We start from the raw sequence: 138,001 nt of genomic DNA on the forward strand, positions 1-138,001 counted from the left end.
ACGACTGAGCCACCCAGGCACCCCTCCTTGCACATTTTAGATACCAACCTCGGGTCAGTATTACACTTTGTCAGTATCTCCATGCATTGATTAATTTTGTTCTTGTCTTTTGTTGAACAGACAATCTTTACTCAAATTAACCAGTTTTTGCCTTATGGTAGTCCATCTGAAGTTTTAAAGTCTTTCCTCACCCCTGAGTCACAAAAATTTTCTCTGCCATTATCTCCCATTAGCTTTATGGTTTGACCCTTAGCTTTTAGGTCTTTATGCAATTTGGCGTTAAGTACCAGGGTTATACCCATTTGAGTGATAGGAAAACTGAGGCATAAAGAAGGTTAAGTCATGGGGTTAAATAAGTGGCAGAGCTGGAATTCATACCCAGGCAGCCTGGCCTCAGAAACTCCACACCAACCTCTTCACCATCTTCCCAATCTTCAGATGCACCCTGCTGGCTCCTGCCTCAGGGCCTTTGCACTTGTATTCTCTGCATCGGGTGCTGCTTCCCAGATGTGCACTTGGTTCTCTCCCTCCATCCTTTCAGTGTTTATTTGTTTTAAAGATTTTTATTTATTTGAGAGAGCACAAGCAGGGGGAGCGCCAGGCAGAGGGAGAGGGAGAAGCAGACTCCCCTGCAGAGCAGGGAGCCCACATGGGATTCCATCCCAGGACCCTGGGATTATGACCTGAGCCGAAGGCAGATGCTTAACCACCTGAGTCACCCAGGCACCCTGTTTGTTTGTTTTTAATGTCACCACCTCAGGTCTCTTCCCCAGACCGTCCTAATTAAAATAGCAGCACTGGGCCACCTGGCTGATTCAGTCGGGAGAGCATGGACTTGATCTCAGGGTCATGAGTGCAAGCATCACGATGGGCATAGAACTTACATAAAAAATAAAATACAATAGAAACTCCACTCACTCCCCCAACCCAACATTCCTTATCCTTTATCTCTGCTTTTTTTTTTGCCATGGTTCACATTGCCACTTCAGCCCATCTCCTTATTTTAATTGTGTCTCTCTTCAAAGAACGCAAGCTCTCCCAGGGCAAAGTTGTATCTAATTCACTGTTTATCAGCTGTGCCTGCAACAGTGCCTGGCTTGTGATGAGTGCCAGTATTTGCTAAATAAAATTGTATTTACCAACACCCAGGAGGGTGCAGGCAGGTGGCCAGCATTGAATAAATGCTGAAAAAAGGAACTTCTTTTTTTGTTTGGTTTGGTTTGGTTTGGTTTGAAGTCAGCTCTACACCCAGCGTGAAGTGTGAACTCAGCACCCTGAGATCAAGAGTCGCATGCTCTACCGACTGAGCCAGCCAGGCGCCCCAAATGCAACACTTTTTGGACACTGCAAATTTGAGAGGTTGTTAACACCCTAAGGTGACAGTCTATAGAGACCTGTGCAAATAATACCACTCGTGGAAGTGCTTGACATTAATCATAACGGTGCTATGAGGAGACATGATAAGCCCCATTTACAGATGAAAACAGAGGGGCAGTGAGTTGTATGTTTTGTTCAAAGCAGGGACTCAGTGGCTTGAGCATTTAACCACCGCATGTGGGGTCACTGAACAAAGATGCTTGTGGGGGAGTTAAAAGGACAGAATACTTGGCCGATAACAGGGTCTAGGCATGGAGACCCCTCCGGGTACTGAACCCCAAAATGCTAATCTTGTGTGCTCTTGACCTTTAGTGGGCATGGGGATTCAGAGACAGGGAATACTGGCAAAATGTGGGATGTAGGTAGAGATGGGACCCTTGGGGGACCCCAGACTATGTGAGAATGAACTCTTATGAGGATTCAGTATTAGCTGTGATGTGATTAATCATTCAGATGTGCCTAGAATATTGTGGGGGCCGATTCCGGGTACAAGAGAATATTTTCAGGGTGAAATATCACAGAAGTCTAGAACCTTCTTGAGCACCAAACACAGAAGTGTCGAGAATGTTGGCAATAAATAAGTATTTGAAGGGGTAGAGGAAGTTGCATTCACGGGACCTAGAATATTGTTGATGTATTAAGGGTGTCCCACAGAACATTCAGATGGCTATCTGGGATTATGTTGCAACAGTGGGAGTCCTGGAACGTCGTCCGGGTTGGATTGTTGAGGCTACCGAGGTGTTTCAGGACGCAGTACCTGGGAGACCATGATGTTCGAAGTGACTGAATGCTTTTGAAACACAAAATGTCAGCTGGGATCAGACATACTGAGAACATGGATCACTGGTTGAGGGGAGCTTTGGGAGGGCCCGAGAAGGGCTGGGCTGACCAGGCAAACGGACTGAGGAGGGCGTGGAGGGAGGAAGGAGGCACGTGAGCCAACCCGGCTTTTATTGTGGGCCCTTTGTCCATTTCTGCTCCTGGGTTTTGTGTTTTCGAATTGTGTCTCGGATCCATAGAACATATCGAGAGACTCGAGTGTAGACGCCAGGCCGGTTGGGCTGCCCGCATGGGAAGTCTCCCCAGGAGATGATGCCATGGAGTGTTCCGTTACAGATCAGGGGGCCCCCGGAGTCGCCCTGAGTGGGGGAAGAGACAGAGGTGGGGTCCTTGGTGAAGCCAAAAAGGCACAGGCGGGGGACATGGTGGAGAGAGTGAAAGACGGAGAGAGACACACTCAGAGGCAGAGAAAAGAAAGACAGGTGCACAGAGAGCATGAGAGAGGAACAGACGAAGACAAAAGAGACACAGAAAGATGGGAGCTGGACGCACACAGAGACCGAGCGTAAGAGACATCTCCATGGGATTCTCGGCTCCTCGGTCGCCTTAGAGTGGTGACATCTTACCTCAACACCCACTCCTGGTTCTCTGGCACCCCTCCCCCCCTGCTGTGGCTTTAGGGTCCCCTGGGGCCACCTCGCTACTGAGTAAACTCATCCACATCTGGTGGGGAACACGTGTGCTTCCACGTCTCCCCTGGGACCCAAGACAGACGTCACTGGCTAGTCCAGGCACACATCCCGAATTCATTCCTCGCTCTTTCCCACTGAATTTCCCATTCCCGCTCATTCCCTTCTGAAATCTCAGAAGCCTTTTTTTGGACATAGGTTTTGTTTCTTTTTTGGGGGAGTGTTTTGCCCGTGTAGGATCATTTCTCCTTCTTCTGGGAACTGCCCTCCTCATTTGCTGTTTTGGGGAAAGGCCCCTCCCTCTCCCTCAATCCTTGCTTGTTCCTGCCCCTTCCTGGGCCACAGAGTCCTTGCCGTGTCAGACTTGGTCCCTCAGAGGAGCCCACAGCTCGGGCCAGAGTGACGGTTCAGGACACATGACCGAAGTCAGCCCAGTGAGACGCACACTCAGGATGTTCATGTAAACAACTGGAAAATTCTTTCTAGTCGAGTTGCTTAGGAGGGTGAGATGTAAGCCCAAGGCTGCTGGGGCCATCTTGCTGTTGAATGGGAAAAGCTTCACTGAGAATGAAGACAAAAACAGAAGAGGGAAGAACAGAGTTGAAAGGAGACAGAGTCCTAACCACATTACGTGTGCACCCGGATCCAACCGTGCCTGAAGCAAGACACCCCCGGACTTTTCAGTTACAGAAGCCAGTGTGTCTTGCTTAAGCTGGCTGGAGTTGGGATTCTGTCACTTGTAACTGAAAGAACGCCAACCTTTATGAATCTCAACTCGGAGATCTGCAGCCACTGTCCGTCAATGCTGAATTATATTCTCCGTCCACGGGTGCTCTCTTTTGGTCTTGACCCTCTATGCTAGGGGACAGGTCATTTTAAAGGATTGCTTCCCCCAAGGCTAGAAGCAAGTCCTTTCCCCACAGCATTTGGCCCCACCTCCATCCTGGCTTCCCATCCTGACCCATGACAACCCATCACCCCCTTGTTCTCACCTCGCAGGAGTCCTTGCCGCCCTCCTTTGTGCCGGCGCAAAGCATGTTGGGTGTGATCTTCCCCGGGTAGACTTGACGACACTCCTCGTCTGAGCGTAGCTGGATGTTGGCACATTGTAAGGTTTGGGGGTAACTCACTGGGGAGGAGAGAGAGGAGGGTCTAAGGACGTCTGTCTAGGACAGGCTATGGGGTGGGAGTGAAACGGGACATTCGGTAGGAAATGGATGGAAAGGGGAAGATGGGGAAGAGATGGGACATGTATCTGGGGAAAGTGATGGAGGAGGCAGGTGTGGAGAGAGACAGGAGGAGGGGAGTGGGGGGGAAGAAGAAAAGAATGCAGGAGATTGGGAAGGAAGAGCCGTAAAAGGGAGGGAGCCCAGGGGAGGGATGGTGGGAGATTGTGAGAGACAGAGGACTGGGCGTGGGGAAAACAAGGGAGAGAGACGGCAAGTCAGGGAGGAAGCGGGAATGAGATGGGAGGAAGCCCGGGCACCAGTAAGGAGATCCAAAGGACCCTCGAGGATCAACTTTCTATTCTTGTATGTGTAATTTATACACGAAGGATACACCTACATTTTCGATGTGTTTAACAAACACATACCTGCCAATATATCACATTTATAAGTTACATATTTATTTAAATATATTTATGTATAATTTATATAATACATAATTTATATACAAACATATTTAAATAAATACATAAACATAAAACTTAGGATTTCAAAAAATCAATCTATATAATCTGCATATACAAATTATAGTGATGTATATTTATATAAATATACATGTGATATATAGCATATATTATAATATTTGTTTTTTTATATATTTATATAAAGGATATATAAGTTTCTATGATATTTGGCCTATAACATTATATATAATATATAAATTTACAACTCTATGTACATTTATATAAGGGATAGATAACAACTTTACATATTTAAAAATTCATATATATTTATAAAGGTTATATAACTACATAATCTATGACATATAACTTTATACTTATAAATAAACATTTGTATAAAGGACCTATGTAACATATAATTTTATATATTTATAAATTTATATATATATATATATATGAAGGATATAACACATTTATGCGATATATAATATATAACTATACATATGTTATTTATATATATAAAGGAATCCTCCTCCCACCTTCCCTCCCGTTTCTGCCCCAGTTTTCCCAGTCACAGACATCAGGCCACCTGTGAGGGTGCCTACCCTGGGGGCTGGTGGTGGTGCCCCAGCCAGACACCCGACAGCAGGTGCCAGCAGGGAGACCGTCGTTGTGGGAGAGAGGCAGGACACGGATGTGGTTCGTGGGCTGGACGGGGGACTGCAGCTCCAGAAGCATGATGTCGTGGTCATGGTTCAGGTGGGTGGGGCTGATCTGGTATTGAGGGTGGGGGACAGAGCGCACTACCTCCCTCACCTGCTCTCCGGCCTCCGCGCGCCCCAGGGCATGCTTGCCCAGGTAAACTCTGTACTCGCTGTGGGTGCAGGAAGGGGATGATTAGAGAGCATAAGCCCGTCTCCACCACCTTCCTCCTCTCCAAACATCTTCCACACCTCGACTCCGGTCCCATTCCCAACCCCAACCCTAACTCTGACCTCATCCCCAATCCCGCTCCACTCCCCCACCACCCCAATCCTGTTCTTGTCCCTACCCTCATGCTGCCCTGACCCCCACATACTCCTTCAGACAGTGTGCTGCAGTGAGGACCCATTTGGGGTGGACCAGGACTCCCCCACAGAGTAGCCGCCCTTGCACTAGCAGGGCTGCCTGCCAGGGCTGAGAGTGGGGGCGGCAGGTGTAGCCACCCGGGAGAAACCCGCTGGTCCCATTGGTGCCGTTGAGAATCTTGGGATATTCCTGAGAGATGCCTGGTGAAGAAGAGAAAATGTTAGGGAATTGGGGCCCAGCGGGGGAAGGGGGTGCTGGGCTTGGGAAGAGGGTCAGAATTTTGCTCTGGAAGACCAGGAACTGGTGATTCATTTGTGGGCCTCTGGGAGTTGCCATCTTCCATATAGTAGAGATGAGTCAGGGCAAAGAGGTGATGATGTCCTTTACTCCATTGGGGGTTCAGAGTTCATGGAACAAGGAAGCTTCTGATGGGTAAGCAGAAGCCTGACTTTCTCCCCACCTGCATTTCCTTATCCCACCATGGGGACGGATTTCAGGAGATAGGAATGAGACTGACCTACACATCGACCTAGGCAGTGTGTATCCATCCATCCATCCATCCACCCATCCATCCATCCATCCATCCACCCATCCATCCATCCATCTACCCATCCATCCACCCATCCACCCATCTACCCATCCATCCACCCATCCATCCATCTATCCATCTATCCATCCATCTATCCATCCATCCACCCATCCATCCACCCATCCATCCATCCATCTACCCATCCACCCACCTATCCATCCATCTACCCATCCATCCACCCATCCATCTATCCATCCATCCATCCATCCATCCATCCATCCATCCATCCATCCATCCACCCACCCATCTATCCATCCATCTATCCATCCATCTATCCATCCATCCACCCATCCATCCACCCATCCATCCATCTATCCATCCATCTACCCATCCATCCACCCATCCATCCATCCATCTACCCATCCACCCACCTATCCATCCATCTACCCATCCATCCACCCATCCATCCTTTCAACACAAGTTTACTGGGTGCCTCTAGAGCTTTAAATACAACCCATAACCTAACCACTCTCAAGTTCAAAGTTTGTAGCACTCTGTATCATCTGACTCTTGCAAGCCCCTTTGGCCCCATCTCCCACCTTTCTTCTCACACACTCTGTTCCAGACTCATGGACCCATTCTCCAGACACACCAGACCCTTCGTACTTGCTGCACCTCTTTCTGGACAGTTCTTTCTCTAGTTCTGTGTTGTTCAATATGGTAGCCACTAGCTACATGTGGATACTTAAATTTAAATTAAAATGAAATAAATTCAGTTCTTCAACCACACCAGTTACGTCTGACATGCTCAAGAGTCCCACTTGGCCAGCAGCTACCATATTGGACAGGGCAGACATAGGACATCATATACAGGAAATACTCCCCTTGAGGGCACTCAGAATCTACAGATAGGTTACGTGTCTGTGTCCTTCTTGACTCTGAGAGCTCAGTTCAGCTCAAATATCACCTCCTCAGAAGCCATCCCAGATTCCTTGCCACTTGGTCTAACATTGCCCCTCCCAGCCCCCTAGTAACGTCCTATTACATACCCCCAGTTGATTTGCATCAGAGCCAGGATCACTATTCATTTACATTTGTGTGGCTATTTTTTTTTTAAATCTCCCCAACTTGACTGTGGGCTCCATCAACAACAGGTGCCTTCACTGCTTTACTCAGAGCTATATCCCCAGGACCAAGCACAGCATCTGGCACACAGTAGGTGTTCAGTCAGTAAGTGCTGTGTGTGCCAGGCACTGTGGCTGGCACTGGAGACGCAGCCGTCGACAACCAGAGAGAAAGTCCAATCGTAAAGGTACCATTTTCTGTCTGGGTGATCCTGTACCAATTGCCAGCTTTAGCTTCCTCAGCTGTAAAGTAGGACAACGTCTCTCGGGGCGCCTAGGTGGCTCCGTCAGTTAAGCGTCAGCCTTCGTCTCAGGTCAAGATCCCAGGGTCCTGGGATTGAGTCCCACATCAGGCTTTCTGCTCAGCAGGGAGTCTGCTTCTCTCTCTCTCCCTCTGCCCCTCCCCACTGCTCGTTCTCGCTCTCTCAAATAAATAAAATCTTTAATATACTATAAGTTAAAAAAATATAAAGAGTTGATTCTAAGCAGACCATTAGATCTAAAATAATGAAGACGGTTGCCAGGATGTAAAGTCTAGGATGCTGGAGACGGGGTGGGCAACATGGATCAGCATCCTGACTCAAGTGCCACCAGTGTCTTTGGGGCCGAACCTGCTGTCTCCGAGTCCCAGGTTTCTAGCTGTGAAACTGGAGTCATTACAGTACTCCTACCTCCTAAGGCTGTTGAGGGCTCCACAAGACGCATGCGAAGCTCCTAGCCCAGGGCGTGGTACCCAGGAGGGGCTTGGGACACGGCACGAGTCCTGGGAGTGGTGCCAAAGGAGAGAAACCACCCCACCTTCGGGCCAAGGGTGGTGCCCGTGTCCCGTACCAGATGCCTGAGGACTCCTCCCTCCTTCAGGTCTCAGCTCAGGGGTCTAGTCCTTTGGGGTGGGGTGTGGGGGGCTTCCAAACCAGGAGCTTCCATTACATCTCTAGGCTGCTGGCTTGGCTCCTTGAAGCCATCACCTCCTGTCACAGTTGTAACTAATTATTAACTAATTATTTGGGTAATTGTTTGAATCATGTGTGTCCTTCCCCGCTAGGCTCTGGGTGTCAAAAGCAGGAACTGTCTACGCTTGTACAGCACCCAGCACAGTGCCTGGTGCTCAACAGCTGTTGGTGAAATGGCTGGTCGGTTGGATGGACAGACGGATGGATGGACGGATGGACGGATGGATGGATGGATGGATGGATGGATGGATGGATGGATGGTTGGATGATGATGCCTGAATGGGGTTTCCAGAGAATTTGCCTGTGAAAAGGCACTTAAACGTGAGGAGAAATCTTTGGGACTGACTCAGGGTGGAATCAGGTGTGGGGTCACCCCCCGGATTAAAGGAAGAACAAACTAGAAGTTTCTGGAAGGGGCTGAGAATGAAGAGCAAATACTTCTAATAAAGTAGTAACGACGAACTTGCCAGCCCCTTCTATCTGCTGTGCACTAGCTTATTTTCATATTCACAACAACCTTTTGTAGTAGGGACTTCTATGTTCTCATTTCACAGATGCAAAAAACTCAAGAGAAGCTAAGTTACTTGCTCAAAGTGGCGGCATCAAGATTTGAACCCGGGTCTCACTCTCTCTCTCTCTCTCTCTCTCTCTCTCTCTCTCTCTCTCTCTCTCTCTCTCTCAGGAGGCCTTGAATGTGAGAGGGGCTGCTGCGGGGGCAGGGGATGCGGGTGGGAGTGGGCTTCCCAGTGCGAAAAGCAGGCAATCAGGGAAGGGGCTGGCGCGGAAGATCCAGAAGCCTTAAAAATAGAGCGGGCCTCCGCAGAACTGGGACGCCCCAGGGAGGAGCCTGGGGTCGGCGGGGAGAGTGGGCTCACCCCATCGGAGAAACCAGGTCATGCAGGGACAAGCAGGAAGCTCAGGGCTGTCCCCGCGGGAGCCGGTCCCGAGTGGGCGGTGGGCGGAGCTCCGGGCTCCCACGCCCCCTCCTCCTGGCCTGACCCCTCCTACCATTGTTCCGGTGGCCACTCCGCCCCCACCCCCGCGCATTCTTACCGCCTGACAAGGCCACCGTCAGGAAGGCGATCACAGCGGCCAGGGGCCACATGGCGGCTCCGGGGTGGGGAGCAAGGCGGGCGGGGCCTGAGAAGTTGGGGGGGGTTGTTAAGGGCTGGCTGAATCCCCATCTCTGGCCGCCCCTCCTCCCCATCTCTGCACTTCCCAATCTTGAATGTCCTCTCCTTCACTAAGAACCTTGACCCTGGAATCTGCACCCCCTCCCTAATTTCCATCCTCAGTGGGGAGCCCAAGTAAGGAGGTAGGAGGGGCTGGGGCAGCGTGCACCTGCGTCCACCCGTGCCCTCCAGCGAGCGGGCGCCTCAGTACCCTCTCCCGCGCGCTCCGCCCCCTCCTACCCTCTCAGGGTCGTTCCGCGCACCTGGCCTCAAGCAGCTCATCTCTTAGCGCGCTTGACCCCTCTCCAGCTCTGCAGATTTCTCTCTCTATAACTGAACCTCTGGCTTCCCTCTCCATCTCCCTGACTCAGCTCTTCTCCCTCTTTTCCTTTCCTTCCTCACCTCTCCTTCCTCTCCCCACTCCTCCCCTCTGACGCTCCCGCCCCTGCGCCAGGCGGACCCTACCTTGGTGAGAGGCCCGGGTGCAGAGCTTCGCAGCCGGCTGCCTCCAACTTCAGCCCGGACCCATGGCTTTTAACCCCTGAATTCCCTCCCCCAGCGCCCTCAGCATTTCCCTGTTGCTGGCCTCCCCCTCTCCACCCCCAATAGCTCAGCAGGCTGCTGCCAGGCACCCCCCAAGCCTGGGCTTGGCCCTTCCGCTTGGGGCGGAGCTTCCAGGACAAGCTGGGACCCAGATCTGGCCCCGCCCAGGCCCCAGTTGAACCCACTGCAAGCTTTGGGGCAGCAGAACCCACCTAGAGGAAAGGGGAAAGCTGTTTCCTTACGCAAACCCACCCGAAATTCCCATGACTCTCCCTAACGTCAGCCCATTTTTCATCCCACTTTGTAATCTCTCCAGCCCTGTGCGCGTCCTTATATCCATCAGCCCCCAGATGGCCATTTTCTACCTTCTTCCTTCTCTCCTTACGGTCGGTTTATTCCGCAAACCCAATCCCATCAACAGCCTTATCTCAAATTTATCCAAACATCAAACCCAACACATTCAAATTCCAGTTCCCAGCTTCATCTCCAGCACCAACCCCATCTCCAGCCCTTCTGAAAAACACAGGCATGCCTAAATTCACTCCCACCATTCCCCTTCCCCTACCCCACCGCCACAGCCCTCAGGTGCGAGAAGGGAATCTTCAGATAGGCGGATAGAAAGTCAACTGGACTTGGACTTGGACGTGGCCCGCGGAAAGCAATATTTTGGATAAATGGTCTTTTAGGAACAGGGCCAAGCTGGGGTGAGGGAGTCCATGCGGATGTAGGTGGCTAGGGAGAAGCAGGACTCGGAAAGCTCTGGGGGGCCAGGACGATGGGGGAAGAGGAAGGAGGAAGAGGTGGTGTTTGGGAATGGGTAGGTGCCTCCTGGAACTGTGACTGGGTGGGGCCGTGAATTAATCCTAGGGGGTGGAGGGGGTAGGATTAAGGATTAAGGAGGACAGAGGTGGGGTCAGAATTTGGAAGAAAGCCAGGGATGGAGATCAGATGAAGTTTGGAGAGAGAGAAATGGTATCATAATAAGGATGGGGCTTAAGATGGGCAGAGTGAGGGTTCACATCAAAATTGGCGTAGTCCATATTGGAGGAGTTTAAGTTTGGATACAGGGATCAAATCTAGTGTCAAAAGGTTGTTTTTTTTTTTTAAGGTAAGTTTTTAAAAAGGATCTAACCATGACTTTCATATATATATATATATATATATATATATATATATATATATATGGTAAATATATGTCAAAGATTTTATTTTGATTTATTAATAAATGGTGGAGCTAGTAAGACATTACAAAGAACCACACAGGTAGAGGCAATAAGGAATGCTGAAATGAATTTATAAATAGATACAAAACGGGTTTATTCTACATGGGGGGGGAGGGAACTTGATTGTACTTCCACCTGCCAAAACTCATTTGCACAGTTATGGGCAAGACTGATTTGCATTGCTATCAGCTGTCTATGATTTACAGAGTTGTAAAGTAGCTCAAAGACAATACTAGAAGCAGAGACCCCATAAAATCAGATAGCCTGTTTAATTTTCCATCAGAGACATCTGTTGGGTCCATCTGAAAGTCTTTCACATCTTTTCCCTACATTAGAAACAAAAGTTTGTGGAGAGGTTTAGGATGGGTCTGATGATAGCATTTGGAATGCAAGTGAGCTCGGGGAGGAGAAGAGACACGGGTGAGGATGGGGTGAGGAGTTGGTTTTGAGGATAGGATTGCGTTCCGGATGGGAAGGATCTGAGGATAAGAATGTTGATGGAGTCCTATTGGATTGGGGTTGGAGAGGGAGCCAAGAATGAGGATTTGGATGGGAAGGAATGAAATATAGCTGAGCTGGTGTTGGGGGTTGATGGTAATAACGAGGACGAGATGTGAGGTTGAGTGTCTGTGTTGGGGTAGGGTTTTGGTGGAAGTGGGCTGGTTCATAGCTGTGGGCTCCTCTCAAGGTGACAGAGCATTGTCTTTCCCCACCTTGAAATTCCCCCCACCCCACAAGGCTGGTGGCCCCAGGGTGGGCACTGAATTCGCTCTTTTTGAGAAGTGTTGGGTTCAGGTTGGGTGGAGGGAAGATGCAGGAGGAGGGAGGATGCAGGTTAAGTGAGGTGACTGACAAGCTTGTGTGGGAAGTCAGGGTACCTGTGCCCTCTTGTGGCCCGGGTCCACACTTCCGGAAAAACCTTTCTTGCTTGGGAAGGGCTGGAACCTGGAGTGGGGGTGGCTGGCTTTGGTGTTTGCTTCCAGAGGAGTACCAGGTCAGTGCTGATATTAGGGTTTATGACTGGCCTGGACTTAGGTTGGCTGACTCACGTTGAAGTGAGGTCATGGGCCCACCGAGAGCTGGGTGCATTCCAACCCCTCACCTGATCAGTAAGGCAACTGGAGCTCAGGAAGGGCGGTGAGCTGCCAAAATCACGCAGCTAGACCAAATCCAGGTGTACTGTCTCATAGATCGGGGTCTTTCCCCCCACGGAGGGCAGAGCTGGAGAAAGGACTAGAAAAAGAGGCAGTGCCCCTAGTGGTTCAGAGCTGAGACTGTGGAGCTAGACTATTCAAGTGACATGGCCACTCTGTGCCTCAGTGTCCCCATTTGCAAAATGGTGCTATCAATAGCATAGGATCTCTCTGTCTGATCCAGGATGGTTAAATGAGTTAATTTTCAAGGTGCTTGGATGACAGCCTGACACACACCAAGGGCCACAAATGTGCTTGTTAAGTAAAGCAGGAGATGGAGGTAGCCTGAGGTTTCCGGAGGCCCCACCCTAGCTTGGCTTCAAAATGGGGTTCTTTGTCAAGCAAGGACTGGAAGTTCTGGTTGGAAGTGCTGGCTGGGATGAGAAAGTTGGCCCCACACCCAGGCTCAGAGGAGAGGCCCCGATGCAAACGTGAAGGGAGGGGGAGACAGAAAGATACGAAGGGATAAATACACAGAGATAGAAAGACAGGGTGGGTGGGAGAGGGCAGAGGGAAGGCAGAGGGAGAGCGAGGCACGAAGACATAGAGATGGAGAGATGGAGAAGCCTGGGGAGAAACCGGCTTGTGCTCTTGGAGAGAAAGAGGCACACGGAGTGGAGACCCATGAATTCTTCTCTAGAGCTGGGTCCATGTTGGGAAGGATGTCACCCCAGTCACCATCTTTCCCGTGCAGCAACAGCAAACCACATTTCACCCATCAGAATAGCAAGGACTAGAAAGGTCAGTCTTGCCACCTACCTGCGTCTATGCCCACATCCTTTGCCTCCTCTCCTATTTCTATAGATGAACAGTCTGTGCCTCTGTCTAAGACAGACCCCTCCACTTGTGCCTGCTCTCCCGTCCCCTGTCACCTCCTTGGGGACACTGTTCCAGCCAGCACTCTGCGCTCGCTTGTCTGCATCCATTTTTGTTCTTCCCCAGTGAACAGTCCCATTACAATACGAATGTGCTGCAACGACTCCCATGTTCCATTAAAGGAATTAAAACAAAAACAAGGAGCACCTGGGGGGCTCAGTCGGTTAGGCGTCTGTCTGCCTTTGGCTCAGGTCATGATCCCAAGGTCCTGGGATCGAGTCCCGCATCGGGCTTCCTGCTCAGCGGGGCGTCTGCTTCTCCCTCTTCCTCTGCTCCCAACTCATGCTTAGTCTCTCTCTCTGTCAAATAAAATCTTAAAAAAAAGCAAAAACAAAAAACGAAACCTCTCAACCTTCAGGCTCTCCTTCAGCCTTTTTTTTTTTTTTTTGGCTCCATTCTTTTTCCCCATGACTACAATTCTTCTCTAAAAAGTTGGCAACACTCACTGTCTGCAGCTCCTGTCCTGTTCTCTCTTGAGCCCTCTCCATGCTTTCTCCCCCACTACCGGCCGGACCCCTGTCGAGGGGACCAGTAACATCCGTGTTGCTGAATCCATCTTACTTGAGTTATCAGGAGCGTTTAACAAGTGGATCACTCCCTGTTCCTTCAGAGAGGTTTTTCCTCGGCTTCTGGGACTCTTCACCCTCCTGGTCTTCCTCATAGCTCAGTGGCTGTTCCTCACCCACGTCGGGTGCTGCTTTCTCCTGTCCTGTCTCTACATGGCGGAGCACCACAGGGCTCGACACTTGGTCCTCTCCTCCGTCTACACTCACTCCCTCGGTGATCTCATGGTTTTAAATACCATCTACATTCCGATGACTCCCAAATTTAAGTCTCCAGCCAGACCTTGCTCCGGAACTCTCAGCCTGACGTACAACTGCTTGCTTCCCATCTGCACGTCCAAAGCCAAGCGGGCTCCTCTTGCAATCTTGACCTTCTCCATGGGCGGTCTCTCCATCCTTGCAGTCCTCAGAAGTGAAAACCTTCGTCTCTCCTTTGGATTCCTTCTCTCACATCACTCCTCCGTCTTATTACCAAACCCTATCAGCTCTGCCTGCAAAATAGATCCCAAATCTGACCATTTCTCAACACCCTCCATCTTTGCCACCTGGCCCCTCCCAGCCACCGTCATCTCCCACCTGGATTCTTGCAAATTTCCTATCTGGCCTTCCCGTTTCTGGCCTGTCCACCTACACCCTACTTTTGACACAGCAGTCAGAGTGACCTTTTAAGAGAATGTGAGTCAGGGCAGGTCAGTCCTCCTTTCAAAACCCCACAGTGCCTCCCATATCACTCGGAATGAATGTCCCATTTCCCGATGGTGGCCTACAAGGCTCTGGACATCATCGACCGTGTCCTCTTGCCCCCCTTCTCATGCCAGGCTCACTCTCAGAGCCTCGTCCAAGCCAGATGTCTGTGTCGTTTCTTCTCTACTTGTCCTCCTCTCTCTGGAGATTTCCTTGACCACTAGAGTTGGGAATTCCCAGGACAGGTTCAGCGGATCGCTAGAAGGACTCACAGAACCCAGAGAAGCTTCTATGCTTGTCTGCCTCTCGTTTCACAGTGAGTTCCCTGGCGGCAGAGATGCTCGTCTGTTTTGTTCTAGAACAGTACTCAGTGTACAATAAAATCCAGTGACTATTTGCTGGATGAATATTCAAAAAATATTGAATAAAGATGAATAGTCAATAAAATTCAGTGAATATTCACATTTGTCACATGCAGATCTGACTTACATTTCCAGAATGAACGGTAAGCATTGCTGAGGGTGTGGGAAGATAGGAATCCTTATCTAGACAAAAACCTGCCAGTTCTTGGTGCAATTGATTAAGAGTAGGCCTTTTGGTCCAATGGTCCCACTTCTGTGAATATTCCAGAGAAGTCTCCTATAGGCACGTAAGGGGCATGCCACCAAATAATCATTACACTATGGCTTGGGTAGCGGAGGGAACCTAGTTGTCCATCATTAAAGAACTGGGTCGTTAGGGGCACCTGGGTGGCTCAATCAGTTAAGCGTCTGCCTTCAGCTCAGGTCATGATCCCAGGGTCCTGGGATCGAGCCCCGCGTCCTGGGATCGAGCCCCGCGTCCTGGGATCGAGCCCCGCGTCCGGCTTCCTGCTCAGCGGGGAGCCTGTTTCTCCCTCTCCCTCTGCCTGCTGCTCCCCCTGCTTGTGCTTTCTCTCTGTCAACTAAATTAAAAAAAAAAAGTCTTTAAAAAAAAAAAGAACTGGTTCGTTAAATGTGGTGGATGTGAGGTGAGGTGGTGCTTCTCAAACTTTGATATGCATTGTGTCCCTGAGGATCCTATTAAAATGCAGATTCTGGTTGGTTTGGCCTGGGGGGGTGGGGCCCAAGACTCTGACATCTACTAAGTTCCAGGTACTTCCAATGCCGCTGTTCCCTAGACCACACTTTGAGAACCAAGGGTGTAGACCAGAGTAGTGCTTGCCATTTGAACTTTGGACGATGGTGGAAATATTCCATTCATCTACACTGTCCAAAATGGCAGCCACTAGCCACATACAGTTATTGAGCTCTGGGAATGTGGCGAGAGCAGCTAAGGAATGGAATCTCAACATGTATTTAATTATCTAATTTTAATTTAAAAATTAAAGGACCACGTGTGGCTAGTGGCTACCATATTGGACAGCACAGATGGACAACACTCTGTAGCAGGGAGAAGCAATAAACTAAATGAGCAAACAGCAACATGGAGAGATTGCTAACACAGTGTTTGGTGGAATAAGATCATGTATTTTATACCACGACCTTGGGGCTCCTGGGTGACTCAGTTGGTCGAGCATGTGACTCTTTTTTTTAAGATTTTATTTATTTATTTGACAGAGAGCACAAGTAGGCAGAGTGGCAGACAGAGAGAGAGGGAGAAGTAGGCTCCCTGCAGAGCAGGGAGCCCGATGTGGGGCTCGATCCCAGGACCCTGGGATCATGACCTGAGCCGAAGGTAGACGCTTAACCGACTGAGCCCCCCAGGCGCCCCAAGCATGTGACTCTTGATCTTGGGGTTGTGAGTTCAAGCCCCATGGTGGGTGTTGAGCCAACTTAAAAAAAATACCTCAACCTGACTGCTCACCGACACCCACCTTCTACGTACCTTGTGTCATCACACTTAAGATGCTGGTGATTGTATTTGCACTATTAAGTTGCATATCTCAGAGACAGAGAAAGAAGCTGTCCATTAAATGATGATATAATGCTAAGACACCGTTGGTTGTAAGATGTGTCCTGATTTCAGAATTGTGAAAAGTGCGAAGGAATGTGCATCTGAGAAGCAATAAAAGGGGTGCTCAACCATCACAGTGGGGAGTATAGTTGGGAAATCAGGTTAAAGTAATCTTTGATCGAAACGGCTTTTATTTTGCTTTATATTTATTTCGCTTTATAGGACACAGGCTAAGAATCACAGCATGGGCTGTATCTCCATCTCACTGGGGGCCCGAATCTACCCCAGGACATAGCTACTCTTGTCCCCTTTCCTCCACAGAGCTTGTATGGCTGCTACGTGGGAGAGCCAAGGTGTGTCTGCATCACCTGGACGGAAGGGGCAGACTCCATGTCTCAACAGCTTTTTGGAACTGCCGTAACCACGAGGATCCCAGACCCACCATCTGAGAACTCTCGGGTCCCGTGCTGTCCCCCGCAAGAGAGCAAGTGAACCCTGGTGAGACCACACTGCCTTCTCCTCCAGCTGAGCTCTGCAGGATCGCAGCACAGAACCACGGGGAGACAGATGCTAGGATCATCGGGTCATTCCTAGGCAGGCCAGTCCTGTGCCGTGCTGGTAAGGATTTAACGAAAAAAACTTTTGCCAATTTCTGTGTGGAAATACTCCTGCTTGGGCTGATATCAACCTCCCAGTGCGATGTCAGTGGGCACAGGGTTGGAAGAGCTCACAGTTATAGGGGCGCCTGGGTGGCTCAGTCATTAAGCATCTGCCTTAGGCTCAGGTCATGATCTCAGGGTCTTGGGATCGAGCCCCGCATTGAGCCATGCATCGGGCTCCCTGCTCAGCAGGAAGCCTGCTTCTCCCTCTCCCACTCCCCCTGCTTGTGTTCCCTTTCACTGTGTCTCTCTCTGCCAAATAAATAAAAATCTTAAAAAAAAAAATCTCACAGTTATAGACATAATGCAACAGACAAACATAACTTCGAAGCATAACTATTAGTGAAAATAATTAGGAATTAAGGAATGTCGAGTATATATTGACCTTCTTTTTAATATTCATTATTTAATTATAAGTTTATGTAATTTAATTTTTAATAATGGTTGTGTCTACCACCTGGCTTTCCAAATTCCTAAAAATTGGCCAGCTGGCTCTTACGGGCTGGTACGAGCTGGTTCTAACACACACTGGTCTTGTGACCTGACTCAAGTTTATTGACCTTTTACTCTTAGGGGGTCTCTACTTTACTTTTTATTTTTTTTAAAGTTTTATTTTTATTTTTATTTATTTATTTTTTAAAGATTTTATTTATTTATTTGACAGAGAGAGAGACAGCCAGCGAGAGACGGAACACAAGTAGGGGGAGTGGGAGAGGAAAAAGCAGGCTCCCAGCGGAGCAGGGAGCCCGATGCAGGGCTCGATCCCAGGACGCTGGGATCACACCCTGAGCCGAAGGCAGACCCTTAACGACTGAGCCACCCGGGCGCCCCCATAAAGTTTTATTTTTAAGTAGTCTCTACACCCAGTATGGGACTTGAACCTACACCCCCAGATCAAGAGTTGCACGCTCCACCCACCGAGCCAGCCAGGCGCCCCTCTACTTTACTCTTAAATTATGTTTGTAGTTTCTTGTCTGTCACCTCTTGCTGGAGTCTAAGCTCTGTGAGGGGAAGCATTTAGATTTATCTGGCTTGTTCACAGCTCAACTTGCATCACCTAGAACAGTGCCCACTGCATTCTAAGTGCCCAGTAAACAGTCTTTGAGGAATGAAAGTAAGAAAGAGAACGAGATTCGAGATTCGAGATTCGAGATTCGGAACACAATGGCTTCATGTAAATGAGAAGCAACAGCTTATGACGAGGCATGTTTTGCAAGGATGCACCGTATTCAAGGCCTCTTGGGTTGGTGCCTGTGGGGAGGGAGGGGACTGGAGCCAGGGATGACAGATGGAATAAAGAAATAAAATGAGAGCAGGTCTCTGCCAGGACTTGAACGCCAGAGGGTGATTAACTCAACTCTCCTCACCTGAGATCAGATTAGGAAAAAGAGGACCTTTTCATTTGCATAGAGTTTTCCAGGAAACAAAGGGAGTCTTTGCCCTTCCTGCCTGGACCTCGGCAGTCCCTGCTCACAGGACCAGAGCCGGAGCCGAGGCTCAGGGAGGGCAGTCTTGCTCGGGGTCAGGCTCCAAGGCTGGGTGTTTCCTTCCACCACACCGCACGCCCGTGGCTGGGGAGTGCCCCCGGGGAGCAACAGGCACCCCGTTCTGCCACTTGTCAAGAGTGCGGTTCCTGAACGGGCACGATGAAGCTGCTCTTAGCATATCCCTGCGATGAATTCAATGACAGACGAATGAAATTTAGGATTCTTCGATTTTTATTACTATTTATCTGGTTTTTATTTTTATTTGATTTATTTATTTTTAAAGATTTTAGTTCTTTGACAGGGAGAGAGAGCACAAGCAGGGGGAGCGGCAGAGGGAGGGAGAAGCAGACTCCCTGCTGAGCAGGGAGCCCCATGTGGGGCTCCAACCCAGGAACCTGGGATCATGACCTGAGCCAAAGGCAGACGCTTAACTGACTGAGCCACCCAGGCCCCCCCATTTATCTGGTTTTTAGAGACACTAAGAGTTTCGAAAAATGTCTTCTTTGGGGTTTGGTGCCAGTTTTGTGCTTTCTTGCTCCTGTTCCTGTACCTAAGGGGCCCTGAATAATGATGTTGTGGGGTTGTGGAGAGAAATCCTGAAAGAACGTCTCTGGGAAAGGAAGAGTCCTGGGCCAGGGGTCTGGATCAAGAGGCTGGGGCCCAGGACTCCTGGGTCTGAGGGAGGAGGGGGCTGGGGCCGGGACTCCTGGGTCTTGAGCGCAGAGAGCAAGGTCTGGGCAAGCAAGGGGGCAGCTGGTGTTCAGTTAAACCAGCAATCACTTGCTCTGTATGGTTTTCTGGATCCAGGTTTGGTACTTGCACAGGTTGGTGTAGACTCCGGGATAGCCGGGCAGGGCACAGCGCTCCATTCCCCAGGACACAAGTCCCTGGAGCTGTCCTTTGCACACCAAGGGTCCCCCGGAGTCACCCTGAAGGGGAGAGGCCGAGATAGAGATACCCATGAACAGATGGTCAGAGTCATGGGTGTGGAAAACCCAAGAGGCAGAAATGGGGAAGGAGGTGGGCTGAGACCCCCAGCAGGGCTCCGAAGATATCAGCCCGAGGAGTTGGGGTCAGTGACTTCCCTCTTCCCTGGTTCCTGCTGTCTCTGCCTCTTGCGGCTCACTGCACCCCCCCTGCATATGCCTCTTTATCTCCCTGTCTCTGGAGTCACCTCTCAGGGATGGAGTGAGGTCTCTGGAGCCCCTGAGCACAGATTTCCCAGCGCCCATATGTGGTAACAGCAGCTAGAGCAGTGATGAGAGCTAAGTGCAGGCACCGCTCTGCACTCTTTCCGTGGACTACCGTCTCGTTCCACCACCTGCCCTAAGAGGGGCTGCCCCATCTGACACGTGAGTCCACTTAGCCACAGGGATTAGGTCCGTTATCCGAGGGTGGACAGCTAGAAGGCAGCCCCGCTGTTACAATCTCTCTCAGTCTCTGTGGAGGCCTCTGCAGATTTTCCTGCTCCTGAGATTCTTTGATACCCCAATCCCAGCCGCAAACAGCCCCCCTCCTCTGGCTGTCCCTGGGCCTCACCTGACAGGAGTCCTTCCCACCTTGGGGGACACCTGCACAGACCATGCCAGCGGTGATGGCTTGGGAATAAGCCTGCCGACACTCCTGATCCGAGGAGATGTTGATGTTCACACATTGCAGGGAGTTGGGGTACCTGACTGGGGGGCACGGAAGGGGTACAAGCGGGGTCTACCTTCCAGCAGGATCAGGAGTCTGGGGACCCACCTCCTCCTCCCTTAGACCCAGGAGTCCAGGCCCCCAGCCCCCTCCTCCCTCAGACCCAGGAGTCTAGACCTTCAGCCCCTCCTCCCTCAGACCCAGGAGTCCCAGCCCCCAGCCCCCTCCTCCCTCAGACCCAGGAGTCCAGGCCCCCAGCCCCCTCCTCCCTCAGACCCAGGAGTCCCAGCCCCCAGCCCCATCCTCCCTCAGACCCAGGAGTCCCAGCCCCCAGCCCCCTCCTCCCTCAGACCCAGGAGTCCCAGCCCCCAGCCCCCTCCTCCCTCAGACCCAGGAGTCCAGGCCCCCAGCCCCTCCTCCCTCAGACCCAGGAGTCCCAGCCCCCAGCCCCCTCCTCCCTCAGACCCAGGAGTCCCGGCCCCCAGCCCCCTCCTCCCTCAGACCCAGGAGTCCCAGCCCCCAGCCCCCTCCTCCCTCAGACCCAGGAGTCCCGGCCCCCAGCCCCCTCCTCCCTCAGACCCAGGAGTCTAGGCCCCCAGTCTCTCCTCCCTCACACCCAGGAGTCCAGGCCCCCAGCCCCTCCTCCCTCAGACCCAGGAGTCTAGACCCTCAGCCCTTCCTTCCCAGTACTCACCAATGGGGCTCGATGTGGTGCCCCAGCCCGACACGCGGCAGGGAGTCCCTGGGCTGGCACAGGAACTGGCTATGGCGATGGGCCTCACTGCCCCCCCCAGGCGAGCGGGCCGCTCCAGCTGCAGCAGCATCAGGTCATTATCGTGGGTCCGGGGGCTGTACTGGGGGTGTGGCACCTGGCGAACCACGCGCAGCACCTGCTGGGTGGCCTCCCAGTTCCTCAGGTTGTGCTTGCCCAGGGCTACGTGAAGGACCCTGGCCCATGACCCCCAAAAGTAGCACTGCTCAGGGTCTGCCCTGGAGACCCCTCCGCACCCTCTGGCCCTGTTGCCTTCCCTGGTGCTGAATTGTCCACAAGCCCGAACTGCTTATGGAGTATTCGATGGACCCCTGCGCTCCTTCCCACGGCCTGGGCATTCTCTCTTAGGCCAATCCCACCATCCACCCTTCCTCTCTTGAGCTGTGCTCTGGTCTCTGGCTTGGGTGTAAGATGATAGTTGGGAGCTCTTGGCTCAGTGCTGGGTTCTAGGCTCTGCATTCCAAGCGGGAATTTGGGCTATGGTTCTAGGCTCTAAATAAGAATTGATATCCCAGAGTAGGCTCCAGGGAGGCTCCATTCTGGTTCCAGCCTGGCCCCTGGGTTCTAGATATTTTGAACTTTTGAGTCTAAGCTAGGATCCGGGCTCTCTAGATGAGTCTGGATCGTGGCATACTTTCTAGATATGGGTGCGAGCTTCTGTGTTAGGATAGGCTGGGGGTTCTAGGCTCTGTATTAGGGTTTGAGTCTGGGCTCTAGATGTTGATTTGAGCTTTTAGTCTTCGGGTAGTCGCAATTCTATGCGGCGCAATGGATTCTGGACATGGATACGAGCTTCAGTTTCTACACTGAGTTCTGGGTTCTTGCTTAAGTTCTGGTTTATGACCCGGGTTTTAGACAATGGTTTGAGCTCTGTGTTTGAGCTTAGGGTCCTAAATGTCGGTCTGAGTTCTTGATTCTTGGCTAGGCTCTGTTTCAAATTGAATTGCAGTTATGGTCTGGGCTCTTGTTGCTGGACTCTGGTCCAAGCCCTTGACCTTAGGTTGAGCTCTGAGTTCTAGATGGAGCTTCAGGTTCTGGCTTGGATCCAAGTTTCTAGATGTTTTGCATTCTGAGCTTTGCATTCTAGACCCTGGGCTGAGTTTTGGGCTCTCGGTTCTATATCGAACTTTAGTTTATGAGATTAGATCTGGTTTATAAGCACTGGGTGGGCTCTGGTCTTGGATCTGGGTTCTAGGTTGAGGTCTAGACTCTTGGAGGGGCTCTGAGTTCTGTATGGGGTTTCAGATTATGGTCTGCATTCTGGGATTTAGACACTGGGTTCCAGGCTGCTAAAAAAGGAGCTATAGACTAGACTCTGAATTAAACATTGCATCGAGAATAGGTTCTGGTTCTGTCTATCCTATGCTCTGAGCTATACGTTCTGGCTGTAAGTAGGGTTCTGGATTTATGGCTGGACTGCAGGTCTGAACTAGACTTTGAATTTAAGTTCTGAAAGGAGTCCTGAATTTCTGAATGTAGACTATGGCCTAAACTGAATCACCAATCTGGAATGGGCTCCTAATCTTAGTCTCTTTGTAGAGCTTGGCCTCTAGATAGATCTCCAGATTGTGTTAGGTTCTAGGTTTTGTGTGGGACTCTAAGCTGGCATATGGGTTCTAAGCTGTCAATCTGCTTGCAGAATCTAAACTGAGGGGCGCCTGGGTGGCTCTTTTGGTTGCGCGTCAGACTCTTGATTTTGCCTGGGGTTGTGATCTCAGGGTCGTGGGATCGAGCCCCGCTTTGGGCTCTGCTCTCAGCTCGGAGTCTGCTGTAGATGGTCTCTCCCTTGGCCCCTCCCCCTGCTCAAGCTTGCTCTCTAAATAAATAAATAAAATCTTAAAAAAAAAAAAAAGAATCTAAACTGAGTTCAAGGTTTATGGCTGGATTCCATATTCCAAGCTGCGTCGGTGATTCTAGGCTCTTATCTAGACCCCAAACCAGGACCAGCTACCACATTAGGTTCAACACAAGGCTTCAGGTTCTTAGCTGAGCTCTGGAGCTCTAGACTCTGGAATTCGCTTGGCGCAAGAGTCGGGGAAGAGGTTACTCACGGGCGTGCGCAGTGAGCGGCAGTGATGGCCCACCGGCCTGACAGCAGGGCCCCTCCGCAGAGGAAACGACGAAAGGGACCTGCCAGTAGGGCCGCCTGCCATGGCTGGGAGTTCTGGATGCATGTGTAACCACCAATTATCTTGTTCTCATCCCCTTGGCTCTGTGCCATGGCTAGGAACAGGCAGAGGTGGGGTGGGGAAAGCAGATGAACAAATGCCCTCCACCCCTCAACTCTCTAGGACGTCTGGGACCCACAAATCCCCTTTCTTTACCTAACCCCTAAACCACCCACCTCTATCTGCCCCACATAGTATGAGACATGCCCAGTGTTGCCCCTATTATTGCCCCAACACAACAGGGAGTTTTCTGACAAGCTCTCCATCACCTCCATAGTGTATCACTTGATCCCACGGCCACTTCATCCGGGGCTCTGACATAGCTACTACCCTGGACTTTACTCTCCCACGAATAGTTTCTATCATCACTTCTCACAACACACCACAGTTCCCCCCATTAATCCTTCTCCAACACATTCAAGGAGCTCCCTGTCCTTTTCCCAACCTTCCCACTCATACAGCCCCCCAGGACCCACCATCTCGCCCCACACCCACTCCATCTGCCAATCCACACCCCTCCCCGTGAGCCCACCCCCACCCCCCCTACCATCACCCCTGCCCCCCATCATCGCCAACAACATGCTGTCTTTCCGTTACTTCTGCAGCCCTCCTTTTAAATAAAACCCAGACAGGACTGGACACTTCTCGACAATTCCTCATTCAGTCCTCCCCATCTCCTTCAACTCCTGTACCCTGATATCTCCTGATACCTCCACAACTCAGGACCCAGGCCCCCTCCTAAGGGCTCCTCAGCCACGACCCCCAAAACCACACCCATCCTTCTCACCAGGTCACCCATGAGCACACTGGGTCCCTGGGAACCCTCCCCATCTCTTCTCAGCATCTCCAGGGGACTGTCCATACCCCAGACCCCACTGCTGTCTTACCTAGAGCCATGATCTTGAGTGCTATCAGCAGGAGGAACATTCTGGGGGCTGGAGGTCGGGTTCTGGCAAATGCAGAGAGAAAGTGAGAGAGAAGCAGGCTGCAAGAGACCCAGAATTTGAGGGACAGAGACAGAGAGGGCCTTACACAGAGACCAAGGCCCTTAGAGACATGGATGTGCCTCTGGGTGTGGAGGATGTGGGGGTTGTGTCTTGCCTCCCTGTCATTCCATGGAGGCCTTTTATCCCTGTTCTGGGCAACTGGCCCTGCCCCCCCGCCCTTCTCCTGCCTTTTTTTTTTTTTATAGCCCAGGTCCCATTCCAGGGCTCCCTGGTCCTATCTCCTCCCTCCCCTCTCTGGCCAGAGAAGCAGTGCCACATTAATGAGAACCCGCCCAGTGGAGGTGTTTAATTTGGGAGGAACCCAGGGAGGGGGGGACCCCAGGGCAGGGTGGACAGGGTGGGGGGCTCAGGGGAAGGTGCTGGGAGGGGTGGGGGGGGCAGAGACACAGAGAAGGCTGGGAAATGAAAGAGAAGTCACTATGAAGGTGGAAGCTGGAGACAGGGTCAGAGAAACACAGGCCAGAGAGACAAGAGTCAGAGACAGAGAGACTAGGGAAAGATGGGGAAGGGGAAGGAAGACGAATGTGGACACAGGGACAGAGGAGGCAGATGGGGAAAGACCAGGGAACTGGGGAAGCCCAGAGACAGAGATTTCTGGAGAGGGCAGAGTAGGAAAGCCAAGGGTGTGGGGGGAAGAGAGGGAAGAGGCAGGGGTGGGGGGGCGGACAGGGAAGGTACAGAGGAAGCGCTGATACGCTGGAGAGGAGGAAGAGGCAGGACAAGGCAGAGGAGGGGGAGACAGAGGGAGCGACGGGTACACAGGTGATGGGGACGCAGACAGAGGAGACAGGGAGGCAGGGGGTGGGGCTGGGAACTGGCAGGAGACAGCAGGGGCGGGAGGCACCTGGGACTGTCTTATCCCCTAGGCTTTCTCACTTCGTGGTTTTCACAGTCCTGGGAGTTTGGGGAGCGGGGGCCCCAGCAGGGAGGAGGAGGGTCAGTGCAGAACTGGGGCCCCCCACCTGGGGCTGTGCAGAGGGCAGGAGCAGAGTGGGGGACAGAGACAGAGATGGAGACCCAGAAAGAGGGAGAGACAGCGGGGAGGCGGGGAGGGGCTCCAGCGGCCGAGGAGGGTCCCCTCCTAACTTGGGGCAGAGCCCACTGCCCTCAGCACCTCCCCAGCCTCTTAAATGCCCTAATGACTGCAATTTGTCCCTGGGGCTGAGCAGGTCACGGTGACTCAGGAGGCAGCCTCTGCACTCTCCCTCCCCCCAACACCCCAGCACCGCCCCCCACCCCCTACCCAGGCTGGCTCCCAAGCCACTTTCCTCCCTGTTTGCCCGGGCTGCTGCTTAGCCCTGTCTCTGTACCTGGGGGGTCACTCCGCGCGTCTGAATCCACACGCCGACCTCCCCGCGTGCACTTCTGTTTCCTGTGATCCCGCTCTGAGGGGCTGGCAAACCAGAAGGGCGGGATGCTGAACAGAAGGAAAGACACCCCCCCCCCGGAGGGCACAGGGGTCAGGGAGGGGGCTGCTGTGCATCTGGGGGCCCTTGTGGTGACACAGATCTACAGACGAGGTGACATTTCATAGAAACCTCTGTGCACAGGCGCCTGGGGGGGCTCAGTCGCTTAAGCGTCAGATGCTGATCCCAGGACCGCGGGGAGCCTGCTTCTCCTTCTCCCTCTGCCTGCCACTCCCCCTGCTTGTGCTCTCTGTCACTCTGTCAAATAAATAAATAAAAATCTTTAAAAAAAAAAAGAAACAACTGTGCACACACGCACAAGGGCAAACATGCACAGAGACACGGAACTAGGCTTATGGTCTAGCTAATGGCCCTCGGGGATTTCCTGGGGCTGATACAGCCCTCAGGTATTTATCTGTGACAGCATCGCCACCAGGGGAAGCTGAGGGAAGGAGCCCGCAGGACTCTGTACTATTGGACCAATATCTTAGAGTCCATAAATATTTCCTTTTCCCCCCCCATAATTTATTTCAAAATAAATAAGCAACAAAACAATTTCCTGGTCAAGGCAAGCCTGTCCCCTCCATCTGAGCGTAAACCTTCATGTGATGGACTCACGGGGACCCTCCGCTGAGCTGGAAGACTCTGGTAAGCGTGCAGTCTCCCCCCACACTCCCCACAAAGAAGGCCCTGAGGGGTGCCTGGGTGGCTCAGTCAGCTGGGCTTGATCCTGGGGTCCTGGGATTGAGCCCGCTTCAGGCTGCCTGCTCAGTGGGGAGTCTGCTTCTCCCTCCCCCTCTGCCCCTCCCCCTGCTTGTGCTCTCTCTCCCAAATAAATACAATCTTTTAAAAAATAAAAAAGCATAAAAGAAGGCTCTGCTTAAGCAGAAGGCTTCAGTGAACCCTAGGGAACCCTAGCAAAAGGCTGGCCATGCTCCAGAAATATGCTCCCTTCACCTCCTTCTCGCTCCCCAGCCCCGCCCCCAACCCCTGCATGCTCCCACCAGGTTACTCAGAGCCTTCCCGCCAGAATCTAAAACCTGGGCCACCTGCTCACCACTGCACCCATCACCTTAGCAGTGTTGTTTGCCCTGACACGGGTGGACAGAAAATATTTAATGAATGAATGAACGAATGAATGAACAGATGGCCAGAGTCCTTGCTTTCAAGGAGCTCACTGTCTGGTGGGAAAGGCCAGTGGGGCAATAGGAAACTCAATCCGGGGTGATATGCCCTCTGACAGGGAATGTGGAAGGGCCTGATGGAACCCCAGGAGTGGGGAAGGGTTCCCGAAGGGCGGGCTGTCTAAGCTGGGGCCTGCAGGGGATGAGTAGGAATTCACCAGCGGGGTGGAGGGAGTGTAAGGGGTGGGGGGGAAGAGGTGAGGGGCTTGAGTAGAGACCTTCAGACAGGAGGATGGTGACAGAGTTCAGAGGACTGGAGGGAAAAGTGGCAGGGAAAAGCAGAAGCCCAAGGGTGAGTCTGAGCAGGGTGGAGAAGAGCCGTTAGGGTCCTCAGTGGAGACCTGGGTCTGGAGCTTAGGAAAGCTGCTGGTTAGAGACAGAGGTGGGGCGTTATTAGCACAAGTGGTATGGAAGCCTGAGCGCCTGGAGCCCGCACGGGGAGACTACATCTAATGAGAGGACAGGGGACATCTGCCTGGGACCCTAAGGAAGACCCCGGTTTAGGTGGCAGGGGCCTGAAAAGAAGCAAGGGGAGAACTAGAGGGAAGGCCGGGAAAGGGTGGTGTTGGGGAAGTTGAGATAACTTTTTAGGAAGGAAGAGACACGAGGGTGGGACACAGCTGGGCAGCCACTGGGAAAACGGAGAGGGGAGACTGGAAGGTTTTGGTGGCTGGTGGGACCGGAAGCAGGGGAGGAGGTGGTGGGTGAAGACCGCTCTTACACGTGGCAGGGGCGAGAGGTGTGCGACCAGCAAAGGTTGGTGAGGAGAGAGGGAAGGACAAAAACAGCTCCCATTTACTGGGGGCTTGGCACAGCCAGGCGTGGTGCTGTGTTCTTTTTATTTTGTGCTTTAATGTTCAAAACTTAAAAAAAAATTTGATTTGCACGGTGCCTGGCTGGTTCAGTCAGTGGGGCCTGCAACTCTGGATCTCAGGCTAGTGAGTTTGAGCTCCATGTTGGGTGTAGAGATAACTTAAAAATAAAATTGAAAAAATAAAAAAAAAATTGAGGGACGCTTGGGTGGCTCAGTTGGTTAAGCTGCCAGCTCTTGATTTTGGCTCAGGTCATGATCTCGGGGTCCTGGGAGGAGCCCCACGGTAGGCTCTGTGCTCAACAGGGAGACTGCCTGAGGATTCGCCCTCTCCCTCTGCCCCTCCTCCTGCTCTCTCTCTAAAATAACTCTCTCTCTCTCAAATAAATAAATAAATCTTTAAAATAAATAAAACTTAAAAAGTTGATTTGCTTTTTTATTGTGGTAAAATATACAGAACATAAAATTCACCACTAAAATCATTTTTTTTAAAAGATTTTTTAAATTTATTTATGTGACAGAGAGACAGCCTGCGAGAGAGGGAACACAAGCAGGGGGAGTGGGAGAGGAAGAAGCAGGCTCCTAGCAGAGGAGCCCGACGTGGGACTCGATCCCGGAACGCCGGGATCACGCCCTGAGCCGAAGGCAGATGCTTAACGACTGCGCTACCCAGGCGCCCCTACTAAAATCATTTTTAAGCAGACAGTTCAGTGGCCTGAAGTACATTTGTGTGGTCGTGCAGCCATGGCCGCCATCCATCTCCGAAAGGCTTCCATCTTCCCCAGCCGGAGCTCTGTCCCTGTTCAACACTTTCTCCCCGTCCCCTCACCCCAGCCCCTGCTCACCTCCATCTGCTTTCCGTTCACAGAAGTGAAATCACAATGTGACTGGCTTATGTCCCTGAGCACAATGTCCTCAAAGTTCACGTTGTAGCGTGTGTCAGAATTTCCTTCCTTTCTAAGGTGGAATCATCTTTCATTGCACATTTTGTTTGACCAAGGAAGTTCCTCGTGTGGGTTAGCTTCTTTCCTCTCTCCCTCTCCCTCCTGCTTTCCTTCACTCTCCCTCCTTCCGTTCAACAACTCAGAGCACCCACTATGCGTGAGTCACAGTTCTAAGCACTGAGGATAGAGACATGAACAAAACAGACAGAAATCCCTGCCCTGCTGAAGCTTACATTCTGGAAGTGGAAGCAATCAAGAGAAAGTTAAATAAGTATAACACATAATATAACAATTTATCGGTGCTTTGAAAAATAATAAGAAAGTAGGGAGTGGAGTAGGGTCAGGGAAGGCCCAACTGAGGTGACCTTTGGGCAAAGACCTAAAGGTAGTAGGGGATCTCTGGGGGAATACTATCCCAGACAGAAGGAGCAACAGTGCAAAGGCCCTGGGGTGTGTCTGGGGACCAGTGAGGAGGCCAGCCTGCCTGGAGCAGAATGAGTCATGGAGAGTGTGGACCCTATGGGATAGGTACTATCTTGTTCCCATTTTACAGACTGAGAAACTGAGTCAGAGGGGAACTGGCTGGTCCAAGGTCACTGAGCTGGTCAGCGCAAGAGGAAGTGCACAAACTCCAGGACTATAGGAATCTCTGCTCCACTACCAGAATCTTCTGTTGTCCTCCAAGGCAATTTGAGGGTCAATTCCATTTATACACTGATTTAGGTGTCCAACCCCGGTTTAGTGCATTTTTCATCAACTGACTCACCGAACCCTTCCCGTGGTTTCGTGAGAAAGACGCTCTTATTATCTTCAATGTACAGACGAGGAAGAGAAGTCGCCCGCCCAAGTTTACACAACGCGGAGTGGTGGCACCAAGGTTCCATGATTTGAACCCAGGCGGAGAGCTCTTAACAACCGCAGGGAGCAAGATGCCCAAGAACAAAGGGGCCGATGGTGCAACTGCCAGAGTGGTGGGATTAACTCCCGACAGGAGGAAGGACGCCTCTTCCATTGTTCCAGGAAGGAAGAAGGAAAGGGCGGGTGAGGTTTCGGGTGGGGTGTGGGTCCTGTGGCAGGAAGAGGAGGGAGGGCCCTTGGGTTGGCTTCTGTTTCCTCTGGGGAGATCGATGCCAGCTCACCTCAAGGGGCACCAGGGCGGATGGGGTGGGGGAGGTGAGGGTGGCGGACAAGGTGCCCAGGTGAAGTTGGCGATCAAGAATTTAAAGGGCATCACTGGAGCAGTCGGACGATTTTGTTTTGTTTTTCTCCAGCAAAGAGCAGGCACGTGTAGGGCTGGGCCATGGTGGGAGCGATGCTAAGACAAGGGGGTTAAGGACTCTGGGGGGCAGGGAAAGGGGTGGACTATGGGGTGTAGGAAGTGCAGACAGAAGGGGCTTGGTTGGAGGCTGCATGAGGGGGTCAGGTTGCCTCTGAGTGGAAGAACAGGTGTGGCAGGGCCACCCGCAGCTCTAGAAGCATGGGAGGCTGTGGTCAGGGAGTGGGATGTGGGGTTTGCGGCTTCAGAGGTGGAGTAGTTCTGGATGGAGATAGGGGCCAGGGTGCTACCGTGGGAATGGGGGACAGGGGAGGCGGTCTCAGACCACACGGAGGTTGGAGGACTGCAAACCCAGGGGGTCCTCTCTCTTCAATGCCCCTGAGTCCTTGTTGCCAGGGAAAGCCTGTCTCTGTTTTCACTTACAAAAAATACCAGGCAGGTTGCCAAAGACCTCGTACACATCATCACGTTGAATCCCCACAGCAGCTTTACGAGGCTTAGAGACTCTTACTGGCACCACGTCACAGGGGAGGGAACGGGGTCTCAGATAAAAGGCACTCATGCAAGTGGCATAGCCAGGATTGGAACCTGGGTCATCCAGCTGTTAGACGCCATGCCACTTTGCCTTCAAATCTGTTCGTAAGCCATTGCGGGCAGGGAGGCCTGTGCTGGGTCCCCAGCCCCTGGGACAGCCCAGCAAGCGATGAATGCCTGTGGGATGAGCACATGGACCCTCCCCTCTGCCTTGTTGGGCCCCTGACCAGCTCTTGGTTGGTAATTTTTCTAGTACTTCCATGTGCCACATGGCTCTTAATCCCCCATTGGCCTTGCGTGGTGCACACGTAATCGCTCCCATTCTGTAGATGGAGAAAAGCCAGAGAAATGAGGTAAGTTGCCCAACATTGCACGGTGAGCAAGTGCTGTAGCTGGGATTCAATCCTCAGCCTGTCTGGCTCGACGCCCCTCTGCTGCTGATCTCATGTGTCTCTGATTACCCAAACTTTCTGGGTAATCTCTCAGATGTCTCTGACTCAGCACCTGTGTCTGCTACGTGCCAGGCAGCCTCTGTATGCACACCTGGGCGCCCCCGATGCCAGGTCAACAGGCAGCAAACATTTTTGCCCCACCTCCCTCCATCTCTATTATCTCCCACTTATTTCTGTTGAAAAAGTGGGAGAAGATGGGGCCACCCCCAAGATCCCCCTGGTCGTCCCCTTGTTAGTAAATGACACCATCCTTTTTCCTGTTGGCTCGTGTCAAAAGCTGGGAGTGGTCCTTGATTCCTCCCTCACTCCCACCTCCCACTTTGGCAATTCCTGTCACCTTAGCGCCAAAATAGTCGCGGAATCCACACACTTCCCTCCTCTCTTACCAAGTCACATTTATCTCTCTCCTGGACAGGTGCAGTAGCATCCGAACTAATCTCACTGCTTCCACATTTGACCCCTGTTCCCACCTTCCCCCACCCCATGCCAAGTCCAAGTCCAGCAGCCAACGTGTCCCTAAAATATAAAACAGTATCATGATTCCCCGCTGCAAATAGAATAAAACCCAAATTGGGGCGCCTGGGTGGCACAGCAGTTAATCGCCTGCCTTCGGCTCAGGGCGTGATCCCAGCGTTACTGGATCGAGCCCCACATCAGGCTCCTCCGCTATGAGCCTGCTTCTTCCTCTCCCGCTCCCCCTGCTTGTGTTCCCTCTCTCGCTGGCTGTCTCTATCTCTGTCAAATAAATAAATAAAATCTTTAAAAAAAAAAAAAGAATAAAACCCAAATGCCTCCAAGGCATTCTGTCCTGCTTATGTCCATCCCTCCTACCTCATCACTCCATCATGTGCTGTGCCTCAGCTCCTCTGGACTTCTTTGATTTTTCTCAGCATGGTAGCTGCCTTCCCAATTTAGGGTCTTTGTCTTTGCTGTTCCCTTTGCCTGGGACACCTTTCCTGCCACTATGCCTATGATCACCTTGTCTGGAGCAGACATTCCTCTCTAGTTTCTATCCCAGCCCCTTGTTGGTTTCCTTTTTATGCCTTATTTCAAACTATAATTGCTTTATGTGTTTGCGTCCTTGTTTATTGTCTTTTTTTTTTTCCTCTATGGCGTTTGTCACCATCAGATGTCCTCATGTTTTATTTACTTGCTTTATTGTGGATTCTGTCTCCCATAACTTGAGTGTCATTTCTGACAGGGCAGGGGGTTTTGCCTTCCTTATCTGATCTGTGCCCTGGCACATAGTAGGTACACAGTAAACATTTGTAGAATGAAGTAACATCTCTCTCACTTGGACTGAGGCTTCATGAGGGCCGGGACCTTGTCTTGCAGGTTCACTGCGGGATCCCCTGAGACTAGTCTACTACCCGGCATGCGATGAGGCTCTGTATAAACAGGCTGAAGGAGTGAAATTATCTCAAAGCCTTCTTCTCTCCAGAACCTCTGCTTCTTTCCAGAAATCTGCTTCCCTCCAGAATCTCTGTACCCAATGCTTCTACCTCTTCAGACCCGACACTAATCTCCAATTACCCAGCCTTGGGAGAGCACACAGGGGGAAGAAGGGAAAGCCTATCTTTCTGAGACCGGGCTTCAAATCCCTAAGGGGAAGAAAGCTTCCGACTCTGGGGGATGAGATTTCTGCATCATCAGCCTTGATCCTTTCACAGATCCACTGCCATACTCAACAAGAATTATGGATCTCTTGTGTTTATGTAGGGGCTACAGTTTACCAAGGCCAAAGAGCACAGCAAAAGTCCTCCTCCATGATGACTAGGGCTCCTGTCTCAGCAACACCCCTGCTCTGCCCTCCACACTTACTGTGGCTTTCTCCCTCAGCAAAGGACTGTCCCGTGTTTACTACGGCCATCTGCCTAAGTGGTAAACATCTTTATTTCTGTTCGGTCTGTTTAGGACGGACTTCTCTTGTACTGGGGTTCATGTGGGAGCTCTTATGCTTACAAAACGCACCCTAGAGTTTAGTAGGACTTCCAGCCCTTGGTGAGTGCTTCTTAAATAGCCCTCATATCCGGTCCCACCATCCCATTCCCTTGCTGCTGCTCTGTTTTGGCTTCTCCCTGCAGACTTCTTGGACATGGCCCCAGAAGGAGCTTTCTGATACCCAGAGCTAGTCCTGTCTTCTCTGAACCCTTCCTAGCGCCCCCATTAGCCCCAGCAGACAGCCCTCAGGATGCGGCGGCTTTTCAGTCTTCTCAGGGGCCCAGCCACCTGGGCTAACTCCTCCCCAGCCATCCTGCCCTGGGAGCTGCCATTCCACCCAGGTTCCGGGTGCTTCCTGACCTGCAGACCTCTGCACCTGCTGTTCTTTCAGCCTCGTCTCCCTCCCACCGCTTTCTTGTGCTCAATCTTTCTTTCTTTTCTTTTTTTTTTTAAAGATTTTATTTATTTGAGAGAGAGCGAGAAGGAGCAGGGGGAGGGGCAGAGGGGGAAGCAGACTCCCCGCTGAGCAGGGAGCCCAATGTGGGACTCAATCCCAGGACCCTGAGATCATTACCTGAGTCAAAGGCAGACACTTAACCGACTGAGCCACCCAGGCGCCCCATCTCGTGCTCATTCTTACTCACCTTTGGAGCCTGGTTGAAACACTACCTCCTTCGTAAGGCATTCTATGATGCCCCATGTGAGCCGGGCACCCCACCTCTGGGCTCCCCTGTGTCCTTGCTAACTCCCCACTGTGGCATGTATCCCTGTCCATGCCTGCCTTCCCCACCAGAAGGGGAGCCCATTGAGGGCAGGGACTGGGGCTGACTCAGCTGTTTCCCCACGGCTCCGCACAGGGCCTGGCTCCTGGGAGGCACCAGTAAATGTTTGCTGCGTGAATAAAGGGATGATCCTTATCACTCCTCTGCTCAGAACTCTCTGACTTCCGTCTCAAAACTGAAACTGAGCCTACACCATCTGGTCCCTCTTAGGTCTCTCCTCCACTCCCCCCTCCACCACTGTCCTGCCTCAGTTTGCCCTCTCTGTTCCTCTGTCGGCAACGCTCTTCCCACCAATCTGCAGAGCTCGCTGCCTCACCTTGGACAGGTCTTTGCTCAGTTCTATCTACCCCACTGTTTTGTGTGTGTCCCAGCCGATCGATAACCAGTGTTGTGTCCGGCCCGGCCCTTGTGGTTCTCATGATTGCAAGATGCCCTCAAAAGTAACCAGGAAACTTAAAAAAATATAAAGTTGTTGTTTTTTTTTTAATTGGGGGCCATACAGAGAGGTCACAGTGGAGGGTGGGTGCACGGGTCTCTGGGGTTCTGCTTTTATGGAGGTCCAGGGGGGTACCTAGGGTTCCACGGGCTCACTCTTTGTGAATTTAAAACAAGAGTGGGGATTGAAAGTGTGGGAAGAGGAAAAACAATCTGCAGGGTGATTTTGACTTACGGAAATCCATTAAGATCTCTGAAACAAAGGAGCCTGGGGGAGGGGGAAGGCGGCCTCGCTTGTATCTAGTCGTGTGGCTGGCAATCTGTTTACCAGATAGCCATCTTTGAAGTGGGTGCCTTGGCAAGCAAAGCTCAAATCAGGCGCTTGCATTACAAAAAAGAGAAAACCCAACTGTCAGGGCTTACACGACACCTCCTTAAATGTTGGCCTGTTTCCATCCCCTGATTTATTACCACCTGACATACTGTATATTCCACTTATTTTTCTCCTTTCCTTTTTGGCCTCTCCCATTCGGGCGGGTGTGTGTTCACTGCTGTCACCCATGAAGTGCTCAGTAAATATTTGCGGAATGAATGAATGCCTGAACACACAGGTCTTGAGGTCAAGGAAGGTTTCCAATGGGGCCTTCATCTTTCTGCCAGACTGCGCCGCTCGCCCTTGGTGCCTGGCTCGGACCAGGAAGACCAGGGAGGAGGTGACAGCAGGGAGCCGAGCTCCCACCCAGGCAGCAGAGAGACCTTGGTCAACCGTGGCCACCCAATGCACAGGTGTGGGTACAGTGACCTCTTGTGGCCAAAGCCTAGGACAGCATCTTCCCAGTTCCCCCGTGGGGCCCTCAGGTCCCCTGTGAGGTCTGAACAGCGGTTGCATCGGAAAGGAGATGGGCTGTTAAGTATAACATACATACTGTATTTCAAAGGCTTAGTACAAAAAAAAAAGACCGTAAAATATCACATAGTTTTAAAATAACATGTTAAAATTGTAATATCTGGGATATTTAGGTCAAATATATTTATTTGGGTCAAATAAAATACATTATTAAAAGTTCACTTGTTCCCCCTCCTTTAAAAAATATGGCTCTTAGAAAACTTAAAATTACACATATGACTCACATTATATTTCAATAGGGTAGTGCTGAACCCCAGGCGGAATCTAACCACCCACCCACCGCCTGGTGCGGAGGGACAAACTCCAGCTAGGTGACCTCAGTCCAGGGACCGAGCCTCAGGCTACAACCAGTGAGACCGCGGTGTGGATGAAATCAGACGGAGTAGAATCCGCGGTAGGTACAGCACTCAAAGAGAAGCATCCCGATTACCGTAAATGAGAGAGCCCATCGAGTGAAGCTGTTTTGCTTATCCCACTACCGGCAAACATGACACATAGTAGGTCCTAAAGAAGCGTTAGGGCTCTCCTGCGCATGCCCAGAACCTGGCTGCGTACTAGGCAAGCAGCCCAATACTACCGGCTCTGGCAGGGAAAGTTGCTCAGTTCTCTTTCTTCCAGAACAAGAGTTCTGGTCTCCAGCCCCTCCTTCCTCAGATCCTGGAGTCCTGGCCCCAGTTCCTCCTTCTCCAGCCCCCCAACCCTCCTCCCTCAGACCCAAGGATTCCAGCCCCCAGCCCCTCCTCCCTCAGACCCAGGGATCCCGGCCTCAGCTTCTGCGGGGTCACCGGTAACCGGTCCCGTCCGTCCCCCTCCCAACCTCACACTGAAGCCCGGGCGGAGGGGGTTTATCCACAGCGCTCCTTACAGGCCGCCCCGCACTGCCCGGCGGCGGGGTCCGGCGCAGACCCGGGGTCGCTGGCTGGCGGGGGCGGCCCCTCCTCGTCGCGGCCCCCGCGGCCCTTGCCGATGGCCAGGCGGGGCCGGCCGCGCTGCAGGCCGTCCAGGAGGGCGCAGGCCTGGCACAGCGCGCGGCTGGCCAGCGCCCCGCAGCGGGAGCAGGCGCCGGGGGGCGGGGGCCGCGCGGCCGGGGCCAGGGCCAGGCGCTCGGCGGAGTGCACCAGGTCCAGCGCCGCCGACGGCCGCGCCGCCTCCAGGAGCTTCAGCAGGTGGCGCGCGTGGCCGCGGAAGGCCTCGGGCGCGTAGACGCACTCCTCCGAGAAGTAGTCGAGGCGGCGGAAGTGCGCGTACAGCACCACCTCCTTCTGCGAGGCCAGCTGCAGGGGCCGGCAGCGCGGCAGTGCGCCCCCCTCGCCCCGCGAGCCCAGGCCCCCGCCCCGCGCCAGCCGGCCCGCGTCGCCCCGCAGGAAGTTCATGAGCACGGTCTCCGCCATGTCGTCGGCGTTGTGGCCTGGGGGACAGAGGAGGAGCAGGTGAGGTGGGCGCGCCACCTTGGGGCAGCCGGGACCCAGCAAGACCGGGAGCGAGAGTGGCACGCCGCGTGCGACCCGGCCACGGAGAGCCCACCCCCAGGACCCAGAGAGAGACGGGGAGGGGATGTGCAAAGTGGCAGAGTGGGTGACCAGGCGTTGGAGACCCCCCAACCCCCAGACCTGCGGGTCAGCCAGGACCCAGAGGGTGCAGAGGAGATGCGGAGAACAGCAGGGAGGGCCAGACAGGGCCGGGAGGACCCCCAGGCACCACGGGACAGCCAGGTGGAGGCTGGAGGTGGTCACAGTGAGAAACTAGAGGAGAACACACACAGGCTCCCGGGGAGCCACTCGGGTGGCCTCGTTTGCCACCCACTTATCAACAACCAGGCCCTGCACTAGTTGCCTTTTCACGACGGTAGTTAAAGTGTTTAGCGCTACAAATATTATCTCAGTCTCAGAAGTGGGCCTCCCACTGCAGAGAAAGCTACTGCAGTTGGCTTCTGATGGATGCTACCACTTCCCTCGCCTCCTTGTGCGAAGGGAGACACAAAGAATGTCATTTTTTAAAATGCAGGGAACCACAGCCCCCGGAGAGTACCCCCACCCCTCTCGGTGCCGGCCCCTCGGCTGCAGGCTCTGCGCTCACCCGTCACGATGTGCGTGGCTCCCACGAGGCGCGCCCCTTCCTCCAGCGCGCGGCGCCGCAGCACCCCGCAGAAGGTGCAGCAGGCGCGGCTGCGGCCGGTACCGGCCGTGCTGCGGGCCACGGCGTCCATCGTCCAGCCCCCGAAGAGGTCTGCGTAGGCCACGACTGTGAGCGGGAGGTCCCAGCGCGCCGCCTGCCGCCGCACGGCCGCCAGCGCCGCGTCCCGGTAGCCCCCGATGCCCTCGTCCACGGCCACCAGGCGCAGCGAGACGCCCAGGCGCGGCGCGAGCTCGCGCAGTACGTGCGCCAGCACCGTGGAGTCCTTGCCGCCGGAGGCGCCCACTGCCACCACGGCGCCGGGCGGCAGCAGGCGGCCCGCCAGCACCGTGTGCAGCACCTCGGCCTCGAAGGCGGTGCAGAAGCAGGCCCCGCACAGCGCTTGGCCGGAGCGCGGGCGGCGGAGGGCAGCGCGCGCCGCGTGGCAGGAGGCGCACTGCGGGGCGGGCATTGCGAGTTCCGGGCGGGCTGGGAGGAGTCGGCTTCTCCTGCACCGGGAGAGAGGGGAGGCAGGTTACTTGCGGATTCTGGTTTGCGGGGTTGTTGCCTCCGGGGAGGCTGCCAGCTAGCTCCCCTGCCCAAATTCATCCAGGGCCAGGCCTGTGCGGGTAGAATAGGCTTTTTCTGGGCGTTCTGGCTTCAGGAGGCTTCTCGTAATGCACCCCATTGTGCACCAAGTAGAGAAGGAGCCTAAGAGTTGGTATGGGGATGGTGGGAAAGACAAGCAAGTTACGCTCAGAATTAGGTTGTGTCCTGTTTGGGGGGATGGGGACAGCCCATTAAGAAGCCGTTTCACAGTCTTCAGGGAGGCCGGTCCCTGGTACAGCACGAAACAGAGGGACAGGGTGGAGACCTTTGACCTGGACCTCCAGGGGTGTTTAGAGAGCCTGGAAAAGGGTTAGCAACTCAGGACAGAGGAGGGCAAGAGGAATGCAGCTCTGTTCGGGGTAAGGGGGAGAAACGGGAGAGACCAACCAGATTTCACTTTGCGGGGGGGGGGGGAATACTGTCTCCAGGAGTGAGCCCTGATGGCTTCGTCTGGAGGGCAGGGTGATCACCAACTCCAGGGAGACACAGACGCAGCGTGGGTCGCGTCTCCAAGGACACCAACCAGGGCTGCTTCTGCTTCCCAGGCAGGGTGGATGGGCCTCCAGGATTGGACTCCATTCTGCTCTGGTATCAGAATCTCCCACGAGTTTCTATGGACTTACAAAACATGGATTGGCCCATCCTTGACCCCTTTCTGTCCCCCTCCTCCTACCTGGTTCCTCCCCAGCAGAAACTCCAATTCTCCAGCCACACCCTCCTTGGCGCCACACGCCTGGTAAACCCATAAAAATCCGCCACGCTCCATACCCCCTCTCCAGGCCGCCACTGCCTCCAGCCTGGCCTAGTGCAGGAGCCTCTGAGCAGCTCACCCTGCTTCTAGCATTTGCCACAATGCGTGGAGTCACCTTATGTGACTTTGTTTACTGTCTGTGACTTCCTGAGGCAGGGCCCGTGCCATTCAAATGTCTAAGAGGCATCTCAAAACCCAGACTCCGGATTCTTCTTCCCACACCTGCTTCTCCTGCAGGGAAGAGCAGCTCCGTCCTTTCAGCTGCTCAGGCCAAAAGCCTGGGGGGCCAGGACCCCGGCCTGCTCCTGCTTCACCACTCTTCTCACTCTCCCCATGGGTGACTCCAAATTCCAATGTCGGGTCACAGCCGCTCCTCCACATGTCCCACGGAGGACACCCCAGAGACGTCCTCAGACCCCAAGCCCCAAATGCCCAAATAGAAGATAGCAGATCCTGTCGGACTATAGTTTCTACGCAGACTCAGAAGCCAATACTCCTCACCATCTGCACGGCGGCCAGCCTAGTCTGAGCCACCGTCTCTTCCCACTTTAGGAAAAGCCAGGGGCCTCTGAGGCACTCTGTGATCTGGCTCCTTTTTCTCTGACCTTGTCTCCCCGTCTCCTCCATCATGCCGGTCTGTACTGTCAAACACTCCGGGACACACACCTAGAGCAAGGTGTTCGCACTGGCTCTTCCCTCCGCTCAGCTACTCTTCCCTGTACTGGGCCGGCAAGCAGCCCCGAGGAGCCATCAGCCGTGACCATCAGCTGCCTCTGTCACATTTGAGCAACAGCCCCTTGAAATGTTTTCTCTTTTGACTTTATCCTCCCTCCGCTCTCATGCTTTGTCTCCCGCAGGGTCTCTAGTCTCTTTTGGAGAGTTTCCTTCATGGTCCTCAGGTCCTGCCCAGCCCGTTCTCCTTGTGGGTGACTCTGACTTGTGATGTCCAGCCGGCTGAGCCTGCAAATGCCCCACTGAGGATCCTGGCTAGGCCTTCTCTCAGCTCCCGAGCACCCACACTGGCCAGCCTCCAATCCCCCCTTCCCCCAGGTAGAAACCTGTTCTTGCCCAGCTGTCTCCTGAGGGCACCACCACCTTCTGCCCACCTCCTCCACAGGACAGGACATGAAGTCACCCTGGATTCATCCCTCCTTTTGCCCTAAATCTACAGTCACCCAGTTCTGGGGGCCGGCCTCTTGAAGGAGGAAGACCCTGGCAGTGTTGAGTCTGTCCGGGTTGTCAGAGACTCATAGGCCAGGATATGGAGTTTGAATTTTATTCAGAGAGGGTTTTGAGCAGGAAAGGGATATGATCTGACTTATGCTTTAAAAGGATCCTATTGACTGCTGTGCGGGGAGCATATTTGAGGGGGTAAGCGCAGAGGCAGGGAGGTCAGGGAGGAGGCTATGGCAATAACCAGTGAGAGTGTCAAGTGGCCTGGGTGGGGGTGGTGGCAGTGGAGGTGGGAAGGAAGGGTGGGACTCTGGACCTGTTTTGGAGGTAGAGTCTATAGGACTTGCACAAGACTTGGATTGCGGTGGAGGCTCAGCTGATGAGAAAAGACGAATGGAGACTGATTCGAGGTTTTGGGCAGAGCCCCCAGGAGGATGATGGGGCCATTTCGTCAGGAGGGCCACCAGGAATTCCATTTGGACATACCAGGTTTGAAGTGCCTGCTAAGCACCTTCCTGTGGAAGACTGTAGGGATCCAGCCTGGGTCAGGTACCCGCTCCAGGCTCACAGAGCCGCTAGTATGCCTCCACCCCCGCCTGACCACGACTCGACCTGTCAGTAGCAGACCTGTCCCGTTCGGGGTACTAAAGGCAGGGACTGGGTCTGCCTCGCCCACCGCCGTCTCCCCCCAGCTTCACATAGGCCTTGGCACAGTGCCAGTGCTCAGTAAATAACTGTAGAATTGGGCATAATAAATGCCCCCAGAAGAAGAGACCCGGGCCCCAGGGATGCCTCCGGATTGCAGCCTTGTCAGAGGGACGATAGTGTGTGACATCCTTCTATCAGAACAGAGGTTCGAGGACACACTAGTGGCCTCCTGGATGTACCCGATGCTGTGGGGGTGGGCAGGGAGACGGTGGAATCCCCACCTGGGGAAACGGATGGCTGGGCAAGAGACAAGATGGCCCACAGTGTCCAACGTGGGGATCCTGGCCAGAAAGCCTCTGGGACACAGACGTTAGGGAATCACGGGCGCTGGTGTCACCACTCCCCGAGCCTCTCAACTTCACATGGCATCGCAATTAAGAGCAGGGGCCCATGGGCCCATCCGCGTCCAGAGGAACTACTCACCTAGACAGAACGCGGTACTAAGACGTCCAAACGGCCCCACACGCGGAAGTCTGGCACGGAAGTGGCTCCGGAGACTACGACTCCCACAGGCTTTGGGGGCTGTCTTGCCTACTGCTCCCAGAACCCCATGCGGCGCCTCCGAAGCACCTGAGGCTACTGGGCCTGCTAAGCCTACAACTCCCAAGAACCCTTGCGGCCCCTTCTGTCGCTTGCTAACGAGTACTGCCCGGTTTCCTTTATGCGCCTGCGCACCGGCTTGGGAAAGAGGCAGAGCCGCGAGATTATTTTTGGATTTTTTTTGCTCCCCGCCCCTCCCCGTGGCAGTGCGCTGTCGCCGTCACCGTGCAGTACACTTAAAAGGCGAAGCAGCTGTATTCGGATTATCTGCTTTTGCGGGATTATTATAGGCTTTATTTTTTTTTTAAAGATTTTATTTGTCAGAGAGAGCACGAGCAGGGGCCGTGGCAGGCAGAGGGAGAGGGAGAAGAACGCTCCCCGCTGAGCAAGGAGTCAGAGCGGGATTCGATCCCACGAACCTGGGATCATGAGCCAAAGTCAGATGTTTAACCGCCTGAGCCACGCTGTGCTCCTTATTATAGGCTTTATTTTTATTTATTATTATAGGCTTTAAAAGCTATTGTAGAGTGGAGTGGCAGGAAGGACTTGAAGGTGGGAGAGCAGTGGTTGCTCGCCAGTATGAAAGAAGGACGTAGCGCATGAGGATGTCGAATGGGAAGACGGAGCAGTGTGTGTGAGCCGAGGTCTGTGCGTGCTTCAGCTGTTAGTGCTTTGGTGGTGGTGGTGGTGTGTTGGGGGGGGGGGGAATGGGCGGGGAGTTCTCTGGACATGGCTCCTGACTCTGGATAGTGGGTGAGTTTGAGGTTCCAGCCAGTGAACCGGATAGTACACACTTCGTTTCACGAGGAGGTGGAGCTGGAGCGCGGAGAGCAGGTAAGAAAGGACTTGGCTGGACCAGGAGACCCCAGAGACCCTGACTTCCGAGACCTCCTGGACCCCAGAAATCCAGTAGTCCCTAGGGCCAGGGTCATGGAGACTCAGAGTTCCAGTAACCCAGGGGCCTGGAGACCCTGATCCTCTAGACTATTACTGAGAAATTACGCTCTAAAAAATATACCCAACAAAAATACATATTCATATCAAAGACATGTTTGTAGCAGCGCTCCTCCTCATAGTTCCAGACCCGAAATAACCCAAATGTTCCTCTAATGTAGGAGGTTTGTGTAATGTATGGCATAGGCACACAAAGAAATTCTTTCAGCAGCAAGAATAACTGAATTGCTGTTATGTGTGTGGGTGACTCTCACAATAAAATGTTAAGCACAAGAAGCCAGACACTGGAAGATCCCAACGACATAAAAGTCAAAAACAGAGGAAACTGATCAGTGATGGTAGAAGCCACTATAGTGGTTACTTTTCTGGGGGGAGGGGGAGTAACTAGGACTGGGTGCCGTGGGCTTCTTGATTTAGGTGGTTGCGCCAGGAATGTCATCATCATATGAAAATTTATCAAGCTTATCTTTATAATCTGAACTGTTTCCCCTATGTATGTTCTGCTTCAATATCTTTTGCTTTAGAACAGCATAAGGGGAGGGGCACCTAGGTGGCTCCGTGGGTTACGCCTAGGACTCTTGATTTCAGCTCAGGTCACGATCTCATGGGTCCCTGGGATCGAGCCCCATGTTGGCCTCCATGGTCAGCAGGGAGTCTTCTTGAAAGAGTCTCACCCTCTCTCTAAAAATAAATAAATCTTTTTTTTTAAAGTAACTATGTAAGGGGATATTTCACTCAAATAAATGATAAGACTTTAAATGCAGACATATAAAAATTATAAGAAAAATATAATTTACTGAAACGGTCTCAGGAAGAAATGAAAACCTCAAATAGCCATGTATCCATAAAGGAATTGATTCAGTAGGAAACATCTTTTTTGGGGGGGGGTTCACTGGCAGGTTCTGAATGTGCAAGGCAGAAGTAATACCAATTTTTCATGAATCTGTCCAATATGAAAGACACGTCAGCCAGGATGACTTTTGGAAGTCTTTTGCTTTCTCCAGGCTTCATTAAGTCCTGCAGAGTAGGGAAGTGATACTGGCTGGTCTCCGACAAGCTCTCCATCTCTGGCAACTGCGGGTCTGAAGTTGCACTAACACATACAATTACGATCCTTTTCATACCCACTGGCTTCTTCTTGTGGTTCATTTTTGGGTTTTTTGGGTTTTTTTTTTTTTAATCATTCTTGCTATACCAAGAGACCTTGGTGACCAGACTGTCCCAGGACAGTGCCTGGCATTTATGGTTCGAGAGACGTCTCTGCTGCTGGTAGGGCCGCTATAGTCCATGCTGTGGAAAGGTGAGTGGACCAGGAGCCAGAGGAGTCTAGGGCAGGGAGTGAGGGTGGAGCCTGAGTCTCTCTCTCTCCAGGGGCTTTGGTGCAGGGTCCAGAATATGACTTTGAAGTGCAGAAATTGGGGACATGGATCTCTATCCCCCCAGTTACTTGGGTCAGGACTCCTTGACTTACTCCACGTGCCTTCTTTTCTTCCCTCCCCCCATCCCTGCTCCCCAACCCTGAGTCGGTGAGTCCTGTAAGCTTCATCTCCTGAAAATGGCCCAAATTGCTCCTTTCCTCATCCTCTCTGTTCCATCCCCTCCCCTTCACCCGTATGGCCTTGACCATTGCTCCTTCCTTGTCCCCAGCCTCCTGGTCTCCAGTAGCTTCGCTCAAGTCTGTGTCCCACATAGCACAGGCCCAGAAAGAGCCCACCCTACCCCTTCCCTGCTCAGAGCCCTTGAGTGGCTCCCCTACATCTCGGGTTAAGTTGCTCAGCACATCAGGTGCAGAAACTTCCCTGCCCTCCCTAGCAGGCTCCAGAGATATTTGCCGTTCCTTTCATCTACAAGGCTCAGTGCCTTTGCTTGTCACTCTTCCAACGGCGGAGCCTTCCTCCACATGTTAATATGACCAGTGCTCCTCCTCCTTCCAGTCTCAGCTCAGCCTCTTTCCCTCCAGGGTCTTTCAGCCACTCTAGACTCCTGGATTTGTGTATCTATGAGCATAGGTCACACAGTTAGGCATCCTCTGCGTCTGAGTGGGAGGAAGGAGAGACAGACCTCTCAGCTCCACCATCCCTGTCTGCTCCCCAATGGATCCTGGTCTGTGTGGCCGATAGTAACTTCCTCCCTTGCTGAGCTGGTCCTGGGAGGGAAAAGCCCTGAGGCCGTCCCAGCCCTCAGGGGTCCTGGAGCTGCCCCATGCAGGGGTGGAAGATGAAGGGGAATTCACCTGCCAGGCTCAGCACCCGCTGGGCTCCCAGCACGTTTCCTTCAGCCTCTCTGTGCAGAGTGAGTTGTACACAGGTTCTGGGGGTGGACTGCCTGGTCCGGGGTTTGGGGTGTGGAAGGGACTGGGCTCTGGGGACAGAACTTCATCCCCTGTGCCCCCTTCCACAGGAAGCCCCTCTGCCTGCAACTGTGTGACTGAGAAGCAGGAGGGCTCCTGGCCTCTAATCCTCACCCTGATCCGAGGGGCCCTCATGGGGGCTGGCTTCCTCCTCACCTATGGCCTCGGCTGGGTCTACTACAGCCGGTGAGCGGGCCTGTCCCTCTGCAGGGAAGGCTGGTGACGGGCCTGAGTTCTGGGGGGGCTGAGCGGTCCCACCCTGCCTGGAGTTAGAACTGGAGCGGCGGCGGCTCTCTGATCGGAGACCCGTGTTGGTTCCGCAGGTGTGGAGGCCTCCAGGGAGCGAGGCTGAGAGTCCTGACTGAGCCTCCCTCCTCCTCAACACGGGACTGAGGTGTGGACCTGAAGCCCAGGGGGACAGGTAAGCGACGTCATGGCCAGCTTCCTCCTGGAAACACTTGGCCCACATGCCCTGTGACTGTTCCTTTGTGTCTATCTGCCCCACTCCCCATCTACGCACCTCCTGTCCCATCCCTCTTCCCTCCCGTCCCAGTCTCAGTCCTCTGTTGGAGGGACTAGCCTTTGGGGCCTTGTCTTCCCACCACTCAAGAGTTCCCTTGTTAACACTATACAGTTGTTTTTTTTTTTAAGATTTTATTTATTTATTTGACAGAGACAGAGACAGCCAGCGAGAGAGGGAACACAAGCAGGGGGAGTGGGAGAGGAAGAAGCAGGCTCATAGCAGAGGAGCCTGATGTGGGGCTCGATCCCATAACACCGGGATCACGCCCTGAGCCGAAGGCAGACGCTTAACCACTGTGCCACCCAGGCGCCCCAACACTATACAGTTTTTAACTCAAAATTTGGTTCCTATTTTATACCAGATTTGTTACCTTCCCCCCTAAATTTGTACTTTTAATGCTCTGCATTCCACAAGCATTTATGTATCACCCACTGTGGGAACAGAAAGCCCAACATTCTCAGAGGTTACAACTGTGAATGACGGCCGTGCTGTGTTATGTGACAGGAATCCTTATCAACAGCAGTACCAGATAATCAGTGGCCCCAAACTGTCAGCTCCACTCCAGCTGCCCCTCCACCCCAACCGCCCCAGGGCAGCAGGAGAGAACACCTGAAAACGCAAATCCGACCATTTCACTCCCTGACTCTCTAGCTTTAGACCCTTCCATGGCTTCTCTTTCTCATGAGAATAATGAGAAAGTAGGAAATATGGCCCATGAGATGGGGCTTAGTCCCCCCTTTTGACTGTATTAGGCAGGGTTCTCCAGAGAAACAGAGCCAAACAGAGATTTACTATGAAGGACTAACACAATTATGGAGGCTGAGAGGTCCCACAATCTGCCACCTGAAAGCTGGGGACCCAGGAAAGCCTGGGGTGTAATTCCAGTCTGAGTCCCAAGGCCTGAGAAGCAGGGGAGCTGATGCTGCAAATCCCAGTCCAAGAGCAGGAGAAGACCGATGTCGCAGCTCACAGGCAGGCCGGAAGGGAATGAGTAAGCTCTTCTTCTGCTTTTTGTTCTTTGCAGGCCTCCAGTAGGTCGGATGATGCCTACTGGCTTCGGAGAGGGTAGTCTACTGAGTCCACTGATTCAAATGCTGATCTCATGTGGAAATACCCTCACAGACACACCCAGAAATAATGTTTAATCCGGGCATCCTGTGCCCATTCAAGTTGACACATAAAATTGATCATCACACTGGCCTAGGAAACCAATGTTCAGCATATACATACATACAGACAGACAGACAGACACACACACACAGCCGGGCATTGGTCATTCTGAGTACTGAGGTGGTGGGCCATATCCTATCCTTTGCTCAGAGAAGATGGGGTCCTGTGAATAGGCAAATGGCCCTAGTGGTCAGGTCAAAAATATCCTGGGACAATGTCTTAGTAGGTGAGAAATGCTAGGGACACTGTTTTCCTGGATCATTTGTGTGTCACTGTAAACCTCTCTCTGGGCCACCTGTGCCCACCTGCGTCACCCATCCAGGTACCGGGCCTCCATGGTCCTTGCCCCCAGCAATTCAGCCAGGTTTCCCCAACACGCTGTCTGCCTCTCAGCAGTTGAGCACTGTTATGTCACACTGACAACGTGAGCCCCCGGAGCAGCCACAGGCTGTGAGAGCTGCAGTAACACCTACCTCTCCACTGACCTCGGAGCCTCGTGGTCGCTGCTCCCGCTTCTCCCTTCTCTTGTGGCCAGCTTTCACCTGGAAGCAACTACCGTCGCTCTCTTTTTCGCTGCCTGACCACCGCCATCATGGGTCGCATGCAGGCTCCCAGGCAGGGCCCGTCCCAGTGGGCCCTGCCTCGCTCCCACCACAGCGCCCCCACCTGGCTGAAGTTGACGTCTGATGACGCGAAAGGAGCAAATCTACAAATTGGCCAAGGAGGGCCTGACTCCCTCACAAGTCGGCGTGATACTGAGCGACGCCCATGGTGTTGCCCAAGTACGTTTTGTGACAGGCAATAAAATCTTGACAATTCTTAAGTCCAAAGGACTTGCTCCTAATCTTCCCGAGGATCTCTACCATTTGATTACGAAAGCTGTTGCTGTTCAAAAGCATCTTGAGAGGAACAGAAAGGATATGAGGATGCGAAATTCAGACTTATTCTGATCGAGAGCCCTATTCACTGGTTGGCTCAATATTATGAGACCAAACGAGTCCTTCCCTCCCCCTCCCCCGCTGCCCACCAATTGGAAATACGAGTCATTCACAGCCTCTCCTCTGATTGCATACATTTGACTATGTACTCAAGCAATAAAACCATTGTCTAACTAGAAACAACAACAACAACAACCTGGAAGCAAGCAGGGAGGAGGGTTTCTTGGAAATGTAGTCTTCAGACCACATGAAGGCCTCAGACCACCATTTAAGAGCCATCCTTGAAATGCAGTATGTAGAAAAATTCATCAGGCCAGTAAACCTCCAGTTACCTTTTCCCTATTAGCTCTGAATTGTGCGGGCTACTGATTCGGTTATCTGTTGCTGCATGTCAAACTACCCTATGACCTGGTAGCCTGAACTTCTATCCTATTTCACGATGCTGGTGCTATAAATTGGGCAGACTCCAGCTGGGCAGTTGCACTCCTAGCTTGCTTTTGGCGCTTTCAGGCGGTCATGTTGAGGTTGAGATGGTGGCTGGGATCTGGGGCTGGGTGTCCGACCCTCCGGGTTCCTCTATGTAGCCTCTCTCTCCAGCAGGGTCCCCGGATTGCTTACACGGATGCCCAGATATCTGCAAGGCAGGAGTGGAAACTACCAGGCCTTCTTAATGTATGAGTCTGGAACACCTTGTCCTCCACATTCTGTTGGTCAAAGCAGTCATGGGACCAACCTTGATTCGAGAGGAGGAGATAATAATACACTTTATCTCGTAATGAGAGGAGCTCCACATTTGTATAAAGGAGGGGTGGGGTTGTTGGGGGATTGTCCTTGGAGGCTGGTTCCTACAGCCACTCATCTGTCTTGAGTGTTGGCTGCCTCCTCTGGGGGGATTACCTCTCTCTGTCAGGGATGTTCAGAAAATGAAATGGAACCAGATATGTAAAAGGGCAACACAGAACCTTCATTTTCCCTGTGCTTGGACCGGTGACAACAGCCTGGCATTATCCGTTGGACATTTCTGAGGGTGGGTAGAAGGATAAGGAGGAGAGACTCAGGTCTCCCCTTCCCCTGAGTTTCCCCTCCCAGGTAGACCTGAGCCCTCCCTGGCACATCGGACATGCTGGCTGTCCCGACTCCAGACCTAGGATCCCTGTTCTGTGGGGTCGGCCCCCCCGCCCCCCCTGCCCAGAGCTGTGGACATGCCCCACGTCAGTACTGCCCTCTGAATCAGCACCACGGACAGCACCATCAAGCTTTCAGAGGGATCCCCGGGAACCTGGTAAGTCCTGCGCAGAGAAAGCGCCCCCTATGTGTGGTGGCCCCACTTCCGCTGGGGCAGCGTGATGTTGATGGCAAACACAGCACAAAACTTGTGCTGGAGGAAGATTTCTAGCACAGTGGAAGACTGAGTGGGATTGAGAACACAATACCTGAGAGTCCAGAAATTCTCAGGGTACCAAGATCACCTGCGGGTTCACATCCCTTGAGATTGCCTGAACTCCCTACCATGTCTACTTGTCCCTGAGAATTCGCCTTGCAGAACTCACTTTGCAGTCCAGGAGAGCAAGAGCCCCACGCATCCCCAGCCTATGCCTCTCCCCTCCCAGTTATCTCCCCTATGACATTGGAATTGTCCAATAATCTGTCTCTCGACTAGATACCGCCCCCCTCAAAGACAAGGGCTAGATCTTTCATACTCGCCCCTTACTAGAAACCTGAAGACACAATGTAGATGATTGTTGAATGAATGAATGAAATTTCCTCTCACCTCATGGGAAGAGTTGATAATTCTTCCCTGTCAGATTAACATAAGCTACCCATCTCCCAGCTCAATGAATCCTGGGTTGACAAAGATTGATGAAGGGGGTCCCTGTGTGGACGGTGGTGCATAAGACGGGGCACACATATGATTTGGGCAGTTCAGAAGGCAGTGTCTTCTGAAAGTTGGAGAAGTGGGGCGAGAAGGCCTCCCAGCTCTGATGGCCTGTGGGTTGTAAGTTTCTCTTTTGCATACAGCTAGATTCTTTGTGACTTTCCTGGGTCTCTCCTTCTCATTCTTCTGCTTTTCTTTGCAAACTGGGGACCACGGAAACAGACTGGTCATGGCCCAGCCCTTCTGACCCCAGAGATGCTCCAGTTGACCATGCTGGGAGAGAATGGGTTGTCCAGGCCAGGGGGCCAGGGTGGGGAGATGAGGCTGCAGGGGGACACGCGGCTGCAAATGCAGGAATTGTTGATGGTGTGGGAGTGCGTATGCATACTCAAATCCTGCGCCTTCCCTTCTCAGTGACCCAGTGCTGACTGTACCCCTAGTTATGGGTAATGGTTCTGGGAAGGGGTCATATGGGATGGGTAGATTCATGAAGTGAAATGGAAGAAAACAATTTAATTTTTCCTATGCATACAAAGTCTTAAAAACACGAGCAAGGCCATAGTATTAAAGGCAGCATGCTTGGGTGATAAAACTATAAAGAAAAGCAAGGGAACAATTAGCATTAAATCGACTCTTGGGGCTCCTTTCGGGGGAGTGGGGTGTGCGATAGGGATGGGGACCAAGGGGGAGGTCCAAGGTGCCTGCAATGCTCGATTTCTACCTTGTGATGAATCACTGAGTTGTTTTTGTGGGCACCCTTCTGTGTGTGTATCTTATGTCCCCCCCAAAATGTGTCAAGAGAACCAACATCCGTGGGAGGGGGTACCACCTACCAGGGTTCCCAGAACCTTCTTCCAGCCCCCAGCCACACAGTTAAAATTCCCCTTCTGTGAATTCAGGTGCACATCTCTTCGCTCATGAACTCCTCACCATCTCGACGGTGGATGACACGTAGCTGGCACTCCTCGCTCCATGTCCCCGGCACACCCGACTCCTGCGAGCAGAACCTGTGTGCTCTGCAGCAATGAAGAGGAGGAGCGTGGCCCTGTGAGACAGCAGCGGTGAAGAAATCGGCCTGGTGCCAGACAGCCACGACGAAGGGGGAAAGGGGAAGTTTCTATCCCTTTCGAAATCTGCCCCTTCTCTTCTGTACTTCTCCCCATCCCAACCTCGCTTACAATCACAGCCTCAGGTTCCCTTTCCTCCTTTGAGTCAGGCTCCCCTTGACACCCTCGGAGTGGAGTCTTCGCCTCCACTGCCTGAGTGTCCCCTCTGCCCAAGCTTCCTGTGACCCAACCTCCAACCTGGGGGGACGGCAGCCCCTCACTCTGCCTGTGGTCCCCTGTCACAGGGAGCTCCAGGCATTGAACACTTACTGTCTCCCCACTGGACAGTGACTCTCGGGGCAGTGGCTGGGGCTAGCGTGTGATCTCGTGAGCAGGGAGGGGATGCCCACTGCATGGGTGCCAAGGGAGGGAGGACAGTCGGCCTCCTCACACCTCCACCCCCGGCCTCCCCCATCTCTTGCATCCCTGTGTCCTGCCCCTGGCAGGACTGACTTCCACAGACATGTACAGCCTGTGAATCAGAGGGTCTGGCCAGAAGGGTCCCGTTTTCACTTTGCAGAGAACAACCCCAGAGGGGGGCGGTATTGGGAGATGGGGCTTGAGCCCTGCACAAGGCGTGAATTTGGCTCCCTAAGGACTCTCACCCTCTCTGGCCTCTAGGCCCAGGGCCCCCAGGAGTGGACGTGTGGTGGCGGATGGCTGATTCCCAATGGCTGTCCTGGCCCTGACAGTGTCTGGGTGTCAAGTTCCTCCTCCGTGGGGTGTCACTGTTCTGACATCACCTGCATCTTCCTGTCGGGCCTTCCTCTGAATCTTGCAACTTTTAGTTCCTGAGAGAACAACCCTGACAAACAGACATTCTGGGGACCCTGGCATTGCCAAGCCCGGACATGCTCCTGCTGCTATTGGCCCTGCTCTGGAGGAGGGAGGGGGCTGACAGCCAGAGGGCACCCCAGAGCTGGGTCAAGGGGGGTTACAGGCTGCAAATGCAGGGCTCGGTGGAGGTGCAGGAGGGCCTGTGCGTGCTCGTGCCCTGCACCTTCTCACTCCCCGAGGACCATGGGTCTGACTTTACCTCTGCCCTCGGCTACTGGTTCCGGGAAGGGACCAGTGCAGTTCACGGTGCTCCCGTGGCCACAAACAACCCAGGTCGAAAAGTGCAGGAGGAGACCCAGGGCCGATTCCGTCTCCTCGGGGACCCCCGGGACAACAACTGCTCCCTGGATATTAGAGACGCACAGAGAAAGGACTCGGGGACATACTTCTTTAGGGTGGAGAGAGGGTCTTCTGTGAAACACAGTTACCTACTGAGCCAGCTCTCCGTTCAAGTGACAGGTAAGGAGCAGACTCCAGGAGAGGCCACAGGGGAAGGACGGGGGTCCCAGGGCAGGGCTGGGATGGGACTTCCCCCCTGGGAGGGGTTGGGGGTAACCCATGTCAGGACTCAGAAGCAGGAGCTGGACCAAACCCTGAGGCTTCTCTCAGGGCCTCCCCTCGGACCTTCCTTCTGATCCCCGTGTCTCCCCATCTCCTCACAGCCCTGACCCACACACCTGACATCCTCATCCCAGAGACTCTGGAGTGTGGCCACCCCAGGAACCTGACCTGCTCTGTGCCCTGGGCCTGTGAGCGGGGCACGCCCCCCATCTTCTCCTGGACGTCAGCTGCCCTCACCTCCCTGGACTCCAAGACCCATCTCTCCTCGGTGCTCACCCTCACCCCACGACCCCAGGACCATGGCATGCCCCTCACCTGTCAGGTGACCTTGCCTGGGGCCAGAGTGACCATGATGAGGACCGTCTACCTCAATGTGTCCTGTGAGAGCCAGGCCAGGAACCCCTGTGTCCCTGATGGGGTCCTGAGGGTGATGGGTGGAGGGTCAGGGCCTGGGACATTGGGTTGCTGGTCCCAAAATCCAGGCTGGGAGAGGGTCAGGGGGACACCTGTCTCCACCCTTTCCCCATTTATGGAGCTTCTGGGGACAGAGGGCCAATGTCCATCAACCCTCCCCATTGACATGAATCCTCCATGTCTTTCTGTCCCAGACTCTCCGCAGAATTTGACAGTAACCGTCTCCCAAGGAAACGGCACAGGTAGAATGGAACTTCCTCCTGGGGTGTGGGGAGCAAGGGCAGGGGCGGGTCCCCCCGTGGGTGAACGAAGGGGTCATCCCCCTCTCCAGCCTCCATGGCTCTGTAAGCAGCGGTCCCCATCGGCCCCCCTCCCCCCGCTTCTTCACACCGCCCCCACCCTCCCCACCGGCCCCTTTATCAGGAGAAGAGGAGAACATGGCAACATACACCCAGCACATCCGTCCCTCACCGTGCATCTCCTATGACTCCTCCTTCCTGTCTTTTATTCTCCTACCCACTGCTTATTTAAGTACTTCTGAACAGGTAATACATTCCCGTGGACAAGCATTCAAAGGCACGGCAGAGTCTGTCCTCAGATGCTCAGTCCACTCCTGGGAGGTGACCCATGTCCATAGGCTGCTCTGAGCCTTGGTGTGTTTGCCTAGAGGATCTGAGGGGACCTCTGATAGCAGCAGTACCGACTGTCCTCGATCTTCTCCAAGACTGTGCAGCATTCCTTCCCCTGGTTGGATTCTGATTCCGTGTGTGTCTTCTCCTATTGGGAAATGATGGCATTCACTTTCTTCTATTAGCCGAAATGCTGCAATGAGTAATCTTGTGTCTCCTTTCACAACTGTGTGTTATATCTGTGGGAAAAGTTCCTAAAAGCAAAATGTAGCTTTTATGTTCTTTCCAAGTTGAGGTATGTGGCCAGTTGTCCTGAATGGAGGGTGGACAAGTGTGCACTCCCATCAACAATGCCTTTTCCTGCACTTCAACCTACTTCTGTTTCTCTGTCCCCTCATCCAGTCTGTTTTCAAGTCCTTCTTCTTTTTTTTTTTTTTAAGATTTTTATTATTTATTTATTTGACAGAGAGAGAGACAGCCAGCGAGAGAGGGAACACAAGCAGGGGGAGTGGGAGAGGAAGAAGCAGGCTCCCAGCGGAGGAGCCTGATGTGGGGCTCGATCCCATAACGCCGGGATCACGCCCTGAGCCGAAGGCAGATGCTTAACCGCTGTGCCACCCAGGCGCCCCTCAAGTCCTTCTGCTTTCTCTCCATCTTTTTGTCTCTCTGACCGTCTGTCTCTTTTTCTCCAGCACCCACAGCCCTGGAGAACGGCTCATCTCTTTCAGTCCTGAAGGACCAGTTCCTGCGTCTGGTCTGTGAGGTCAACAGCAACCCCCCTGCCAGGCTGAGCTGGACCCGGGGGAGCCTGACCCTGTGCTCCTCAAACCCCTGGAACCCTGGGGTGCTGGAGCTGCCTCGAGTACAGGAGAAAGATGAAGGAGAGTTCACCTGCCAAGCTCAGAACCTGGTGGGCTCCCAGCATGTCTCCCTGAGGCTCTCCCTGCAGAGTGAGTGCACCTGGTGGGGGGGGGGGATTGGAGGAGAACAACAGCACCACCCCCAGGACCCCAGCAGCCCCTGAGCCTTACAGGGGAGCTCAGCTCTGGTCTGCATTCCTCTGTGAGGCCAAGTTTTCTCCTGCCACTTATAGTATCATTGTCCTCTTTTTTTCCCCACTGTCCTCTTCTTGCCAGACCAGGGATGTAGGGTGGGGTGAAGGCTGGGGGGAAGCCAGGGGAAGGACGTGGGTCTTGAAGGAGAGGGGCTGGGGCCTGCACAGGTGAGTCTGGGGATGCAGATACAGATCCTTGATTTGTGGGGCAGGGAGGAGGGTGAGGCAAGTGAGGCGCTCACCGTGAGCACAAAATTTAAGGAGAAGCCAAAAAAACCTCAGTAAGGAGAAGTAATACTACAGTGCAGTGTTTTTTAAAATATAAATGAACGCAAAATAAATATTACCATGAACAAAATATACGCATTTTAAATAAAGACAGGCTGCAATCCACCCCCTGTATGCCTCCCCCACCCGGCCCTCATACCCTCCCCAAGACCCAGGTGCCCCTGTTTGGAGTCTGGCAGAGGGGCTGGAAAACAGGAATCTGGGGTCCTACGGGGAGTGGGAGAAGGTACCGAGTGCTTGGAGAGGAATCACCAGTAATCCAATCTGTCTGCAGGAAAAGCATGGCCTTTCTCAGAGAGGATGCTGGGCGCAGCTGGGGGAGCAGGTGTTACGGCTCTGCTCTTCCTGTTTCTCTGCATCATCGTCATCACGTGAGCATTGAGCATGGGGATGGAGGGATAGCCCGGGGGTGGAGAGGGCAGGCGGGCACAGAATGGAGGGACCTGGATGGGTCGAGACCCTGAAGCAAGGGCAGGAAGGAGATCGATGGCACCTGGGTGAGTCTGTCACAGAACTCTGGCCCCACTCTCCAGGATGGGGAGGCCTGCTTTCTCCACACTGGGGTCTCCAAAATGGGACCACCACTCTCCTACCCCCATTACTCTTCCAGCCCCTTAAGAGAGAACAGAGGAAGGAGTCAGTCTGTCTATGGCACCGTGAGCTGGCCAGACTGAAAGGCTCTCTGGTCTCTTCTCTCAGCGTGAGGTCCTGCAGGAAGAACGCCCCACGGCCATCAGTGGGCATCAGGAATACGGGCATGGAAGGTGCAAACGCTGTCACAAGGTCAGTCTCTCAGGTGAGTGACCTGGGCGTCTTGCCATCTGAGCATCTTTCCTGGACACCTCCACCCAGGATGGCCCCCAGGATCACTCTGCTCAGCATGGCCAAAGTTGCTTTCCTTATCTCCTCCTCCTCCTCCCTGAGGATTCCCCATCTTGGTGACAGCACAACCACTCCCTCCTCTTTCTCTCAGGCCAGAGATGACTCCTTCCGTGGAGAAGTCACCTTCTCTCTGTTCTCTTTCTTCTCCTACAGCCCCAAATTCACCCTGTCTTGTCTATTTGTCCTCTGAAGGACAGCTAGCATCAGCCCCCCCCCCATCTTGACCCCCATCATTGCCAAGGCTGCAGAATCTTTTCCCTGGACCCCTTCATCTCCCTGCCTCTCACCTCCCTTGTCCCACACCAAGCAGTCATCTAAAAACCATCACGACCCTGTTCCTCTGTATTGGAACTGCTTGCGTCCATCGTCTAGACCAGAGGCTGGCAACTTTTTCTTCTTTTTTTTTTTTTAAGATTTTATTTATTTATTTGACAGAGAGAGACAACCAGCGAGAGAGGGAACATAGGCAGGGGGAGTGGGAGAGGAAGAAGCAGGCTCCGAGCGGAGGAGCCTGATGTGGGGCTCGATCCCATAACGCTGGGATCACGCCCTGAGCTGAAGGCAAACACTTAACGACTGCGCCACCCAGGTGCCCCTTAATACGCTATTTTTAAACATCAAAATGGAGGCAAAAAATCCATGATGAGAAAAATACAAAAAATCTAAAGAATGACATGATCAGTAGACTAAAGTTAGTTAAAAATTATTTAAAATTATTAGTTAGTTAAAAATTGTTTTAAAAATTATTTATTACCATAACTGAGTCTAGAGAAATTGTCAAACACGGCAGCATTCTCATATGAAAACGAGAGAAGCAGAGAAGTTGATTTTTAAAATGTCTTCTCTACGTTTGCTATCAGCAAAACCAGAAATGCAAAATTATCAAAAATTCTGGTTTGGGTATAAATAAAATCTTTAAACTGAAAGTAATGTTTTATTACACATACTCTAAGTTTGCAATAATATTTCAAATTTTTTTCAATTATTTTAATGTTGTGAAAAAATAACCGTTAAAAATATACAAAAACATTTTTTAGGGGCCCACATGTTTTCTTCGGTCTCAAGCTTCAAATGGTTCAGAAAATCACTCTTACTTTCTATTCCATCACTTCTCTGAAAAGGCTGTTTGTGCCTCTGGGTCTTTGCATGGGCTGTTCCTTTCTCCTCAAATGCTTTTCCCTCCCATTTCCACTTCTTCGTTCCTGTTCAGCCTTCACGCTCCAATGTAAATGTCACACTTATCATCCATTTATATTCAGAGTGTGGAATGCCAAGTGACAGGCATTTCAGCTGCCACAGATTCATCTATGAAAAAAATCCCGGGGGTGCATGCGTGACTCAGACAGTTAAGCAGCTGCCTTCGGCTCAGGTCATGATTCCAGGGTCCTGGGATCGAGCCCCACATTGGGCTCCCTGCTTCTTCCTTTCCCTCTGCCATTCCCCCCAGTTGTGCTCTCTGACTCTCTCTATGTCTCTTTCAAATAAATAAAATCTTGGGGCGCCTGGGTGGCACAGCGGTTAAGCGTCTGCCTTTGGCTCAGGGCGTGATCCCGGCGTTATGGGATCGAGCCCCACATCAGGCTCCTCCGCTATGAGCCTGCTTCTTCCTCTCCCACTCCCCCTGCTTGTGTTCCCTCTCTCACTGGCTGTCTCTATCTCTGTTGAATAAATAAATAAAATCTTTAAAAAAAAAAAATAAAATCTTAAAAAAAAAAGAAAAAAAGTTGATCTTGGGCTCAATAAGTTTTAGTCTAGACAGAGGGGTACAGCCAACAATCAGACAACCAACCAAACAAGTGAGTACAATGTGAAGTATAGACATGTACTTTGGGGAAAAATGCGGGGTACAGAGACTGGGAATACTGGGGAGATGGCGTATGTTTTTTGTCGTTGTTGTCGTTCTTTATTTATTGTGGTAAATTTACCACCTAGCCATCTTTAAATGTACAATTGTGCAACCGATTTCCAGAACATTTTCATCTTGCAAAACAAATTCTATGGGTACGCATTGAACAACAACAACCCACTTCCCCTGCTACTCCAGCCCCTGTTTTCTGTTGGTGTGGGTTCGATGACTTCAGATATCTCACATAAGTGGAACCCTGCAGTGTTTGTCTTTTTGTGACTGGCTTATTTCGCTTAGCATAATGTCCTCTAAGTTTATCCATGTCGTAGCCTGTGACAGGATGTCCTTTTTCTAAAGATTTATTGATTTTTTATTTTTGAGAGCTAGTGAGCGAGTGTGCAAGGTGGGGGGGAGGGACAGAGGGAGAGCGAGAGAGAGAGAGAATCTTAAGCAGACTCCCCACTGAGCCCGGAGCCCAAAGTGGGGTTCAACTCCACAACCTTGAGATGATGACTTGAGCCAAAATCAAGAGTCAGACACTCAACTGACAGAGCTACACAGGTGCCGCGGGATGGCCTTCTTTCTAAAGACTGAGTAACAGGGGCGCCTGGGTGGCACAGCGGTTAAGCGTCTGCCTTCGGCTCAGGGCATGATCCCAGCATTATGGGATCGAGCCCCACATCCGGCTCCTCCGCTATGAGCCTGCTTCTTCCTCTCCCACTCCCCCTGCTTGTGTTCCCTCTCTCGCTGCCTGTCTCTCTTTCTCTGTCCAATAAATATATACAATCTTAAATAAAAAAAAAAGACTGAATAATATCCTGTTGCATGAATACAGCCCATTTTCGTTATCCAGGCGTCTGCTGATGGATATTAGGGTTACTTCTACCTCGAGCTATTGCAAATAATGCTGCAACGAACATGGGTGTGTAAATATCTTTTTGAGATCCTGCTTTCAATTTTTTTGGATAAATACTCATAAGTGGAATTGCTGGATCATGGGAGTTGTCATTTTAATTTTTTCAAGAAACCACCGTACTGTCTTCCCCAGGGGCCGCACCAGTTTATTTTCCCACCAACAGTGCACAAGGGCTCATTTTTTCCACATCCTCACCAACGCTTGCTATGTTTTATTTTTTGCCTTTTTAAAAAAGATTCTATTTATTAGAGAGAGAGAGAGAGAGAGAGAGAGCGAGCACGAGTTGGGGGAGGGGCAGAGGGAGAAGCAGACTCCTTGCTGAGTATAGAGCCCAACTCGGGGCTCGATCCCAGGACCCTGAGATCATGACCGGAGCTGAAGGCAGTTGCTGAATTGACTGAGCCCCCCCAGGCACCCCCTTTCTTTCTTCGCTTTTTCTAGTGGGCATCCTCACGGCTGCGAGATGATATTGTGCTGTAGTTTTGGATTTTTTTTTTTTTTTTTTTTTTTTTTTTTTATTTGACAGAGATAGAGACAGCCAGCGAGAGAGGGAACACAAGCAGGAGGAATGGGAGAGGAAGAAGCAGGCTCCCAGTGGAGGAGCCTGACGTGGGGCTCGATCCCATAACGCCGGGATCACGCCCTGAGCCGAAGACAGACGCTTAACCGCTGTGCCACCCAGGCGCCCCTGTGCTGTAGTTTTGATTTGCATTTCTCTACTGATCAGCAATGGTGTCTCGCGTAGGCTTGTTAGCCATTTGTATATCTTCTTTGGAGAAATGTCTAATTCAAGGTTTTTTGCCCATTTAAAAAACTGGGTTATTTGCTTTTTTGTCGTTGAGTTGTAGAAGTTCTTTATATATTCTGGATATTAACATCCGTTCAGATCTATGATTTGCAAACGTTCTGTGCCATGGCATTGGTTGGTTTGTGGTTTTTGTTAGTGATGATTAAGCAAAAACATGAAGGAAACTCAAGAGCTTGCAATCTATTATGACCAAAGAACACTCTGGGCAGAAGAAATAAGAGGTACAAATGCTCAGAAACAGGACATAGACCAGTAAGCGGAGGACCAGCAGGAAGTCTGTGTAATCAGACAGAGGGAGGCAAGTGCCAACAGGCAGGAAATGAGTTTGGAGAAGTCAGGGTATGTGTAAATCCTGTCTGCTCATGGAGTCCACTGTGGGCATCCGGGGATGTCTGAGCAGAAGAAGGACATGAGCCAGCTCTCATTTTCACAGATCCCGCTGCCTGCTGTGTGTCAGAAAAGACTGTGTGTAGCAGGGACGTTAGAGAGGAGGCTGGAGGAACATTCCAGGCGGGAGATGATGGTGACCAGAACCAAGATGGCGTGCGGAGGGTGGTGCATGAGTGCATTCCAGATGAGGTCTGAAGCTAAAACTAATGGGAATTGCTAATGGATTGAGGGTGGGGTATGAGTGTCAGAAAGGGGTCCAGGAAGACTCCTAGGTGTTTGCACTGAGCAGCTGGAAGAATGGAGGCTTCAATCATTGCGCTTGAGAGGATTGTAGGAGGAAGAGATTTGGGGGAGAAAAGGAGAAGTTCAGTTTGAATCTGCTTGGTGCGTGTGTTGGACAAGGGAACGGGGATTCTAACTACACCATAGGATCAAAGTCCACAGTTCAAGCGAGGGAATAGACTGGTGGTAAAGCTTTGGGAGCCATTAGCCTGTAGATGACAGGAAGCCAATAGAGTGGATGAGGTCACGAAGCGAAGTTGAAGAAGGAAAGTGTCCGGGGCCCCTCTCATACTTCGGGGTCAGGGAAATGGGGAGCACCCAGTAAAGTGGCTGCCGGGGCAGTTGAAGAATACCTTGTGGTTAAGAAAAGAAAAGCTTCTATTTAGGGAAGACATTCAACGGGGCCACCTGCTGTTGCAAAGTGCAGAGCGGTGGGGACTGAAAAGGGACCGTTTAGATTTCACTGAGCAGAGGTCTCAGTAACAACAGTGTCGGGAAGTGGTTGTGTGTGTGTGTGTCTTACTTAGAATAATCAAGAGAGAACAGGAGGACCAAAACCATGAACTGTTTTGTTAAAGTGTTCTCTTCTTGAGGGGACAGCAGAGACGGATGCCCCTCCCTGCCCCCCCCCCCCGGAGCACCTGCCGCTCTGTGGTAATGAATCACATTTAGTGGCTTCCAACAGTGTAAATGTATCATCTTACAGTTCCAGAGGTCCCAAGACCAAAATGGGTTTCACTGGGTTAAAGTCACGGTGTTGGCAGGTAGGGCTGAGTCCCTTCTGGAGGCTCCAGGGGGAGAATGTGTTTTCTTGCCTTTTCCAGCTTCTGGATGTGGCTGGATGGCCCTGGTCTCTGTCTTCAAGGCCAGAAGCATCTTCAAATCCCTCTCTGCCTCCTTTCACTTGTGAAGAGAAAGACCCTTGTGATTACATTGACCACATCCAAATAATCCAGGGCAGTCTCCCCATCTCAATATCCTTAATTCCATCCCCAAAGTCCCTTTTGCCATATAAGGTAACATATTCATAGCTCCCAGGGGGTTAGGGCGTGGGCATCTTTGAGGGGCTGTTTTTCTGCCTATATCACAGGGATGTAATTTCTTTGACTGACTGTCCTTCCACCGAAATGCAAGCTTCCTAAAGACAGGTGCCGTACCCGAATCAAGGCTTTGTAGTTCTCTCTCCCTTACCCTGTTCCTGTCCATTCTATAATAATTCACAATTAGATATTTATTTGTTTAACTCACTTCTTGCCTCCTCCCTCGGTTAAGAAGTAAGCTGCAAGGGGAAGAAAAGAGTAAGTTGCAAGAGGTCGGGCCTACGTCTGCTGTACCCATTACAGCATATGCAGTGTCCAGCTCAGGGCCTCAGGCACAGAGGACCTCAGTAGGACACCAGGCTTTGGGGTCAGGAAGAACTTGGGCTGGACCCTGGTTTCACTGGGAACCTTGAACACGCTATTTCCTTGGTTCACCCTCCGTTTTCATAGCAATAAGATGAGGGCAATAATAATACCTTCCTTATGGGGTTGTTGTGGGAAGTCAATGAGATTCACCAGCACCAAATAAAGTCCTATGTATTAAATATTTGAGGAAAGTGTGAATGGAGGATATTCAACAAAAATGTACGTGGGATGAACGGATGAAGGAATTCATGGACCTCCCTCCCCTACTCTCCGCCTTATCCTGTCCCCACCGTTCTGCTCTGACTCCCTTTTCTCTCCCTCCATTCAGGGTCCCCTGATTGAATCCTGGGCAGGCAGCCTTCCCCCGGATGCAGCTACCCTCTGCTCAGGGGAAGAAGAAGAGCTCCATTATGCATCCCTCAGCTTGCATGGGACAGAGCCCTGGGGCCGGCAGGAACAGGCGGCCACTGGTATCGAGTACTCGGAGATCAAGATTCACCAGTGAGAGCCTGCTGAGACCCAGCCCTGGCTTGAGGGATCTTGGCCTCTGAGGGGCAAAGAAAAAGAGGCTGATTCCTGTAGAATTAAAAGGCCTGCAGGTGAAGAGCTATAAGTACAGTGGAAAGAATGCAGACTTTGGAAGCAGGGAGTTTCAAGTGCAAAGCCACACCGCCCCTTTACTAAGTAAACGACAGACCAATCCCCACCTTTCTGTGTCTCAGTTTCCTGCTCTGTGAAACTGGGATGAGAAGCGCTAGCTGCAAGTTCGTGGTGAGAATTCAGTAGGAAAATCCTGTCGGAGCTCCTGGCACAAAGTGTAGGCTGACCACATGCTGGAACCCTGCGCTTGGAGCAGAAAAGTCTTCCTGAGAATTCTGATTCTGGAAGGTTCCAGCAGCAGCCCTCACTCTCGCCTGCTGACATGCCTCCTCCTGGAACGCCCTCCCACCAGACCTTCCTCTGCCTCTGTTCTTGAAAGCCAAGCTCAAGAGGTAGACTTCTGGGTTCAGAAGGGGGTCAAGCAGTGGGACATGATCTCTCCCTATAGAGACAAGCCAAACCAATGAGAAAGGTTCCCAAACGTGTAAGTACATACATATGTATTCACACATAAATTGGCAAGTTGGTTCCAAAAGTTACGTAGAAATGCGAAGGACCTAGAACAGCAAAAACCGTCTGGTAAAAGAATAACACAGTTGCAGAAATAAGACTTTACTATAAAGCTAGAGCAATCAAGGCACTGTGGTATAAAACAGAATAGCGTCCATAAGTAGGGTGTGTATGTATGGTTAATCGGACAGGTCCAAGTCTATTCAATTGGCAAAGGAGGGACTTTTTAACAAATGGCGGTGAACCTTGACCCCTTTCTCGTGTCACGTGCAAAAAATTAGTCTGAGATGAATCATAAACCTAAAAGTGAAAACTATAAAGGTTTTATAATTGTGCTGCCCAGTGCGGTAGCCAGTAGCCATGGCATTTAAGACGTGTTACACTAGGGCGCCTGGGTGGCTCAGGCATTTAGAGTGTCCGACTCTTGGTTTTGGCTGGGGTTGTGATCTCAGGGTCCTGGGATAGAGCTCTGAGTCTGGCTTGCTCGGGGGGGTGGGGGGGTGGGGGGGTGGTCTGCTTGTCCTTCTCCCTCTGCTCCTCCCCTTGCTTGCATGCTCTCTCTCTCAAATAGATAAGTAAATTCTTTTTTTAAATATGTGCTATATTTACCGTGCAAAAAAAGAGATAAAAATCTCATTAATAATTTTTAATACTGATTACCTGCTGGAATGATAATATTTTAGACCTACTGGGTTAAATACACTATTATTAAAAGTAATTTCACGGGTTTCTTTTTACTTTTTTTTTTTATTATAGCTACTAGATTTTTGAAATTACATATTTGGGTGCACTGTTTTTCTATCAGACAGAATTGCTCTAGAAGACAATTTAGGAGAATATCTATGGGTATGCAAAGATTTCTCACAGGACATCCACAACAGTAAGCATTATCTATATGTTTTTCATTAAAAACCTCTGTTCATCAAGACACGATTAAGAAAATGAAAAGGCAAGCTGTAATCTGGAAGAAATATATATAAATATATATATCCCTGAAAAGGGACTTGAACTTAGAATATATAAAGAATTATTACCAGTTTATAACACAATAACCTAATTTTTAAAATGGGGAGAAAATACGCAATCATATATTTCACAAAAGAAGAGATCCAAATGGCCAGTAGGTACATGAAAGTTGGTCAACACCACTGGACATCGAGGAAATGAAAATTTGTCACAACGAGATGCCCTATTGCATCTGTTAGAATGGCTAAAATCAAAAAGCCTGAGCGCACTAAATGTTGGAGAGGGTATGGAGGAATTGGAACCCTTGTATATTTCTGGTGGGATGTAAATAGTACGACTGTGTGTTCTGTACAACAATGTGGCGGTTTTGTATACAGTTAAACATAATATACCCACTCTATGACCCAGAAATTCCACCCCTAATTTTTACTCGAGAAGGATGAAAGCAACGGACCACACAAACATTTGTACATGAATATTTATAGCAGCATTATTCATAATAACCAAAGGTAGAAACAACTCAAATGCCCATCAACAACAACAACAACAATAACAACAACAAAAACCCAAATGCCCAACAACGAGTGAATGGATAACCAAAGTGTTATAGCCAAACAACAGAATACTACTCACCAAAATAAAAGAATGAATAGTTGGCACATGTAAGAACGTGAATGAATTTCAGAAACATGTTGAGTGAAAGAAGCCAGATACGAAAGAATATATAGTCTGTAATTCCACTTAGATGAAGTTTAAGAACAGATGAAATTAATCTATTGGGACAGAAATTCACAGAAGTGGCTGCCTCTGTTTGGGGGTGTGTGGCTGGGGAATAACTTCAATGGTGCACAAGGAAACTTTCTGGATGCAGAAAACTTTCTATATCTTGATCGGGATAGTAGTTATAGGAGTGTATGTATTTATCAAAACTCATTGAATTATACATGTAAGATCTGTGCATTTTACTGTACGTAAAGCTACCTTTGACAAAAAATAATTAAAAAAATTAACAATAATGAAAAGGCTTTGGGTAAAATTCAACAGCCGTAACTACTTAAGACTGTAAGGTGGGGAGATACAGGTTTAGATATAGAAATAGTATCACGCCCACTTCTGTTCATGGGTTATGCAGTGGTTCACTCAGGATGTGCTTGGTTTTCTGTCGTTCAAATGAGGTGGTTTGGGAAATACCTGTGAATCTCTGCATTTTGACACATAGAATAAGTGAGCACGGAGACCACGCAAAAAGGCAAATGCGTGAACAGAACATAGAAATGGCACCGAGATGCGTAAGCATGTACGCACCTATTTTCAATCTGCCTGCACGCATTGAAGATGATTGGGAAGACAGTGCTGGTCGGCCCATCTGAGGACGGGCTGTTAGCTGGGGGAAGTGGGGCAGGAGGTGCTAAGAACCCTAGCTGGTTCTTCCAATTCTACTGTAGAATCAAACATACACACTGTACATATTACATCAATCAGTTAATTTCCCCTCTTCCCTCTTCGTAAGGACGGTCCCACCAGGTGCAGCTTTACATTACGCATTGCTAACAAGGAGCTGTAAGCATTTCCTGCCTTAGTGAGCACCTTTCTCCAGCGTGGCTTCTAACCATGACAGATTAGCTCAACCTGTGCTCGTCCACTTAAACCATTCCTGGTTGTTGGGCATTTAGAGGTTGTTCCATTTCCCCGTCACTGACAGTGGTTGTCTTTGCCTCTTCTCTGGTGGTGCCACGGCGTCAAGGTGAGGAAAAGGAGAAGTCAGAAGCGCATTTGCTGGTGGAGAAGAGGCCTCAGAATGAAAGCACGGGGTTCCACATAGGACCCGCCCCAGCCTACTTCCCATTGACTGGCTCTGATTGGCAGATGAAGCAGCCAATGGCCACTCTGCCCTTGATGTCACCCCACCCCCACCCTATCCTAGGGGCGGACTCCAGACTTCCTCTGGGAGCCTCCATCTCCCAACCTCAGTGTGACTGGGCTGGTTCCTTCTCTCGACTGTCAACTCCAGCTGGACCCTGTACCCTCTCCAGCCTAGCCCATCCCTATGGGGACTCTCAGCCCTTCTCCCTCGCTCCCACCTCACCTTTTTGCCCATCTGGTCTTGTCCTTATGGTCTAAGTTGGACGCTCGTGTAACCGGGACTGCCTAGGGGGAGAAATCAGGGAAGACGTCACATTTCAGGTCCTTAGGAAACAGAGAATGCAGGAGAATCCTGGGGAGATGAGGCATCAGCTTCTTCTGTCCACGCCCTCTTTTTGAAGGACCTCAGAAGTAGCAGGGGATGAATCTGGGAGCTTAACCTCTACACTGAGAGTCCTCCATATTCCCCATATGTTTTAGTGTTTCTGATGTCTTAAGGGCACTGGAGGAAGATGCCATGGGGCAGCAGATGTGGGGAGGGAAAAGAGGCTGGGTGTACCTGGGGAAGAAGCTGGCACTCCCTGGCCTAATTACTAGTGATAATAATAGTAAGTTATTTCACACGTATAATATGCCAGACACTAGATGATTTATAGAAATTATATTGAACCCTTTCAACAGTTACACAAAGTAGAAACTTTAACCCTGTTTTGTGAGTGAAGAAATAGGAGTTCAGAGAGGTGAAGATACTTGCCTAAAGTCACACAGCTAGAAAATGACAGAGGTTAATTCTGAACCTGGCCTCTCTGACTCCCAGCCCCCCAGCTCTCATGCATGCCAGACTGGAGAGCTAAGACGAAGGAGAATGGGGCACCTCCAAGGAGAATGGGGCAGCGGAGACGTTCAGTTCACTCCTGGCTGTGAGGAGGGGGTTATACCAGGCTAGACAGCTTTTTTCAGGCTGTAGAAGAAGAAGTAACCTAGATATCCTGGAACCACTCTTAAATTCTGTAGAGATTATCGTGACTAGTTTGGAAAAGTACATTGAATGATAATGCTATCAATAATACTTAAGATTTTCTTGAGTGCTTACTATGTGCCAAGCTTTGTTCCAAGCTATTTGTCAGTGATACCTTTCTTTACCCCATAGCAGATATCCCTGTGAGGTCAATGCCAGTATTACTCCCATCTTGCGCACAGCAAACTAAAGCACGAATGGGCTCACTCTCACACTGACGGTCAATACTGCAAGCTTCTTGACAGACCGTGCAATGATCACGGATAGGCTCCATATCAAAATACTAAAATGATTTGAAAAAAAGAATGCGTCTTCTAAAATCTTCACCGTCATCACCACAACCAATACCACCACCATCACAATCACCACCATCACTGCCATCGCCACCATCACCACCACCACCATCGCCACCACCATCACCACCACCCCCATTGCCACCATCGCCACCACCACCATTGCCACCAGTATCACCACCACCACCATCGCCACCACCATCACCACCACCACCAACACCAATACCACCACTACCACCACCATCACCACCATCACCAACACCACCACCACCACCAGCACCACCATCATCACCGTCATCACCATCACCACCATCGCCACCACCATCACCACCATCGCCACCATCGTCACCATCACCATCCTTGCCACCACCGCCACCACCGCCACCAGCACCACCACAACCACTACTTTAGCATCACCAGCATCAGCAGCACCAGCATCCCCAGCATCCCCATCATCACTGCTTTCTTTAGCATCTACTGTGATGGTTCTCAACCAAGGCGATTTTGCCCTTGGGACCTTTCTGATGCCTAGAGTCATTTTGGTGGTCTAATCTTAGAGTGATAGAGGTTATTGCTTCAGGTATCAAGTGGGTAGAGGCCAGGGATGCCGCTAAGCACACTGGAGAGCCTTACCCCTGCCCCCGAAATAATTATCTCGCCCCAAATATTGATAGTGCTGAGCTTGAGAAATTCTGATCTATCTGTACTGAGAATGTTGCTAATTGCTTCTTCCTCCAAGAATTGTGTCTAGCCCCCATATCTCCCTTCAGGGCGGACATTACCCTTCCCATCCTCCAGGTGGGTGAAGAGGACCTGAGGCGAGTGTGATCTACTCGAGGCCACCCAGACAGCTGGAGGCAGAGCTGAGATTGAAACCCGGATTAGAATCTTCCCTCTGACCAAGCTCTTCCCCTGCAGTTGACTCTACTACCTGCTTCCCCAACTTCGCTTGGTAACTAGTGACTACCACGTCCCAGACATACGCTGGATGCTTGGCACCCACGCTGCTCATTCTCATGGCCGTCCCTCTAGGTGGACCTCTGTATCAATGTCATAAACACAAAGAGACTGGGATGAAAAGAAGTTGCTGAGCGAAACCCAGTTTCTTTTTTTTTTTTTTTAAGATTTTATTTATTTATTTGACAGAGATAGAGACAGCCAGCGAGAGAGGGAACACAAGCGGGGGAGTGGGAGAGGAAGAAGCAGGCTCCTAGCAGAGGAGCCTGATGTGGGGCTTGATCCCAGAATGCTGGGATCACGCCCTGAGCCGAAGGCAAACACTTAACGACGGCGCCACCCAGGCGCCCCGAAACCCCGTTTCTATTTAGAGGCAAGACTGCCTCTACACGGTCCCTCTCTGCCACCGGCTGCTGGTCCGCGACCTACCTGTCTGCCCCAGATGATTCCTGACAACCCATTCCTAGCTTGTCCCCTCCCCTCCTGGCTTTGCCTTCTTCTCTTGAGGGAGTGCTCTTGAGACCCAGTCCCCAGCCAGCACCCCACCCTCGACCCGGGGCAACAGGCACCTGGTGGAGAAATGGCTGACCAAGGCGTAGATCAGGATTCCGCAGACATAGATGCCGCCCAGGACGGTGAACACGATCAGCCACACCACTTTGGCTCCCGAGATGTAGAAACCTTTGTTCACGGCAGGAATGTGCTCTGGAGGAGAGGAGACAAGGGGTCAGGGGCGCCATTACCCAACCCCTCGCTCACCCATGCATCTATTCTCCCGAGATTTATCAGCATCTGCTGTTCCAAGTGCTAGGAACTCAACAGTGAACAAAACAAACTTCTTGCCCTCACGGGGCTGACATCCCAGCTGGGAAGTGGACAGTTGCCAATTAAGCAAAGAAATGTCTAGTATCATTGCAGGCAGCCGGAAGTGCTCCGAAAAAAGAACAAAGCCACTCAAGGGGGTAGAGTGACAGGGTCGAGGGCCGAGACACAGGGTCATTAACTCATTGCACTGAGGGCCAACTGGGTGTCAGGCACCGTGCTAAGCACCAGGGACAAGGAGCGAGAAAACGCTCTCCCAGCCACTGTCCTCCTGAAGCTCACAGTCTGGTGGAGTTAGAAAAGTGTGAATCAGGGGCGCCTGGGTGGCTCAGTCGTTAAGCATTTGCCTTCGGCCCAGGGCGTGATCCCAGGGTCCTGGGATCGAGCCCTGCATCGGGCTCCCTGCTCAGCGGGGAAGCCTGCTTCTCCCTCTCCCTCTCCCCCTGCTTGTGTTCCCTCTCTCGCTGTCTCTCTCTCTGTCAAATAAATAAATAAATAAAATCTTAAAAAAAAAGAAAAAAGAAAGGTGTGAATCAGTCAGTGCACAATTGTTCACAGTTGGTCGGTCGTGTCTGGGGCATAGCAGGTGCTTTGTAAACCGAGTGGAGCGACCCCAATACATGTTTCCAGCCCACATTCAGTTGTGTTTGTGGCTCTCTCTGGGACAAGCCACACTGGTGGCTTGTCATGCACGGTCTGATTTAATTCTGCCAGAAGCCTTGTCATATAGGGACCCTTTCTACCTCGACACTACAGATAGGGAAACTGAGGCTCAGAGAGGCGCTCTTCCCATTGACAGACTCCTTCTCAAGCCAAGTTCCAAACATCACGTCCACAACAGATCCCTGCTTCCCCCGCACCACCTCCCCCTCCGGCCTTTCCACTTTCTCATCTGGAGGCAACCAAGTAAAAGAGCTGAGGACATCGGCTGTGCGGTCGGACAACCAGAGTTTGAACCCTGCCTCCTCTGTTGATTGGAACTGGAACCTTGAGTGAAGCGCTCAGACTTCCCACAACTCGGTTTCCTTATCTGTAATGGAAGTGGTGTCCACAACAGTCACTTCCTCTGCGGGGAGACTGCAAGGGTCCCACAGATTAGAATGGCGGCTGGCACACAGTAAGTGCTCAGTTAATGGTGGCTGACTGTATCTCCCTGGGATTCACCCTTGCTCTGATCTGAGATCCCTGAGGGCTTCCTAGAGGAGGCGGCTTTGGACTTGGACCTCAGAGGACAGGGCGGGTGGGGGTGGCTTTTACTCAACAGTCGTGAGCATGGCATCGCAAGGTGGAGACAGCATCCGTGATGACAGGCACTGCCTAGGCGAAAGCATGGAGATGGGAAGATTTGGGGAGCAAGAGCCCCTGAGGTGGGCTACTGTACTCACGGGGCTGCTGCTGGATCTGGAATTCTCTGTACATGGTCAGCTGGGTCACGGGGTTCCCCACGACGCATCTGTATCTGCCCGTCTGCTCCAGGGTCAGACTTGGGAGAGTGACGCTTGCCTCTGAGAAGCTCAGGAGGGAGCCATTGTGGATCCACTGGTACCTGGGACTGGGTTTGGAAGTGGCGCTACACTCCATCGTCACCTGGGAGCCGATCTTAGCGGACAGGACGCCTTTGAAGATATCAGGACTGGTACTCAGCCACACGCTGTCTGGTCCATCTGCAGAGACAGGGCAGGAGACCCAGAGCTACGTGTTTTACCCCTTGGGGTCCCGTCTCCTTCCCTCAATCCACACGCAGTCCTCCCTGAACGGGAGGTGCCCCCGCTTGGCACCCCGAGCACCCCCTAGACCCAACACACGCAAGGCAGCTGTGCCAACAACACGACTATAATGATAGCATCTTCCATTACCAAGTGCTTACTCTGACATGACAGCCCTTCACGTCACAATAAAATAGGAATAGAAGCAGGACATCAGGCCCCCTGCACATGGGGCTCTGTTCCAAACACTTAACAGGTTCACACACCTGCTTAAGCCCCGTAAGAACTCATATGACCGATTTTATAGATGAGGGAAATGGAGTCGCAAGGAGAGGATTAGGGATTTCATGGTCCCCTAGTGACCCACAAAGGGACTAAGCAAATTCCCCCGATGGCCTGGGAGGAATCTCCCTGCAGAGGCAGCCCCTGGGTCCTGGCTCTCGGCTGCAAACGTCCCGCCAGTAAGCTGTGTCTGGAGGTCAGGAACTGTCTGCTCTGTGACCGCTTTCTCTGTGTGATCGCCAGGGCACGCTTGTTGGGAAATCTGACGGATTTGCGTGGTTCTAGATTCAGATGTGAAAACCATTCAAGACTTGGGCTTTTTTTTACGGTCGAAAGATGTGAAAGAGTTTGGTAAATGTGAAAAGTCCTGGAACATTGAGAAGATCCAAGAAGTCGATGTCTTCGACTTACAAGACCTGTTTGAGATTTTGGGGAGGTCTGGCTGGATGGCGTACTTGCCTTGGTGGGCGGCCGAAGGATCGTGGAGAAAAGAGAATGCATGAAATGTGTTATTTAGCTTTAAGATCGAACTGTCTGTTTAAGGGAGTATAGTCAGTTCAGTCTGAGTAAAAGGAAAAGTGGAGGTGATTTGACTAAATTTAGAAAGCCAGAATAAAAAGATCAATGTATTTGAAGGCTCACGGGAACATGGGATTTGAATATTTAATAAGCTGAATGTCATTTTTAAGAAACCATTAGTTGTAAGCAGTCCTGTCTTTACAAAAGCCAGATCTGAACAAATTCACACTATTTCTAATCTGAGGCGTAGGAGTTAGGGTCCGCATTTTAAGTAGCAGATCGTTCTGTGCAGTGAGGGTGATTCTAAGTCCGATGAGCTGAGATTCAAACCCGGATCCGGCTGGCTGAGGGCTGGCTCATGGGGTTTCCTCTCTCCAGTTCTGCCTGTCTTATTGCTACGTTCCTGGGAGGCTCTGAGCCCACCCCCCGGCATTACTCCGTGGCCCCAGACCACTCACAGTTCACAGTCAGAGAGATAATTTCACTTCTCTGAAGAATCTCTGGGATGCTTTCTATCGCACAGTGAAGTGTTCTGTCATAGCGGCTGACCCGGTGGATGACGAGGGTCTTGAGGTCCGGGGAGATTGTCATCCGGTCATTGCTGGATACCTGTACGTAATCCACGTACCACTTGACGTTGGTGGCCTTAGTATAACAAATGGCGGCCACAGAATCCATGTCCTCTACCAGAGAGCTGGCGTTGGCCCAGATGTCTGGCTTGCCTTCCACATCTGGGGGAAGCAGGAAGAAGACATTAGGCGTGGGGTCTGCCTCCCCAAGCTCTCCTCCTCTCCAAAGGGGCTTCCGGGGTAGGTTGGTGAGAAGGCAAGACTTGTAAGATGGGGTCTGGGGTCTTGGCAGGGAAGCAGTCCTAGAGCTGTGAGGGACAGAGAAGTAGGGAGTGGGCATGAGTGCTTGAGGTGTGGGCACTTGCCTGAGGCCACCATCCTATGTGTGGAGTCGCCACTGTGGCCTCCACTGCAATAATGGTGAGCTCTTGGGACAGGCATGTGGCCTCATGGTTATTTCCGAACCCGGAACCTAAAACCAGAATGCCCCCCACTGAGGAGCCACGGGTAGAATTGAGTGACAGGTGGCATTGGGACGCTTTAATAATTGCTCCCATTATCTGAGTCCCATTTGCTTTACAGATACTCCCTCCAACCTTACAACAGGCAGTGGTAGATACTATGCCCATTCTGCAGATGAGGAAACAGAACACCACAGAGGGAAGATGAAGGCTCAGGGCCGTGGGACATATACACCGTCAGAGGTAAACACAGGGCTTCCTGTCTCCAAATCCACACTCTCCCCCCAGCCCTGTGAGCCCCCAGGTGCTGTCTGTAGGAGACAGAATTCCAAGATGGCCCCATGATCTCCAGCCTGTATCATCCCCTCCAATGTGGTTGAAGCCCACGACTTTCTTCTAACCTATACAGTATGGCAAAGGTGATGGACTGTCACTCCAGTCGTTCCCTTTATGTCATATAAGACTCCTTCTTAGAGGACCAGAGAGAGAGAATTCAGCTGACCTTGAAGAAGCAAAGAGTCATGATGTGAAATGCGCACGGACAGAGCCACACATGAGACCACAGCCCCGACTTGACACCCTGTGAGTCTCAGAGCACAGCACCCGCCCAGACTTCTGACCCACAGGTACGTGTGCCGATAGATGATGGCTGCTGTTTGAAACGGCTGCTCACGGCCCTTTGTTACGCAGCAGTACGTAGCCGATATGCTGATGGCGAAACCGGAGCCCTGGAAAGTGACCCATCTCTGCCGGAGACGCTGGACCACCATCTTCTAAGGCTCCCACTGTCACCCGGGGGTGGAGGAGGCTTGGACAGTATGATCTCCGAGGGCCCTCACTCCCAAAGCCCCCAGGTCTGGAAATGGGCGACCCGCCCACGCACCTTGAACTTCCAGCCAGCCAGTTGCGGTCTGGGTCCCGTTGCCAGTGTCCACTCTCACGGTGTAGTTCCCTGTGTCATTTAGTGCAGATCTCCTGATGGTCAGGTCACCCATCTTGGTCACGTTCTCCCGGCCGCTGTACATGGGCCCAGTCTGCCAGGAATGGGAGGGGGGTTTGTAGCTGACAATAAAATTATCCGCAGTGTCATTGGTACCGCGGTGCCAGCTATATTCCTGAGCGTCTTTGGTGGCATTTTCAAGGATCAGGATGGTCCGAAATCCCTTGAGCCCTGTGAGCGAGTCTGGGCTGATGTAGATTTGGCCAGAGGCTTGGAGGATCCCACGGGCCAGAAGACTGGCTGAGGAAGACAAATAGGACACACATACACGAGAGAGAGAGAGAGAGAGAGAGAGAGAGAGAGAGAGAGGACTGAGGTTGATTTACACCGTCCGGGAAGCGATCTCCAGGGACACTGGTGAACACGCCATGGGTTTCTAGCTCCCCAGCCGGTCCTCTCCTCCCCGCCCACTCAGCCCCTGTCCTGGTTCATTCCTTCCTCATCCTCTTCCAGCCTGACTTCCTCCTTGGACACTCGTCTCCAACCCATCCTCATACGACAGTTATGTGGATCCTTATAAAGCCCCAGTTGTGACCCTGCTCTCTCCCCTGCCTAGGTACCTTCCATGGCTCCCCAGCACTCTATGGATAAAGTTCAAACTCAACGTGGCTTATGAGACACTCTTAGAACTGGTCTTTATGATTCATTCAGCCTCCTTTTGGATCATACCCACCCCACCCCATGACCCCATGACCCCCCCTTCTTCAGTCATTCATTCATTTGTGCTTTCATTTATCAGAAAATACAGTAGATACACTGTGTGCCCCAGACATAGGCAGCTCTCCTGACACATCACACTCTCTCCTGACTTCAGGCTTTCACACATGCTCTTCCCTGTTCCTGGCACACAGATCCATGTTCCCTTCTCCCCATTCCCCCCGTCAACTCACTTCTACTCGGCCCTCAGTTCTCAGCTTTGATGTCCCCTCTTCCCCAGTCTGGGTCAGGAGGCCCCTTGGGGCTCCCCCAGCCTCCTGGGCCCCCTCATCTCCATCCCTGTCACTCTGGGTCATCGGAGTCTGCTGGTAGATCTGCGTCTCACACCAGACACCCCATCACGGCATCCCTGAGCATGGGGCGGAACCCAGTGGGAAGAGCTCGGTTGATATCTGGGTGCTTAAGGTCCCCCAAGACTGTCTACGCATGTCTTTGACTTGGCATCTGAATTCCGTAGAGTGCACATGAATGTGGGTGAGGATCTGTCATCCCCTAAGCCTTGGCTCCACGGAGGAGGAAAAGACACTGAGACCCCCCACTCCAGGCCCCCAGGTGTAGACACTAGTGGCATCTGAGGACAGGACACAGGGTGGCCAGTGAGACATGATAGTTGCCCCTGTCAGGGGGTGTTCAGAGGGTCGTGGAGGGAAGGGAGGGGTGGGGAAGGAGTCCAGCTGGGGACAAAAGGGAGTGGATCAGGGCAGACTAGGCACCCAGAGAAGGTGATTTCTGGCAGGTGTGGGAGGGGGTCCAAGTTCATCACTCTGGGGGGGTTGGGGATGAACACTGTGTGTGCGTGCGTGCGTGCGTGTGTGTGTGTGTGTGAGAGAGAGAGAGTGTGTCTATGGGCGAGGTATGCCCAGGTACGTGAGCTCATGAAGGTCCTGGTGCCAGTCCTGCCCCCCTCTCCTCTACCGCTCCCCTGCCCTGCGGGTTCAGCTGTCTTACCCAGGAGAACCAGCTCCCTCCAGAGTCTGCATCTGCATCTGGAAAGGTCCATGGCTTGCACGGGTCCCCCTGGGCTAGGTGTCTGTCCAGGGACCAGGCAGCCTCCTCTGCCTCTTCACAGACCTGTGTCTCTGGCTCTGAGCTGCTGGTCCCCAACCCCCTTCTCTGCCCCAGGGTGGACTCTGACCCCAGTGCGGGCGGGGCTGGGGAGGGGACGCTTGGGGAGTTGTTATCTTTATGACTTTAAGCCGCCTTTAGCTTATCATTTATTCGCCTCATTTTTCTTTTTTTTAGTTGATTACCTGGTTTTTTAAAGTTGATTACCTGGTTACAAAAAAAAATCTTATGTTCACTTTTCGGAAAACTGGCAAATACTGAAAAGCACAATAAATACATCAGACTTTTTAAAATGTGGGACAGTTGTTCGTTTTTGTTTTTCCTACTCCCCGCAGATCTCAAATTTGAAATTGCGTTGTCTCATTTGACGAGGGGCTGCTTCCGCCCCCCTGAACACCAACACTTATTCTAAGTCCCTCCCGGGGTCGGCAGATCTTCCTCCAACTGGCCATTTGGAGTGGCCGTGGGGCGTGCTGTTGTGTGCCTGAGCCTAAATGTATAAAACCCCTTCTCTTGGTGTTGGACCATTTGGCTCAGGAATAGGAGTGGTGCGGGGGCCAGAGAAGAGGTACCCAAGACAACCTTCCATTTCCATCACTCCCTGGAAGGACTCATAGAACATGCTAGAAGCTCTTATCCTTGCGGTTAGGGCTCCTTACAGCTTGAGGATACAGATTAAGGGCAGTGAAGGGGGGTGCTCACGGGGGGTGCAGCGCAGAGCACGTGTGATGTGTCTGCATGTGGGGACCCGACGCAGAGACCCAGGTGGACTGGGTGGGGGACTGAGAAGACAGGGGAGAGGGTGCACCACCCCAGAAAGGGTCAATCGATAAACCTTCCAAGCTGGACTCGGAAGTATGTTCATCTTTAATTGTAATACTACTTTAATTGCAAAAACTACTTTAACTGCAAACGCAATGCCTTGGCTGTATAGATTTTGGAAAATTCTTAAGAAGGAAAAATAGAATTAATACCGTTTGAGTAATTAATTTAAATTGCTTTCAATGGTTATGAACACTTCTCTAAATATGCATACATATATTAATATTTACAGTAATTATTTAAATATACACACAAATATTTATAAATTCATACATTTTTGCATTTCTAAATATATAAGTAAATAAAATACTTTATAAATAAAATACACGATTAATTATCAGAATTTGATTAATGCTATTGGAAACTCACCTGTCATAGTTAGACCACCTGGAGATATATCCAGGGTTTTTCTCTGAAACTTTTCAGTTTTGATATGTTCTACGTATGGCAGCACACATGCATATTTTTTTTTTAAAGATTTTATTTATTTATTCGACAGAGATAGAGACAGCCAGCGAGAAAGGGAACACAAGCAGGGGGAGTGGGAGAGGAAGAAGCAGGCTCATAACGGAGGAGCCTGATGTGGGGCTCGATCCCACAACGCCGGGATCACGCCCTGAGCCGAAGGCAGACGCCCAACCTCTGTGCCACCCAGGCGCCCCACACATGCATATTTTTACCAGGTGGTATCATACCGTTCAATGTCCTTTATTTGGGCTTCTCTAACATTAAACCCAAGTTTAGTCGGAGGAGGGTGAATATATACCTCGGAGCGTCTAGTAGTTCGTTCACTAGGTCTGAAGTCTCCTACTATATTCTGAAAACCCATATGAATATTTGCAGAACTACAGCAAAACACATCGGTATTTGTTTCAATAGGGAAATAATGTATTATGTACCATTGAAATTGTTCAATTGGTCCTCCTCAGTATTTGAGTATATGCGGTGTCCCCAGAAGACACATAGAGGTGTTTTTCTGCCTGTAGCTCGTCGGAAGCCCTTCCTCCTGTATCGTCATTGGTCTTTGTTCACGGCTGCGTACTTAGCCCACTGCATGGGCCCCGGAGGCATTTGTTCAACCCATACCCCATCTGGGACCGTTGAGATACTTTCAATGTTTCCTCTTTTTTATAAAAATCAGTAGCATAACCACTTTTGGTCAGTTCCATTTGTGGAGCGAGGTGGGTCCCAGAAATGGACTTTTGTAGTAAAGAATTTAACCTTAGCCAAAGACAGAGCCGACTCTGTCCTCGACTCCTGGAAGGAATGTCAAAGTCCTTAGAATGCCCTGCCTGATCTGAGTGTCTTTATTTACCTAGGGGGGCCTTGGAGCACCCTAGATATTCTACAATGGAAAAAATGATGAAGGCTTTGGGTCACATGGAATCAGGTCTGCCCCTGGAGAGGCTGGAGACCGAGATCAGCTATGTGAGCAGTGAATCATACCTATGTGAAAGAACCCCAATCAAAGGTCTGATGTCAAGTCTCAGGTGAGCTTCCCTGGTCAGCAGACTGTCATGCACGGAAGCTGGGAGGAGCTAATGCTGTCCACAACTCAGGACTCCACTGGAGAGACATGTGAAAGCTCCTGGACCCTGCCTGTGCCCTTTCCCCCCTTCACTGCCCTCAAGCTGTAACGAGCCCTAACCACAAAGATAAGAGCCTCTAGCATGTTCTGTGAGTCCTTCCAGGGAGTGATGGAAACGGAGGGTTGTCTTGGGTACCCTCAAGGTGGTCGTACTTACGGATGCCCTCTAACTACGCAGAGCCACTGGAACAGAGACACTGTGGTTCAGAGAAAGAATCCCAGACCACGCTGCCCTGGCTCGAATCCCGAACTGGCACTTACCGGCCACGTCACCTCAGGCAGGCAGGTCACTTTCCTCACTCCGCCTCACTGTCCCCCCTGTAACGTGAGGATATGAAACGTTTCCTCTCCGTAGGGCTGCTGTGAGCTTTCAGCAAGGTGATAGATGTAGATGAGCCGTCCTTGCTTTCCGCACAGACCATTTCAGGACACGTTAATTCCTATGGGCGTACTTAAAAACCTTTTTATTGGGGCGCCTGGGTGGCACAGCGTTAAGCGTCTGCCTTCGGCTCAGGGCGTGATCCCAGCGTTATGGGATCGAGCCCCACATCAGGCTCCTCTGCTATGAGCCTGCTTCTTCCTCTCCCACTCCCCTGCTTGTGTTCCCTCTCTCGCTGGCTGTCTCTATCTCTGTCGAATAAATAAATAAAATCTTTAAAAAAAAATCTTTTTATTATGCTTTACTAAACTTTTTGGGGAAAAAACATTTTAAACTGCATTTATAGATGTTTAAAAAACACTTCTATTGTATGACCTAACAACAAAAACTTTCGCAGTTACTTAAATTACCCTCTAAATCTCATTAATCAAGGGCTTGTGTCCTTATTACCTTTTTTTTTTCCTTATTAAGATAAAATGGGGGTTGGTTAATGGGAGGAGACCAGCAACCTCTGGCCCAGAGACCATTTGATTGAACTTATTTGACATCACTCAACAGGAAGCATCCCTATCCAACAGAGCTTTGTGCCAAGTCACTGCAGAACAATGTCCCTCCGTTGTATCCGGACTGTACATGGCCAACGATGCTTGGTCCAATCAATCGGGACCAATATGGCAGAACTGGTTTCATTCAGAGCCCCCAGCAAGAATGCGAGAATTTAATGCAGTGAGACCCTCAGGAGGGCCCAACCCTCAGGAGACAACTGCAGGCTTGCAACATACTTCGGGCTTAAGGGACTCATTCTCATTCCCTTAAGCCAACCCCAGAGTTGGACCTGGCGCACGCCATCCTGGATCCCGTCTCTTTATTCAGGAGTGGTGGGCTTCCTACATCGTCAGTCCCTGAACCTCCCTGAACAGCAAAGTCTGACGAATGTTCACATGTCAGTACTGGGTGTAGCTCCCCTTGGCCAGCCCCAGTGCTCACCTAGAGACGGGTGGCAGCCTGAGGAGCAGTCAAGGAGCCCTTAGTCTTTTTCTGGAGTCCAGCTTTGTACCTTTTTATCAAGACCGCACAACATCACAGCCCCTCCCAGGGCAGGGTTCTGCCTCGTGCAGCCAGAGTGGACACTAGGAAACACCTGCTCCTTCCTGCTCACCAGGCCTGGAGACCACAGGGAATGCTAATCTGGGATCTTTGTGGGACTGTAAACCAGGTGGAACCCTGACAACCCCCAGCCTGGTCCCTGTGGCCCTGTGTGGGCAAACCTATCACCCCAAGAGCATCAGACCACCAGGGGGAGCCACGAAGTTGTCAATCGCAGCAACCCTGATCTTGGTCTACATCCTCATGGGGGTGCCATGAGAACTGGGTAGAGTGGATAGGAGGCAGGGCCCCCCTATCAGCTCCCAGGGAAGAAGGGAGTGGAATGGGAAAATACCAACATTAACAATAACATGGGTAATAACAACTGTGATCATAGTAATAATTCTTTGCCTTTTATCATTCCGGTGTAGCGAGACTGTCAGAGAGAGCGGCCCCTGAGTAGCGGGGTGGGAGCCAGGTGTCAGGGCACAGGGGTGTGGAAGCAGATGGGTTGAAAGGGAGGAAGGGAGGACGCAGCTCGTGCAGCCATCTGGTAACTCTCTGGACGAGCAGCAGAGGGCGCCCTAATCGGGCCGGGAACATTAGGAGAGACGCGCCGCCGCCAGGGGGCGCCGTGGGGGCGGTGGAGAAGTGCGCAGACCCCAGTTTCTGCCGGCAAATTACCTGATCTCTGTAGGCCTCCGTGTCCTCATGTGCAGAGTGGACGTCACAGCTCCGACCTTTATGAATTTGAGAACAAAAGCCAGGCTGAGTAAAATCAGCAGTCACACCACCAAAAAAAACGAGGAGAGTGATAGGGCCTCTATCATATGAACCCTGGACCGAGCCACACCTAAAGCCAGGTTAAATTATATCCTGAATAAAAAAAGGGACTCAGAGGGGCGCCTGGGTGGCTCAGTAGGTTAAGCAGCTAACCCTTGATTTTCTCTCAGGTCATGATCTCAGGGCTGTGGAATCGAGCCCAGAGTTGGGCTCTGCACTCAGTAGGGAATCCGAGGTTCTCTCTCTTTCCCTCCCCCTCTGCCCCTCCCCCGGCTCACACTCTTAATTAATTAATTAATTAATTAATTAAATCTTTGGGGGGGAAATGGGGGAACTCAGAGGCAGAGACATATAAGATAGGAGCCCCAGACCTGGTGGTCAAGTCAATAATTACTCCGCACTGAATAATCCACATTGTGTCCCTCGCTATGTATTTTCCATTTGCGGGTTTGGGGATTTGGAGGGTACGATTAAAAACAGACGCTCTAGAGACAGGAAGATGAGGTTCAAATCTGGCTCCAGCAAGAGCTTGATCTGCTCTCCAGAAAACGACATCATGAAATATCTCCATTTTGTAACAGTCTGTTGTAATCTGATCTCAATTTATTCCCATGTGAAACTCTACACTTCAACCCCTCAACACTTTATATTTTTGATGACACAATTTACATCTTTTCACATGAAGTCTCCATTAACAAATTGTTTTAGTCGTAGTTACTCTTAACACTTCCGTCTTTTCACTTTTATACTGAAATTAAGTGATTCATATACCACCATTACAGGGTTACCGTGTTCCGTATTTGTCTGTTACCTGCCATTCCCAGGGAGTTTTATACCTCCATTTGCCCAGGCAGATGGTCTCACAACCTTGCATTTCAGCCGGAGGCACTCCCTTAATGCATTTTGTGTTACAGCCGTATGCTAAATGGGAAAAGCCAATTGCAGAAGGACAAACGTTCCACGAATAAAGTATCTAAGGAAGTCGAGTTCAAGGAAGAAGCAAAGAATATTGTGGTGGTTGCCAGGGGCAGGTGGGAAGGGGAACCCGGAGCTGTTAGTCAAAAGATACAAAGTTTCGGGTATGCAAGACAGATCAGTTGTGAGATCTTATGTACGGCGTAGAGCCTATAGTTACCAATACCGTTTTGTGCACTCAACAAATTTGTTAAGGGGGTAGATCTCATGTTAAGTTTGCTCGTTACAACGACAACGAACAAACAAACAGAACAAAAACCAACAAAAAGCGTAGAGGCACCGGGAAACTTTGAGAGGTGGTGGGTGTGTTTGTAACCAGGATTGAGGTCACAATTTTACAGGGACAATGCGTAAGTTCAAACTCCTCAAATTGCATATATTACATGTGTGCCATTTTTCGTGCAGCAGTTGTATGTCAATAGGTCTATCTAAAAAAAAAAAAAGGAAAGAATATCGCATCTGTGAACCTTATCATCGCTCATAAAATGGAAAGGGATCATTACTGATGAGGGAACAGAGGGCAAGCTGAGGACAAAGCAGAAACTGACACCCCGCAACTCCCCGCCCCCACGGGATGTAAGTGACATTCTTCCAGGAAGTTCCCAACTATCTTCATGTTAATGTCTTGCTAGAGGGGTAAACAACCTTAAGTTGACAATGGCAAGGCCTCCGGTATCCTGTGAATCTTCTTTAACCTATAAAAGTATTTTCTCAACCTCCTTTTTTCCTTACCTCCCCCAACCCCTTAGTATATAATCAGTCACCCCTCACAACCCGGGGCAGCAGCTCTTTCTGCCCACGGGTCCTGTCCCCGTGCTTTCAGAAGCCACCATTTTGCACCGAAGACGGCTCAAGAATTCTTTCTTGGTCGTGGGCTCCGACTCCACTCTACTGAACCTCACCGATATTCCAGAACCTTATCAATTACTATAGACCTCAACGGGTCTGCATGAGGCTCAAAGGATGTATTACAGGTAAAGCGTTTAGCGCAGTAATTAACTGACACGAAAGCTCACACTAACACGCTTCCCTCTGTTCCCTGGACTGCTTCCTGGGAATCGTAAAACTCTAGATGACCTTTCACCGAATTCCTTTAGCCTTTTAGCGTCTCCGCAGGCATTTGGGGGATCGTTACTGCCATCTGGTGGCCACAGCCTGCATTTCGGCCTTTGCCGATTTCCATGGGAACGTGGTCTCGACAGTCAAGAGCACACTCCTTCGTCCTCTGTGTTGGTGGGTTGAGGTTTCAGGGCAGGCTCTGTGTTGGCTCGCTCAGCACTGGGATGGGAGGTTGTTGAAAAGGAGCATTCCAGGCACCTCTACAAAGAGAGAGCATGGCTTTTGCTCACCGGCGTATTTTGTAACAAAACCGAATTTGCACACGGATTCAAGCCCATTTCCTACGTTCGCAGTAAACACACATTGCTCGTCCAACCATAGAATAAAGATGGGAGTCTGCAAGATGTCAGGCAGCTCTGCACACACACTCACAGGCTGCTGAGGGTTTGTGAAAAGCAAGAGAAACAGCCACACGTGTGAGGCTTAACAAGAGGAGATCCTGCCCGAAAGCATCCAGAAGAAAAAGTCTGCGGGGGCGGGGGGTGCCAGATGCGGGGGGGGGGGGGTTTGCACCGCGAATTGGGAAGGGTAATTGGAACGGGCAGTTATTCAACACCCAGTTATTCAAGTATTCGTACTGGCCCTACCCTGTGGTGACCGAGGAGGGCGGGAGACATGACCAAGGAGATGGGCGGATCTCTCAAAACAGAGATGTGGGGATCAAGTCCCCGGGGAACCAGGTGAACACCCAGAAGAAAATCCATACATAGGCTGCTCTTTCTGGTTCCAGCTCCTGTCATGACATCCTGGAATTGCCTAGGGACCCCCCCACAAAGCAGGGAGAAGTGAGTTCGGGTCTCAGGTCTAGCCCCCGACATAGTGAGTATGTTCACTCTGTTTTGTTAAATAAACGGATGAATGGAAAACTACTGTCTGGGCTCGGGTTCCTGGATCCTAGAGGTAACGGGGCCTCAAGAGAAGGGCCTGGGGCCTGTCCAGCAGGTGGCTGGGGCACGGAGGTCCTGGGGATGAGAGACATGGGAAAAGAGGATATGAGAAGGACGGAGGCGGAGGGAGTGACAACAGCTGAAGATCCCCTCCTCCATGCAGTCTTCCTGAGCCATCCACGGGGAGGATTTGAACACTCCCTGCACTGCGCCCCACGAGAGCCCAGCCAGGCAGGACTGGGGACTCCTTGAGGTCAGAGTCTGTCTCTTCACCTCCCAGCCCCAGCCCTAGCCCCAGCACAGCACCAGGCTCACAGGGGGTGTCCAGTGAATGTGGTCAAATGGACAAGCTGATGTCCCCACGAGGCAAGTCAGGGAGCTGATGGCCAGGAACGGGCAGCATCCGCAAGGCAGTTAGACACCTGCACTGCTGAGGCCAGCACCTCTGGGGGCTGCAGGCATGGCGTCCAACATGGCTAGCAGGATGACTGCAGGCAGGGCGGGAGACAGAGGGGGTGGGGAGTGAGAGAAGACCCGGAGGCCCCTGTGACAATGATGAAACCCACGTGTTGTGTGAGCAGGGAGACCTCAGCAGGGAGGTGCAAACAGCAATTCCCACTGCTCAGCCCGATTTTGCCTTTGCATTGACCTCGGACCCACGGCAGAGCCCTGTAGCTGGGAATCTTCCTTCCTGTCCCCCGAGAGTGCAGGCCAGGTCCGCTCTGCTCACTTGTGCCCCAGAGCACCCAACAGAGCCTCCAGTCCCATGGCCCCAGCCTGTTTCCACCCTCATGGCCTCTCCCAGGCATCTCAAGGGCACGAACTGGGTCTGCTGTGTCTCCTCTTTGCCTCCAGCCTGAACACAGAGCCCACATCCACTCTGTACCCAAGACCCTTACTCATCTCTCATGGGCTGGACACCCACAGAACCTCCCAGATCCCATATCCTGAAGAACTGGCTGCCTCTCGGCGCTACACTGGGCTCTCTCAACCGCAGCGCTGTTGAACCTTGGAGCTGCATGATTTTTTTTGCCATGGGGGCCGTCCTGTACGTCGAGGATGTTTAGAAACATCCTTAGTCTCAACCCACTAGATGCCAGACACACCCTCCGAAACCGTGATGATCAAATGCGTCCAGACACTGACAAATTTCCCCTCTGGGGGGAGGCAGGCAAACGCCCTGTTCGAGCACCGTAATGGTACCACAGCCGAGCAGGACTCCAGTGCACCCCCCCACCCCCTCTCACGCCTCTGCTGTGCCCCTCCCCATCAGGACAGGCCTCCAGCTAATCTGAGGCCTGATGGGCAAGACCCACATCCCTGGTCCAGCCTCTGGTCCTGGAAGGAAGAGCAGAGATGGGGGGCAGGACCTGGGGTCTGCTCCTGGTCTCTCCTCCCTGGGTGGGTCTCCCTGATCCCCGGCCGAGGGTGTGGCCAGCTCTGTGCAGAGAGAGGGGGAGCTCTGGAGCTGCGGTTCCTCTTCTGTGAACCACGAGGCCTTGTGCTCCTCCCCAGCTTCCCGTGGGTCCCCCCAGCCTCCCTCCCACTGCCTTCCTCTTCTCCTTCACCCGCAGGAGGCCCACACACCCCCCATCTCAAGATGCTCCCGCTGCCGCTGCTGCTGTCCCTGCTGTGGGCAGGTGAGTGGGCCGAGGGCGGGCCCGGTGGGGGGGGGCTGCCGCTGACCCTCGATTCCCCGCAGGGTCCCTGGCTCAGGACTCAGAATTCCGGCTGCAAGTGCAGGAGACCGTGACGGTACAGGAGGGCCTGTGTGTGCGTGTGCCCTGCAGATTCTCCCACCCCGATCGTGGATACACCGACGATGACCCAGCTTATGGCTACTGGTTCCGGGAAGGGAGTGATTACAGCCAGCGTGTTCTCGTGGCCACAAACGACCCAGATCCAGAAGTGCAGGAGGAGAGCCGGGGCCGATTCCACCTCCTCGGGGACCCCCGGGACTACAACTGCTCCCTGGACATCAGAGACGCACAGAGAAAGGACTACGGGACATACTTCTTTAGGGTGGAGAGAGGGTCTTATGTGAAATATACTTACCTACAGAACCAGCTCTCCGTGCGTGTGACCGGTAAGAAGCGGACTCTAAGAGAGGCCACAGGGGAAGGATGGGGATCCTGGGTCAGAGGCTGGATGGGACTCCCCTCCTGGGAGGGGTTGGGGGTAACCATTGTCAGGACTCAGAAGCAGGAGCTGGACCAAACCCTGAGGCTTCTCACAGGGCCTCATCTCGAACTCTCCTCCTGATTCCTGTGTCTCCCCATCTCCTCACAGCCCTGACCCACACACCTGACATCCTCATCCCAGAGACTCTGGAGTGCGGCCGCCCCGGGAACCTGACCTGCTCTGTGCCCTGGGCCTGTGAGCGGGGCACGCCCCCCATCTTCTCCTGGACGGCAGCTGCCCTCCCCTCCCAGGGCCCTAGAACCCACCTCTCCTCGGTGCTCACCCTCACCCCACGGCCCCAGGACCATGGCACCAACCTCACCTGTCAGGTGACCTTCCCTGCAGCTGGTGTGACGGTGGAGAGGACCAGGCAGCTCGATGTCACCTGTAAGTGTGGGGCTCAGGAGGCTTGCTGTGTTACCTGGAGGCGGCTGAGTGTGGGACCTAGAAGGACTCAAGCACTGTCCCTCCTGTGTTTCTGTGGTTTCTGTGGGTTCTGTGGTTGGGGAGATGACTACATGTATCTTATATCACCCGGCCCCACTGAAGAAGGAAATCCCCTCTTCCCATCCCAGGTGCCACACGGAACCCAACAACTGGTGTCTCCCTGGGACACACCACAGGTAGGAAGGAGCCCCCTCCCCCGGGGTATAGAGGGTGGCGCTCTTCAAAGCTCAGTGCAGAGTCGGGTCCCTGCCTCTTTTTGGACTCACTCACCCTGCTGACCAGCAACCCCTGTGTGTGAACCCAGTGTTTCCTCCCCCTTCCCAGCCCCCATGGCTCTGTGAGCAGGTGTCTCCATCGCCCCCCGCCCCCGCTTCTGCACACCGCCCCCCCCCCCCATACAGGAGAAGAGGAGAACAGGGCAACATGCACTCAGCACATCTGTCCCTCACCGTGCATCTCCGATGACTCCTCCTTCCCGGCTTTTATTCTCCTACCCACTGCTTATTTAAGTGCTTCTGAACAGGTAATACATTCCCGTGGACAAGCATTCAAAAGGCACAGCAGAGTCTGTCCTCAGATGCCCAGTCCCCTCCTGGGAGGTGACCCATATCCATAGGCTGCTCTGAGCCTTGGTGTGTGTTTGCCTAGAGGATTGAGGGGACCTCTGATAGCAGCAGTACCGACTGTCCTGGATCTTCTCCAAGACTGTGCAGTATTCCTTCCCCTGGATGAATTCTGATTCCGTATGTGTCTTCTCCTAATGGGAAATGATGGCATTCGTTCTCTTCTACCAACAGAAACACTGCAACACGGCAAACCATAGCGTGTGTGTGTGTGATTATGTCTGTGGGATACGTTCCTAAAACCCAAATAGCTCAATCGCAGGTTCTTTGTAATCTTGGGAGCAGGGACACAGAGTGGTTATGCTCCCAACAGCGAGGGCTCAGAGTGAATGTTTTCACCATCCGTGCATGGGGCGAAAGTTCTGATCTTGGCCAGTACCTGGTGGCAACTGCGATCTCCATACAGTATTTTCTATGTCTACGCCGTGTTGTTTCCTTGGGGAAAATCTGACCTAAAAGAAAATTCGCCACGTTAGCCATTTCAACGCAAACAGCAGGTGGTTCTCAGGACATTCACGTTGTTATAGGACCCTCACCACGACCTGACTGCATCCACCCTGCACTGTCATCACCCCTAATGGGAAACCCCGTGCCTCTTAGGCAGTCGCTCCCCATTCCCCCTCCTTCTGACCCCCTGCAACCAGCAACCTGCCTTCTGTCTCTGTGGATTTGACCACTGGGGACATGTCAACTCAATGAAATCCCACAGAGTGTCATCTTTCGAGTCTTCCTTCTTTCATGTCAACAAAACATTTTCACGGGTCATCCATGTGTGGATGTATGGGTACTAATCCCTTTTTCTCTGCATGTGCTGTTCTATCCGTATGGATGTGCCACGTTCTGGTCATCCGTGATCAGCGATGGACATTTGCGTGGCGTCTGTTCGGGGCTGTGATACTACTGCTGTGAGCGCTGGAGGACGCGTTTTTGTTTGAACATGCTTTTCAGTTTTCTTGAGCGTGTGTCCAGGAGTGGAAATGCTGGTCGAAGGGTCGTTTCTATGGTTTAACTTTTGGAGGACGATGCCAGACTCTTTCCCAAGTGGCAGCACCATTTTTCACTGCCGTCAGCAGCGTGAGGGTTCCCATTTCTACACATTCTTCCCAACATTGTTATTTCCCTTTTCAAAATAATTATAGCCTCCTAGTGGGGGTGAGGGACTGTCTCAGTGTGGTCTGATTTGCATTTCCAGAACGACTAATGCCGTTGTCAATTTTCACATAGACGTATCTGTCATTTGTGTATCTTCTCTGGAGAGACGGATTAAGTCCTTTGCCCATTTTTTTTTTAAAGATTTTATTTAGTTATTTGACAGAGAGAGACAGCCAGCGAGAGAGGGAACACAAGCAGGGGGAGTGGGAGAGGAAGAAGCAGGCTCCCAGCAGAGGAGCCTGATGTGGGGCTCGATCCCACAACGCCGGGATCACGCCCTGAGCCGAAGACAGACGCCCAACGACTGCGCCACCCAGGCGCCCCCTTTGCCCATTTTTAAAGACGGTTGATTATCTCTTTGAGGATGCATTGTAAGTGTTCTTTCTATGTGCTGGACTCGACGCCCTGTGATTGGCAAACATTTTCTCCCACTGCATGGCTTGCCTTCTTACATCCTCAATGGGGTCAAGACGAACAAAAGCATTCGTTTTGATGAAGTCCAACTTTTTTTTTTTAAAGATTTTATTTATTTACTTGACAGAGATAGAGACAGCCAGCGAGAGAGGGAACACAAGCAGGGGGAGTGGGAGAGGAAGAAGCAGGCTCCCAGCGAAGCAGGGAGCCCAATACGGGGCTCGATCCCAGAACGCTGGGATCACACCCTGAGCCCAAGGTAGACGCTTAACGACTGCACCACCCAGGCGCCCCTGATGAAGTCCAATGTTTGCGCGCTTGTCTAGTCCTGCCGCTGGAAGGGAGGTGTACGGGGTGGGGTGAGGCCCAGGTCCAGGCGGTCCCGCATCCAGTGATGCAAGAAGGCCTGCACGACCACTGCCCAGAGCCCCGCTGGGACTGCAGGACACGGGGCTGTGTACAAGGCCTGAGTCTGTCTTCGCTCCGTGTCCCCACAGGACAATCACGGCCTGTGGCACAACTGGTTCTGGTGGCCGCTGGGGACGCGGTGGTCAAGACCCTGGTCCTGCTGCTCTGCATTATCATCCTCATGTGAGCCATGCCGCAGGGGAAGGGCAGGGGTGGGGAGGGCGGGCATTTAGCCGAGTCCCAGACTAGTGCGGGGGGACTGAACGGGCTGAGGATGGGGCAGGCGGGAGCCCCGCCAGGTGTGAGGACTGCACCGGGTGTCCACGCTGAGATGCATCTCTCGGTGCCTGTGGGGCCAGAGCTGCCCTCTCCCACCTCAGTCATCCCTCCAGCCCCTGAACTGGGAGCACGGGTGACTCAGGTCACCCCGCACCACCACGATTAGACTGAAAGACCCTGGTCTCTCCTCTCAGAGTGAGGTTCCTCAGGAAGGAGACAGGCAGGCCTGCAGGGGGCCTGGAGGAGGCAAACACCGTCCCCAGTTAATCCCTCAGGTGAGTGATATGGGCAGCTCACCACCCAACATCCCATCCACACCTCCTCCAGGATGGCCCCAGCACTGCTTCACTCAGCACGGCCAGAGTGGAGCTGCCTCATTCTTCCTGAACCCACTTCTCTGCTGGGTTCCCGTCACATGGCTGACGCAGCCCCCGTCTCTAGACCAGAACCAGGCTGGGACCTCCCTCCCTCCTGCCTGATCCAGTTAGTCACTTCGTCTTGTCCTTCCTTCCTCCAAAGCTCATCCTGATGTCAGTCTCCTCTACCTCCTGACCCTGCTTGTTCCCATGGCTCCTCTTTCCCTGGGCCTCTACCCACCTGCCTCCAGCCTCCCTCCCTCTCCTCAACACACTGAGTCTTGGGACACCATGATCGTCCACTTCCTCCACAGCAGGAACGGCTATGATTCCTCACCAGTGTCAAGACTGAGGGGCAAAGAGGCTGGATTTGAAGGCCTGGTGTGCTCCGTTTCCTGCCGGACCCTCCACCGAGACCTCCCCCTCTCCCTGCCTCTCTCACCATCTCCACACCCAGCTGGGTTAGGGCTTTCCTGAGCTGAGACTTTGCATGTGCCTTCCCTTCTCCGGAAGTGCCCTTCCCTCCCCAGTCCTGCATCTCCAAGTCCTAATCCTCGTCAGGCTCGGTCTTAAAGGCCACCCAGCTGTGTATGTGTGTGTGTGTGTGTGTGTGTGTGTGTGTGTGTGAATCTCACATGATTTTGAATCGAGTCATATTCAGTTATTAAAAGACTCCTTCAACGACTAGCACTGAACACCTACTATACGCCATCTTGTTTTGGTTTGGGGCGCACAGGTGGACACAGCAAAATCTTGGTCATCCAGAACCTGTCCTTCTGGAGACAAGAAATCAAAAGAAATAAATAAGACATGATATTAGAGCACTTTGGGTAGAAGATGTGTTTGCAGAAAAATCATGCGGACTGAGCAGCACGTGACATTTTGGGGACCGTGTTCCGTCAGCAAGAGTTGAGGAGGTGACAGGTGAGCAAAGTCTGGAAGGCAGGTGACAAAGCAGGTTCTGTATTTGCCTGAGAGAAAATTATGCCAAGAAATGGAGCATGGAGAAAGGGGAGGGAGTAGCTCTGAGATAGGAGGAGGGCTGGCGTGGAAAGAAGAGGATGAGGGGGAGAGCACGGGGGGCAAGGTGGGGGTGCTGGGATGATGGTTAGATCTCGTGGCGGTGCAGACCCCGTGGGAGTGGGCATGCAGACCCCATGGGATGCAGACCCCGAAGCTGTGGAGACCTTGAGGGAGTGGAAGCCTCACAGGGGTGGAGACCCAGTGGTCCGAGCGCAGACCCCATAGGGGTGCAGACGTTCTCCTGGTGGAGACTATGTGAGCCTTGCAGAAAACGCAAGAATCAGGAAGCCTTTGAGGAGAGCAAAGATATGATGGAACTTTCCTTTCAACAGGATCCCCGTGGCTGTTCTGCTCAGGACCAGCCAGAGTGGGTCCACGATGGCAAGACAGAAATGGGGAAGGGCACTGCTGGCGACTCCAGGCAGGACGTGATGCTGGCTGCAACCAGGGATAGTGGGGACTTATTTCTGGATGCATCAGGAAGATAAAACAGACAGGATTTTCTAATGGATGTGGGGAGTGGGGGAAGGGGAGGGGCAAGCATGATGCCCAGTGTCTTCCCTGAGCATCTGGCAGGACTCGGAAGTCAAGGACTTTAGAGATACTCATTCGGAGAATCAGGGATGGAGCAGGCTATGACTGCCCAGTTGGCGCAGGGGTCCAGGCGAAGATGTGAAGTCATGCAGCTAGTGGAAGGGGGTAGTCGATGGGGGAGGAAAGTGGCTGATGGCAACAGACAAGAGGAGGCACCTGAGAACACATTGGGCACAGGGACCCAAGAATGCAGACTGGACAGAAGGGGCGGGAAAGGGGTGAAGGTGTGGTTGGAACACGTTCAGCAGAGTCAGACAAGGGGAGATGGCAGCAGGGGTTTCGAGAAGCCTGTGAGGACTCTGCTGCAGAGAGGAGCAGAGCGGGGTCTGGAGATGAGGGCTGTTCCCTGTCCTTGTCTGCATTTCCCCCAGAGTGGGCATCTCTGATTTCCCGCCTGTATTAGCTTCCTGGGGCTGTTGTAACAAAGGCCACACGCTCGGGGGCTTGATGCAGAAGAAATGTAAGCTCTCCCAGGGAGGTCAGAAAGCTGTGTTCCGAAGGAAACATTTTGCTTCCCTCTGCTCTGCTGAGATCTCCCTGGGACCCTGGGACACCAGACAGGTGAACCAGAGGAAAGTGTACGCAGGTATTTCCTAAGAGATTTATGTGGCACAGGAGTCTCCCAAGGAAATGAAGACCCACAGAAACGGCTAAACCTGAGGGGTTTTGCTCGATTTGGTGAAGAGTGGAAAGTTGGAGCCACCCCTGGGAGAACAAAGGGTTTGAGCTCTGGGTAGTAACTGGAGGGGCTTGATGACACCTGCTTGCTGGATCCTTCTATCTGTCCATCTGTCTTCAGACTTGGGCGGCTCCATTCTTGTGGGGAGAGGGAAGGAAAAGTCACAAAGTCCTTCCTCCACCTGCCATTTCTCAAATTCCTTCAGCCTGGAAGGGTCACGATGCCAAGGTGATACATCTTGGAGGCTATGTCCTGAATCACAGAATCCAGAATCAGGTTTGCTGCCCAGACATCAAGAGTGGTTGAGCTCCATGCTCTCCAGAGGCTCAAGGAGAGAATCCTTCTGCTTCTTGGGGGTGATGGTGGCTGTCAGCATTCCTTAACGTGGGGTGTCACCGCTCCACTCTGGGTCTCTGTGGTCATGTTGCCTCATGCTGTGAGTGCAGGAAGTCACCCTCTGTTTCCCCTTTAGAAGGACACTCGGATAGATTTAGGACCCAACCCAGATAATCTAGGGTGAGCCCCACAGTCCAGATCCCTTCGTCCCATCTGCAAGGCCCTGTTTCCTGTAAGGGAACAATGACAGGTCCCAGGGTTTAAGCCCTGGGTATGTTTGGGGTCATTATTCAGCCCACTGCATGGCCCGAGGGATTTTTCCACCCCTAAATGTCCCCCATCGGGCCCCCGGACCTTCGTTCCCTGTTCTTCCATGTCCTGATACACTAGTGGGTCACTTCAAGCATGACACACGTCTTGGGGAACAGGGACCTGCCCTTCTGTAAAAGCCACTCTTAAGGGACCTAAAAGAAAAGGGGCAGAGAGAAGAGACCTACAAATATGTATCTGATGAAAGGGTCGCGTCTAGAATATATCAAGGACTCTCAAGACCAAACAAGAAGTAAAGACACAAACGGGGGCGCCTGGGTGGCACAGCAGTTGAGCATCTGCCTTCGGCTCAGGGCGTGATCCCGGTGTTATGGGATCGAGCCCCACATCAGGCTCCTCCGCTATGAGCCTGCTTCTTCCTCTCCCACTCCCCCTGCTTGTGTTCCCTCTCTCGCTGGCTGTCTCTATCTCTGTTGAATAAATAAATAAAATCTTTAAAAAGAAAAAAGTAAAGACACAAACAAAACCTAATTGTATAAAAAATTGTGTCTCAGCGACAACAACAACAAAACCCGAATCAACTCTAGTTACATATGGGCAATGATTTGAATAGAGATTTCTCAGAAAGTATCCCAATGACCACTAAGCACAGGAAAAGATGCTCAGCTTCTAAACTCATCAAAACGTGGATTGCAAGCGCACAATGAGAGACCCCTTCACACTCCTTCCAATGCCTATTACAAAAAAACAAAATGGAAACCAAGAGCAGGAATTAACAAATGTTGGTGAGGACGCAGAGAACGTGGAATCCCTGTGTTTTGCTCGTGAGATTGTAGAATGGCGCGTTTGCTGCGGAATCAGTACGGCAGTTCCTCAACAACGTACACACTGAATTACCACGAGATCCAGTAATTTCACATCTGGGCATACACCCAAAGGGTCAAAGGCAGGCACTTGAATCGCTCTTTCTACATCCGTGTTCATGGCTGCATTATTCATAAGCGCTGAGAGGTGAAAGCAACCCAAGGGTCCACCAGAGAAGAGCAGATAATCAAAAGGTGGTCTGTCCACCCAACTTCGCAGAATTGAAGGTGATAACAACGGAACGTCGCTAAGTCTAAACGAGAATAAATTTAATCATTTAAGAACACATCAAGAAATCACTACCCTTCTGCTAAAATTGCTAAAATTTAACAGGCTGTCAACATCCAGTGTTAAGGAGAGCGTGGAGCTATGGAATTCTGGAACATGGCGGACAGGCGTGGTAAAGGTCCAATCCATTTCGGAGAGTGGTTTAGCAATTTCTAGTAGTGTGAAACATGCAGTTACTCTTTGAGCCAACAATTACACTTTGGGGGAGGGGTCTTCTTTCTTCTTTAGGATTTTTTATGTCTATTTTTTAATTGAAGGATGTTTGACACAATCTTATGTTAGTTTCACAATTATACTTCTTGTATATACTCGTGAGGATGAAAATACGTCCGTTAAAAGTTTCACTTTCATATAGCCCAAACTTGAAAATCTCCAATGTCTATCAATAGGTGAATAAATAAAAGATTATAGGATACCCATATAATGGAATAATAGTCATCATATCTTTTTTTTTTAAGATTTTATTTATTTATTCGACAGAGATAGAGACAGCCAGCAAGGGAACACAAGCAGGGGGAGTGGGAGAGGAAGAAGCAGGCTCATAGCAGAGGAGCCTGATGTGGGGCTCGATCCCATAACGCCGGGATCACGCCCTGAGCCCAAGGCAGACGCTTAACCGCTGTGCCACCCAGGCGGCCCAGTTAGTCATCATATCTTATGAACTACAGATACCTCTTGGATCTCTTTCAAAAGTAGCATGCTAAGTGAAAGAATACAGAACACACAAATGAGTCCATTTCTAGGAAATTCTCAACTAGGCAAAATTAGTTCACCATGACAGAGACTCGGTCAATGGTTACCTGGGGCTAGAGGAGGCACTAATGGGCAGCAAAGAGGTTCCAGAAACCCATTGTGTTGGTGCTTATGTTCTATGCCTCGACTGTGGAGGTTTGCGTTGGTCATAAGTCACAGAAAGGCACACTTTAAGAGGGTACATGTTACCTTATAAAAAGTACAACGTTCATTAAAGAAGCATAATGAGAACGTACAAAACCTTCCCGTCCGTGCAAATGATATAACTCTCTCGACTATAAACCCAGTTGCATTGGGTCTTCTATTACGTGCCACAATCCTACACTTTGAATAACCTGGAATAAGGTATGATTTCACTAATTGGGACTGAATTCCCTATTTATCAGATGAGATGCAAAAACAGCTCTATGGTAGTGATGTTTAAGGAACATTTCTGTAGGTACCACTGTGATTGGAAGGCCTTACAATTGTATGACGGCAAATGCAATTATCTGGTTCCATTGTATACGTAGACATCAATGCTTTGCCAGATGTGTACTTCACAGAGTGAGATGGAAAACCATGCCAGCAGAACCCACAACGTTAATTACAGCTGTATGACCGCGCCGCTCGTGGTTTCTGCCGTAACACGTGTTCTGAACCACATTTCATCTCCAGAAGCTGATTTTGTGCATCACAGGAAATGCCAATTTATGTGATGAGGAACCAGAAAAACTGCTTCAGTCCACACTCTGCTGTATAGACAACATGCATGGAAAAGATTTCCCACTGGCTCATGAGCATTGTTCTCCCTTCTCTTTTACATGAAGATACCACACAGTTTTCCTTTCGGAGATGCCGTTGAAACGTCATGAATCGTCACAATAGAAGTAAAAGAAAAAAGAACCCATCCTTGTGTGTTTGGAAAATACCCAGTAGGTCAGCAGACTTTAAAAAGTCCAGGTGTTTGCAGCTGTGAACCCCGCAGGGACAGCACCGTGTGTCTACGGAGGAAATGGTGCCCTTCGTGGGGACCATGTCACGGGATAGACCAGGTCAGTCCCATCTGTCTTGTCCCCAGTTCCCCCAACACAGATGTTCACTAAGCTTATGGAGAATGAATGAATGAATGAATGAATGAATGAATGGCTCCTGCCTTCACTTCACCCAGGATCCCTTCTCTTCTGCCCCAGACGCACACTCAGACCTAAAGAACCCTCCACGTTGCAGGACAGAACAGCCGAGGGGCTAGATGAGACTGTGACTCCGGGTCTAGCCGGGAGTTGACTAGCTCCCCGGTGTAGACAGTGCTGCTCAGACAAGCCCCTCAGGTGGGAGGACCTTGGGAGACTCACTGTGTCCCATGCCTCAGGTGTCCTCAGAGGTCCTGGTCCAGGCTCTGGTGCCAGAGGGAAGTGCCGAGATGGGGGGCTGCACACGGGCTCCGCTGCTGCTCTCTCCTCCCTGGGTGGGTCTCCCTGATCCCCAGCCGAGGGTGTGGCCAGCTCTGTGCAGAGAGAGGGGGAGCTCTGGAGCTGCGGTTCCTCCTCTGTGAACCACGAGGCCTTGTGCTCCTCCCCAGCTTCCCGTGGGTCCCCCCAGCCTCCCTCCCACTGCCTTCCTCTTCTCCTTCACCCGCAGGAGGCCCACACACCCCCCATCTCAAGATGCTCCCGCTGCCGCTGCTGCTGTCCCTGCTGTGGGCAGGTGAGTGGGCCGAGGGCCGGGCCCGGCGGGCGGGGGCTGCCGCTGACCCTCGATTCCCCGCAGGGTCCCTGGCTCAGGATCGGAGATACCGGCTACAAGTGCAGGAGACCGTGACGGTACAGGAGGGCCTGTGTGCGCGTGTGCCCTGCAACTTCTCCCACCCCACGGACTACTGGACCCCGTCTTCCCCTGCCCTCGGCTACTGGTTCCGGGATGGGGTCAATGAAGTTCACGGTGCTCCAGTGGCCACAAACAACCCAGATAGAAAAGTGCAGGAGGAGACCCAGGGCCGATTCCGACTCCTCGGGGCCCCCCGGGACTACAACTGCTCCCTGGATATTAGAGACGCCCAGAGAAAGGACTCGGGGACATACTTCTTTAGGGTGGAGAGAGGTCCTTACGTGACGTATACTTACAGATGGAAGCAGCTCTCCGTGCGTGTGACAGGTAAGAAGCGGACTCTAAGAGAGGCCACAGGGGAAGGACGGGGATCCTGGGTCAGAGGCGGGATGGGACTCCCCTCCTGGGAGGGGTTGGGGGTAACCATTGTCAGGACTCAGAAGCAGGAGCTGGACCAAACCCTGAGGCTTCTCTCAGGGCCTCCCCTTGGACCTTCCTCCTGATTCCTATGTCTCCCCATCTCCTCACAGCCCTGACCCACACACCTGACATCCTCATCCCAGAGACTCTGGAGTGTGGCCGCCCCGGGAACCTGACCTGCTCTGTGCCCTGGGCCTGTGAGTGGGGCACGCCCCCCATCTTCTCCTGGACGTCAGCGGCCCTCACCACCCTGGGCCCCAGAACCCACCTCTCCTCGGTGCTCACCCTCACCCCACGGCCCCAGGACCATGGCACCAACCTCACCTGTCAGGTGTACTTCCCTAGAGTTGGTGTGACGGTGGAGAGGACCAGGCAGCTCGATGTCACCTGTAAGTGTGGGGCTCAGGAGGCTTGCTGTGTTACCTGGAGGCGGCTGAGTGTGGGACCTAGAAGGACTCAAGCACTGTCCCTCCTGTGTTTCTGTGGTTTCTGTGGGTTCTGTGGTTGGGGAGATGACTACATGTATCTCATATCACCCGGCCCCACTGAAGAAGGAAATCCCCTCTTCCCATCCCAGGTGCCACACGGAACCCAACAACTGGTGTCTCCCTGGGACACACCACAGGTAGGAAGGAGCCTCCCGTCCATGGTGGCATTGACTGGCCAGGGTCTCTGTCAGGTTAAGTCAGAGTGGGACTTAAGACTCAACAGGTGGGGGTATGTTGGGGGGCTGTGGTTAGACATGAGAAGCCCCCTTACCAGTCCTCTCCCATACCCTCGACCTCCGCTCTTGCCAGGATGACCTGCCGTTTTCCCCACCATCTTGAATATGCTCTTTGTCTTCCTTTGGTCTCTGAAGGCCTGAGGCATTTTCAGTAAACTTTATTTTTAGAAGGGGAGTTTTAGGTTCTTGGCAAAATTGAGCTGAAGGTAGAGAGATTTTCCCCAAAGCCCTGCTTTTACGTGCATAGCGTCTTCACTGTGAACATCCCCCACCAGAGGGTACCTTTGTTATGATAAAACCTCCATGGGCTTGCCTTTATCACCAACAGTCCAGAGTTGATAATATGGTTCTTTCTTGGTATTGTACCTTCTACGGCTGGGCAATTTATAATGACATGTATCCCTCTAGTGGTATCATGCAGAATAGTTTCACGGCCCCAAAATGTCTCTGGGCCATTTTTTGACCATCGTTCCTCAGCCCTCACCTTGACCTCTCTCTGAGCCCAGCCTCACCTCCACTGTTCTATTCCCATTGGTAATGTCATCTGGCCCCTACTGGGCAGGGAGCCCCATTAGGACTCTTTCAGTGCCCACCAAATAGCTGACACGTGATGCCCAGAGACACATCCCTCACTTTGGGTGTTGGGCTCCTGGGAAGCATGGCCAGGAAGGACGAGGAGAACTGAAGGTATGAGATATCCCCTGCTTCCACCTGCTCCTGGAGGCACGAAAGACCACCTTTGGCCCTGAGTGATAGGACTACTGGAGGCCAGGAGAGGAGATTCACACACCCTCCCTGGAAGGAAAGAGGGACTTTCTGCGTCCCACAGAGTTCTGTGCATATGTCTCTCTCTCTCTCTCCGGAGTGCCCACGAGGCCCAGAGTCTCTTGGTCCTGCTGCAGCCAGGTCTGGGGTCTGTTGCAGAGAGACCCTGTATGGGGAAGAACCTGGGTCCTTGAAGAGATGGCATTGGCTGGACAGAGTGTACGGGCCAGACCGTGTGGATAGAAGATGCCACATAGACCACGTCCTTCTGGTGGAGGCTGAGGTCCCGCAATGGGTGGGAGACCGGGGCTGAACCCTGGACGGGAGGGGAAAGGTGCTCCTCTCTGCATGCTGGAGAGGAGGGGACTCATGCCTGCTCATCAAGATTGGAGTTCTCCCCAAGTGTCTCTGTCTACAGGGAAACTGGGGACCCGGTCAGGACTGATTCTAGGCGCCATTGCGGGAGCTGGTATCACCACGCTGCTCGCTCTCTGCCTCTGCCTTATCTACTTTGGGTGAGTGGGGTGGGTATGCGGGAGAGGGGGAGAAGTGGAACTTGGAGGGGTCGTGAGGTCCTGGAGCAAGGGTGAAGGGTGCCAGGCATGAGTGTGTTCCCAGCCCAGGTCCCAGCAGTCTGGGAGCACAGGGACCTTGTTAGAAAGTCTCGATATGAAGGCTCCTGGGCTCGCCCCACCCTCAACCTGCCTCAGAAGAGTGACCCTATGTCAGAGACCCTGGTGTCTCCATCAGAGTGAAGACCTGCAGGAAGACAGCATCCCGGAGAGCAGTGGGCGTGGACAGCATCCCCCCGGGTGTAGAGCCAGATCCCTTGGTGAGTCACGTGGGCGTCCTGGCACAGGCATCTCCTGGGGCGGCCCGCAGCCATGCTCCATTCTGCATGCCCAGAAATGAGGTCATCACCTTCCTGCTTGTTTGAAAATGGAGGTTTTATTATTCAGGTATCTGAGGCCAACCGATCAAGAGGTGATTGTCACTGAAAAGTCACTCTGTTATTCAGTTCCCAGGAGGAGAGGCACACTGCGCCACACAGGACCACGTGGGGCAGGGCTAGGGTGGGTCAGGAGGCAGGTGGGTAGGGCCTTTACTGCAGTTTCCATAGGAAAGGCACGGTGAGACAGGGTAAGCAGGCTCAGATTTGGCTAGTTTGAATCATTTCAGCAGGCTCTGGGGTGTTGGGGCATCCCTAGTTGCCTGGCCCTGGGGTGACCAGGCAGAAGAACAGTGGCCCAGAGGGGTTGTAAGGAGGGGTTGGGGTGTGAGCTTTGGACGGATTGGTTTGCATGTGAAAGGCATCCTTGCACGGAAGTCCTTCACTATCTCTAGAGACTGGCTAGCCCTGGCAGGGACGGTTCCTCTAAGGTTAGCAAGGCCCCAGATAGCAAAGCCTCAGAAACACGTGGTGAATGCACTCCTAACCATATTCTTCCTGCTGGTTGTCTGCCTTTCTGATGGCACTTGTGTCCCTGATGCTCCGCCAGAGACCCGACCCTGTCCTGCCCCAGCCTGGCACTTCTCGCACCAATATGCTGCCGAGTAGCATGTCTGTGCTTTGTCTCAACACGGCGTAATGCAACCACTCCCTCTGAGCTGAGCTCCCCTCTTAGTCCTTACCCTACTGCAGCCCTCCCAGCTCTCCTCCATGAAGATCCTTGTCCCATACGCCCCAGTCTGGAAAGCACTGCTCCTCCACACTGCCCAAAGTCGGGGGCCCAAACAACTTGGCCCGGCAGTTGGGGCAGGAAACCCAGAGTCTCCTCCAATGCTTCAATCCCCCGCCACAGCCTGCTCACTTGCCTCAAGCAGAGTGAGCTTTTCGCATCTCAGAATCATTGCTCGGCTGTGCGCGTCTTCTCGTGTGTCTATATCATCCCACCCTGGTCCTGCTCATCTCCGAGCTCCAACTGACGTTCATTTATTTAAAACTCTGACTAAGGGGGCGCCTGGGTGGTTCACATCCGACTCTTGATCTTGGCTCAGGTCTTGATCTCAGGGTTGTGAGTTCAAGACCCACATTGGGCTCCCTGCTGGGTGTGGAGACTACTTTTAAAAATAATCAATCAATCAATCATTCAATCAGTCTCTGACTAAGGTGGGCACCACTGAGGTTTCTGAGCACATGATCTGCAATCACCATGCATACATCCGTTCCTTTCACAAATACCTCCCCCTTGTCGATTGTTCTGGGTGCTTGGGTAATATCTGTGTTTTTACAAATACATGTGTTACAGATATAAAATGTCCCTGCAGTCAAGGACTTACATTCATTAGGGGGGAGGCGATGAAAACGGTGAACAGATAAGTAGCAAAAATATGCAAGAAATTGACAGGAAATGGTGCTTTGGAGGGGAATTAGGTGGAAGAATGGGGGACTGGAGTCTTTGAGAAAACGCCCACCAGAGCCGAAGTGAAGGAGTGAAATGTGAGCCCTGAGAGCACCACTAAAGCTCTATGTAAGCAGGGTTGGGGGGGTTCCGAGTTGGGGCATGCCTGACGTGTGGGAGAAACAGCAAGTTGGACAGTGTGCCTAAAGCAGAGCTGTGTGGGGGTGGGTAGTGGGTCATGGTGGGTAGGACATGCATATGGAGAGACATGGGGGCTGCAGTTCACCATAATTACCTATGTGTTTTGAGAAGCATGACAATGTAAAGGAAAACCACACAGAACTACTATCTCCAACACTTCTGATCGCTAGATGTGTGTGTGGTTTTCCCCACAATTCAACTCGATTCTGACACTATCTACCTGGAGCTAGCATCAGATCCCACAGGTGACGGGCTCAGTCCCGCAAGCCTGCCCCACCCCCCTGCAGAGGCCGGTCGCAAGCCTAGGTCGTCACCTGTGCTTCTGACCAACGAACTGGCTGTAAATTGGAGGTTCCCACACACCCCCCTCCTTAGTTTTAATTAATTTGTCACAGCAGACCACAGAACTCAGGAAGGCAGTTTACTTACCGTGTACCAGTCTATTATAAAGGGATGTGATGAAGGATACAGATCAACATCCAGATGGGAGAGATGCATGGAACTTCCATCCCCTTTCCAGGTGTGCCCACCCTCCCAGCACCTCCACACGTTCACCACCCCAGAAGCTCCCTAGCCTCCCCCCCTACCCTGTACTATTGGGATTTTTATGGGGACCTCCTCACATGGACATGATAAATCATTACCTCCATTTTCAGCTCCTCTCCCCTTCCTGGAGGATGAGGACATGGGGCTGAAACTTCCAAGCTTCTAACCACGGCTTGGTCTTTCTGTGACCAGCCCCCATTCAGGAGCCCACCAAGATTTACGTCATTAGAACAAAAGATGCTGCTGTCATCCAGGAAACTCCAAGGGATTTAGGAGCTCTGTGTCAGGAACCAGGGTCAAAGACCAAACATTAGAACAAAAGATGTTCCTAGCGCTCTTCTCACTTAGGAAATTGTAAGGGTTTTAGGAAATCTGTGCAGGAATATATATGTGGCAAGAGTCTGGAGCTCAGGACAGGGGTTCAGGTGGGAGGCACAGAGATTTGGGGGCAACCACATCAAGTCGGATAGTCGATGAAGCCACAAAGGAGAGGAGAGGTCCACAGACGGAACCCTGGGAGAGCCAGAGATACAAGGTAGAGACGGCAAGAAAACCATCGAGAAAAAAGAAATGACCAGGAGAGTGTAGGGTTGGTTCCTGATAACCAAAAGGAGGTGGAGCTTTAAGGAGAAGAGAATGCTTATTTGTTTCAAATGCTAGAAAGTCCAGGAAGATAGGTTTTCAGAAATGAACCTTAAGTTTAGGAAATGCCGTCACAGCTAATTTTGACAAAAGCAGATCTGGTTGCCTGGGAGAGGAAGTTAACTTGATTGGAGTGAGTTCAAGAGAAAATGGGGGGATGGGAAGTGGAAATACTCTCGAAAAATGTGGCCATAAGTCTAGAGAAATTAGTCTGCCGCAGAAAATGGTCATACTTCTAAACCCCTTGGAACTTTCTGTGTGATAAGAGCATCTTTTGTACTAACAAGGTGACTCTGGGTAGGCTCCTGGATGGACTGGTCACCAGAAAGACCACCCCATGATTAGAAGCTTGGAATTTTCATCCCTGCCTCTCCCCCATTCTCCAGAGACAGGAGAGAGGCTGGAAATGGAATTAGTGTTCGATCATGCCTACATGATGAAGTCTCCATAAAAATCCCAAAGTATGGAGTTCGAGGAACTTCCAAGTTGGTGAACACATGGAGATGCTGGGAGTGCACTTGGAGAGGGTGTAGAAGCTCCCGCCCCCTCCCCACACCTCACCCTATGCATCTCTTCCATTTGGATGCTCATCTGTGTTGTGTCTTTTATCACAGACTTTTATAATAAGCCAGTAAACGGTAAGTAAACTGCTTTCCTGAGTTCTGTGAGCCCCTCTAGCAAATTAATGGAACCTGAGGTGGGGCTCGTGGCAATTGCTAATTTATAGCCAGTTGGTCAGAAACACAGGTGACAACCTGGACCTCCAACTGGCAGGTGAAGTGGGGGTGGGGGCAGCCTTGTAAGTCTGAGCCCTTAATCCGTGGGCTCTGGCACGACCTCTGGGTAGAGAGCAGCAGAATTGAGTTGCACTGTAGGCCACTTGGCTGGTGTCGGAGAATTGCTTGGTGTGGTGAAAACCTCACACATCTGGTGTCAGAGGTGTTGTGAATGTGGTAGCAGTGTGAGAATAAAGAAGACACACCCAGAAGAAAAGGAAGCTTTTCATAAACACCCTCCTGTGTGTGTGTGTCCTGTGCCAGAGAGACTGGGGTTGAGTTCATGACCAACGGACGTGTGACCTTGGGTAGCGCCTAAGCTCTCTGAGTATTAGTTTCTCTTTCTGTAAAATTATAGTCTTTTCCACGTAGGTCTGAGTGAGTGTTCGGTAAAATTTGAAAGCAATCAATAGTGTTATATTTGTTACATAAGAAACGTCTGATAAAAGAATGGAAGAAAGAACAATGTCCTGTGAGAATCAAATTCACTTCACGGACCCTCTCTGCCTTCTCCTCACCCTACCCCACACCCTCACTGCCTTGCTCTGACCCCTTCTTTGCTCTCCATACAGGATTACCAGCGGGAGTCCAAGTCAGCCCTCCCTGCTGAGCCCCCAAGCTCTGCAGCCGTGCCCCCCACCTCGCAGATGGAGCAGGAGCCGTATTATGCCTCCATCAGCTTTCAGAGGATGAAGGAGGCCACCTGTGCAGAATACTCAGAGATCAGGACCCAGTGAGGAACCACCTAGAGCACAGTCTCAGAGGGAGCATCCGTACCCTCCAGGAAGGGGGACCCAAAGGCTGATTCTTGGAGAGTTAACATCCCCATAGGCAATGGATTTACGGACTCCTGCATGTGAGTTTCCTGCTATATTGGAACTAAGACTTTGCAGTCAGAGAGGCCTGGAGTGGAATCCATGCTCTTTCATTTATCAACAGTATGACATCAGGCAAGCCATCTTACCCCTCCATGACTCGGTTTCCTGCTTTGCCAAATGGATGTGAGAAGTCTCACCTCACAGGGTTGCCATAGGGAGTAAATAAGAGTGCATATAGAAAACACCCAGCGGAAGCCCTGCGGCACTGTGAGAGTTCAGTGCACCCTAGTTCCTTCCCACTTGAACAGAAAGGTGTTGGTGACACTTCACCTAGAGGCTGGGTATGCTCTGTCTGGGACACCACATCAGCAATGTGTCAGTCTCACTTTCAAAACCCTCCCATGTTGTAATCATTTTGCAATGTATACATATATCAAATCATTACATTGTGTAACTTAAACTTACACAATGTTATGCGTCAATTATATCTCAATAAAGCTGGAAGAAATAAACTGTAGATACAGATGTATTCCTTAATGATAAATATTGCTGAATATTTATCAGAAAAACAAAACCCTCCCCCTGGGTCCCTTCCCTGACTTGGTCTCCAGCATCATCCCTCTCCCCTCCTGAGTCTTCCCTTTCCATCCTGCCTGCCTCCTACTAGTCTTGTTAGAGGCAAAATCACATATTAACGTTTAGAGAATTTCCTAAAACTCAGGGCTGACCACAGTCAAAATATCTCCCCATCTTCTCAGCCCCAAAGACTAATTTAAAAGCTTCTAACTTGACATTCCAGGTCAAGGGTCAGAAATTTTTTTTAGAGGGCCAGATGCAAATATTTCAGGCTTTGCAAGCTGTAAGGACTCTGGGGCAACTATTCAACTCTGTGTTTGTGATGCAAATGCACCCATAGACATTCTACAAATGAATTAATGTGGCTGTGTTCCAACAAAACTTAATTTGCAAAAGCAGACACTGGCTATAGTTTTCGGACCTCTCTTCCAGGTTGTTTTCAATTTCACCCAGTCTGCTTCTGCATCCCCATCTCCTAACCTATCAATCCCTCCTGTCATTCTCTAAATGCCCCCAGGCTTGTTCATTCCTCACCACCTTCATGCATCCACGTCCCTCCTCCAGGAAGACCCATCACCAGGTCATCATCTATCTGGCACCTTCTCATCCTTCAAAATAAACTGAAAAATAGATGTCAGGGTTGAGATGGTTGGTGGAGGCAAGCAGGAAATTGTAATCTTCCTCCTGAAAAACCTACTATTTTATTTAAAAATCAGCTTGAATAAAAACAGCCCCACATCCACCAGTAGCACCAAAACCATGACAGGGATAAAGCATAAGATCATAAAGTGATCACAAAGTGCTATAAGATCACAAAGTGACTCCTAAAAATAAATGGAAGAGTCTGGTGTGGTGTAAAAGAAATGTCTGGGGCCTAACTCTCCCTGCCCTACATCCAAGAGGGACAGCTGTCAGACTTCTGTTTATGGTAATGTCAGGCTGGGTGACAGGAGCCAACCATCTGTTGAAAACACTGAAAGTTGATGGTTAGACTTTTGATTGAGACAAGTTGTGATCAACACATTGGTCCCTGCTCCTCCCTCTACTTGCAACTAGAAACCCTGTAAATGGTGCAGGAAACAAAGGAGAATTCTGGAATGTGGAAAGAAGAACATGACTTGGTTTAGGCCCCCAGAACTGGGGAAGTAATAGAGAGGGAGAGCGTCTTGGTTCTCCCATCCAACAGAGGAAAGACACACAGACCCATCATTTCCCAAATTCTGACAGAAACAGAAGGCAGCCAGGTAGGGCCATTTCTCTCCTGCATGGAGGGGAGCCCTTTTGACAATCAGGCAGGCCCAACACCACCAACAAGGGGGATCAATTGGAGGCAGAAATATGTGTCCAGGAAACACTTACCTTCTCCATCAGACTTGAGATATCTTCTCCTGCTCGGAGGCACTGGAGCAGGTGGACAGAAAAGGAGAAAGGGATCCAGGCATAATGTCTAAGACTCCTGACCCTGACCCTAAGTTTTCTCCTTTGTCAAATGTGAAGACTAGCCTCCTCACTTTCAGAAGATGTGTGTGTGTGTGTGTGTGTGTGTGTGATGAAGCAAATTATTTAAAGGAACAGTACAAGAGGCCAGTAAGCAGAGGGCCTTAGCAAGAAGGCTCAGCCAGATGGGGCAGACAGACCTCATCCACAGGAGGAACAATAGGTTGAGAGTGAACAGGAGAGGTGGCCGTGGAGAAAAGAGAGGAGGCCGGCACTCCCCACTCCTGATTGTCTGCTTCCCTGGATCCATCCATCCCCACCCCTTTCTGCTCCTGGCTCCAAACCCAGACACAAGCATCTGGGTCACTGCTGCTGAGCTGGGAGGTAGGTACCTGAGCTCAAAGCATGACCCTGTTTCAGCACCGCGGACAGCACCAACTCCCCTCCCTGGGACTCTCCAGGGGTCAGTGTCTCCTGCTGGATGGAGAGCCCCCAGGGTGCCAACCATTTATCAGCTCCCAGTGCAGAGTGGGAGGAACCTGCGGAAGGGTCTGGTGACATCCTAAGTCAATGATGCCGGTCAGGGGTGTCTGGGACCTTGTAGGGTATGCTTCCCTCCTCGGACTTGGGCTCTTTGCTCTCAGAAGGTGTTAACCAGGGATTGGGTGCTGTCCCAAGGTGAGGTTTAGGCATGGATGTCCCCAGTAATTAGAGGTAATAAGAAGGCCAGTCTTGGGACATTGTTGGCAAGAAAGTAGTAAGGGGACCTAAGGGGGTTCTTATGGCATTTAGAGCTGTTTTAAGACCTTGGGAGAAATAAGGTTTCCATTTAGTTTTGTAACTGGCTTCCTACCAAGCCTGAATAACTTCAAGATTTTTTTTTTCTTTCTCCATTTGAATTGATTTTCACTCTTCCAGTCTGGGATGGGTTTTTCCTCTTTCCGTGTTTTCTCACATTTCTGTCTGGAGGCTTCTGGTCCCTCGATAGGTGGACTCAACCACTCCAAGTCTCCCACCTCCGCCCAGGTGATTCTTGCAGTTACTAGCCCAGGCTGTCTGGAGCCCCAGAGTTGGTAAGTAGCAGTAAGTCTGGGTCCTGTTGATAGACTGTAAACAGGAACTTCATGCCCATCCAACATCTTCCCATTTGTGTTCCTCTCTTTCTGGTCCTTCCCCTGCTCAGGAATGCCCGTGTGGGGGCTGACTTCCACCAGCCCCCTCCCCTAGGGTCCCTCCAGGTTCTACTACACCAGGTGATCAGACTCCTTCCCAGGCAACCCCTTATCTGAGTCCCCCAAACACCAGAACAGGGTTCACCATTGCTCACCCCCAGAGCCAGCATTCTACAGGACAGTGACCTCACTCAGCTTTTCTCTGACAGGGTTGGAGACCTCTAGAAAAGGAAGGATGAGAAAAACTTGAGCTGCTTTGTCTCTTAGGATAAGGGAAAATCCTGGACAGGGGAGCCCAAAGGGAGGGGCCAGGCATGGGAGCACTGTGTCCATTGTCTCCCAAACCTCTCTCCCCACCCTTAATCCCTCTCCACACAATAGAGAGGCACTTTGCTAATTTTGCCCTCCCCTACACAAACAAACAAATTTTTGTTCACCTTTCATTTCTGGTCTTCCAAACTATTTCCTATGGTTGTGAGTGAATAGATGCAAGGAGAGGAAAGTCACCTATAGGTAATTTTCTTTACCAAAATTAAAACAATACTTTAAGCAAGATTCTGCTGTTCGTGTGTTTACATTTATGTAAATGCTGCCACTTGACACATATTTATCACCTGCTATGAAATTTATCATTATTGTGCGTGAAGCGCGTCTACACTGCTTGTGAAAAATGCACATTCTGGCCTCCAAGGACTCACTTTTTATCTTGGAAACATAAATACACAGTCAAGGAAATTCATCTCCTCACCCGCTCTCTGCCCACCCCTAATCTGTTTTCCACAGAGAAGCCAGAGGGAATTCTAAAAACCCAAGTATCATTTTCAGCTTCGAAGCCTCCATTGGTTTCCAGTTGCCCAAGTGGAAATAGCAAAACCCTTTAAGAGGAACTCAAGCTGTTACATGGTCCATCTTATTTGGCGCAGGGGGCAGGGACCAGTTTCTAAGGCCTAGAACACACTACCAGCCAAAAAGCCAACACACGCCCAGAGGTACAAACGAATTTGTTTGTTTATTCTATCAAAGGAAGATTTTTTTAAAGGCAACATCATGACCCTCAAAGATACAAAATAAACATGCGTTAGAGATTTTTTATTGCGGCAAAAAACACATAGCATCAGATCTAACCTCTTAACAAATTTTTAAGTGTACTAGTGTTAACTAACGTACTGTGTTGTTCCGAGGATCTCTAGAACTTCTTCACCTTGCAGGACTGAAACTTGATATCCATTGAACAGCAACTCCCCATTTTATTTAACTCATGAATGAGGGAACCAGGCAGAAATTAAACATGCCCAAATTGATATGGAGTAAAGGAATATTGAAATGAATTTGTGAATGCATGTGAAAGTGGCTTGGTGGGGGGATCCGAGTCCCTACCCCCGCCCCCGCCAAGCAGACAGAATGTCTATATATGTCTATGGACAAGAATTATTTGCATTGCTATTAGTTATCCATAAATTATAGCATTTAAAATAGTTCAAAGGTAATAAAATGCTGGAATCAAATAACCCCAGAAGGGTACGCACTAAAGAATACATACTTTTTCATTGCAGATGGCCAGAAATCTTATTTTGTTTATTCTAAATATCCTTACAATTCTTTTTTTTTATTTTTAATTTTAAAAAAATTTACATCACTTTTTTTTTTTTAAAGATTTTATTTATTTATTTGACAGAGAGAGACAGCGAGAGAGGGAACACAAGCAAGGGGATTGTGAGAAGGAGAAGCAGGCTTCCTGCCGAGCAGGGAGCCCGATGTGGGGCTCCATCCCAGGACCCTGGGATTATGACCTGAGCTGAAGGCAGACGCTTAACGGCTGAGCCACCCAGGTGTCCCCAGTTCTTTTTTTTAATAAAGATTTCATCTTTTAAGTAATCTCTACACCCAACGTGGGGCTCGAACCCACAATCCCAAGATCAAGAGTCACATGTTCCACTGACCAAGCCAGCCAGGCGTCCCAATATCCTTACAATTCCTTAAGTAAATATTCGTTGATCACCTAATGTATGCCAAGCATTTTTCTAGCCAGAGTGGATTCAGCAGTAAATGAGAGATACCAGATCCCTTGTGAAGCTTATATTTTAACGGCAGCAGAGACCAAGAATAATTAAGTCGACTATATGTTACTTTTTTTTTTTTAAGATTTTATTTATTTATTTGACAGAGAGAGACAGCCAGCGAGAGAGGGAACACAAGCAGGGGAGTGGGAGAGGAAGAAGCAGGCTCATAGTGGAGGAGCCTGATGTGGGGCTCGATCCCAGAACACCGGGATCACGCCCTGAGCCGAAGGCAGACACTTAACAACTGCGCCACCCAGGCGCCCCTAGACTATATGTTACTTTGATTTGTGATAAGGAGTTTGAAGAACAACAATAGAGAAAGATACAGAGGGAATATGAAATGGTTTATACTCGTCAATGTGTCGTGCATGGATGTTGTCATTGAGAAATTGACATTTGAGTGTGCACACATACACACACACCACAGGTACCTATGTGGACACGGACACGCAACTCCAATGTGCACACACAGAAGACACAGACCTACAGACACACGTGAACTTCAAACATACACACAGACACACACACACAGAGACACAGACACACCTCAAAATACACACAGAGAAATCACACACACACACAGCTCGGACATGTACACACAGACCACAAACACAGCACACACACACATAGGTACACAGACCAAAGAAATACACACACACCACAGACACGCATAAAGACCGCAGACACAAACACACATGCATCCACACAGACACACGTGCCACAGATACACAAACACAACAGACACACTCACACATACTTACACCACAGCCACACAAGACGAGATGTTAGCCATTGGCTCCTCACGCTGGGAGCTTTGCCCTGGGAGGCCTGGGGCCCTGGTTCTCAGGCCAAATAGACCAATAGACCAGGGTCAGCCTTACCTCAGCCCAGCCCCCAGGACCCACCGCTCAGCAGATGGGAGACAGGCGCCCAGGCTGCAGCAGGACGGGCTCAGCCAGCAGAGGGGCCAGCTGGAGCAGAGGCCCACGGACACTGTCTTGTCCTGCGGACAGAAGCGGAAGTGTGCCCGGGGCTAAGTCAGAGCAAGGCAGAGATCAGAGCCAAAAGTGAAGCAGATGTTTCCTCCAATTACCAAACTCGTCCCTTCCCTTCTCCGTCCTTGGGGTGACCCCATCCTACAGACTGGCCACTGGCCACTGTGTGGACTGTGTCCAGGGTGGGCCGCACCAGCCCGCACGGAGCACTTGACCTGTATGAACACGTCCATCTCCTCGAAAACCCCGTGCATCGGTTTACTGGGGTTAACATAACAAAGTACATTGACCCGGTGGCTTAACTAACAGAAGTTCATTTGCTCGCAGCTCTGGAGGCTAGACATTGTGGACAGAACTAGTTCCTTCTGAGGCCTCTCTCCTTGGTCTGTAGGTGGCTGGTTCCCCCCTGCTCATGTGGTCTCCTGTTTGTACAAGTCTGTGTCCTAATCCCCTCTTCTTCTTCCCCTCCTCCTCCTCCTCCTTCTTCTTTTTCTTTAATTTTATTTACTTTTGAGTGAGTGAGAGAGAGAGAGAGAGAGAGAGAATGAGCCGGGGGAGAGGGAGAAGCAGACTCCCCGTTGAGTAGGGAGCCCAATGCATGACTCGACCCCAGGACCCTGGGATCATGACCTGAGCTGACGGCACACGCTTAACCGACTGAGCCACCCAGGCATCCCTCCTAATCCCCTCTTCTTAGAAAGGCACCAGTCCTGTTGGAATGGACCCCACCCCAATGGCCTCATTTTACTTTAATGATCTCTTTAAAGACCTTCTGTCCAAAGACTGTCATGTTTGGAGGTACTGAGGGTTAGGAAATGAAAATATGAATTTTAGGGTGACACAATTCAGCCCGTAGCACCCCGTGAGTACAGGCATCCAGCTACGCACAGAGTTAAACCGCTTCCCAAGACAGCACAGTGACGGAGACAGGCCCGAGCTAGAGCCATCTGGTACACATGATCCCTTCGCTGCAGGCCTCAGATGAGGGAGCCCTAGGGCAGAGCCGTCCACCAGGAACTCCTTACCGAAGGCAGGACTCAGAGTGACCACTGAGGAACGGGCAGGGCCAGACATTTGATGTGCAGGATGGCCATACCCAAGTCTGCAGAAAGTGCCCACTGCTCTCCTCCTATTCTCCCACAGACAAGAATTGAGTATTGCGATCCCTCCATGTGACCGCTGGGGAAACTGAGGCGGGAGGGGAGGAGGGCCAGGCATGGCTGGGCATTCTCCCTCAACATCATGCTGTGTTATCATCTTGCTGCAAATGCCCTGTGGCCTTGTGCGGGCAGCACCAGGGATGTCTGGAGCAGGGGGCTGTGAGCTGGTCAGCAAGCCCCGGACCCCCCGGGAGCCCTGGTCCCCGTCCACTCTGGTCGTGCATATCTGGGAACTCACCTTCTGGCCGCACAGAGCAATGGTGTTTCCCACAAGCCCCAACCTGTGTTTCCACCAGCTCACACTGGACCAACAGCAGCTGGCACGGCCTGGAGTGTCTCTGTCTCCTCGGGTGTTAGGGAAGTTCTCAGGAACAGAGACAGAGTCTGTCCATCTCCGCTTTGACTCCACGGCCCTGCAAGGAGACGGTCTTCATGATGTGGGTGTTGCGCTCATTCATTAATTACACATGACCTCCTACACCCGGGATGGGGGGGAACTGTCCCCATCTTTCATGCCTCAAGTTCCCCTGCTCACCCCTCCTGTGTCCCACAACTGGCAGGACTGACCCTCTGGGGCTTCTAGAAGCTGTAATTGGCCAGGTAGTGCCTGCCTTCCTGGTGGGAACTGAGGCCACAGACAGGGACCGGGGGGCGGTGGATGGCTGGGACCCCATCTGGAAAGTAGAAGGGGTTAATCTTCAAGGTCTATGCTGTCATCAGCAGCATGCTAGCACCAACTTCCTCTTCTGTGGTTAGTTACCTTCCAGACATTAGCCCTGGCCTTCCTACTGGGGCTTCCTCTCTGTCCTGTGACAGCGAAGCACCATGACTCTGGCCCCGAAGTTGTTGCCGCTGCTGCTGTCCCTGCTGTGGGCAGGTGAGTGGGCCGAGGGGCGGGGCCCGGCGGGCGGGGGCTACCGCTGACCCTCGATTCCCCGCAGGGTCCCTGGCTCAGGACTCAGAATTCCGGCTGCAAGTGCAGGAGACCGTGACGGTACAGGAGGGCCTGTGTGTGCGTGTGCCCTGCAGATTCTCCCACCCCGATCGTGGATACACCGACAATGACCCAGCTTATGGCTACTGGTTCCGGGAAGGGAGTGATTACAGCCAGCGTGTTCTCGTGGCCACAAACGACCCAAATCCAGAAGTGCAGGAGGAGAGCCGGGGCCGATTCCACCTCCTCGGGGACCCCCGGGACTACAACTGCTCCCTGGACATCAGAGACGCACGGAGAAGGGACTCAGGGACATACTTCTTTAGGGTGGAGAGAGGGTCTTATGTGAAATATACTTACCTACAGAACCAGCTCTCCGTGCGCGTGGCCGGTAAGGAGTGGGGTCAAGGAGAGGACACGTGTCCCATGCATGGATCCTGAGGGCCCCTGGGGCAGGGCTGGGAAGGGACCCCTGCTCTCCATGCTGGCTGGGGAGGAGACGGCTGGCCTGAGGTAGAGGCTGCTTCTAGGGGCACCCTCAGGGTCCCCCTCCAGGATCTCTGTCTCTCTCCTCCTCAGCTCGGACACAGACACCTGACATCCACATCCAGGGGCCCCTAGAATCTGGCCACCCCAAGAACATTACCTGTAGCGTGCCATGGGCCTGTGAGAGGGGGACACCGCCCACCTTCTCCTGGACCGGGGAGGCCCTCACCTCCAGGGGCTCCAAGACTCCCCAGTCCCTGGTGCTCACCCTCACCCCGAGGCCCCAGGACCACGGCACCAACCTTACCTGTCAAGTGACCTTCCCCGGAGCTGGTGTGAGCACGGAGAAGACCATCCAGCTCAACGTGTCCTGTGAGAGCCAGGCCGGGACGCCAGGGTCCCTGAGGGCTGGGGGTGTTGGGGAGGGGGCGGCAGGGGCTGGAATCCTGGGGAGGAGGGAAAGAAAACACCCATTGGCCCTTTCCCATTTCTGAAGTTTCTGGGGGGAAAGGGCCAATGCTCCCCTTCCTGCCTCTGAAAACATTGACGTCTCTCTGTCCAGATGCGCCCCAGAACGTGACCATCAGCGTATTGCGAGGAGAAGGTCCAGGTAGGGTACAACCTCTCCTCTCGGGCTGTGGTGCAAGTGGCGTCTGTCTGCACCCTTCAGAGCAGAGCTGGGGTTTCAGAACTCGGGTGGGAGAAGGGCTCAGACCAGGTGTGGGGGCAGCAGAGGTGGGGAGCACCCCACTGGCTCCTTCGCTAACACACCGGCCCCTCCCAACCGCTGACCCGGCTCTCAAGGGTGTTGCGTGACCTCCATGCCTGATGGGGGTGGCCGTCCCCCGTGCCCCAGCTACGCTCTCCTCCCAAACCTTGCCCCATTCCCCGGAGGACCCGGACCCTGCCCGCTCCTACAATTCCCTTCCACACTATAATGTTATTGTTGAAAACAGTAAGCATAACATGTGTCTCGGTCTGCTCGGGCTGCCGTAACAAAATGCCACAGACTGAGGGGCTGAAGCATCAGACATTCATCCCTCACATTTCCGGAGGCAGGTCCAAGGTCAAGGTGCCAGCCTATTTGCTCCTGGTAAGAGCTCACTCCCTGGTAAACAGCTGCTTCCTGGCGGTGTTTTCTTCTTATAAGAGCACTAACCCAGGGACGCCTGGGTGGCTCAGTCGGTGAAACGTCTGTCTTTGGCTCAGGTTATGGTCCCAGGGTCCTGGGATCGAGTCCTGCATCTGGCTCCTTGCTCAGCAGAGAGCTTGCTTCTCTCTCTGCCTGCCGTTCCCCCTGCTTGTGCGCTCGCTCGCTCTCCGACACATAAATAAAATATTTAAAAAGATTTTTTACCTAATCACCTCCCAGATTGAACCCTAATCACCTCCCAAGGGTCCATCCAGATGCCTCCAAATACCACCATATTGAAAGTTAGGGCTTGGACATAGGAGCTTGAAGGGAACACGATCCAGCCCCCAGCAAAGAATAAGAATAAAATAGTGTTCGGTACCTGTGTACCTCCCCTCTTGGTGTTTTTTCCGAATACAACCTATGCATCTACATTTAAAAACACACACATACATACACACCATGCTATAGGCACCGCTCTGTACCTTTATTATTTTTTTAAGTTTTTTTTTAAAGATTTATTTATTTTTATTTATTCGACAGAGATAGAGACAGCCAGCGAGAGAGGGAACACAAGCAGGGGGAGTGGGAGAGGAAGAAGCAGTCTCCCAGCGGAGGAGCCTGATGTGGGGCTCGATCCCAGAACACCGGGATCACGCCCTGAGCCGAAGGCAGACGCTTAACCACTGTGCCACCCAGGCGCCCCTATTTTTTTAAGTTTTAATTCAAATTCCGTTAGTGAACATACAGTGCAACCGAAGTTTCAAGTGCACAGTATAGTGATTCATCCCTTCCTTACGTCACCTGGGGCTCATCTCTACAAGTGCCCTCCTCATTCCCCTCTACCTATTTCCCCATCCCCCCACTCCCTTCCTTCCAGTAACCATCAGTTAGTTCTGTATAGTTGAGTCTGTTTCTTGATTTCTCTCTCTCTCTTTTTTGCCTTTGCTCGTTTGTTTTGTTTCTTAAATTCCCCATATACGTGAAATCACCTGGTATTTGTCTTTCTTCCAGTTGACTTATTTCACTTTGCTATTATTTTTTAAAGGGTTTATTTATTTACTTTATTTTTTTAAAGATTTTATCTATTTATTTGACAGAGAGAGAGACAGCCAGAGAGAGAGGGAACACAAGCAGGGGGAATGGGAGAGGAAGAAGCAGGCTCCCAGCGGAGGAGCCCGATGCGGGGCTCGATCCCAGAACGCTGGGATCACGTCCTGAGCTGAAGGCAGACACTCAACGAATGAGCCACCCAGGCACCCCTATTTATTTACTTTAGAGAGAGAGTGCACACACGTGCGTTTGAGGGGGGGAGAGTCAGAGGGAGAGAGAGAGAATCTCCAGGCAGACTGCCCACGGAGCCCAGAGCCTGACGATGCGTGGGGCTTGGCTTGATTCTAGAACCCCGAGATCAAGATCTGAGCTTAAATCAACTTGATCGCTTAATTGGCTGAGCCATTCAGGTGCCCCTCACTTAGCTATTATTTTTTAATAAACTTTTCATGGTGGAGTAATTTTAGGTTTACATACTACAGAGAGTGTCCATAAAGCCCTTGTCTAGCTTTCCTTGTCATTAAAAGTCTTAACACGTCCGTGAAGCATTTGTCCCAACTAAGTAAGTGACGTTGGTACAGTGCTGTCTCTATGAGTACACAGGAAAACTTCATTCTTACTGAGGACTCCGTGGTCTTCCAATTAGAAGTATATTATACTAGAAACCACTTCATGAGTCCCCATTGGTGGAAAGCCATGGTGTTTCCAGAGTTTTGTTAAGGCAAATAATACTTGTATATTTGTATATATAACTTGTATAAACATTCCCCATACATGTGCACATGTCTGTAAGATAATTTCCCAAAAAGTCCCAAATCAAAAGGTATGTTTGTCATTTCTACAGAAAACTGCCAAATCACGCTGCACGGAAGTCGTTCTGTTTCTAATCCCCACCTGCTGAACATTTTCATCCTTGCCCATCTCTTAAGTGAATTCACTGTCATTTAAACTTGCCTTTTGTAAACAGGTTGTGTATCTTTCATTACGTTTAAGAGTCATTTGTATTTCTTTGTGGACCTTTTCTTAATGCTTTGAAGAAGTGCTTTTTACATTAAGGAAATCAGCTGTGTGTTAGTGGAAAGGATTTATTTCCAACTTAATAATGGCCTTTTGATTTAGCTTATGGTGACTTTGTTTGACAAAAACATGGTGTTTTGAGGGGAGGCGTTGGCTTACACTGGCTGGCGAGACCCAATTGTGTCTGTGTTTTCCCAGTTCTGGGTTCAATGACATCTAGTTGGATGCTGAAAATCGGCTAAGAGGGAAGTATTTACGCCAAGGAAATTGACAAATCGGGACTTTCTTTTTCCTCCCCTCCCCTTCCCCCTCCCCAGTGAGCTAGTTAAACACATAGCAGTAAACCACTGTTACATGCATCAATATTTCCTTTCATACCTCTGTCTTTCCCCAACCTGTTAGTATTTTTGAATCCTCAGTAGTGTCATATCAATACTCTCAAACATACACATTCGCTCGAGCCTTACAGACTTTATCTGCTCTTCCCCGAGCATGCAGCGTCATTTCGCGCCCTGCCCATAGCTGCACTTTCTGCACCTGCCTCCAGCAATGTCCTTCCGGGCCAGCTCCCGGCGCCTCTCATGCGCCACTTTAGCCTCTCCTCCTCCAGGAAGCCCTCCAGGAAGCCCTCCCATCCTTAGGGTTCCCCCAGCACAATGTACCCCCATCGCAAAACACATCGTGCTGTTCTATGACATCTGATTCTCGCTCACAAGACTGTGAACTCTCAGACACAACTAAATTAGACAGGTCTTAGTGATCTTAGAGAAAGACAGAATGCACACGGGCCTCTTGGAAAGGCTGTGGTGCCTGTTCTCAGCCCTGACCCCTTCGGCTGACCGAAACAGATTTACATGATGTGAGGAAGAGAGACAGAGAGACAGAGACAGAGAGAGAACACTCCTAGTGAGGGCCAGGGCTTAGCTTTCTTTCTGTCTTGCCAGGACTTGAGGCTCTGGGCAACGGTTCATCTCTCCCAGTCCAGGAGGGCCAGTCCCTGCACCTGGTCTGCGTCGACGACAGCAGCCCTCCTGCCAGGGTGAGCTGGACCCGGGGTAGCCTGATCCTGCAGCCCTCACAACCCTCAAATCCTGGGGTCCTGGACTTGCCCCGGGTGGAACTGGAGGACCATGGGAGATACGTCTGCCGAGCCCAGCACCTGTTGGGCTCCCTGGAAGCATCCCTGAACCTCCTTGTGAAGAGTGAGTTGGAACACGCCTGGGAAGGAGGCCTGGGCCCTAGGGAGCGGGGCCTCCTCTGATCCCTCTCCTGTCTTCCCGCAGATCCCCCGCGGCTGCTCCCCCCCTCCTGCTCCTGGGAGGGCGAGGGGCTGCACTGCCACTGCTCCTCCCAAGCCCAGCCCGCCCCCACCCTGCGCTGGCGGCTGGGGGAGGGGCTGCTGGAGGGGAACCACAGCAATGCCTCCTGGACTGTCACCTCCAGCTCTGCGGGGCCCTGGGCCAACAGCTCCCTGAGCCTCAGCGGGCCTCTGGACTCCGGCCTCAGACTCAGCTGCGAGGCCCGGAACGCCCACGGGCAACAAAGCGTGGCGGTCCTGCTGCTGCCAGGTCAGGGAAATATGAAGGGTGATGCCCGGGGAAGGGGGTGCATGAACCAGGATCCCAGAAGACATTGAGGAGAGAAGTGGCTCTGACTTGGGCAAAGGGGCACTCGAGGTCAGAGTCCTCTGTAGGTTGGCGGGGGAGGGGTTGAGGGAGGGGCTGGGGGAACAGGAGGCTGGGATCACATGGGGGTGCAAAGGAGCCAGTCCTGGGTAGAAGTGGACACACCCCTGGGTCATGGATTCCAGAAGGCCGGATGCTCAGGGGCCTGCGTGGAGGGGCTGGAGTTTACCCTAGGTCTCTCACCTGCAGGGAGACCAGGGCCCACGATGGGTGTGACTCAGGGGGCCATCTGGGGAGCTGGTGTTACAGTCCTGCTTGCTCTCTTTCTCTGCCTCATCTTCTTCGCGTGAGTGGTGGGCCTGGTTTGGGTGAAGCCCTCAGGAGGTTGGGTGGGGAGGGGACTCAAAGAATATCCCAAACTCAAAGCCCAGAGCTGAAGAAGTATGGCAAGGTGACGCAGCCAAAGAGGGGTACAGTTCGTCCAAGTGGCATCGGAAATCCAGCCTCCTGACATCGAGGCTGGGAGTAGTCTGTTCTCCACACGGGGCTCCCGCTGTCAGGGAGGAGGGAACATTCGTTCTCCTCCTGGTCTCTGCAGTCAGACAGCAGCCTTCGTGCCCTGCCTCAGTCAGCCATCCGTCCAGGCTCCCAGCGGTGAGCAGCCAGGCTGAAAGGCCCTGATCTCTCTCCTCAGAGTGAAGACCTACAGACAGAAATCAACCCAGAAAGCAGAGCGCGGGGATGGCGTCCATCCGGCCTTGAATACCGTCTCCCAGGTGCGTGGACAGGGCATCTCTTTCTATCTGGAGTCCCACCTGGACACCTCTCCTGGGATGGGGCCTGGGGCGGCTCACTCAGCACGCCAAAAGATGAGTCCCTCACTGACCCCCCCGAATTTGGTCCTCCCACGGGATTTCTCGACTCAGAGACCCAAGAGCCACCTTTCCCTCTCCCCTCTCCTCCATCTGCCAGAGCCAGTGATGGGCCAAGTGCCACCCATTTCCCTTTTAGCAAAGCTTTTTTTCCATTTAGCCCCTTCCCTGCCGAGCCCTCACTGTCTCCCCCCTGGGTCACTGGCCTCACCTCCAAGACTCCACCTCTCCACCTCTCCTCCCAAGCTTTGGGCAAGAAATTCCCCAAACACCTGTGAGCTTAAAATTTACTAAAAGCCACATTTAAAAAGCAGAAAGAAGCAGGAGATCGATTTTCATGTACATATTATTTAACCCAATATATGCAAAATATTATTTCACCATCATATCATCAATAATCAATGTACAGATTATTAATGAGATAGTCTGCATTCTTCCTCCTTCTTCTTCTTCGTTTCGTACTAAGTCTTTGAAAGCCAGGGTTTTTTTCACACTCACAGCACATCTCCATTCAGAATCACCACGTTTCACGTACTCGGTAGGCTCATGGGGCTAGGAGCCACCGTACTGGACACGTACTCCAGTTTCCTTGGTCTGGTGTTCTGTGACCTGTCCCCTGCTGAGCCTCCAGCCCACTTCCTGCCCCTGCCCACAAAATTAGCTCCTTATCCCCAGGCAGGGCTCGTTCTCTGTGACTTTGTGCCTTTGCATGCATGATTTCCTCTGACCCTCTCCATTTACACTGGCCAGATCCCTAACCACGTTTCACGATCCAGTTTAAATATTCTCCTGTTCTATGCAGGCAGACTGTCATTATGCCTCCCCGTAATAATCCCAGGCCTGTCCCCAGCACCCCGAGAGCCCCTTGGTGGATGGGGCTTCTGTGCCTCAGATCACAAGTTGCAATTAGATCATTTGCACGTGTGTGTGTGTGTGTGTGTGTGTGTGTGTGTGACAATTTGATACTGTCTCCTTGCCCTGATAGGCTGTCTGAGGTCAGAGATCGTGTGTGCTGAAGAGTTTCTTGACCTTGCTTACTCTGTTTTCATATCTGTAAAATGGGGATAACAGTTACATCATCCACGGGGTGGGGGTTGTACGGATTTGATGCCATTATGATGAAATGAATGAATGAATGAATGAATCAATGAATGGATGAATGAATGCTCAGGAAATGGGCATGAAGTGGATAAATGGGTAAGTGTTCCCCAGCCCCCACTTCCCTTCTCCAGACCCAAAGGCCAGCTTCCATGCCTTTCCCTCATTCCACTCAGGATCACCTGAGCAAACCCTGGTCAGACAGACACTCAGACCCCCTGCCTCCAGCTGTGGCCACCTCCCCGTCAGAGAACGAGCAGGAGATCCACTACGCCAACCTCAGCTTCCACGGGCTGAAGCCACACAACTTCCAGGACCAGGAGACCACTGAATACGCAGAGATCAAGATCCAGAAATGATGACCCTAACCCGCCCCCTGCCTCCAGGAGGGCCAGCTCTGACTGGAGCCCGGACGGGACATCTCTGAAGAAATGCACGTCAGGCACTGAGTCCTTAAGACTTGACAGCTCTCTGAGCCAAAGCTTATAAATGGGAATGTGACATTTGTTGGAGTGGCAGAAAGTCACAGTTAGATTCCTGAGTTCAACCATCAGGCAAGCCACTTCACCTCCCCGTGCTTCCTCCCTGTGTTTCCTCCTCTGTAGAATGGGCACGTGGTTCAGTGGGAAAAAATGCACCATTGGCGTTGTTCAGTATATCCTTATGTGTGACGTTTACCTCAGGATGGAGGGACATATCAGCTTTGGAACATGTATTATTTTGTCTTTTGTTTTCTTTCTTCTTTTTGGGGGGAGGGGTGTCATGTATTATTTTTAAAAGTAAATCTATTTCTCAATGTAACTCTCCAGCAGGAGTAGATATTTCCCAATACACGTATCGAACAAAGGATTCATCCATAGTATAAAAAGAATACATAAGGATCTTCCAAAAATCAATAAGACAAAGGCAGACAACCCAATAAAAAAGCGAGATATTCAAAGGGCCCATAGGCATATGGAAAGTTGCGTAATGTCAGCAGCTGTCAAGGAAATGCGAGTAAAGACGCCCATGCCGGGCCACGGCATGGCTAAAATAATAAAAACAGTATGTGGCTAAATAATAATAAAATTATTATTATTTACAGTGTGGCTAAAATAATAAAAAATAAAAATAATAAAATAAATAATAAATAATAAATAAAATAAAAACAAATAAAATTAATAATAAATAAATTAAAATAATAAATAAATAAATAAATAAATAAACAAACAAACAGTGTGGCTAAAATAATAAAAACAGTATCAAGAACATCAGGTGTTGAAGACATTACACTAAGTGAAATAAGCCATCACCAAAGGACAAGTACTGCCTGATTCCAGTTATATCCAGGATCTAAAGCAATCAAATTCTTAGAAACAGAAGGTAGAGAGGGCACAGGGAAGGGAAAGTAGGAAGCCGCTGTTCAGTAGGCAGAGCTTCAGTTCTGTAAGATGAAGCTTCCTAGAGCTTAATGACGAGCATGTAATTAACACTACTGTATCATACACTTAAAAATATTTAAGATGGTAAACTTTATGTATGTGGTTTTTTTTTTTTTTTTTTTTTTTTTTACCACAACAAAAAGGAGTAAATCATAGTGGTTACCAAGGGGTTTGGAGGCAGGGGGAGTGGATGGACAATTAATATTTAACGGGTACAGAATTTCATCCATCCAGGGATGGATGATGGCGATGGTTGGACAAGGTGAATGCACTGAATGCCACTAATTATACACTCAAAACAGTGCACAGTTTTATGTTATGTCTACTTTGCCACAATAAAATTTTTTCTTGAAGAATATCAAGTATGCTTCAGCAGCACAGATCCTTTTTTTTTTTTTAAGATTTAATTTATTTATTTGACAGAGAGAAACACAGCAAGAGAGGGAACACAAGCAGGGGGAGTGGGAGAGGAAGAAGCAGGCTCCCAGCAGAGGAGCCCGACGCGGGGCTCGATCCCAGGACCCTGGGATCACGCCCTGGGCTGAAGGCAGACGCTTAACGACTGAGCCACCCAGGTGTCCCAGCACATACCCTAAAATTGGAAAGATACAGGGAAGATTACCATGGCCCCTGAACAAGAATATCAAGTGTTTCTGAAGACTGGAGCGACAGGAAGTCTCATACGTTGCTGGGGGTCGGTGGGGGGGGTGAGAATTGGCACCACCCCCTTGGGAAAATGTTTGTCACTCTCTCCTAACACTGAGCACAAGAGCCAGCAATTTCCCTCCAAGGTGTGTATCCAGCAGAAGTGCATACAGACGTCCAACAGATGTGCACGAGAATGTTCATGGCAGCTATGGCTGCCGCGGCTGAAAAAATGGAACCTGTCCAGGTGCCCATCAACAGTAAGACAGTTAGACTGCAGAGTACTCATGCAAGGGAAGAAGCAAACAGCAACTCCGTTCCACGTGTGAGAATCTTACAGACATAATGTGAAAGAATCCAGACACGAGAGTCCTCACTATGTGACATCTTTGATGTAAGGTTTAGAAACAGACAAAGCTAATCTTTGGTATTATTAGTCCAGATACTGGTTACCGTTGGGGGGTAGCGACAGGAAGGGGCCAGTGGGGACCTCCTGGGGTCTTCCGGTAAAGATCTGTATCTTGATCTGGGTCCTAACTGCTTGGTCAGTCTCTGAAACATTTTTGAGTAAAACCTTTGTGATTTGTACCCTTCTCTGTTTGAATAGTTCTCCTTAACTAAATTTAGGTTAAGATTTTTTTAAAAGATGGGGCACCTGGGTGGCTCATTCGGTTAAGTGTGGGACTCCTGGTTTCCGCTCAGGTCATGAGCTCAGGGTTGGGACCAAGCCCAGCCTGGGGCTCAGGGGAGTCTGCTTCTCTTCCTTTCTCTCTCCCTCTGCCCGCCCCAACTTGCATGTGCACTCTGTCTCAAATAAATAAATAAAATCATTTTTTAAAAAAGATTTTTAAAAAGATCATCCTTGTAATTATCTAACTCTGATTTCCACCAGACTGTAAGCTCCCCCAGGGCAGGGCCAGCACTATGTCCCGCCCTGTGCTTTCAGAGCCCAGCCTTGGACACAGCACATGAAGCGGGCTCAGTAAACCTCTGAAATGCCTTGTACTTGAGTGCAAGGGGACGACCTGCCTGGGCTCTGCTGGGGCCTCCAGCTTGTGTTTCCAGCCCAGGGCTCTCTCCTGGACTCTAAATCCCTATGTCTTCTTGGACGTGTCTCCCTGAAGGACATGTCTCCTCACTTTCAGTGTGTCCCAGACTGGCTCCATGTCTTCCGTCAAGTCTGGTTCTCCCTTCGGTTCTCCATCCAGGATGTGGGAAAGTTCCACAGGGCATGCAGTCCGATACCCACCATCTTGGCAAAGAGAACATCAAGCTCCCATGTCTGCATTAACTGCAACTTCCCACCAGGGCACAATTACTGATCTGGCACTCACTGGGATCTTGTGAAACAGGCCTCTTCCTCTTCTCTAATCTCGTAGACTCCAATTTACACTCCTGTCTGGCTGTTCCTCCAAGAGGCCACTATCTGAAACACTTCCGGAATCTGGTGAGTCTGCATCTTTTCCTCCCCCGCTGGAGGCCATGAGGTCCCCTTGGCCGTGGTATAAAGTGCCCCAAGAAGCAACTATCAGGTCCAATAGTACTCAAGCCCCAACTTCCAGCATGAAGACTTCTTCCACCCCTTCCTGCTATCCTGGGAAGACTCTGGAACTCCCTCCTCTGGAACCCCGCAAATCCCGTTCATCTCTCCACCATAGCTTTAATCACAGCATCTAGAGACAGTGTCAGTGGTCTTTGTGAAGGTGGTAGGGGACAGTGGTTAAATGTTTAAGCTCCTCCATAATAGCCAAAGGGTGGAAACAACCCAATGCCCATCAACGGATGAATGGATGAATAAAATGTGGTCTATCCATATAATGGAATATTATTCAGCCATTAAGGGCTGAAACCCTGATACACAGAACATGCATGAACCTCAAAAATAGGCTAAGTGACAAAGGTCACCTATTGTATGATTCCATTTATATGAAATATGTAAAAGAGATAAATTCATAGAGACAGAAAGCAGATTAGGGGCTGCCAAGGACTATGGAGAAGGTGAGTTTAGTGGGTGTAGGGTGTCTCTTTGGGGTGGTGGAAATGTTCTGGAATCAGATAGAGGTGACGGTTACCCAACATTGTGGATGTTCTAAATGCCACTAAATCGTTCGCTTTAAAATCATCAATTTCATGTTCCGTGAATTTCCCCTTAATTAAAAAATAACAATTTAAGTTCTTCAGAGTCATTCTGCCAGGATTCAAGCGCCCAGTTCACCGCTTAGCCTGTTGCTGCTTCCACTTGCTCCTCCCTCAAATGAGAATAACATTTCCTAGCTCGTTTGGTGGTTTCGAGAATGTACTGAATTAATGCACGCAAGGAGCCTCTGTGCCCAGCGTGTGGTGAGCTGCTGGCTCTTGGAGACGGGTCAAAGCGCACTCGGCCAAGGGTGAAACGCTGCCCAGGTAATCATTCGACTGGTTGAACGACCTCTAGGCTTCAACCTTAGACACCTGATGTCAGGTTCTCCACCACACCATGATCAAGAGGGCCACCGACCCTGTGGTCCCAGGGAAAGGCCATTAATGTACAGTTGAGCAAAGAAGAAGTACGAGGCCTATTTCAAATGTTCAAGGCCAGGGTTTTGTTTCGCTTCCCCCCTCTCATCGCCCATTCCCGTGAGTCACCAAGTTCCCTATCTGAGCCCTCCTCTGCATGCCCAGATCAGGTCTCACTTGCCCTTTCTCCCCCAGGACCATTAGAACAGCCACCTTCCCAGCCCCTGGGCTCCCCATCAGCCCACCTGTCCCTCCCCTGCTAAACGCCTTTCAGTGCCTGCCCCTCCCCCTCCACATGAGGGATCAACTCCAGTGAGAGCTACTCGGGAATTTCCACAATCTCACTGTCACCTGCCTCCCCCCTTTCTCTCAGCCACCATCCCGCACACACCTCAGCCATGTCCTTGCCGCTCCCCGAACATCCCATGCCCTGTTGTGCTCTCCATGCTTCATTCACACGGTTCCATCTCACTGGGATAGTGTCCCCTTTCTCCATCCTTGCAGCACATAATCATCCTTGGAGATCTGGCTCAAATACCACCTCCTCAGACAGCCTGCCATCCCTACCTGACCCCCACCCCCAGCCCTGCAGCTTCCCGTGCGTTGGATTGGGGCATGGTTTAACGTGCTCAGTGCTCTCGACATTTGGGCATTAAGGGCTGAAGGATTCTTCATGGTGGGGGGCTGTCCTGTGCTTTGACCAGTGGCCTTGGCCACACAAGATGCAAGGAGCTTCCCCTACCCCTTTTTAACTACCAAAAATGACTCCAGACATTGCCAAATGTCCATGGAGGGGGAGATGGTACACAAGGTTCCCGGCTGAGAACGACTGGGTTAGGGCCACCCTCCTCTGCACTCATGTAAATACTTCAGCAGAATGACCAACTTTCTCTAGTTCTTCTTTTCAGGGTCACCACAAACACCACTTCACTTCTGGCCAGTTACAAAACAATTCAGGCCACTTCCGTTCCTTTGCATCACATTCAGGAGGGAAGCCTTGGGAAATCCCTACTTTTCTCCCCATTTCTTCATTCGCCAAACTTTGACTGCATGCCTATTATATTCCGGGAACACCAAGGGGAAGAAGACACAGTTTCTGCCTCAGAAGAGCTCAAGGTCATCAGTGGGGTTCAGGGAAGGGACAGAAATACACAGCCTATTAAAACACAATGTGATAAGGCTCCTGTAAAGATGGGTGCAGGGTATGTAACAGATAAGGAGAGCCCATGGTCTGAGGACACAAGGGCGAAAGCTCAGACCTCTGCCTAGGGGTGGGAAGAGGGTTAGAAAAGGCTTTTGAGGGGTGCCTGGGTGGCACAGCGGTTGGGCGTCTGCCTTCGGCTCAGGGCGTGATCCCAGCGTTGTGGGATCGAGTCCCACATCAGGCTCCTCTGCTATGAGCCTGCTTCTTCCTCTCCCACTTCCCCTGCTTGTGTTCCCTATCTGGCTGGCTGGCTGTCTCTCTGTGAAATAAATAAATAAAATCTTAAAAAAAAAAAAAGTGTACTATGAACAATTGTACACCAACGAATTGGGTAACCTAGATAAACGAACACATACCTAGAAACACACAATATAGCAAGACTCGATCATGAAGAAATAGAAAATCTGATAGACCTATAACTAGATTGAATCGGTAATCAAAAACCTCTCAACAAAGAAAAGCCCAGGACCAGATGGCTTCACGGGTGAATTCTACCAAACATTTAAAGAAGAATTAGGGATGCCGGGCTGGCTCAGTTGGTAGAGCGTGTGACTCTTTTTTTTTTTTAATGTTCAGTTAGCCAGCAAATAGTACATCATAAGTTTTTGTTGTAGTGTCCAACGATTCATTAGTTGCGTATAACACCCAGTGCTCATCCCAACACATTCCCTCCTTAATACTCATCACTTGGTCACCCCATCCAGCGTGTGACTCTTGATCTTGGGGTTCTAAGTTCGAGCCCCACATTGCCTGTAGAGATTACTTAAAAATAAAATCTTTAGAAAAAAATAATAAAGAAGAATTAATACAAGCCCTTCTCAAATTCTTCCGAAAAGATAAAAGAGGAAAGAATACTTCTTCCTAACTCATTCAATGAGGCCAAGTTTATCCTGATACCGAAGCCAGACAGAGACACTACAAGAAAATGAAACTACAGACCAATATCCCTTAGATAGGACACCAAAACACAGGCAACAAAAGAAAAAGGAGATAAATTGAACTTCCTCAGAACTGAACATTTTTGTGCTTCTAATGACACTTTCGACATCGTGAAAAGGCAACACACAGAATGGGAGAAAAAATTTGCAGATCAAATACCTGATAAAGGATTAACATCCACAATATGGAAAGAGGTCCTACAACTGAACAACAAATACGAGAACCCAATTTTTTTTTTAAATGGTGAAGGACTTGAATAGACATTTCTTCAAAGAAGATACATAAATGGGTAGTAAACACGTGAAAAGATGTTCAACATCACTAGTCACTAGGGAAATGCAAATCAAAATCAGAATGAGATACCACTTCATACCCATTAGGATGGCTATTATCAAAACCAGAAAAGACAAGATTGATAAAGTTGTGGAGAAATTGGGCCCCCTGTGCATTGCTGATGAGAATGCAAAATGCTGCAGTACCGTGGAAAACAGTATGGAGTTTCCTCAAAAAATTAAACATAGAATTACCATCTATCCAGTAATTCCACACTGGGTATTTACCCAAAGAAAACAAAAACACTAATTCAAAAAGATATATACACCACTATGCTTACTGCAACATTATTTACAATAGCCCAGACACGAAGGTGACCCAAGTGTCCATAGATAGATGAATGGATAAAGAAGATGTGGTATATGTATACAATGGGACATGACTCGGCCACAGAAAAGGATGAGATCTTGCCATTTGCAACAACACGGATGGACGTGGAGGGTATAATGCTGAGTGAAATAAGTCAGACATAGACAAATACCATATGATTTCACTCATATGTGGAATTTAAGAAAACACGAACAAAGAAAAAAAAGACAAAAAAAATACACTCTTAAATACTGAGAACAAACCGGTGGTTGCAAGGGGGGGAGGTGGTGAGGGGATGAGTGAAATAGAGAATGGGGATTAAAATATACAGTTAGGGTGATGAGTACTGAGTATGTACAGAATTGTTAGACGACTCTATTATACACCTAAAACTCATAGATCACTGTATGTTGATTAAACTTCAATTTGTAAAAAACATAAAGATAACATTACCGCTCAGGGATGTGCAATTAAAACTACAATAAAGTATCACTACACAAACACCAGAATGGCCCAAATCAAGGATGGGGAGCATGCGTAACTCATAGGTTGCTGGCCCAAGTGTGAACTCGTTCATCCACTTCAGAAAATTCTTTGGCAATATCTGACCAACTAAAATATGCCTAACATGAAACTTTGGGTTCCTGTCCCCTCCGCCTGTTCATGATCAAATGAAAACGTGTCGATGAATATTAAATATCTTTAATATTCCAAGCATGCAAGAAACCACAGTGAAAAAAGACAAAACAAAACTTTGCCCACAGTGAGCTTACATTCTAGTGAAGTAGTCAGACCGTAAGCAAAAGTATGATTTAGTAACAATAAGTGTTTTGAAAATGTTCAGTGGTTAAGGAAGTGTTTAATGAGTAGAACGAGGAACTGAGCCGTCAGAGTGAGGAAGGTAGAGTGGTTTTCATTGGTAACATCAAGAAAAGCCTGTCGAAGAAGAAAACTGGCACCCACATTCCCACAGCACCGCCCCCCGCTACTGATTGGCTCAAGGTCTGCTCGTTGATTGGCTGCAGCGTAAGAGCGCGTGCAGCCGCTGATTGGCTGTGGAATTGGCCCGTGCAGCCGCTGATTGGCTGTAGGATAGGCCCATGCAACCGCTGATTGGCTACAGGGTAGACACGCCCATGCAAGGCGGAGGGGGGCAGGACCAAGGGTGACTCCAACCTTCCACAGCCTTCCCCGCGCCACAGAGGAAAAGCGCTTGGCGTCGCGAGCGGGTCCTGGCCTGTTGGCTTTCCTGGCAACCGTTGAGTGCGCGATATGCGTTGGGGCTGTCCCAACTGGGCTTGCAGGAAAGCGGGGCTCCTCTGTCTGTCAGGCGGTCCCCGGCTTGGCAGTCAGGTTTGTGGGGGTTGCGGGGGAGGGGGGACACGGTTAGTCTCCAGGGCGGCGCCTCGAGCCTCTCGGTGGGAAGGAGACCACTTCTGGATCAGTCAGCCGTGGAGGCCCCCTGAGGGCAGCCGCTGGCTCATCGCTCTGTCCGTCCACCAGCAGCCTGACTGTATTCATCCTGCCACCAGGTGGGTCACCTGGTCAAGCCTCAAGGGCAGCCAGGGGCTCACCAAGTGATCTGTTGATTAATGATCAGATTAGTGCGGTTAGGAGTCAACAGGAAGTCCCCTTGCAAACCAATTAATGAGTTAATCAGCTAATCCACCCCCTTCGTAGCCTGCCCTGTTAGTTAATTACGCTTCCTCTGAATCAGTCTCTCAGTAAGTTAATCCCCGGTAAAGCACGCAGTCGTTGGTGCCACGGTTATCCCAAGTGTAAGCCAGTTAATCAGCTTCACTGTTAGTCTTCGGTTTTTCTAGAAAATCAGCTTTCCAGTCAGCCTAAGTAAGTCAGTTGTCCAAAAGTGAGTCTTTTCCTCAGCAAGTCGGGAAAGCCCTTTGTACCCCTTAGGCTCTGCCGAGGAAGTACACAGTCGGGAGTGTACTGAGCACAAAGAATATCCTGGAGCCCTTGGAACAAGAGCCAAGGGTAAAATGGAGAGGAGCAATGATGGGCAAAGGGAAATGTAAGGGGGAGAAAAGAAGAGAGGGTCCATGAGGAGTCATCCCGTGTCTTAACACCTGGCAGAGGAAAGCAAAAAGAAATCAGAATTTTAGAGTTGGACGGATCACTACATTTCCAATCATAAAACCCACTCATGTTACACGTGAGGAGATCAAAGGACAAGCAGAGAGGAGAAAATATTTGGCCAAGGTTACTCAGTGATTTACTAGTCAAGCCTGGGGCAGGACTCCGACAGGGCTCATTCCAACATCCAAAATGGGGTTTTAAATCAGAAGCGGGGGAATTGGCAGTGCAAAAAGGGAGCAGACGTGCCTTTCCTTCCTCTAGGTTTCGGCTCAGACGTCACTTCCTCAAAGAGGCCTTTTCTAACCACCCTACCTAAACTGTTTCCCCACTGTCCCCCATCCCATAACCCTCTATCCTATTATCCTGCATTATGTTTCTTCTGTAGTACTTAATAGCTCTCAAATTATCTTGACCGCCAACTTGTTTATTGTCTGCCTTCCGTACTAGAATGAGGACAGCGATTGTCTCATTGGTTACCGCCTTATTCATAAAACAGCGCCTGGCATGAAGAGGTGCTCAACAGGTTGGTTGCTGGAGGGAATGAATGAGGGTGCCGTCAGTAGGGAATGTGCTTCTTCTTCTTTTTTTTTTTTTAAAGATTTTATTTATTTATTTGACAGAGAGCCAGCCAGCGAGAGAGGGAACACAAGCAGGGGGAGTGGGAGAGGAAGAAGCAGGCTCATAGCGGAGGAGCCTGATGTGGGGCTCGATCCGAGAACGCTGGGATCACGCCCTGAGCCGAAGGCAGACGCTTAACCACTGTGCCACCCAGGCGCCCCTGTGCTTCTTGAGACTCATTAGAGGAAGCGGACTGTGGAAGCCAAGAGCCTCCGTAGAGGGGCAGGAGGTGAGATCAGAGAGGCAAAGGGAGAGGGTTACCACATGCAGAACTTTTGACTTTGACTCTGAGTGAGAGGAGAACCTCTGGAGAGTTTTGAGCAGAGAAGGGTCGGGATCTTGCTGAGATGTTGACAGGTTCCCTCTGGCTGCCACTGTGGGGAGTAGAATGGACAGGCCCTAAAGGTAGCGCAGCAAGGCCGGTGAACAGGTCACGGTAGCAGTCTGGGTGAGAGAGGATGGTGGTTTGGACCAGGGTGGCCGCAGTGGAGGTGACTGATTAGAAGTGGTGAGATTTTGAATATATTTTTAAAAACAGTGCTGGGACACCTGGGTGGCTCAGTCGGTTAAGCGTCTATCTTTGGCTCAGCATCCTGGGATCGAGCCCCATGTCAGGCTCCTTGCTCAGTGGGAGCCTGCTTCTCCCTCTGCCTGCTGCTCCCCCTGTTTGTGCGCTATCTCTCTTTCTCTCTCTCTGACAAACAAAATCTAAAAAAATAAAAGTAAATAAGTAAAAAATATAAAGCAGTGCCAACAGGATTTTCTGACATGGCTATGGAACATGAGAGGAAAGAGAGTAGTCAAAAAGGACTCCAAGGTTTTAATTCTTGATTTCTTCCTGGGTATGATTTCATTTGATTTAGAGACATGTTTCCTAAGTCTGAGGTGATTGATTTTTTTCCTTTTTCTAAGATGAGAGCGAGGATGCTTAAACTTTTAATTTTACTTTCTACCCTTACTCTGTTGCCTGTTGGCCAAAGAATGCAGGTAGTTTATACATTTTCTGCTCTCTTGAAAGTTGGTGTGGGGCACCTGGGTGGCTCAGTCGGTTGGGCATCTGCCTTCGGCTCAGGTCATGATCTCGGGGTCCTGGGACTGAGCTGTGCATCTGGCTCCCTTCTCAGCGGGAAGTCTGCTTCTCCTCTCCCTCTGCCCCTCCTCTGCCCCACTCGTGCTCTCTCTTTCTCTTTCTCAAATGAATAAATAAAATCTTCAAAAAAACAAAAAAAAAGAAAAGAAAGTTGGTGTGGAGAAAGAGGAACCTGAGTTTTCAATCTGTCTCCGACTACACTTGCTCAGTGCTTTGAGAAAATCACTATTTCTCCGAGCTTCAGTCTCCTCCCCCATAAGGAGAAAATCGTAAGACTGAGTTCCTCAGGGTTTCTGGAAGTAAAGGAAGACTACCCAAATGAGAACAAGCAAGTTACTTACTCAGAGTTTGCTGTATCCCTGGCATTCGGCCAACGACTCAGAGGCAGGCAGCATAGTGGGAAAAAGAAGTTTCGGACAGGGTCGGATTAGAGACTGGAGTCATGCGGAAGCGGAAGCTAATTCGAAGGGGGAGCATCTTAGGTGACTGGATTGGGAGGAGATTTGACTTTCCTTGATTGGTTCTGAGCTGGAAGCAGGGGCAAAAAATAGGGAACCTGGTACTCACTGACCAAGTTCTGAGGGTTCTGGGCCACTTGCTGCCGAAATTGTGGTTTGGCTTCCTGGACTTGTTGCTGCAAAGTGAGGACCAGAGTCACATATGTCATAGAGTTGAGGCTCGAGGGTCATATGTGGTAGGGCCGTTGTCGGTATATTCAGTCTCAGGTTCTTGGGAAGAATAAATGGGATGATGTCCATGTGAAGTTGGTGGATATTAGTAGCTAAAAAAAATATTCGTGTAAAATATTTTAAAATTTCGTTACGGCCTAATTACGCAATCGTGTCTTTGTTTTCATTTACTAAGTCACCTTTATGAAAAGAATTGGTTGTAATACGTGAACACAAACTTACGTGTCAAACAGTGCCAAAGTGTAGAGCATAAAAACTGAAAATCCTACTACGTCTTTTCTGTAATCACTGCTCTACCCGTAGGTGAGTAGTGGTGACTGCCTATTACATAGCTTTCCAGATCTTTTATTTATGTTTATGTATTTATGTGTTATATATGAACATTTAACTTATATATGAGCGTGTGTATTTACATGTAATACACATATATAGCGCTTGTTTGTAAATGACAATGATCAAATGTTCATTTACATATTATGATATGTAAATAGTTCAGACAAATAGAAAGGCGTAAAATGGTATCACAAGAGCATGCGGCTGCTACCCAACTTAAAATTTAAAACACTGCCTCTTGTGTATCCTTTCCCCAAATACATTTCCCACTCAAACCTGGAAATTACTGCTATCTTGGATTTGGCATTTATCATTCTGTGTAGTAAGGTATTTAACCTAGCCTGAAGAAAGGTCTGGCCTTTGCCCTTGGCTTCTAGAAGATAATCTCTAAGTCCCTAGACTGTCAGGCCTGATAGGAGTGTCTGCTTGCCTGGGGGCATCACACTGAACAGTCTGAAAATGTGATTAGGGGCAGGGGCTGGCCACACCCGATTGTGTAACGGTATGATTGAGAATGGGGTCTTTAGATCATGTGATACCAGCCCACCTTCAGAAGGAGCTGGAGATGGAGGGGCGCCTGGGTGGCTCAGTCTCAGCTCAGGTCATGATTTCAGGGTCCTGGGATCGTGCCCCACGTAGGGCTCCCTGGTCAGCAGGGAATCTGCTTCTCCCTCTCCCTCTGCCCCTTCACCTGCTTGTGCTCTTTCTTTCTCTCTCTTGAATAACTAAATAAAATCTTTTTCTTTTCTTTTTTTTTTTTAAAGGAGTTGGAGCTGGAGACTTAAGATCAGCCTTGGGGGGGGGGGCAATCAGTCATGCCCATATGATGAAGGGCCAGTAAAAACTCTGGGCAGCAGGCTTGGGTGAGCTTCTGTGGTTGTCATATTCCATGCATATTGTCACACATCATTACCAGGAAATATTCGTTGTACTGTCCATGACTCCACAGGGAGAGAGGGCAGCTGGAAATTCTCTGGTTGGAACTTTCCTGGACTCTGTCTATGTGCTTCTTCCCTGGGCATATTTTAATCTGTATTCTTTAGTTGCAATAAACAATAACCATGAGCATAACAGCTTTCAGGAATTCTCTGAGTATTTCTAGTGAATTATCAAACCTAAGAGTAGTCTTGAGGACCTTCAAACTTGTATTGGTGTTAGAAGTGAGGGTGGTTTTCGAGGCCTTTGAAACCTGCAGACGGTGTCAGAAGTGAGGGCATCTTTTTGGTGTTCACAAATTTTGCAGTTGGCATCAGAAATTAGATTTGTGAGAACTAGGCTCAGTGAAACGTAAGTTTTGGGAAGAACGAGGATGTGAAATCAGGGGAAGATGAAACTTCCATGTCCCCAAAGTCACTTACAGGCATGAAAATGCAGCTGTTCTGCAATTAGCTGCAAGAGGTTAATGTTTCAATTTTTTTTTAAAATTATGGATCCAGCTCTGGAAGAGTCGACTCAGTGGACGCATAAAGAAATTCAAAATCTCAAGAAACAAGCAAAATATACAATCCTTTGGTTATTTTTATCTGTAATAGCTAAAATGAAAGTAAAGAAAAGGGCTGGGGTGGATCCTGACACCAGGCCAAGCTTGGGTTCTGTCCAGTCTGAGCTATGGCTGCTAGCCTCAGGGCTATACTAAAGGGAAAAGCCATGTTGGAACAGCAGGTAGCAAAGAAAATTAGAGTGAGTCACAGGAGAATGAAGAAAGATGAAGGGGAGGGATCCCTGGGTGGCTGTCAGTTAAGCATCTGGCTCTTGATTTTGGCTTGGGTCATGATCTCAGGGTCATGGGATCAAACCCTGTGTTGGACTTCGCACTCAGTTTGTCCCGCCCCCCCCCCCCCCGCTCCTCCCCCCACTCACTCAATCTCTCTCTTCAATCAATCAATCAATCAATCTATACATAAATAAATATCTTTTTTAAAAAAGGAAAGATGAAAGGAAGTGGCAACGGGACTCATCCCAATGGAGAAGGAAATCTTTAAACAGTTATTAAGGAATAGAGTGGACATTGATGGAATCAAAACAGAGGTCTTAGTGCAGTGCTCTTGGAGTTTGGGTGGACCCTGATGGTCCCTCAGCTTTGAAGGATCCTAATCAAGTCTGTTGTAGTTACCCTAGGTTGGAGGAATTTCAAAAGCAAGAAGGCAAATGTGACAATGGGACCCTAACTTCAGATTGCCTGAGGTGATGATTCTATTATTTAATCAAGACAGAGATTGGTAAAAAGGCCTGGGTTCCTTGGCTCCATGCCCAGCTGGAGACTCAAGGCCAAGGGCACATTAGTGGTAAAATGGGCTGGAGAAGAGATATTTCTGGGACTCCTTAAGCTGGGAGGCCCATGCACTGTGAGTCCTCGTGAGAATTATACTGAGATTGGGAAGATACGAGAATACAAGGATTGCGGGGGTTAAAGTGAGGGTTTAGACGAAAAATGGAATACTTGAACACATAGTGTCTCCTCCTTTATCTAAATATAAGTAGATACTGTGTCTGGCTGGGGAACGTTTGCCTTACCTAGTATGAAATGGGAGGCATATAAATCCTCCCTTCAACCACTATCGATTGGATGTGCTAAACCAATAAAATTGCCCAAGCCCAAATTTAATTTAATTTAATAAATTTTCTTAATTTAAAAAATATACGATATCTGGTGAAAAAAACATGTCAGAAGCCTAGTGTTTGATTGGCTTATTTGGATTTTGGGTGACACATAGTCTGCATTCGGGAATATGGCTAGCCCCTAACCATAAAATTACTAGAATGAAGTCTTGGAATCCTTACGCAGACTACAGTTTACTACAAAAGCCACTGAGCACCCCCCAGTGGCGACCACCGGGATTTGTTTAATCAGAAATATCTCCATTTGAGGGGGCGCCTGGGTGGCACAGCGGTTAATCATCTGCCTTCAGCTCAGGGCGTGATACCGGCGTTACGGGATCGAGTCCCACATCAGGCTCTTCCGCTATGAGCCTGCTTCTTCCTCTCCCACTCCCCCTGCTTGTGTTCCCTCTCTCGCTGGCTGTCTCTCTCTGTCGAATAAATAAATAAAATCTTTAAAAAAAAAAAAAAAAAAGAAATATCTCCATTTGAGAGACAAGGCTATTGGGCTTTGATTGAAGCTGCCCGTAGGACTAGAGGAAGTAGAATAATCCTGAAACCTGAAATACTCGTGATTGTCCTTGGTGATGTTGGCTAAACATGCTGATTAGGAAGGCCATGCCCAGAAAAGTTCAGTAATAAAATGGAAATGGTTTATAGAGGAACATGGTACCGAGGGACTGTGAGGAGGTACTCAACATAATTACGAGCAGGTGGTCTTTTTTCCCCTCTTTTCCCACCCGAGGAGCTGGAGATCCTATTGCCATTTGGGTGGTAGCACTGAAAAGCTCTCAAATGACAAAGAGCGGTTTGGCTTATGGAAGGCTGTTGCAAGATGAATGGTTTCCTTCGAGTGGGAAATACTAGCAATGGTATGCTAGTAAATATTTAGTAACTGGATCTCCAAAGGGAAAAAGAAGCCCTGAACTGTAGCATCGCCAACTTCCGCTGCAGAGACACTTAACCATAGACAGTTTCAAGCTACCAACTCATGATACAGAGTTAGGAAGAGATCCAGTAACACACCATTATGTAGTATTTCCATCGTACAGGTACAATCGTTGTAAATCACCTGAAAAGCACAGATAACAGTGAGATGTCCTAGAAAAATCAGGAAGTAATCAGTTTCAAGTAATGATTACTTTTGTTTTGAATATAATTTGTTTATTAAGTTTCTGTAATTTAAATGATACGAATGACTGTGTTTGACAACATTATATAGCTTGCCATATTCTTTTTTTTTTTTAAGATTTTATTTCTTTATTTGACACAGAGAGAGACAGCCAGAGAGAGAGGGAACACAGGCAGGGGGAGTGGGAGAGGAAGAAGCAGGCTCCCAGTGGAGGAGCCTGATGTGGGGCTTGATCCCAGGACTCCGGGATCACGCCCTGAGCTGAAGGCAGACGCTTAACAACTGAGCCACCCAGGCACCCCATAGCTTGCCATATTCTTAAACATTTAATAATCAGCTTTTTTAAGTTGCTTTCTGCGGGCTTCAGCACACTGATGGATATTATTTAGAAACCAAGATACAGGTGCCAGGCACGTTTATCCCTATAGATATGTCATTGCTCCTAGGCTCTTTCAATGAACAGACTGTGGAAATAGAAGTTGGTTTTTTAAACCAAGGGTTTGTATCAATATTGCCAATTAAAATTAAACTTTACTCTCTTCTCTTAAATTATTATATTTTATATCGTTTCTCTTTTTCCTTACTGTGCAAATCTTTAAAACACAATAGTTTCAAAATTACAATACCAATACTGATAACTTTCTTTGTCTCCCTTAAGACTGTACAGCCAGAGCCCTGTGTTCAAAGGTTACGTGAAATAGATACGCTTCCAGAATTGTTCTGTTATCATTGTTTTCATTTGTTTACTAGATTTTGTTTGTGTTCAATTTTAGGGTTTTGCTTTCTTTTTCACCTTCTAGGTTTAAGTGACCTTTCTGAACAGTAAAATATCAAGAGGGTTGGGAAGGTTTTTTTCTTTGACCAGAACCGTGTCAGCTGACTACCAGGACATACATGTAAGGGAACCTGGGAACATTAATATTTATTATCGTCAGTCTCTGTAGTGGAGGCGACAGGGACAATGGTGCTGGGATACCTGTTGGGTCAGAAGCCAACAGTGTCTGCCGCAAGGTGTTATATAGACTGGGGACACGTCCCCTCATCCTGCCTTTTCCAAGAACTGACGCAGAGATTCATCTGTGGTCCTCCAGTGAATCAGAGACATAGCTTACATAATCAGTGCTCGAATCCTGGGCTCTTGCTCTTAAATCAATGTTCTGCCAAAAAAAAAGGCAGGGGGGGGGGGAGGATAGTTTCATGAAAAGTGAAACTGACGTTTGAACATTTTATCAGTGACTATCAAAGGTCCTTTTCTAAGCTCTGAGGTCACAGAGGTCTGTTTGATGTAGGGCCTTCCCTTAAAGAGCTCAGTCTCTGGTAGATTCTAAAGTATTTCACTAGTTTCCCAACTAAAGTGACCTAACCAAAGGAGAGCTTGTCTTCCTCACGTAAGGAGATGTGCCGAGGTAGGCTGTTCTGCAGGAATGTCCGTCATGAGTGGCGTTCATGCTCGCCGTTACGTCATGGCTGCCAAATGGCTGGTCTACCTCCAGTGTCGTATCCATACTTTAGGGAGGAGGAAGAAGGAAATGAGAATATCAAGAAAGGAAAACTTTCCCAGGAATCCCCAGCTCACTTCCACTCCAACAATGCCACGTGCCCCACGTTAACTACAAAGGAGTCTAGACAAAGGGGTGCTTTAGCTCCCAACATCGCACCCCTAAACGAAGCTGGATCTGTGCGGAGCAAAGAGCAGGGAAGGTAGTTGTTGTCTGGCTGCACGAAAACAAATTCTAGTAGGAGGAAAAAATGGATTCTTTCCTCAAAAACCAACAAATGAAACAACTTGGTAGTTCTGGAAGGGGAGAGATTTACCCACTTCTGACTGGGTGAGGAGATCAGGGAAGGCTGCATGCAGGAGGTGGCACTGAACTCAGCTCTGAAATTGAAGTAGGATGTGAATGTGGACAGAGTGGAGCTGCAAGAGGAAAAGCTGTGAAAGGGAGAAATCCCTGAGTGACGGGAGAAGGATGATCAGGGTGAACATTGGAGAAGGCCGCATTTTCCCTTTGGCATGGAGAATGTTGGGAAAGGCACAGGGAGACAGAAAGCAAGGGTAAGGCAAAATCGTGGAGAACCTCATTTGCAAAGCAAGGAAGTTCGGAACTTTTCCTATCAGCAGGAGGAATTCCTGTCCTTTTTCCATTTTCCCAGAGGATCTGTTAAGGCTGTCCCATCCTCTCCATCCCTCATGACCCACACACTAACCCAAGCATGTCATTCTTTCCCGACCCCCACTCCACGCTCCTCCCTGGCCACGTGGCCTGAGTCGCTTGGGTCTAGGCCATTTCTCCCGTGTCCCCAGTGGGTTATTCCAAACACCCAGACTGGCCCTGTCCCTCTGAGATAACACAGCCCTTCCATGAATCTCTGTTAGCTTTGAGACAGAACCCAAAGACCCTGTAATTGAGCTTCTCCCAGTGGGCTGGGGATGGGAGGGAGAGACCAGAGGAGAGAGAAGGGCATGTGGCACTGGGGCCACACAGAGGTCGTAGGGGTGCTCCCTGTCCTTAGGTGCCCTTGAACATCTCATTCCTCGTAATTCCTGCTTTCAAGGGTGGACAGGCCTCCAGGATGACCAGAGACAGAAGCCCCTGGCTCGCTAAGAATACTTTCTGCTCTCCCATCCCCACATCCTCTTTCAGTTATTCATCGTCTCGTCTTCTGAACCACAGGGCTCTGATGTGAAAGCCAGCTGCGGCGAAGGCCCTGTCCCCTCGTCTTCCTGAGGACCACTGCTACTGCAAATGGAAGGACCACTGCAACAGCTGGGTGAGTGGGGCGAGAGACAGTGCTGGAGGTGCCTACGGCTCCAGGACTGGGGCGGGCTGGCCCACAGGGTATGAGAAGAGAGGACATAAGGGCGTAGGGCACCAGATAACCAACATGGGCTAGAGATCCGTGTGCCGGGCCCTGGCAGGGCTGGGAGTGGCTCAGGTGAATAGCAGATTGGGTCAGGGAGTGGTGTTGGGGGTGAGGGTGGGCTCTCAGCCAGGGAGGTTGAAGTATGAGAGTATTAGGAGCTGGAAGGCCCAGGGTTCGTCAGGTTTCCCATGCCTGTCAGCCACTGTCCACAGGCACGTTTTCCCAGATGGTAAAAATGAATAATCCAGAGATCTGCAGGGGTAGAGTCCCTGCAAATTCCTCATCCCCCCAGGTGACCCAGATGAAAAGTCCAAATCAAGGGTCACTGTTGAAGAGAAAATTACCCCTTTCTTCCAGTAACCGCAGACAACTCCAGTGAAAAAGTACGTGGAGACACTAAGAACTGATTCCTCACTAGAGACCTTGTAGAGTGTGACTGTTCCTTATTAACCGACAAAAGGCACCAAGTGGACAGTATATCCAACCTGTTCTATGTAGAGTGAGCCCATCTCGAATGTTCTTACCCAGAAAATGCCAAAGCAGTCTCTGCTTCAGATGAATGCTTAATCAAAGGCCACCTGGCCCTGGGAAAAAAGAAGTCTAGAAAGGTGTTCTGTTTATTGAATGGGTAACACCTTACCGTATATTCAGCTAGGAACACTGCCAACCTTTGGCAGTGTTCATTCTTACATTCCTGAGAGTAGGATACAGGTTCGCGAATACCCCTGTTTCCCAAACTGGGATAAAACAAAGAGAGGGGAAGTGACTTGGCGAAAGACATCCAAACAAGAAGAGACAGAGGGAGAAATTGATCACAGGTGGAGCTGGGAAGGAGCAGAGCCTGAGGGATGGGAGGAAGAGGGAAGTAGGAGCTGAGGTGGGGAAGTCTAGCCTGGGGCTGCCAGGGAGGGGGTGGTGTCAGGTAAGGGGTCAGCAGCAATGTAGATCCTCAGAAAGTTCCCTTGCCATTAGTCAGGTCCAGTGTTCACTTTCAGGCCAGAGGAGGAGAAAGGATGAAGGGGAACTGGTCTGAGAAGCCCAGCTCCTCTGGGCTTCCTAAAGGTCTTTCCGAAGCTCCTTGGGAATCACGAGTAAGGAGGAGGCTGGGTCCTGGAGGAAGTGGAGAAAGGAAGTCCGGATGCCTTGCTGACTGCTGACCCTCCCTCCCCACAGCACCCGCCAGGCTGCTCTCTTCCTCTTGTTCCTTGGAGAAGTCTCTGCAGTGCAGCTGTTCCTTCCACGGGATCCCCACACCCTCCGTGCGGTGGTGGATGGGAGACGTTCCTGTGAACGTGAACAACACTGATGGCAGCCTCCAGGTGACTTCCACCGTCATTGGCCCCTGGGCCAACAGCACCATCAGCCTGACGGAGCAGCCGAAACTGAGCACGAGGCTCCTCTGTAAGGGGAAGAACCAGAATGGAACCCACGCCTTGAGCATCCTGCTGATACCAAGTGAGGGTAGAGGGGGCCCAGGAGACTGGGTGAGGAAGAGTGGGTTGGGGAGGGAGCAGAGCTTCGGCTCCGATTCCAAGGCCTCAGGAGAGAAGCCTTTCTCACATGGCTCTCTTTTTCCAGGAAAGAGTTCTTCGCCCAGCAAGACTTTCATTAATGGGCTCATCCAGGGCATTATCTATGGAGCCATCGCAACCGCACTGCTGTTCCTCTGCTTCACCCCACTCATGTGAGTACCAGGGATAAAATTCTACCTGCAGGCCCTGGCTGCAAGGCTGGCTTGGCCAGGGAAAGACAGGGCCCTTGCCCCCAGGGAGCTGACGGTCTGGCAAGGGAAGAAGGCACCAAACATGGTCACCACAGTCCAGGGCCATCAGGACTATGCTATAGCCACAAACAGGTCCAAAGGACAGAGGTTTTCAGCGAATTTCATAAAGGAGAAAGTAAAGGAGGAAGTGGCAGCCCCGGAGAAGCCAGCCGAGTCCCCGGGGTGCTGTCTAAAGCGGGCCTGGGGGGCCGAGTACTCATCTGTTTGGTGGAAAGTAGTATGTGCGTACCCCCAGAGACGCATTTGAGGAATCGCCAGTGTCTTTGTGCAAGGTCAGGTGCATTGAGAGTGAGAGGAAATGGCTAAGAATGAAGTTGAAAAGGCTTCTTGGTGTTAGTTCATAAAGACTCTCGAAAGTTGGCTAAATGTATCGGCTAGAAGCCCAGAATGAGAAGGGCAGAGTTGCCAGAGGTCAGGCCAGGGAGTTTGGCAGGGGGGCCTCTGGCCCGTCTAAGAGTCTCGGACTCAATCCTCGGCTGGGAGCCACAGAACAGTGCTAAAGTGGGAAGGAGAGCTCCTAGTGCGAGGCGTCTGTACACAGCCCAAAGAGCAAGAGCCCAGAGGCCTGAAGCCAGGCAGGAAGTTGGGGCGACAGACTACACAGCGAAGAGCCAGGTGTGAGCCAGGCAAGTGATGAGGGGCAGTCAAAGAGATGGGACTTGGGACTGACTGACTGACTGTAAGGGGTGAGAAGGAAGAGACGCAAGGCGGCAGGGCAAACTGGGAAGCTATTTCTAAAGCGTAATCAGCCGGACTTAAAGCCCAATAACAGTCCTTTACAGTTTGCAAAGCCCTTTCATAGCTGACCTCATCTGAGCCCCACGGCCTGATAAGCAAGGCCTCCCCATTTTACAGAGGATGAAACCAATTCCCAGAGAGGCTGTGTGGCTTGCCCTCGATAACACAGCAAGCCAGTGTTGTCACCGAGCCTCTAAGCCAGAACTTCTGGTCAAGACTAGAGCCCATTGGGGGGGCAGAGAGCCAGAACTGATCAGGGGGGTCATTTCCTTAGAATGAAATATATCAGAATGAAGGTGGCAAAGAAAGTTACAGTGGGCAAAGCAGAAAACGACCGTAAAGTCAGAGCAAGCCGAGAAGCCGAGATGCCTCTGAAGCCTAAAGAGCCAGGAGAATCCACAATCAGCCCATCTTCAGAGAACCGGATATCGGTGGGTATCCATTGTGTCTGGAATCTAGTCTATCCGAATAATGGCAATAAGACTCACAAGGAGAGGCACATGCAGTGTTTAAAGGAATTATCTTCAATCGTTTTGGGCATCCG

General features: G+C 50.9%; 9 protein-coding genes and 2 pseudogenes across 17 annotated transcripts in view; 7 read left to right on the forward strand and 4 right to left on the reverse strand.

The window, feature by feature from the left end:
• Window positions 1-693: 693 nt before the first annotated feature.
• Window positions 694-9,858, reverse strand: KLK13 (kallikrein related peptidase 13). Its single transcript, XM_087871242.1, has 6 exons — window positions 9,785-9,858; window positions 9,201-9,287; window positions 5,552-5,741; window positions 5,079-5,347; window positions 3,839-3,975; window positions 694-2,516 (listed from the first exon to the last, which is right to left on the reverse strand). Exons 2-6 carry the CDS (start codon window positions 9,250-9,252, stop codon window positions 2,328-2,330), a joined length of 837 nt encoding a protein of 278 aa, XP_087727368.1. The 5' UTR covers window positions 9,253-9,287; window positions 9,785-9,858; the 3' UTR covers window positions 694-2,327.
• A 9,307-nt stretch (window positions 9,859-19,165) lies between these two features.
• On the reverse strand, window positions 19,166-23,992 carry KLK14 (kallikrein related peptidase 14). The gene is made up of 5 exons (XM_045775212.2): window positions 23,945-23,992; window positions 22,941-23,112; window positions 20,812-21,065; window positions 20,022-20,158; window positions 19,166-19,411 (listed from the first exon to the last, which is right to left on the reverse strand). Exons 1-5 carry the CDS (start codon window positions 23,982-23,984, stop codon window positions 19,259-19,261), a joined length of 756 nt encoding a protein of 251 aa, XP_045631168.1. The 5' UTR covers window positions 23,985-23,992; the 3' UTR covers window positions 19,166-19,258.
• Window positions 23,993-34,658: 10,666 nt separating this feature from the next.
• On the reverse strand, window positions 34,659-40,597 carry CTU1 (cytosolic thiouridylase subunit 1). The gene is made up of 3 exons (XM_045775082.2): window positions 40,513-40,597; window positions 36,813-37,357; window positions 34,659-36,144 (listed from the first exon to the last, which is right to left on the reverse strand). Exons 2-3 carry the CDS (start codon window positions 37,318-37,320, stop codon window positions 35,582-35,584), a joined length of 1,071 nt encoding a protein of 356 aa, XP_045631038.2. The 5' UTR covers window positions 37,321-37,357; window positions 40,513-40,597; the 3' UTR covers window positions 34,659-35,581.
• A 2,293-nt stretch (window positions 40,598-42,890) lies between these two features.
• On the forward strand, window positions 42,891-46,740 carry LOC148108312 (small ribosomal subunit protein uS15 pseudogene; annotated as a pseudogene). The gene is made up of 4 exons (XR_015728184.1): window positions 42,891-43,875; window positions 43,984-44,119; window positions 44,257-44,354; window positions 45,481-46,740. The product of XR_015728184.1 is annotated as a small ribosomal subunit protein uS15 pseudogene (transcript).
• Window positions 46,741-50,397: 3,657 nt separating this feature from the next.
• LOC123777971 (sialic acid-binding Ig-like lectin 8) lies at window positions 50,398-65,151 on the forward strand. 3 transcript variants are annotated; one of them, XR_006775759.2, is made up of 8 exons: window positions 50,398-50,842; window positions 51,046-51,324; window positions 51,553-51,600; window positions 52,680-52,937; window positions 53,604-53,700; window positions 54,029-54,125; window positions 60,188-60,458; window positions 60,582-65,151. XR_006775759.2 is itself a non-coding variant. In XM_045775075.2 (7 exons), exons 1-7 carry the CDS (start codon window positions 50,398-50,400, stop codon window positions 60,362-60,364), a joined length of 1,401 nt encoding a protein of 466 aa, XP_045631031.2. In that variant the 3' UTR covers window positions 60,365-65,150. The 3 variants fall into 3 exon arrangements, 2 of the variants coding, with proteins under 2 accessions (XP_045631031.2, XP_045631032.2); XM_045775075.2 differs by having other exon boundaries at window positions 60,188-65,150; XM_045775076.2 differs by lacking the exon at window positions 60,582-65,151 and having other exon boundaries at window positions 54,029-54,112; window positions 60,188-60,331.
• A 378-nt stretch (window positions 65,152-65,529) lies between these two features.
• CEACAM18 (CEA cell adhesion molecule 18) lies at window positions 65,530-73,142 on the reverse strand. Its single transcript, XM_045775078.2, has 5 exons — window positions 73,091-73,142; window positions 71,309-71,665; window positions 69,854-70,126; window positions 68,274-68,552; window positions 65,530-66,771 (listed from the first exon to the last, which is right to left on the reverse strand). The coding sequence occupies exons 1-5, from the start codon at window positions 73,140-73,142 to the stop codon at window positions 66,530-66,532; spliced, it is 1,203 nt and encodes a 400-aa protein (XP_045631034.2). The 3' UTR covers window positions 65,530-66,529.
• Window positions 73,143-82,363: 9,221 nt separating this feature from the next.
• LOC123777975 (myeloid cell surface antigen CD33-like) lies at window positions 82,364-87,538 on the forward strand. The gene is made up of 6 exons (XM_045775083.2): window positions 82,364-82,486; window positions 82,549-82,932; window positions 83,136-83,414; window positions 83,603-83,650; window positions 86,161-86,254; window positions 86,545-87,538. Exons 1-6 carry the CDS (start codon window positions 82,447-82,449, stop codon window positions 86,615-86,617), a joined length of 918 nt encoding a protein of 305 aa, XP_045631039.1. The 5' UTR covers window positions 82,364-82,446; the 3' UTR covers window positions 86,618-87,538.
• Window positions 87,539-93,063: 5,525 nt separating this feature from the next.
• Window positions 93,064-101,052, forward strand: LOC123777973 (myeloid cell surface antigen CD33-like). Of its 4 annotated transcripts, XM_045775079.2 has the most exons (7): window positions 93,064-93,199; window positions 93,263-93,646; window positions 93,850-94,128; window positions 94,317-94,364; window positions 95,647-95,743; window positions 95,979-96,060; window positions 100,308-101,052. In XM_045775079.2, exons 1-7 carry the CDS (start codon window positions 93,160-93,162, stop codon window positions 100,470-100,472), a joined length of 1,095 nt encoding a protein of 364 aa, XP_045631035.2. In that variant the 5' UTR covers window positions 93,064-93,159; the 3' UTR covers window positions 100,473-101,052. The 4 variants fall into 4 exon arrangements, 3 of the variants coding, with proteins under 3 accessions (XP_045631035.2, XP_087727343.1, XP_087727342.1); XR_015728181.1 differs by having other exon boundaries at window positions 93,137-93,646; window positions 95,847-96,060; window positions 100,308-100,375; XM_087871216.1 differs by having other exon boundaries at window positions 93,145-93,646.
• Window positions 101,053-108,693: 7,641 nt separating this feature from the next.
• On the forward strand, window positions 108,694-116,978 carry LOC123777970 (sialic acid-binding Ig-like lectin 5). The gene is made up of 9 exons (XM_045775074.2): window positions 108,694-108,830; window positions 108,895-109,278; window positions 109,467-109,745; window positions 109,936-109,983; window positions 113,520-113,777; window positions 113,859-114,143; window positions 114,450-114,546; window positions 114,895-114,976; window positions 116,347-116,978. The coding sequence occupies exons 1-9, from the start codon at window positions 108,779-108,781 to the stop codon at window positions 116,527-116,529; spliced, it is 1,668 nt and encodes a 555-aa protein (XP_045631030.2). The 5' UTR covers window positions 108,694-108,778; the 3' UTR covers window positions 116,530-116,978.
• A 1,188-nt stretch (window positions 116,979-118,166) lies between these two features.
• LOC148108313 (U6 spliceosomal RNA) lies at window positions 118,167-118,267 on the forward strand (annotated as a pseudogene).
• Window positions 118,268-124,601: 6,334 nt separating this feature from the next.
• Window positions 124,602-138,001, forward strand: part of SIGLECL1 (SIGLEC family like 1) — a 15,078-nt gene continuing 1,678 nt past the window's right edge. Inside the window, exons 1-5 of one of the 3 annotated variants that reach the window (XM_045775188.2) lie at window positions 124,602-124,870; window positions 134,747-134,843; window positions 136,110-136,391; window positions 136,515-136,620; window positions 137,732-137,888. In XM_045775188.2, the coding sequence (XP_045631144.1) occupies window positions 134,819-134,843; window positions 136,110-136,391; window positions 136,515-136,620; window positions 137,732-137,888 (570 nt within the window). In that variant the 5' untranslated portion in view covers window positions 124,602-124,870; window positions 134,747-134,818. The other 2 variants (XM_045775189.2, XM_087871235.1) reach the window with 2 other exon arrangements.

Source organism: Ursus americanus, chromosome 21 (assembly GCF_024610735.1).
Source record: "Ursus americanus isolate L20-20 chromosome 21, mUrsAme1.1.p, whole genome shotgun sequence".
Classification (NCBI taxonomy): Eukaryota; Metazoa; Chordata; class Mammalia; order Carnivora; family Ursidae; genus Ursus; species Ursus americanus.

Bases quoted from the DNA above. Each gene is read 5' to 3' on its own strand.
- CEACAM18 (XM_045775078.2), bottom strand. From the start codon at position 73,142: ATGGACCTTTCCAGATGCAGATGCAGACTCTGGAGGGAGCTGGTTCTC. The intron at 71,666-73,090 runs GTAAGACAGCTG...TGTCTTCCTCAG, and splicing joins GAGGGAGCTGGTTCTCCTGG to CCAGTCTTCTGGCCCGTGGG. The intron at 66,772-68,273 runs GTGAGTACAGTA...CCTCTCCTCCAG, and splicing joins CCAGATCCAGCAGCAGCCCC to AGCACATTCCTGCCGTGAAC.
- LOC123777975 (XM_045775083.2), top strand. From the start codon at position 82,447: ATGCTCCCGCTGCCGCTGCTGCTGTCCCTGCTGTGGGCAG. The intron at 82,487-82,548 runs GTGAGTGGGCCG...GATTCCCCGCAG, and splicing joins GCTGTCCCTGCTGTGGGCAG to GGTCCCTGGCTCAGGACTCA. The intron at 83,415-83,602 runs GTAAGTGTGGGG...TTCCCATCCCAG, and splicing joins CAGGCAGCTCGATGTCACCT to GTGCCACACGGAACCCAACA.
- CTU1 (XM_045775082.2), bottom strand. From the start codon at position 37,320: ATGCCCGCCCCGCAGTGCGCCTCCTGCCACGCGGCGCGCGCTGCCCTC. The intron at 36,145-36,812 runs GTGAGCGCAGAG...TCTGTCCCCCAG, and splicing joins AGCCACGCACATCGTGACGG to GCCACAACGCCGACGACATG.
- KLK14 (XM_045775212.2), bottom strand. From the start codon at position 23,984: ATGTTCCTCCTGCTGATAGCACTCAAGATCATGGCTCTAG. The intron at 21,066-22,940 runs GTGAGTAACCTC...GTCATGGGCCAG, and splicing joins GCCGCTCACTGCGCACGCCC to GGTCCTTCACGTAGCCCTGG. The intron at 20,159-20,811 runs GTGAGTACTGGG...CGTGCCCCCCAG, and splicing joins CACCACATCGAGCCCCATTG to TCAGGTACCCCAACTCCCTG.
- LOC123777971 (XM_045775075.2), top strand. From the start codon at position 50,398: ATGCTCCTGCTGCTATTGGCCCTGCTCTGGAGGAGGGAGGGGGCTGAC. The intron at 52,938-53,603 runs GTGAGTGCACCT...ATCTGTCTGCAG, and splicing joins CCTGAGGCTCTCCCTGCAGA to GAAAAGCATGGCCTTTCTCA. The intron at 54,126-60,187 runs GTGAGTGACCTG...CCCTCCATTCAG, and splicing joins TCACAAGGTCAGTCTCTCAG to GGTCCCCTGATTGAATCCTG.
- LOC123777973 (XM_087871216.1), top strand. From the start codon at position 93,160: ATGCTCCCGCTGCCGCTGCTGCTGTCCCTGCTGTGGGCAGGTGAGTGG. The intron at 93,647-93,849 runs GTAAGAAGCGGA...ATCTCCTCACAG, and splicing joins GCTCTCCGTGCGTGTGACAG to CCCTGACCCACACACCTGAC. The intron at 96,061-100,307 runs GTGAGTCACGTG...CTCTCCATACAG, and splicing joins GTGTAGAGCCAGATCCCTTG to GATTACCAGCGGGAGTCCAA.
- LOC123777970 (XM_045775074.2), top strand. From the start codon at position 108,779: ATGACTCTGGCCCCGAAGTTGTTGCCGCTGCTGCTGTCCCTGCTGTGG. The intron at 109,279-109,466 runs GTAAGGAGTGGG...TCTCCTCCTCAG, and splicing joins GCTCTCCGTGCGCGTGGCCG to CTCGGACACAGACACCTGAC. The intron at 114,144-114,449 runs GTCAGGGAAATA...TCTCACCTGCAG, and splicing joins GGCGGTCCTGCTGCTGCCAG to GGAGACCAGGGCCCACGATG.
- KLK13 (XM_087871242.1), bottom strand. From the start codon at position 9,252: ATGTGGCCCCTGGCCGCTGTGATCGCCTTCCTGACGGTGGCCTTGTCA. The intron at 5,348-5,551 runs GTATGTGGGGGT...CTGCACCCACAG, and splicing joins GCAGCACACTGTCTGAAGGA to CGAGTACAGAGTTTACCTGG. The intron at 2,517-3,838 runs GTGAGAACAAGG...TCCCCCACTCAG, and splicing joins GCGGCAAGGACTCCTGCGAG to GGCGACTCCGGGGGCCCCCT.